This window comes from Sorex araneus, assembly GCF_027595985.1.
Source record: "Sorex araneus isolate mSorAra2 chromosome X unlocalized genomic scaffold, mSorAra2.pri SUPER_X_unloc_9, whole genome shotgun sequence".
NCBI classification, from domain to species: domain Eukaryota; kingdom Metazoa; phylum Chordata; class Mammalia; order Eulipotyphla; family Soricidae; genus Sorex; species Sorex araneus.
Window position 1 is genome coordinate 1 of NW_026570969.1, and position 122,314 is coordinate 122,314.

Genomic DNA, 122,314 nt, shown 5'->3' on the forward strand with positions numbered 1-122,314 from the left:
AGGGAGAGAGAGAGAGAAAGAGAGAGGGAGAGAGAGAGGGAGAGAGAAAGAGAGAGGGAGAGAGAGAGAGAAAGAGAGAGGGAGAGAGAGAAAGAGAGAGGGAGAGAGAGAGAGAGAGAGAGAGAGGAGCAGGAAGCGGACCACAGACCCCCCTAAGGCCGCGTGTGCAAGCGCGGCCTGACGCCCCCTCCCGCCCCCCGGCCGTCACCTTTGTAGACCCCGTTCCAGCCGCCCAGCCGGGCGCCCCTTGCCCCGGGCCTCCAGGTGGGCGCCGTTGTCGGAGGTGAAGTACACGAGGGTGCAGTCCGTCAGCTGCTCCTGGTCCAGGCGCTGCAGGATCTTCCCTGGGGGGCGGGAGAGAAGACGGGACACTTTCTCCCTGCCCCGGGGGGGGGATTTAATATCAATCAAACCAATCAATGATCAATCGAATTATTCATCTTAATAGTTAATATTAATGAAGTTATTTATCTTAATATTTAATCTTGATATTTAATATCAATTGAAGTATTTGTTTTAATATTTAATTTTGATATTTAATATTAATTAAATTGTTTATTTTAGTATTTATTTTAATATTTAATATTAATTGAATTATTTATTTTGATATTTAACTTTGATGTTTAATATTAATTAAATTATTTATTTTGATACTTAATTTTGATGTTTAATGTTAATTAAATTATTTATCTTGATATTTAATCTTGATGTTTAATATCAATTAAATCATTTATTTTAATATTTAATCTTGATGTTCAATATCAATTAAATCATTTATTTTAATATTTAATCTTGATGTTTAATATCAATTAAATCATTTATTTTAATATTTAATCTTGATGTTTAATATCAATTAAATTATTTATTTTAATATTTAATTTAATGTTTAATATTATTTATTTATTTATTTTGCTTTTTGAGTCACACCAGGTGATGCTCAGGGGTCCCTCCTGGCTCTGCACTCAGGAATGACTCCTGGCGGTGCTCCGGGGTCCCTATGGGATGCTGGGACTCGAACCCGGGTCGGCCGCCTTGCAGTACGACCTTGGGCTCTGTAGCCCTCCCTCCTTTCTGTATTGAGTCTCCGAGAGATACCCAGGTGGAAAGCTGCTCACGGCCGGGTTTCCGTCATACAGTGCTCCAACCCCCGTCCCTCCACCAGAGCACAGTTCCAGCACCAGTGACCCCAGGGCCCTCCCACCACCCCCCTCCCCAGCCTGCCTCAATGGCAGGCATTTTCCTTCTCTCTCTGTCTCTCCTCTCCTCTCTCTCTCCTTCTCTCTGTGTCTCTGTCTCTCTCTGTCTCTGTCTCTGTCTGTCTCTCTCTTTCTCTGTCTCTCTCTTTCTCTCTCTCTGTCTCTGTCTCTGTCTGTCTCTCTCTTTCTCTCTCTCTCTCTCTGTCTCTCCTCTCTTCTCCTCTCTCCTCCTCTCTGTGTCTCTGTCTCTCTCTCTGTCTCTGACTCTCTCTCTCTGTCTCTCTTTCCTTTGGGGCATCCTGGTTTGCAATACAGACACCGAGAGGCCATCACGGTGCGTCCTTTGTCGACTCTCAGCACACGTCTCCCATCCCGAGCATCCCTCCAACCATCCCTGACACAGTGACCCCTTCTCCCTCCCAGCCTCCTTCTCCCCCAGCTCAGGAGGCAGCTTCCAACCATGGGCCCATTCTCCTGGCCCTGGTCTCTACCGCCCTTGGGTGTCCGTCTCCTGTTAGGTTATTCTATACTCCACCAATGAGTGCAGTTCTTCTATGTCCGTCCCTCTCCCTCTCTGACTCATTTCCCTCAGCATGATCCTCTCCTACCCTCATCTTCCCCTTCTCCAGCCCCTTCTGCCTCCACACCCCCTTCACCACGTCACGTGGCAGAGCTACGAGGCAGGAGGTCCAAGCTGCGGAGGTAAGGACGGTTGTCTAGACGCACAAAGTTTCTCTTTCCACCTCACACTGGCCGCCCCAGGCTGAGCGTGAGGAGTCTGTTTACCGGACAAGACCCCAGTGCTCCGGCAGCACACGGAATACCCTCTGTGCAGTGCAAGAACACGCATGGAAATAGGGGCTGGAGCGACAGCACAGCGGGGAGGGTGTTGGCCTGGCATGTGGCTGACCCGGGTTCGATTCCCGGCATCCCATAGGGTCCCCTGAGCACCGCCAGGAGTGACTCCTGAGTGCAGAGCCAGGAGGGACCCCTGAGCATCGCCGGGTGGGACCCAAAAAGAAAAAAAAAGCATATAAGGGTGCCGGAGTGATAGCACAGCGGGTAGGGCGTTTGCCTTGCACGCGGCTGACCCGGGTTCATTCCCCGGCATCCCATATGGTCCCCCAAGCACCGCCAGGAGTAATTCCTGAGTGCAAAGCCAGGAGTAACCCCTGAGCATCGCTGGGTGTGACCCAAAAATTAAAAAAAAAGCATATAAGTAAATATTATTATATTTATATTATAATCATATCTATAGGATATACTGTAATTATATATAATATTATAAAGGTTATTTTCCATATTGATATATGTAGGATATACTATAATATAGGATACACCATAAAATAATTATACAGGATATACTATAATTAAATATATCATATATTACGTATACATAATATATTCATATATACATATACTATATATAGCATTACGCATAGTATCATTGTTACATTGTTTATTACCTATTTGTCTTATGCCCATGTTTTTTTTTTGTTTGTTTGTTTGTTTGTTTTGCTTTTTGGGTCACACGCAGCAATGCACAGGGGTTATTTCCTGGCTTATGCGCTCAGGAATTCCTCCTGGTGGTGCTCGGGGGACCCTATGGGATGCTGGGAATCGAACCCGGGTTGGCCGCGTGCAAGGCAAACGCCCTACCCGCTGTGCTATCACTCCAGCCCGTGTTATGCCCATGTTTAAGTGTTAATATAGAGTATACATATAACATGCCCAGAACAAAATGTTACTTTGTACTGCACAAAATATATAAAATGTAAACTACTCTATGATGTAAAATAGTATGTTTAATATGTACACACAAGTGGATACTGTGAATATCCACTTGTGTGTAACATATTATCCACTTGTGTGTAACATATTGTGTGTAACATAAACAGTATACCTAACACACATGGGACAAATCATATGACCTCTGTAAGTATATTTATTAATATAACTGGTAATTGATAGATAATATATAAAAAAAAGAAGGTGCTCACGGTACCTTAAATGATTAACCACAATAAATTTATATATATACACATAACTATACCACAACACATAATAACTATCATTCATGTAGAAACATGCAAACATACCGGCTATTAAAACTCCACGTAATATTCATAATATGAGGTGTTAAATTTATTCATAAAATATGTGAGCCACTGAACGTAAGTATATAATAAAACACTTAGCTATAAAAGTGATCATTCCTCGTAATCATATGATGACAGGCAAGAATGCATGAAATAACAGCATCCTATAAAATTATAGGACAGTGGGGCTGGAGCGATAGCACAGCAGGGAGGGGGTTTGCCTTGCACGCGGCTGACCCGGGTTCGATTCCCAGCATCCCATAGGGTCCCCTGAGCACCACCAGGGGTGATTCCTGAGTGCAGAGCCAGGAGGGACCCCTGAGCATCACCGGGTGGGACCCAAAAAGCCAAAGGAGGGGCTGGAGAGATAATCCAGCCTGCAGCGGGTAAAGGAGTTCTTTTTTTTTTTTTTCCTTCTTTTTGGGTCCCACCGGGCGATGCTCAGGGCTGACTCCTGGCTCATGCACTCAGGAATGACTCCTGGCAGTGCTCGGGGGACCCTATGGGATGCTGGGAATCGAACCCGGGTCGGCCACGTGCAAGGCCAACGCCCTCCCCGCTGTGCTGTCGCTCCAGCCCCAAGGCGCTCTTTTTTGCATGCAGCCAACCTAGGCAGGCCCCTAGGCTCCGTCTTGGCCCCATCAGGAGTGACTCCTGAGCACTGATCCAGGAGTCACTCCACAGCAGAACAGCCCCCCGAGGCTCTCCCCTGAGCACTCACCGACCATCCAGTCCAGCTCCTCCACGCTGTCCCCGTACGGCCCGTATTTGCTGCGCCCCACAAACTTGTCTCTGGTGATGCCCGGGGTGCGGACGTGCAGGAAGGACACGAAAAGGAGGAAGGGGCCGCGCTTGGACCTGGGCAGGGCAGAGAAGCCGCCGCGTGACCATCCCCTGGGGGCCGCCTCATCCACCCGCCCGTACGGCTGGACCACCCCGACGTGCCCCCTCGGAGGGGATGCGTTCTGGGCGCGCCCTGGGAGACGCCCCCTCCAGCCTGCGTGGGAAGAAGGACCAATGAGGGGCTGGAGCGATAGCACGGCGGGGAGGGCGCTGGCCTGGCACGCGGCTGACCCGGGTTCGATTCCCAGCATCCCATAGGGTCCCCTGAGCACTGCCAGGGGTGATTCCTGAGTGCAGAGCCAGGAGGGACCCCTGAGCATCACCAGGTGTGACTCAAAAAGGAAAGGAAGGAAGGAAGGAAGGAAGGAAGGAAGGAAGGAAGGAAGGAAGGAAGGAAGGAAGGAAGGAAGGAAGGAAGGAAGGAAGGGAGGAAGGGAGGAAGGGAGAGAAAGAGAAAGAAAGAAAGAAAGAAAGAAAGAAAGAAAGAAAGAAAGAAAGAAAGAAAGAAAGAAAGAAAGAAAGAAAGAAAGAAAGAAAGAAAGAAAGAAAGAAAGAAAGAAAGAAAGAAAGAAAGAAAGAAAGAAAAAGAGAAAGACTTTGGGGCCTGGAGTGATAGCACAGCGGGGAGGGTGTTTGGCTTTTTGGGTCACACCCGGTGATGCTCAGGGGTTACTCCTGGCATTATTTTGTGAAAGAGGAAGTGCACGGGCAGAGAGATAGCACAGCATGTAGGGCGCTTGCCTTGTTCTCTGTTACGCAGGTTCCTACATGGGGCCCTGAAAACCACAAGAAGTGGTCCCTGAGTGGGAGATGCAGGAGCAAGAGCTGAGTGCATTAGAGAGAGAGGGGGGGAGAGAGAGAGAGAGGGAGAGGGAGGGAGAGAGAGAGGGAGGGAGAGGGAGGGAGAGAGAGAGGTAGAGAGAGGGAGGGAGAGACAGGGAGGGAGAGACAGGGAGAGAGAGAGAGGGAGAGAGAGAGAAAGAGGGAGAGAGAAAGGAGAGAAAGATAGAAAGAGAGAGATAGAAAGAGTGAGAGAGAAAGAGAGAGACGGAGGGAGGGAGAGAGAGAAAGAGATAGAGAAAGAGAGAGGGAGGGAGAGAGGGAGAGAGAGGGAGAGAGAGAAAGATAGAAAGAGAGAGATAGAAAGAGAGAGAAAGAGAGAAAGGGGGAGGGAGAGAGAGAAAGAGATAGAAAGAGAGAAAGAGAGAGAGGGAGGGAGAGAGAGAAAGAGATAGAAAGAGAGAGGGGGAGAGAGGGAGAGAGAGGGAGGGAGAGAGAGATAGAAAGAGAGAAAAAGAGAGAGGGAGGGGGAGAGAGAAAGAGATAGAAAGAGAGAGAAAGAGAAAGAGGAAGAGAGAGAGAAAGAGAGAGACAGAAAGAGAGAGAGAGAGAGAGGGAGAGAGACTTTGCCTATTTGCAGTGACATGAGGCGCGGAAAAATCCAGCCAGTGAGCCAAGGAAAGTATTTCCCAATCAGGAGGAGAGCAGGGGAGAGACAAATATTCAAATTCAAAATACAAAATTCAAAATTCAAAAATTCAAATACTCTTGGGGCTGGAGCAACAGCACAGCGGGGAGGGAATTTGCCTTGCATGCGGCCGACCCGGGTTCAATCCCCAGCATCCCATAGGGTCCCCTGAGCACCGCCAGGAGTCATTCCTGAATGCATGAGTCAGGAGTCACCCCCGTGCATCACTGGGTGTGACCCAAAAAATCAAAATAATAACAATAATAATAATAATAATAAAAATTCCAATACTGTTGAATGCCACTGGCCCCTGCAGTACAAAGATATCAGACAGACAAGCAGGGGAAAGAGGATGAGGAGCAGGTCCCTGTGACATGCGGGGACGGGAAGGAGGGGGAGGTAGGAGATGAAGAAGACATCAAGCTCTCTGCCAGCCCTCGTACCTGTCGATGAAAGCCAGTGCCTCCCTCAGCAAGAGGCTGGACACCCGCTCCTCCTTCAGCGGCTGCTGCACGATTTCGTGGTCTCTCATCAGGATGCAGTTCCAGCGGCGGATGAGCCCGTAACAAGAAAACCAGGAGATAAAAAACAGGAGGACCAGCAGGGCGAGCGTGACGATCACCATCCAGGGCACCGGGAACCAGCGGGCAAACTTGGGGATGAGCAGCAGGAGGGGCACCAGGGCCAGCATCACCGTGGACACCCAGAGCTTAATGGTCAGTCCCCGGTGGAGCTCCGGGGGGCCCGACCTCTGGCAGTCGCTCAGCATGCCGAAGGGAAGGCCGTAGAAGAAGTCGAAGCCGTGGTTCAGAGGATGGTAGCAGTGGTCGTCACGAGAGGCACAGCTCAGACCCTGATGCCACTTTCCTGCGGCGGGGGGGGGGGGTGACAGCAGGGCAGGGCAGGGCGGTCGGCCAGAGAGTATCGTTGGCCATCAATGGCCCTGGAGATCACCCAGTGCAGCTTCAGAACTGAGCTCGGATTCCAAAGGTGCAGCAGGGTCTTGGCTACCCAACTGCAGACTGGAAATGCCACAAAAATCCAACATGGGGGGGGGGGCAAAGCGATATCCCAGCAGACAGGGAGTTTGCCTTGCATGCGGCCAACCCAGGTTCAATCCCCAGCATCCCACAGGGTCCCCCAAGCAACGCCAGGAGTCATTCCTGAGTGCAGAGTCAGGAGGGACCCCTGAGCATCACTGGGGGTGACACAAAAAGCCCACATCCCCCCCCCCCAAAAAAAAGAAGAAAAAAAGAAAAGTCCCATATTCCTTATTGTGGCCGAGATGAGTCTAGAGGAACCAAGAATTTCAGAGGATGCGGGATGGTACACCCCCTAATTTGCATGTGTGATTTGATTGGCCGTCCACCAGGTCTTATTTGCCTAACAGGATAAGAAATCCTCTTACTAACCAATAGAAAGGCGTGTGCTCTCTGATTGGCTGCCCTCCGGATCCTATTTGCATAAGGGCCTGTGAAATCATCTCACCACCCCATACAAACAAGGCCATGTGCGCTCGGATTGGTTCTCCAAACATAATTTGCATGAGGCCATAGGAGATTATCTTACAGATGTTATTTGCATAAGAGATCATCTTACAATCCTTAGAAGGCTATGTGTGATCTGATTGGTCATCCTCCAGATCTCGTTTGCATAAAGGTCTATGACATCCTCTTACAAACCCAATAGAATTCCAAGTGCGTTCTGATTGGTCATCCTTCAGATCTCCTTTGCCTAAGGGTGTATGACATCCTCTTAGGAACCCAATAAAATTTCAAGTGCATTCTGATTGGTCACCCTGCAGATCTCATTTGCACAAGGGTCTCTGACATCCTTAAACAAACCCATATAATGCCAACTGCGTTCTGATTGGTCATCCTCCAGATCTTATTTGCATAACGGTCTACATTATCCTCTAGCAAACCCATAAGGCCAAGTGCGTTTTGATTGGTCATCCTCCAGATCCCATTTGCATAACGGTCTACGACATACACTAGCAAACCCATATAAGGCCAAGTGTGTTCTGATTGGTCATCCTCCAGGTCTCATTTGCATAAAGGTCTCTGACATCCTCTTACAAACACAATAGAATCCCAAGTGCGTTCTGATTGGCCATCCTCCAGATCTCATTTGCATAACGGTCTACGACATACTCTAGCAAACCCATATAAGGCCAAGTGTGTTCTGATTGGTCATCGTCCAGGTCTCATTTGCATAAAGGTCTCTGACATCCTCTTACAAACCCAATAGAATTCCAAGTGCGTTCTGATTGGTCATCCCCCAGATCTTAGTTGCATAACGGTCGATAACATCCTTTAACAAGCCCATATAATGCCAAGTGCATTCTGATTGGTCACCCTGCAGATCTCATTTGCTTAAAGGAAGGTCTAGGACATCCTCTTAGGAACCCAATAAAATTGCAAGTGCGTTCTGGTTGGTCATCCTCCAGATCTCATTTGCATAAGGGTCTATGACAGCCTCTAGCAAACCCAATAAAATTTCAAGTGCGTTCTGATTGGTCATCGTCCAGATCTCATTTGCATAAGAGTCTCTGACAGCCTCTAGCAAACCCAATAAAATTCCAAATGCGTTCTGATGGGTCATCGTCCAGATCTCATTTGCATAAGGGACTCTGACCTCCTCTCACCAACCCATATACTACCCAGTGGGTTCTGATTGGGCACCCTGCGGACTTCTTTCGGTAAAATCAGCTGAGATCCGAACTCCCCAAGCCACAGCTCCTCCCGGGGTTGGGGTGGGGGGGGGGAGTTAAATTTCTACCTTGCACAGCACATCCAAACAGCATTGCCAGCTGGTCAGGAGCCAGCCAGACCCGTGCCCACACCGCAGTGCCCGCTGGACGTACCAACCAGGCCAGTGCGGTAGCCCCGATCCTTCAGAAGCTTGGCGAACGTCGTCTCGTTGCTGGGAAGACCCCCAGAGCCTCCCAGCCAGGTGAAATCCCGGTTCAAATTGTGCGGAGAAGCCATGCCTAAAATGCAGAGGGGGGTGGGGTTCGAGCATCGTATAACTGAGACCGGAACCTGAAAGCTTTGCGACTTTCCACACGGTGATTCAATCCAAGGATAAATTAATTATTACCAGTTACACATGCGGGGTGGGGGGGCTGGGGAGGTGGGTGGGGAGGGGGGAGGTATATCGTGATTCTTGGTGGTGGAATATGTGCACTGGTGAAGGGACGGGTGTTTGAGCATTGTATAACTGAGGCTTAAACCTGAAAGCTTTGTAACTTTCCACATGGTGAATCAACAACAGAATTAAAAAAAAAAAAAAAAAAAAAGGGGCTGGAGAGATAGCACAGCGGGTAGGGCGTTTGCCTTGCACGCGGCCGACCCGGGTTCAAATCCCAGCATCCCATATGGTCCCCTGAGCACGGCCAAGGGTAATTCCTGAGTGCAGAGCCAGGAGTAACCCCTGTGCATCGCCAGGTGTGACCCAAAAAGCAAAAAAAAAAAAAAAAAGAATTAAAAAAAAAAGAATAAATTAATTTAAAAAAATAGGAAGGTCACATGTTCTAATTGAAGATAATAAAAATTAATTAAAATTAATAAAAAATTAATTTTATTTAATTTCAATTGATAAAATTAATTAATTAATGCAGAGGGGCACACAGGTGAGCACCAAACTGGAGTACCTCCTCCAGTACTTCCTCAGAGTGGCTTACCAGGATTCATGCCAAACCCCTGAACCCGTGTCTTCCAGCCCCTTCTCCAAGGACAGATGTCTTCCCCCCAGAGACAGACGTGATGGTGACCGACTCATCATTGAGTGCTCACCCAGGTGACCCTGAACATGGCCCGAATTGAGGTCCCGTCGTCTGAGACACGAACGCCACTAGACGTTTGAGCTCCGATCCAAGTTGGGAGGGAAAGAGCCCATGTCTGGGGGTCCTGTGGTTTCTTCGGAAACCAGGTCGGTCACGTGCCAGGCAAACGCCCTACCTGCGGGGCTATCGCTCCAGCCCCTGCTGTTGTTTTTTGTTTTTTTTTTTTTTTTTTAGACGGGTTAACATTGCTTCCCACTGTTTCTCCCAACAACTTGGTCCAACACCCAATCTACAGCAGCAACCCCAACGCGCAACTCGATCTCTGGTCAAAGGGACAAAAAGGTAGCCCAGCAGCAAGGATCTGCAAGTACAACCTTGCACCGGCCAACTCAGGGTCAATCCCTGGCACCTGCTAGGATCCCCTGAGCACTGTGAAACCACAAACACAGAAATAAGCCTTGAGCACTTCCAGGTATGGCCACCCACCTCCAAAAAAAAAAATGTTTTCCTTGAACCCGGCCAACCCAAGTTCGATTCCCAGCATCCCATATGGTCCCCCGAGCACTGCCAGGAGTCATTCCTGAGTGCATGAGCCAGGAATAAATAACCCCTGTGCATTGCCGGGTGTTTTTCAAAAAGAAAAAAAAAGTTTAACAATTTAGTTAAACCCAATAAAACTGCAATATTTTAATTTAAAGAACCACATAAAAGAATAAACTCTCCTCAAACCCTAATAGCTATGTTTTTCAAGAACAGTGGTTCTATATTTTTTTTTTTGCTTTCTTTTTGGGGGGGTCACACCTGCCAATGCACAGAGGTTATTCCTGGCTCTGCACTCAGGAATCACCCCCGGGGGTGCTCAGGGGACCCTATGGGATGCTGGGAATCGAACCCGGGTCAGCCGCGTGCAAGGCAAACGCCCTCCCCGCTGTGCTATTGCTCCAGCCCCGGTTCTATATTTTTTTCAAATGTAGGAGAACTGCTATTTATTCAGCCATTGAGTAAGCTGATGGAATTAGGCATACACTCCACATTACTTTTTTAATTGAGGATGCTAACTTAATTTTATTAATTATCATTATCATTATTATTATTAATCAATGTGAGATACAGTTACAAAGCTTTCCTGTTTAAATGACTGAACACCCAACCCTTCAACACGGTACATTTCCGACCCCCCAAAAAACCCAGTATCCCCCCCATCCCACCCCTCCCCCTGCCTCTAAGGCAGACAATCCTCCCCATAGTCTCTTTTTTTTGGGGGGGGGTCACACCTGGCGATGCACAGCGGTTACTCCTGGCTCTGCACTCAGGAATCACCCCTGGCGGTGCTCAGGGGACCCTATGGGATGCTGGGAATCGAACCCAGGTCGGCCGCATGCAAGGCAGACGCCCTCCCCGCTGTGCTAATCACTCCAGCCCCTCCCCATACTCTTTTATATAGCTTGTTACGAATAGCATAAGAAGTCACACGCTCCTGGAATTCTACAATGTTAGATAATCAGGGGCTGGAGCGATAGCACAGCAGGGAGGGCGTTTGCCTGGCACGCGGCCGACCCGGGTTCGATTCCCAGCATCCCATAGGGTCCCCCGAGCACCGTCAGGAGTCATTCCTGAGTGCATGAGCCAGGAGTCACCCCTGTGCATCGCCGGGTGGGACCCAAAAAGCAAAAAAAAAAAAAATTAGAGTCTGGAGAAATCTCTGCAAGAGTCACTGAGTGGTTCTATTTATTTATTTTTTTTTTCTGTAAGCAAATATCCGTCCCCGTATGCATGCTCTGTGTGTGCAGAATTCGAACGGCTACCGTTGGTATAACATATACGGGCAAGTGTGCAAGGCACTCGCCTTCCGGGTCGCTGGGAAGAGATTAAGGAGAACCCCCCAGCCCCTGTTGGTCACCCGGCCCGTACGGGACCTCCCACGCCCCTTCCTCAGAGCCAGCATCGAGCCAGCATCGTGACAGCTGCCCAGGCCCCTGGCAGCCACAGGGGGGGTGCAGAAGAGGCTTCAGGGTCCGTGCCCACCTGAGCGGATGGGGTAGCGTCCAGTCAGGAAGGCCGCCCGGCTCGGGGTGCACATGGACGCAGCGGCCAGGTGCTGGGGTCAGCAGCACGCCCTCGCTGGCCAGGCGGTCGATGTTCGGGGGTGCTGTGGGCAGACGGAGCAAGCGTGAGGGGAAACGCCCGACGTGGGCATCGACCAGGAGATGCAGAACACTCCCGGGCACATGTGCGGGGTGGGGGTGGGGGCGGGCGGGAACTGGACGGTGTTTGCAGGAAAATCTGACACGAGGTCCCTCCGTCGGAGAGAATCTTACTGACCTACTAGGATGCCTCAGTCAAAAGTCAGACTGTCCAGTTGGGAGGGAGAAGGGGTCACTGTGTCGGGGAGGGTTGGAGGGATGCTCGGGATGGGAGATGTGTGGTGGTGAGAGTCAACAAAGGACGCACCGTGACAGCCTCTCGGTGTCTGTATTGCAAACCATGATGCCCCAAAGCAGAGAGAGAGTGTGGGGGAGATTGTCTGCCATGGAGGCAGGGGGAGGGCGGGATGGGCGGACACTGGGGACACGGGGGTGGGGGATGGGCACGGGTGGAGGGATGGGGGTTCCATCATTGTGTGACTGAAACTCAAACATGGAAGCTTTGTCACTGTAGCTCACAGTGATTCTATAAAAATATATATAGGGGCCGGAGCAATAGCACAGCAGGGAGGGCATTTGCCTTGCACACGGCCGGTCCCGGTTCGATCCCCAGCATCCCAAAGGGTCCCCTGAGCACCGCCAGGAGTCATTCCTGAGTGCAGAGCCAGGAGGAACCCCTGAGCATCGCCGGGTGGGACCCGAAAAGCCAAAAAAAAAAAAAAAGTTCCAAGCACTGCTGCAGTAAGGGCTGTGGAACTAGGAGTTAGGCGGGGTTGGAGGAAGATTGTGTTTTCTCAGCAACCTCCACTGTTCCTCACTGTGGGGTCTGTTTAGCCTTCTGCAGGGGCTGGAAATGCAGGTTCATGTGTGTGTGTGTGTGTGTGTAACACACACACACACACACACACACACAAAGGAGAGAAGACAGGGTTGTTTCTGATTTTTTTTTTTCCTTTTTGGGTCCCACCCGGCGATGCTCAGGGGTCACTCCTGGCTCATGCACTCAGGAATGACTCCTGGCGGTGCTCGGGGGGACCCTATGGGATGCTGGGATTTGAACCCGGGTCGTCCGAGTGCCAGGCAAACGCCCTCCCCGCGGGGCTCTCGCTCCAGCCCCCGGGGTCGACTCCGATGTCCTTACCTCATTGTGTGGTTCCCGTAGCAGCACAAATCCCCGATGCCCAAGTCGTCGGCCATTAACAGCACAATATTGGGTCTGGTGTTCCTGCTCGTCGTGACCCCATGGGCGCCCGCAACCCAGCACCACAAGGATACAAACAGCCAGGGGCTCCTGCAAGGTGGGGGTGGGGAGAGGAGGCAGAACAACCAACAGACACCATCAGCCAACCGGCATCGAGTGACACACCAACCGCCCCGTGGAGTTGTGTGGGTGCCTTGCTCTTGTTTCAGTCCCGTTTTCACAGACCAACGTCACAACAGCGGGACTGGGCTCGACACGTATGGCGAGATTCAGTACAGCAGAGGGCTCCGGGGAGGAACAAGACACGACTGACACGGAGTCCCAGGTGCCCGGTCTCTGCGTGAAGTCTAGACACCGGGGCCCAGGGTCAGAGCACAGTGGGGACGGCGTCCACTGGGCAGGGGGATGTAACTGGATCCCCGGTACAGCACGTGGTCCCCTGAGTCCAGGCGGGAGGGAGTCCTGGGTGCAGAGCCAGGAAAAAGCCCTGTGTCCTGCTGGGTGTGGCCTGAAGGATAAGGGAAGGACGGGAAGAAAAGAGGGAGGGAAAGGAGGGAAGGAAGGAAAGGAGGGAAGGAAGGAAGGAAGGAAGGAAGGAAGGAAGGAAGGAAGGAAGGAAGGAAGGAAGGAAGGAAGGAAGGAAGGAGGAAGGAAGGAAGGAAGGAAGGAAGGAAGGAAGGAAGGAAGGAAGGAAGGAAGGAAGGAAGGAAGGAAGGAAGGAAGGATGGAAGGAAGGACGGAAGGAAAGAGGGAAAGGAGGGCAGGAAGGAAAGGAGGGAAGGAAGGAAAGAAGGAAGGGAGGGAGGAAGGGAGGAATGAAGGGAGGGAAGAAGAAAGGAAAACAGGAAGAAAGAAAATAGAAAGAGAGGAAGGAAGGAAGGAAGGAAGGAAAGAAGGAAGGAAGGAAGGAAGGAAGGAAGGAAGGAAGGAAGGAAGGAAGGAAGGAAGGAAGGAAGGAAGGAAGGAAGGGGAGAAAGCAAAAAAGAGAGAAAAAGAAATGAAAGAAGGAAGGAATGAACTAATGAAAAAGGGGAGAGAAGTCAAGGAAGGCAGGGAAGATAGAAAAAGAGGGAGGGAGGGAGGAAGGGAAGAATGAAGAAAGGGAAGAAGAAAGGAAAAGAGGAAGGAAGAAAATAGAAAGAGAGGAAGGAAGGAGGGAAGGAAGGAAGGAAGGAAGGAAGGAAGGAAGGAAGGAAGGAAGGAAGGAAGGAAGGGAGAAAGGGAGAAAGAGAAATGAAAGAAAGAAGGAATGAACTAATGAAAAAGGGGAGAGAAGTCAAGGAAGGCAGGGAAGATAGAAAAATGGGAGGAATGAAGGGAGGGAAAGAAGGAAGAGAAGGAAGGAAGGACAGAGGGAGAGAGAAGGGGAGAAGGAGGAAATAGAGAAGAGAAGAAGAATGAGGAAGGGGAAAGAGGGAGAAACAGAGAGGAAGGAAGAAAAGAAGAAAGGAAAGAAAGAAGAAAAGAAGAGGGAGGAAGGAAGGAAGGAAGGAAGGAAGGAAGGAAGGAAGGAAGGAAGGAAGGAAGGAAGGAAGGAAGGAAGGAAGGAAAAATATAGGAAGGAAGGGAAGGAAGAAAGGAAGGAAGGAAGAAAGGAAGGAAGGAAAAATAGAGGACGGAAGCGAAGGAAGAAAGGAAGGAAGAAAGGAAGGAAGGAAGGAAGGAAGGAAGGAAGGAAGGAAGGAAGGAAGGAAGGAAGGAAGGAAGGAAAAATAGAGGAAGGAAGGGAAGAAAGGAAGGAAGGAAGGAAGGAAGGAAGGAAGGAAGGAAGGAAGGAAGGAAGGAAGGAAGGAAGGAAGGAAAAATGGAGGAAGTAAGGGAAGGAGGGAGGAACATGGAGGGAGAGAGGGAGGGAAGGAGAGGAGGGAGGGAGGGAGAAAGGAGGAGAAAGGAGAAGGAGAAGGAGGAAGGGGAGGAGGAGGAGGAGGAGGGGGAGGAGGGGGAGGAGGAGGGGGAGGAGGACGGGAAGGGAGAGCACCCCTGTTCCTCCCCCACCGCCTGGCCCACCTGAGGCTGCCCCTGCCTGTCAAGGGAAGCCACAGCTGCTTGCTAGAGCCCTGGAGAGCCGTGGGCGGGCGACACTCATTAGGGCCCTTTTATTGGAGTCCAGCGAGGGCACCTGCCCCACCCAGGGTGCCCAGGACCCTCAATTTACCACAAACCGCAGGGGTGCCGCGGAGGTTTCACCTGGGGGCGGGAGCCGCACCTCTGACAAGGATGAATAGCAGCAGTTTATGGGGCTCCTGTGTCCCCCCAGCCACACACACACACACACACACACACACACACACACACACACACACCCTGTGCCCTCACTGGCCTTACAGCTAATGAGCCCCACCACCGCCTGCTTTATGGGGCAGGGAATAGGGGGTCAGAGGGGTGAAGGTACTTCCACGGGGCTGGTGAAATGCAGGGGAAGGGCCTGGGGACCAGGTCCTGGCTGGCAGGGGTGCGTCTGTTCCCCGTATCTGTTCCCGGGACCCTCCCCACCTGTTGGGCCTCTGGAAAGAACCTCCAAGGTGCGCTGGAGGGAGAGCACGGGGTTGGGGGGGGAGACACTGGCTTTGCACGGAGAAGAGTTCGGTTCGATGCCAGGCACCCCATAGGAGGGGAAGGGGAGGGAAGGGCTAGGGAAAGGAAGGGAAGGGGAGGAGAGGGAGGGGAAGAGAAGGGAAGGGGAGAGAAAAGAAGGGGAAGAGAAGGGGAGGGGAGGGGAGGGGAAGGAAGGGGAGGGGAGGGGAGGGGAGGGGAGGGAAGGGAAGGGAAGCGAAGGGAAGGAGAAGAAAGGGGATGGAAGGGGAGGGGAGGGAAGGGAAGGGGAGGGGAGGGGAAGGAAGGGGAACGGAGGGGAGGGAAGGGAAGGGAAGGAGAGGAAAGGGGAGGGAAGGGGAGGGGAGGGGAGGGAAGGGAAGGGAAGGGGAGGGGAGGGAGGGAAGGGAAGGGAAGGGGAGGGGAGGGAGTGGAGGGGAGGGGAGAGGAGGGGAGGGGAGAGGAGGGAAGGGAAAGGGAGGAAAGGGTAGGAAAGGGGAGGGAAGGGGAGAGAAGAGGAGGGAAGGGAAGGAGAGGGGAGGGAAGGGGAGGGGAGGGAAGGGGAGAAAAGGGGAGGGAAGGGAAGGGGAGGGGAGGGAAGGGGAGAGAAGGGGAGGGAAGGGAAGGGGAGGGGAGGGAAGGGGAGAAAAGGGGAGGGAAGGGAAGGGGAGGGGAGGGAAGGGGAGAGAAGGAGAGGGAAGGGAAGGGGAGGGGAGGGAAGGGTAGGGGAGGGAAGGAGTGTGGAAGGGAGGGAGGGGAGGGGAGGGAAGGAGTGTGGAAGAGAGGAGAGGAGAGGAGAGGAGAGGAGAGGAGAGGAGAGGAGAGGAGAGGAGAGGAGAGGAGAGGAGAGGAGAGGAGAGGAGAGGAGAGGAGAGGAGAGGGGAGGGGAGGGGAGGGGAGGGGAGGGAAGAGGAGGGGAGGAGAGGGAAGAGGAGGGGAGGGAAGAGGAGGGGAGAGGAGGGGAGGGGAGGGAAGAGGAGGGGAGGGGAGGGAAGAGGAGGGGAGAGGAGGGGAGGGGAGGGAAGGGACGGGAAGGGGAGGGAAGGGAAGGGAAGGGAAGGGAAGGGAAGGGAAGGGAAGGGAAGGGAAGGGAAGGGAAGGGAAGGGAAGGGAAGGGAAGGGAAGGGAAGGGAAGGGAAGGGAAGGGAAGGGAGAGTTGTGGCCCCAAACACACAGGCCCAAGGAGCAGGTTCCCTGTGGCAGGCTGGCCCCCCTCTCCCCTGCTCCCCTTTGAAGGCTGCCCTGTAATTGTCCGGCCTGTCTGAGCCGGGCCCCTGCCTGCCCCTTCATTACGGGCGGCCTTTCATCCTCCCCTCCAGACGGAGTGACGCAACCCGTCTCACACCCTAGGCTTGGCCTGCCGCCCTCACAGCAAGCACGGTCACAGCACCACAACCACACACACACACACACACACACACACACACACACACACACACACACACCAGGTACCCGCAGGTTGGAAACGCACAATATGGGACCCGGGTGGTGGCACCAAGCCCCTGCGTGCCTTGGGGTCGTCCCCCAAAGGCCGCCCCAGCCTGGCTGTTCCTTAGAACATCCTTCCTCCCGGCCAACGTTCCCCCGAGCACCAACAACGGCTAAGAAGCTTGTTCTGGTCCAACTGAGGCAGAACCGCCAGTTTCCTGAGCTCTGAACGCCACCCCCCCGACTCTCTCCCTGCCCCCCCCACGCCCCCAGCCTCCCCCCGGGGTGTGGGAGGGTCATATGCCCAAACACCAAACAGGCAGCTGTGGATTTGAGAGGGGGGTGCAGAGATGGGACGGAACAGAGATTCTCTACTCCCCTGTGACCAGCCTTTCGGGAAAATAGTTGCACAGCATTTTGCAAAAAATAAAAAAAAACTAGAAGGGGGCTGGAGAGATAGCACAGCGGGGAGGGCATTGGCCTTGCACGCAGCCGACCCGGGTTCAAATCCCAGCATCCCATAGGGTCCCCTGAGCACCGCCAGGAGTCATTCCTGAGTGCAGAGCCAGGAGTGACCCCTGTGCATCACCAGGTGTGACCCAAAAAGCAAATAATAAATAAATAAACAAATAAATAAAAGGGGAATGAAAGAAAGCGAAATTCCACCTGTGGGATGGGTGCCAAGGGTGCAGGGAAAAATCTGAGATCAGGGCAGCCTGGAGGTGACACCCAGGAGAGGCTTACTCAGATCTGAAGTGGAATCCTGCGTGAAAACTTTCTCCACCCATGGACCGTTCAGGAAGAAACTCACCCCTGATCAGTCACCGTGACAGAGAGGTGAGGGGTTGAAGGATGGAAAGACAGAAAGATAGATACATACAGGCATAATAGATCGATAAACAGATGGGTAAACGCAGACAGGCGGTAGATCAGGAGACAGATGAAGAGATGGAGGGAGAGGCAATTTGTAAATATTAATGTATTGATGATCAATGGTGATTAGATGGATTAGGTAGATGTATACAGAGATATGAAGATGGGTGATTGATAGGTTATATGGATATGGTAATATGAGGATGGATAATGGATGGATGATACCTAGATGATGGATGTATAGGCGAGTAATTACAAATCTTGATAGATAAATGATGGAAAGATGATTTATAGATAATCAATGGATGGATAGACAGATTGTTAGATAAATAACAGGAAGTTGAGCGAATTCATGGATAGACAATGATTGGATATGTAGTACAAAGATAATAGATGGTGGATGGATGGGTGGATGGGTGGATGGATGGATGGATGGATGGGTGGATGGATGCATGGGTGGGTGGATGGATGCATGGGTGGGTGGGTGGATGGATGGGTGGATGGATGGATGGGTGGGTGGATGGGTGGGTGGACGGGTGGATGGGTGGATGGGTAGATGGGTGGATGCACGGACGGATGGACGGACGGACGGATGGATGGATGGATGGATGGATGGATGGATGGATGGATGGATGGATTGCCTGATGGATGAGTGGGTGGACAGGTGGACAGGTGAATGGGTGGATGGGCAGATGGACTGATGGATGGGTGGATGGACAGGTCGACAGGTGGATGGGCAAATGGGCAGATGGATGGATGGATTGACGAATGGACGAATGGATGGATGGATGGATGGATGGATGGATGGATGGATGGATGGATGGACGAGTGGGTGGGTGGGTGGATGGATAGATGGATGGGTGGGTGGGTGGGTGGATGGGCGGATGGATGAATGGATGGATGGATGGACTGATGGACCAGTGAGTGGGTGGGTGGATGCATAGATGAATGGGTGGGTGGGTGGATGGATAATGTATGGATGGTAGATGGATGGATTAATGATAGATCAATAGGTGTGTGGATGCATAATGGATAAAAGACAAATAGCTGGGTGAAAGGATAGAGATAAAGCTGATTATTGATAGTTAATGGGTGGATAGATGGATCAGTAGATCATAGATGATGGACAGACAGATGATAAAAGTTGGATGAATTCTTGGATGGATACGTAATGAACAGAGACATCGCCGATATATTATGAATACAAGAAGGATGACGGGCAGGAAACTCGATGGGTAATGGGTAGGTGAATGGATGGATAATTGATACATCCCTGGATGTAGAGTTAATAGACGATAGTTAGTAGGTAGACAGTAGGTAATGGATGGATAGATAGAGTTATAGATGGTAGACGACGGACTGACGGATGAAAACTGAATGGACTGATGGATCAATACACAGAGGTAAAGAAGATAGATAATAGGGGCTGGGGCGATAGCACAGCGGGGAGGGCATTTGTCTTGCACGCAGCCGACCCGGGTTCGATTCCCAGCATCCCATGTGGTCCCCTGAGCACGGCCAGGGGTAATTCCTGAGTGCAGAGCCAGGAGTAACCCCTGAGCATCGCTGGGTGTGACCCAAAAAGCAAAAAAAAAAAAAGATAGATAATAGATACGCGAATGGACAGATGGACGATCGATGTATAGAAAGACGGTGCATTCATAATGAATGGGAAAGGCGGATGGATGGGTAGATGGATAATAACGTATCTGAGATGGGTGGTGGGTAGTGAGTGATGTGTAGGGGATACGGATGATGGGTCATTGATACATGATGCATACATGTGGATATAAATGTTGGTGGATGGACGGATGACGGCTGGAGGGATAATGCGGACAGATGACGAATCCTTCACTCATACACAGAGACGGGTGACACGGATTCTGCTCGCAGAGTGGGGTGGGTGGGTTATGAGCCTGCAGAGGCCGGATTTCCACCCTCACGGGCGGACACACACAGCCGGCAAGGATTTCCGGGGAGGGCTGCCCTGTTCACTGCCCGCTCCCAGGAAGACACTCCTTGCTAACCTCTTGTTAGTGGACAAAATCTGCACATCCACGCCGACTCCTTTAACCAGAGTCCCAAGAGAGAGTCTATAGGATGCTCTCAAGGGGCCACGAGAGTCCCACTTTCTCAGCCCGCCCAGCCCAGCCGCTGCGTCTCTATGATAATTATTTGAACAAATTGATAGTTGCACCCCAGCCACTTCTTCCTGGCCCACCTTGCCTCCTCTTCCCTCCTGGAACTTGCGTTTGGGCCTCATGACACACCCCTCCGACATTCAGAAAGGCTCTAAAGGGATTCCCGTAAATTCCCGAACGTCCTCCAGGCTTAGGACATTATAGGGTCACCGATGGCCCTTGGAAATCACCTTGATCCCAGCACGTGAAGGACCCTGAACGTCTGGGTGGAAATGTGGTGGTCACTTAACCCACGTTCTTCCTCCTGCTCGCCATTCGAACAGACACAAAAGCCAGTTTGTCCCTGTGGGGGGGGCGGGGGGGTCAGAGCTGGGGTCAACCCCAGCTTCCATTACTGGTGGGGGTGAGGGAGTGTAAATTATACCCATGATGAAGACAAAGTGCATCAAAAGGAAAGTGTGGCTTTTATTTTATTATTATTTTTTCTTTTTGGGTTCCACCCGGCGATGCTCAGGGGTCACCCCTGGCTCATGCACTCAGGAATGACTCCTGGTGATGCTCGGGGGACCCTATGGGATGCTGGGATTCAAACCCGGGTTGGCCGAGTGCAAGGCAAACGCCCTCCCCGCTGTGCTATCACTCCAGCCCCGGAAAGTGTGGCTTTTAAATGAGGAATAATTTATTCTGCTGTCTATCTGTCTCTGGTTCTCTGTAATAGGTAGCCTGCAGAACCTGGGAATACAGCAGGGAAGGCGTTTGCTTTGTGCCGGGCTAACCCAGATGGCATCCCCGACATCCCACAGAGTTCCCGAGGCACCACCTGCAATTATTCCTCAGCAGAGAAGCAGGAGTGAGCTCGGAGCACTCTTGATTGAGCCCCCATCCCCCGAACACAATAAATAAGGCAATAAAATAGCAAAGCCAGATCAGAGAGAATAAGCTAGATAATCTGATCGAAAAACAGAGGCCAGAGCAATAGGACATCAAGGAGGGCATTTGCTTTGCAGGCAGCTGACCCCAGGGGTCGATCCTTGCATCCCATAGGGTCCCCAGAGCACCGCCAGGAGTGATTCCTGAGTGCAGAGCCAGGAGGAAGCCCTGAGCATCGCCGGGTGTGACCCAAAAAGCAAGAGAGAAAAAAAAAAAGAGAGAGAAACTGCAGAGAGGACACAGAGGTAGAATCCTCTCATTCATATAAAGTCCTAGATACAGCCCAAAAAAAATAAAGAGAGGGAAGAGGAGATAAAATACAGGTCCCGCCTGATACAACTCAAAGCCACAGCTCTGAACAATCAACTTAAGGGGCTGGAGCGATAGCACAGCGGGGAGGGCGTTTGCCTTGCACACAGCCGACTTGGGTTCGATTCCCAGCATCCCAGAGGGTCCCCTGAGCACCGCCAGGGGTAACTTCTGAGTGCAGAGCCAGGAGTAACCCCTGTGCATTGCTGGGTGGGACCCAAAATGACAAAAAAAAAACCCAGAAACAAACCATGAACTCAATTCATATACAATTCAAAAAAATAAAGGAGGAGGGGGAGGACCAATCCAGGTCCTGACTGATACAACTCCAACTCAAAACCACAACTCTGAACGAACCATCATCTCATTCATATAAAATCCTAGATAAAGCCCCCAAAAAATACAGAAGGGCGGGATAACCCATAAAGGTCCTATCTGATACAACTTGAAGTTGACACTCGGAACAAACCATCCTCTCAATTCTAGATAAAGCCACCCAAAAAAAAATTAAGGAGGGGGAGCTGGAGCCATAGCCCAGCGGGGAGGGCGTTGGCCTTGCACACAGCCGACCTGGGTTCGATTCCCAGCATCCCAGAGGGTCCCCTGAGCACCGCCAGGCGTGATTCCTGAGCTCAGAGCCAGGAGGGACCCCTGAGCATCGCCGGGTGTGACCCAAAAAGCAAAATAAATAAATAAATAAATAAATAAAGGGTGGGGGAGAGACCAATACAGGTCCCGCCTGATACAGCTCGATCCCGAAACTCTGAAAGAAACCATCATCTCTTTCACATACAACTCTAGACAAAGCCCCCCAAAATAAAGAAGAGGTGTGTGTGGGGGGGGGAAGGGGTAAGGAATAAAGGTCCTACCTGATACAAGCCGAAGCCCTGCACTCCGGGGACCCCTTCCCCGTCACCATCACGGCCGGCAAACTCAGCCCTTGCTGCTGTGGGCACGAGACATCTGCCGCCTTCCAAAGCTCGGTCCTGCCCGCACCTGGCCCGTCCCCTCCACCTGCCCGTAATTAGACGCAGAGAAGGACCAGTCTGCGGGGGGTCAACCAGGCAGCTGGAGGGGGGGTGAGGGGGGGACGGGACGGTGGCCTATGGCCCGCCGTGTCGGTGTTTAACCACGGGGCCCTCATTTAGCAGAGGGATCACTGCTCCGAGCCTGGCCCTGGTCCGCCTGCTCCCAGGGCTGTAATTAGGGTCAGCCGCAGGATTAATTGGGCCCCCAGTGCTCCGGGGAGGGGCAGGAAGCCGGACCCGATGCCCTCTGTCCTGAGCTCCTGTTTGCTCATGCATTTCTGGCCCCAGAGAAGGTCCTTATATTAGGGGCTGGAGCAAGAGCACAGCGGGGAGGGCATTTGCCTGGCACGCGGCCGACCCGGGTTCGATTCCCAGCATCCCATAGGGTCCCCCGAGCACCGCCAGGGGTGATTCCTGAGTGCAGAGCCAGGAGGAAGCCCTGAGCATCAAGTGGGCCAACAATCAAATATATATATATATATATATATAAAGACTTTTTTTTTCTTTTGGGTGTCACACCCAGCGATGCTCAGGGGTTCCTCCTGGTTTTGCACTCAGGAATTATTCCTGGCAGTGCCTGGGGGACCCTATGGGATGCCGGGGATTGAACCTGGGTCTTTGGCTGTGTGCAAGGCAAACGCCCTCCCCGCTGTGCTATTGTTCTGCATCCTCAAGAAAAAAAAAAAAAGCATACACATTCATGTTGTGATCGATCAGTCGATCAGTTGGTCAGAGGCACAGAGAAAAGTCAGGCTGGGGCTGGAGCGAGAGCACAGCGGGGAGGGCATTTGCCTGGCATGCGGCAAACCTGGGTTCGATTCCCAGCATCCCATAGGGTCCCCTGAGCACCGCCAGGAGTTATTCCTGAGTGCAGAGCCAGGAGGAACCCCTGAGCATCGCCGGGTGGGACCCAAAAAGCAAGAAGAAGAAATGTATGCCCAGTATGTCAGTTTTGGGGGCAGGCACTTAACTGCGATGTTACAAGAGCTGATGGCTAGACAAGGAGCCTCAGGCGTCCTCTGTGTGTGAGTGTGGTCCAATACCTCCTCAGCCCAGCTGGTCGGGGCTTTAATCCCTGCCCACGTTGGTATCGCCGGTCGCTGGGTGGTCAGGCGGGGTCCACGCTGGGGGCGTGTGCTCCTGTCTGGATTTGAATCTTCCATTCAGAGTTGTTTCATTCCTGATTCTCAGCGTTTTCATTCGTCGTCTGTTGTTGAGATTCATGGAGAACTTTGTGTGACTTGGAATGTTCCTCATCTGTGGAGATAAAAAGCAAAACCTCACCCCCATGTTTCTACTCGGCCTGGTAACCAATCAGCAGAGACTCGATCCTTAGAAAGGACTTTGTGTCTGATTGATTTTTTTTTTCTTTTTGGGTCACACCCAGGGATGCACCGGGGTTCCTCCTGGCTCATACACTCAGGAATGACTCCTGGCGGTGCTTGGGTGACCCTATGGGATGCTGGAAATCGAACCTGGGTCGGCCGCGTGCAAGGCAAATGCCCTCCCCACTGTGCTATCGCTCCAGCCCCCTGATTGATTTTTTTTTTTTGTGGCTTATTTTTTATTGTATTAGAGTCTGTTTCTCCCGGGTTATTTTGGAATTCCCAATGTTTTTTCTGCAGAAGTTATGTTATCAGTATAGTTTAAAAACTTGAAAGTAGGGGGCTGGAGCGATAGCACAGCAGGGAGGGCGTCTGCCTTGCACGTGGCCGCCCCGGGTTCGATTCCCAGCATCCCATAGGGTCCCCCCGAGCACCATCAGGAGTCATTCCTGAGTGCAGAGCCAGGAGTCAGCCCTGCGCATTGCCTGGTCACTGTCTCTGTCACTGCCATCCCGTTGGTCATCGATTTGCTCACGAGGGCACAGTAACGTCTCCCTTGTGAGACTTGTTGTGACTGTTTTTGGCATATGTTGGCATATTTCGCTACGGGGAGCTTGCCAGGCTCTGCCGTGCGGGCGGGATACTCTCGGTACCTGGCCGGGCTCTCTGAGAGGGTCGGAGGAATCAAACCCGGGTTGGCCGCGTGCAAGGCAAACGCCCTCCCCGCTGTGCCATCGCTCCAGCCCAAAAGTATCCTTTATAATATAAAAAAAAAAAAAAAAATTTCCGGGTGTGACCCAAAAAGAAAAGAAAATTTAGGACTTCCAGAGACACATCTTCCGATGATGCCGGAAGCCTACGCAGACCCTCCCGGACCCCCACGTACCCTGTCCTTACCTTCGTCCGCCAGATGTCATGTGGCAGGTCAGAGGTCAATGAGTCGGTCGGAGACGCAGAGACAAGTCAGACACGAGGAACGATGGCCGCAAGGAAGACCCCGGCCCTCTCCTGGCTCCGGGGCCCAGAGGGGGTCCTGCAGCCTCTGACTTGCTCCCTTCATGGTCAAGCCCCCCCCCCCCGCCCCCCAAGGAACTCAGCAGAACAGGAAGAACCAAGACACGGCAACGTGGGGGGCACAGGATGAGGGTGAAGCAGAAGTGGCCCCGCACCTGAGACTCAAGAGGTTCCGACCCCCGCCCACCTGGGGTCTGTGATTAATCAGGGGACCCTATGGGATGCTGGGAATTGAACCCGGGTCGGCCGCGTGCAAGGCAAACACCCTCCCTGCTGTGCTATCACTCCAGCCCCAGCAAGGTTTTTTTTTTTTTTTTTAAAGTTAACTCTTTCCAGCTCTATCAGACTCACCAGCCTCAGTTTACCCATTTAACTGGTTCTCTCCCCAGGCAGTAAATTCCCGGGGCAGTGATAGCTCTGCCATTGCAAAGGCCAGAGAAAAACAGGAACTCCGGCCTGAGACGACCCTCCCCCGCCCACAGCCGGGGGCCCAGAGAAGCTCCGGCAGAGACAAAAGGCCAGAGAAAGGAATTTCCAAGAAGCCCACCCCCACTCCCAGCCCCCTTGGCAGCCCCCTTAGCAACGGACTCTGACCTGGGGAGAAGCCCCAGTTGGGGGCAGGTGGGAGAGACCCCATCTAGGCCCATTGGGCCCAGGGAGGGCGCAGATCCTGCCCCCAAAGTTTCTATTTTCCCCTTCTCCCTCCGCAAAGAATTCCCTGAGGCTGCCCTTGGCCCAAGCTGTTCCCTTCTAGCCAGGCTTCTAGCCAGTCCTATGGTTCTTTTTTTTTTTTCTTTTCTTTTTGGGTCACACCCGGCGATGCTCAGGGGTCCCTCCTGGCTCTGCACTCAGGAATTACTCCTGGCGGTGCTCAGGGGACCCTATGGGATGCTGGGAATCCAACCCGGGTCGGCCCCCTGCAAGGCAAACGCCCTCCCCGCTGTGCTATCACTGCAGCCCCAAGTGAGTCCAGTGATCAGTAAGATATCTCTGGGCCCAGCAGGTGGGCCTGACCAATTAACTCACAACGCTTGGGGAAACTGCCAACATTGCTGATTGACATGCCATAAAGTGTGCCCAGGAACCAGGGTCTGGGCCAGACTGCTCTGCCTTGGATGAGACTCGGACCCTAACTCAGGTCAGCCACGTGCAAGGCAAACGCTCGGCCCACTGTATTGCTCTGACCCCCTCAAAAATTATTTTTTTTAGAGGCTGGAGCTATAGCACAGCGGGGAGGGCGTTTGCCTTGCACGCGGCCGACCCGGGTTCAAATCCCAGCATCCCCTATGGTCCCCTGAGCACCGCCAGGAGTCATTCCTGAGTGCAGAGCCCAGGAGGAACCCCTGTGCATCGCCGGGTGGGACCCAAAAAGCAAAAATAAAATAAAATAAATTTTTTTAACAATAAAAAAAAATCACAATTTCCATCAGCCAGGGGGGAGAGGGGGATTGCACAAAATTCAACAGACTCAGAAGCTTTTTTTTTTTTTTTCTCCCTCTTGGAATCTCCAAACCGAACCGTCCTTTGAAGGCATGTAACCACAGCTATGCCTTTTCGCCCGCTTTTGGAAAAAGGATTCCTGAGCCGGCCGCGGAGAGAGATGAAAGAAAGAGGCGGCTGCTGGGGCCATGCTGCAAACGTGGCCGAAAACGGGCTCCTCGGAACGGAATGGACCCCCCAGCACAGGTCAGCCCCCCCCCTGGGTGCTGGCGGAATCAAAGCCACTTGTGTTTGCTCCCGGGGCAGCCCTGCGGGGTGGGCAAGGGGTGGGGGGGTGTTGCTTCTGGCCCTGTGATGTTTGTCCCTGTGTGTGTGAGCCCGTCTTGCAGGCAGGCTGCAGCCCTGGGCCAGCTGGCTCTGGTCACTTCCTGGCCTGCGCTGGGCACGGCAGCGGAACTCGGTGTCCCGACGACGAGGACTCACCAGTCACCAGACACAGACGTGCATTGTCTGGCCGGCTCGGCTGTTTGGCCAGCTTGCGGCCAGGGCAGCGTCCAGCTTGGAGGGAGCCGGCGGCAGGTAGGCACAGAGCTGCACGCAGCTGCTGGCTGACCAGGACCTGCCAGCAAGTAAGGGAGCCACTTCCCCCGGGGCATCCCTGCCGTAACCCTGGCAGGCAGCCTGGAGGAGGCATGCCCTGCTGGCACTCGCAATGCTGCTTGCTTGGGGGGCAGGGGAGAAGGCTGCTATCTGTGGCACCATCCGTGGCTGCTTCTGTGGCCACGAAAGGTGTTTCAGAGTAGGGGCCAATGTTGGAGGTGAGCAGATGCTTGGAGCAGCAGGGGGGAAAAAGCTGGCTGGATTGGGGACCCCCAGCCCCGCCTCTGGGATAGGGGAGGGTGCGGAGAAGGTGGTGTTTGCAGTGGGGGGGGGGGGGGTTTACAGAAAACAGACTCGCTCACGGGGGCACGGCAGACTGGGCAGCATTTGGGGTCCGTGATGGTGGGGGACGGGGAGGGGGGTTCCTATTGCAACAGCTTCCCTGGTTCTCTCTGGGCCTGAGCTCTGAAGAATGGGGCAGCGGGCCGGCAGGGGTGTGGGGGGCGGCTGGCCCTCGGACGCCTGGGGAGACAAGCCAACACCTCCGGTGTCTTGGAATTCCTGATCTCTGACTTGCAGGACCCGTCGTCGGGGGTGGGAGGCAGGAAGCCAGAGTGTAAACTTCCTTTTTGGCTGTTTTGATTGGTGGAGGGGGGTCGGAATTCTCTCACCCGGGCGCTATTGGGGATCACTAATTCCCTCCGTGGGGTGCAGGAAAGGGTTCTAGAGCTCCCCGTTTTTATTGTCCTTTCCTCTCCGATGGCGGTCTTCCGCCCTCTCCAAATTCACATCCCCCTGCGCCCAGTTCTGTGCACACAGCACGGCACGGCGCTGGGCTCTGTCTGCCACAGGGAAGTGAGTTTGATACACGTGTAAGTGGCAGCATCCTTGCAACACGTGGCTGGGCGCCTCTCACAAGTAGGGCAGCTGCCCTGCCTGATACTGTTATCTCTGGCCGGATACATTGATGCAGTGCAAGGCAGTGAAAACAATTACTCCGATGCACTTCCGTATCGTCACATAGTTTCGGAGTGTGATACATTTATACAATGTAATGCAGTAAACACAATTTGTTGCATTTTTATATCATCACATAATTTAGCATTCTGATACATTCCTACGATGTGATGCAGTGTAGACAATTTCTCGGATGCATTTTTATAACATCATATAATTTAAGAATCTGATAGATTTATACAACTTCTCTGATGCATTTTTATATCATCACATAATTTAGGAGCCTGATAGATTTATACAATGTAATGAAGTGAAGACAACTGCTCTCATTCATTCTTATATCATCACATAATTTAGGAGTCGGATACATTTATGCATTGCAAGGCAGTGATAATAATTACCTCGATGCATCTTTAGGTCCTATAATTTATAAGTCTGATACATGTATATGATGTAGTGCAGTGAAGGATATTGCTCTGATACATTCTTATATCATCACATAATTTAGGAGTCTGATACATTTCTACAATGTAATGCAGTAAACACAATTTCTCCGTTGCGTTTTTATATCATCACATAATTTAGGATGCTGATACATTTCTACGATGTGATGCAGTGTAGACAATTTCTCGGATGCATCTTTATAACATCGTATAATTTATGAATCTGATAGATTTATACAACTTCTCTGATGCATTTTTATATCATCACATAATTTAGGAACCTGATAGATTTATACAATGTAATGAAGTGAAGACAACTGCTCTCATGCATTCTTACATCATCACATAATTTAGGAGTCTGATACATTTATACAATGTAATGCAGTAAACACAGTTTCTGTTGCGTTTTTATATCATCACATACTTTGGGATTCTGATACATTTCTACGATGTAACGCAGTGCAGACAATTTCTCTGACGCATTTTTATATCATCGTATAATTTAGGAATTGGATAGATTTATACGATGCAATGCAGTGAAGAAAATTTCTCTGATGCATTCTTATATCATCACAAAATTTAGGAACCTGATAGATTTATACAATGTAATGCAGTGAAGACAAGTTCTCTGATACATTCTTCTATTATCACATAATTTAGGGGTCTGATAGATTTATACGATGTAATGCAGTGAATTCAACTGCTCTCATGCATTCTTATAGCATCACATAATTTAGGAGTCTGATACATTTATACATTGCAAGGCCGTGGAAACAATTATTCTGATGCGTTTTTATTTCATCACATAATTTAGGAGCCTGACACATTTTATACATTTCAAGGCAGTGAAAACAATTGCTCTGGCGCATTTTTTATATCATCACATAATTGAGGATTCTGACACATTTACACATTTCAAGGCAGTGGAAACAATTGCTCTGGTGCATTTTTATATCATCATATCATTTAGGAGTCTGATAGAGTTACACAATGTAATGCGGTGTAGACAATTGCTCCAATGTATTTTTAAATCATAATATAATTAGGACAGCTAGCCTGGTCTAGCTATATAGTGCAATGCAGTTAGGACATCTGGTATTTATTTTCCAGGGGGTGGGGGTTGCCGTCTGCACACCCAGCAGTGCTCAGGGGTTCCTGCTGGTTCTGCACTCAGGAATTACTCCTGACAGTGCTCAGGGGACCCTATGGGGCACACCTGGGATGGAATTTAGGTTTGCCTCTTGCAAGACAAGCAATAAAATCATTCTCCTGCTAATTAATTCATAGCCACACTGGGCGTTGGGGACCACTATGCAGCCATTGGGGCCGCCAAAAAAGCTTTGTTTTGAACTCAGAACCATGGAAAGTCAGATTCTGGGGCAGTCAAGCTTAACATAAGGCTGCCTTACACCATAATTTTTTTTTGGGGGGGGGTCACACCCGGCGATGCACAGGGGTCACTCCTGGCTCATGCACTCAGGAATCACCCCTGGCGGTGCTGGGATTCGAACCCGGGTCGGCCGTGTGCAAGGCAAACACCCTACCCGCTGTGCTATCACTCCAGCCCCCTGTACACCATTATTTGTGGTGGATCGATAGCCCTGCGGGGAGGGCGTTTGCTACGGCACAGGCACTGGCCAACCCGGGTTCGATTCCTCCGCCCCTCTCGGAGAGCCCGGCAAGCTCCCAAGAGTCTCCCGCCCGCCCGGCAGAGCCTGGCAAGCTCCCCGTGGCGTCTCCGAGATGCCAAACACAGTCACAGCAAGTCTCACCATGGAGACGTGACTGGCGCCCGCTCGAGCCCATCAATGAGCAACGGGATGACAGTGATACAGTGATGCCATAATTTAGGCAGGGGGGGGCCTGTCACAAGTCCAGGTTGAGGGCTGGAGCGATAGCACAGCGGGGAGGGCGTTGGCCTTGCACACACAGTCGACCCAGGTTTGACTCCCAGCATCCCACAGGGTCCCCCAGCACCGCCAGGAGGAATTCCTGAGTGCAGAGCCAGGAGGAACCCCTGAGCATCGCCGGGTGGGACCCGAAAAGGAAAAAAAAAAAAAAAAAGTCCAGGTTCTGGCTTTCTCCTCCTCCAAAACCTCTCCCTTCTCTTTCCTTCTATAATGTGCCAGAGTACTGCTACTTACTCAGCTATTAAGTCGACTGAATTTTTCTCCTCTTCCTTTTCTCCTCCTCCCCTTGCTTCATCCTTTTTTTTTTAAAACCCTCCTCCTTTCCTTTCACCTTCAGCCCCTGGGCACCCCCTATCAGCCCACCCCTGGAGGTGCTCAGGGGGCCCTTATGGGATTGGGATGCTGGGAATCAAACCTGGGTCGGCCACGTGCAAGGGCAACAAGCCCCAGGATTTTTTTTCTTTCAGGTCTGGGTGTGGGGAGAGAGAGGAGAGAGAGAGAGAGAGAGAGAGAGAGAGAGAGAGAGAGAGAGAGAGAGAGAGGGAGAGGGAGGAGGGAGGGAGGGAGAGAGAGAGGGAGGGAGAGAGAGAGAGGAGTGAGACTGCATTAAAGATAAAGGACTCACATGATAATGCCAAGTCACAGTGAGGCTTTATTTCCAGCTATCGGGGGTCCCTGCATTTGCCCGACACAGTAGGTTTTCAACAAGGACCCCAGCACTAGATAGAGCAAGATCTTATACTTTCATTTCTCTTAGTAAAGAAGGAATACTGCTATTTATTCAGCCACTGTTGAAGCTGATTGAATTGAGCACAGACTCCACATTACTTTTTTATTCAGAATGTTAACTTTATTATTATTCCCCCCCCTTTTTATTGATTCACCGTGAGATACAGTCACAAAGCGTTCTTGTTTGAGCATCATCAGTCATACGATCAAACACCCATCCCTCCACCAGTGCACACTCCACCACCAAAACCCCCAGCTTAAAACTTTTACTTTAGCAAGTACGCATTCCTCGCAGTTTTCCATTATCCATACATACAACACAGTATCTTTGGCCCACAATACCCAGTCCACATCCTGACAATCAGAATCCAGAGATTATGTAACCTTTATCTCGGGGACCTAATCTTTGTGACAACTATCTGGTTTTTCTGCTTTTCCCCCGTGCCTACCGGAAATGAGCTAGTTTCTAGTTTCTAAGTCACTTCAGAGCCTGACAGTTCTCCAGTGAAGAGGGTCCTCACATCCCCCCCTTTAGTTACTCCTAAGAGGAACCTTCTGATGCCTGCACTGTGTCTAGCCTGCCTTTAGCAAGAGCCACCAACTTACTCAGGATGCAGAAACCCAGGGTCAGGAGCAAAAGCGGAAGCACTGCAAAATCTCAGGGGAGTAGGGATCAGGGTGACAACTTGACTTTCCTAGCTCCCTCATTGATCAATACTCCTGTGGCACGATCTTTCCCCTGAAACACAACTCAAGGGGGAGTGGAGTTGGGAAAAGTAGGAAGGAGACAAGGAAGGGGTTACGTGGGGATTACAAGCAAGCCAAGTCCCTCAACAAACAAACACAGGCGCCAGCTTGGGGCATAACCAGCACCCATCCAGGCTAATTCTACTTGTCTCAGGAATCAAAGAGGACCAAGTGCCAAAACGGGGGCCGGCAAATAACTCACTTTGCAGTGGTCACTGCAAGCATGCAGAAACAGAATAACCCGTGCCCTTTCCCGCGTGGGGTGGTCTCCCCTTGTCCAGGAAGGCCAAAAGGAGGGAGGCAGCTATGACATGTGAAACATGGACCCAGGTCTTGGCTCCATCCACCTTCAGAGCTGTGAGTCTGGGCAGGACCCTGGTGTAAGTAAGGACCTTGCAGGTGGCCAGTCCCTCGTCCCCCGAATTCAGGCCAGACCGCCCACTGTGTTCACTGTGGTAGTGTGGCTTGTAGTCACGCATGGAGCTGGGCCTTCACACCTGTAGGGCCAATGGTGACTGAAGAGAGAGAGGTCATACACTCTAGCCTACACTTCCTTCTTCAAGGCTGAGTTGGAGTAGTAGCTGTCGAACCAAAATAATTTTTTTTTCTTTTTGGGCCACACCCGGCGATGCCCAGGGGTTACTCCTGGCTCTGCACTCAGGAATGACTCCTGGCGGTGCTCAGGGGACCCTATGGGATGCCGGGAATCGAACCCGGCTCAGCCGCGTGCAAGGCAAACACCCTCCCCGCTGTGCTATCGCTCCAGCCCCATTAAAATTTTTTTCGGGGGGTCACACCCAGAGATGTACAGGGGTTACTCTTGGCTCATGTACTCAGGAATGACTCCGGGTGGTGCTCGGGGAACCCTATGTATGGGATGCTGGGAATCGAACCCATGTCGGCCGCATGCAAGGCAAACGCCCTACTTGTATCGCTCCAGCCCCCATCTATTACCTTCTGCAGGGTCCTGGCTTAGAGGAAATATTCTCTAAATGAGGAGTTAATCTCATGATGGAATTGACAGCTGTTTTTTACAGCTGTAAAAATTAATCTACAAACCTCAGAGGGTCAGTGTCTGTTGAAATACCTGCTCCTGACATTTAGACCAATCCCTTGACTGTTTCCCCGGAAGACGGCTTTGAGGTCCCATAACTGGTTTTTCTCCTTCTGCATGAGGGGTAGGAACCTGTGACAGAGAGGAAGGAATTTTATCTGGATTTATGCAAACCCACACAGTGCCACGAAGCATCAAAAACATACTGAAGGTACAGAGAAAAGCAAGTGTTTCACTTTACTCACAATGTGATGTAATACACCCGGTGTGCTGTGGGTCCTAGTCAAAAGAAGCTAAAATCTGCAGAGATTAAAAAGCATACAATTTAGGGGCTGGAGCGATAGCACAGCGGGGAGAGCGTCTGCCTTGCACGCGGCCGACCCGGGTTCGAATCCCAGCATCCCATTGGGTCCCCTCAGCCCCACCAGGGGTGATTCCTGAGTGCAGAGCCAGGAGGAACCCCTGTGCACCACCAGGTGTGACCCAAAAAGCAAAAAAAAAAAAAAAATGCAGAATACAATACAATACAGAATACAATTTAGTATTATGATACATCTCAGAGCACTGTGCCAGGAGTCCAGTGTACCGTTTAACCTGTCTAATTCATTTCATCCCATGTTGAACAATCCTTAATTTCCTGCAACTTTTTGAAGAACTTGATTATCTACGAGCACTGTAACCAGAGCCCAGATAATCTGTCCAATATCTTTTCCATAGATCTTACCAAAAAGGAACTAGAACAATTCTGCAGATGTAATTCAAACTTTTAACAATACACTTTTGGTCAGTTCCATAGCACAGCGGGGAGGGCGTTTGCCTGGCACGTGGCCGACCTGGGTTCAATTCCCAGCATCCCATATAGTCCGCTGAGCACTGCCGGGGGAGTTAAGTCCTGAGTGTAGAGCCAAGAGTGACCCCTGTGCATCGCCAGGTGTGACCGAAAAAGAAAAAGAAAAATTTCAAACTTCTACAGAATCATTCAGTCCCGTAACATCTCGTTTCAAAGCCAACTTACTTCACTTTAACAGGATTCCTTTCCTTTTTCCCACTGATGATATCTTCATCTCATCTTTCTGCCTCATTTTACTGAACTTAGTACAATATGACCGTCCCAAGTTTGGACACAATTGCTCATCATCTCATTTAACATGGCAAAAATGTATTCTGAAGTATCCTTTCAATAGCGTTCCATCATTCTATCAATATTCAAAAAGCTTTAAAGAAAAAAAAAAAAGCTTTAAAGATGCTCACAACTAAAAGTTCCTACAACATACATTGACTGGGCAAAAAAAGGTTCACTTCACGTGAGGAATTAACTAGGAGACACCTTTAGAATTCTGATTTCTAGGAAGAACAGATACCAACGGACTAAATCACTCATGAAGCACTACGGATTTCACACTTGTGGAATAGGTCAATACCTGGGGACAAAGCCTTGCAGGAAATACAGTTATCATAATAGCGTGCATTTTCACATACTGGACCAGATCCGATTCCCAGCATCCCATAGGGTCCCCTGAGCATGGCCAGGAGTGATTCCTGAGTGCAGAGCCAGGAGGGACCCCTGAGCATCGCCGGGTGTGACCCAAAAAGCAAAAAAAAAAAAAAAAAAAAAAGAAAAATTAAAGTTGACTAGTTATTTTCCATGGGATTTTCTATTCTCAGAAACCATTCAACCCAAAGGGGCTGTTCTAACCCATCATAACTCTTCGCTAAACAACTCTAGAAATTTCCAAACAGCCTCAGAGATCAAATAGAACACTGGTAAGGTAAGTTTCGAAGCAATTTTACAACTATAGAAACTAAACCGAAACAACTCCTGGTTATCCAACGCAGGTAGAAACAAGTAAGTACACGGGCATGACAGCATAGGGCCTTGAACCATCAGTTTTTATGGAACATGAGAAAATCGACTTTGACCTAATTTTTAAAGTTCTCATACCTTAATTATTTCAGTTCACCAGATGCTTTTTACAATTCCACAAGAAAAAGAAAATGTGGGGCTGGAGCGAGAGCACAGCGGGGAGGGCGTCTGCCTTGCACGCGGCAGACCCGGGTTCGATTCCCAGCATCCCATAGGGTCCCCTGAGCACCACCAGGAGTCATTCCTGCGTGCAGAGCCAGGAGGAACCTCTGTGCATCGCTGGGTGGGCCCCAAAAAGAAAAACAAACAAACAAACATGCTTTCAGACACAGAAAGAGGCCCTTAGTTTTTAACCAAACTCTGATATAAGCCTAAGAAAACAGTTGAGCTGCCAATGTTTATGAAGAAAAAAAAAGGAAAAAACTTTACTTTGGGATGCTGGGAATCGAACCCGGGTTGGCCATGTGCAAGGCAAACCCCCTCCCCGCTGTGCTATTCGCTCTAGCCCCCCCCCCAATACCTGATATTTTTGACCTGAAATATCCAGCCCACATCCCGACAGCTATTTTTCCTAGCAGCGTCTTTGTCTTCCTCTTTCCGCCAGAATTTAAATGGTCCATATTGGGGACTCTCCAAGGCTGCCTTAGCGAGAGTCAAGGGGGGGAAAAATCAAATTATTAGCCTCAGCCAAATTTTCAAGAGAGAACAAATAACTGGAAATGACAGAACGATCTGATGCAGCCTGCTTACGCCTGAAGAGAGAAATTCCCAGTCTGTTGTCGTCCAGTAGTTTTAGAACCCGAGTCCCAAACATTGGGGGGTCAGGAGCACTGGAAACTCCAGCATTGCCTTAAAAGTTGTTTAAAATCGATCGAATCTCCATCCTAACACGCTTCCTTTCTTTCTTTCCGTCCTTAAGTTGTTTTCCAGGACTTGATCTCTGGGCCAAGGACCTGTTGTTGTCTAGTCGGATAATTCGGAGTCTGAGCTGGAGTCCCAGTAGGGAGGAACGGCGGGCGGGGGGGCGCTGCGCTCAGGCGTGGAGGTGGACACGGGCAGTGCCCCACTGAGGGCCCCGAGCGGCCGGCCGTTGTCTTCCGAGAGCTTCATCCGGTTGAGCATGTTCAGGAGGTCACAGGATCTGCGGTTCAGCCGCTCCAGGTCGAGGTGGTACGTGGCCAGCCGGCTCGAGAGCACTTTCATGGCCTCTAAGGAGTACCCCAGCTGGCGCATTCTCATCTCGTTCTCTGCCATCACAAACGAGGCCATGGGCTCCGTGCCTCCGATTCCGGACGCTCTTTCCGCTCCTCCACCGGCCGTGCCGGTGGCTGCTCCTTTGAACCCGGACCTCTCCGCTGTGATGTCCGGCTTCGGGTGGGTTCTGACGAAAAACATTTTCTTATCCGTCCCACCCATGGGTTGTTGGGATCTGAAAAAAGATCAAGAGAGATTTCCTCAGGAGGAACTGTGTGAAGAAGGTTGTTGTGTCTCGGGGCTGGAGCGAGACGAGACAGCCTAGGGGAGACGGCGTTTTGCCTTGCACACGGCCGACCCGGGTTCGACTGCTCTATCCCTCTCAGAGAGCCCCTCCCCGTGGCGTATTGGATAGGCCAAACACAGTCGCAACAAGTCTCACAACGGAGACGTGACTAACGCCCGCTTGGGCAAAATCAGTGAACAACAGGACAATGGGTTGTTCTTCTGAGTTCAGACGGTCACAGGATCTACTTTTCAGCCGCTCTATGTCAAGGAGATATGTAGCCAACCGGCTCCAGAGCACTGAAGGGACTCAAAAACATACATACCCAAGCTGGCGCTTTCTCGTCTCGTCCTCCCCCATCACAAACTCGGCCATGGGCTCCACGCCTCCAATTCCTGAGGCTCTTCCCTCTCTTCCACGGGCCGTGCCGGCTGCTTCTTGGAACCTGGACCTCTCCGTTGTGATGTATGGCCTTGAGGGGGGTCTGACCCAACACAGTCTCTTATCCGGTCCACCCATGGGTCTTCGGGATCTGAAAAAAAGATCAAAAGAGGGGCTGGAGCGATAGCACGGCGGGGAGGGCGTCTGCCTTGCACCGCCGCCGACCCGGGTTCGAATCCCAGCATCCCATAGGGTCCCCTGAGCACCGCCAGGGGAGATTCCTGCGTGCACGAGCCAGGAGTGACCCCTGTGCATTGCTGGGTGTGACCCAAAAAGCAAAAAAAAAAAAAAAAAAAAAAAAAAAGGAAAGGAAGAAAGATCAAAAGAGATTTCCTTAGAAAGAAGTGGGTGAAGGGTTCGACTCCTCTATCCCTCTGAGAGCCCGGCAAGCTCCCCCTGGCGTACTGGATACGCCAAACACAGTCGCAACAAACGGAGACGTGCCTAACGCCCACTTGGGCAAAAATCAATGAACAGCAGGACAACAGTGCCATAGTGCCACACTGCTATCCCACCCATACCCCACCTCAGCCTCTGCAGTTCTTTGCTGGCAAAAACGTCAGGATGGGACTCATTTTTGGAACCCTCTATCCGACCCAGCCCCCCCTGTGGACCACTGGGCCCATCTGTCCTGAACTATTCTGACAAAATTAATTATCTTTTTTTGGGGGGGTCACACCCGGCAATGCACAGGGGCTACTCCTGGCTCATGCACTCAGGAATCACCCCTGGCGGTGCTCAGGGGACCCTTATGGGATGCTGGGATTCGAACCCGGGTCGGCCGTGTACAAGGCCAACAACGCCCTCCCCGCTGTGCTATCGCTCCAGCCTCAATAATTATCATTTCTACGCTTGCTCATAAGGGATGGCTGGAAAGGGGGTGGATGGAGAGGAAGAGGGGAAGGAGGGAGGCTGACCCCAGTCACGTCTCCACGGCGAGACTTGTCGTGACTGTGTTTGGCATCTCGGAGACGCCCCGGGGAGCTTGCCAGGCTCTGCCATGCGGGCGGGAGACTCTCGGGAGCTTGCCGGGTGCTCTCCGAGAGGGACGGAGGAATCGAACCCGGGTCGGCCGCGTGCAAGGCAAACGCCCTCCCCGCTGTGCTCTCGCTCCAGCCAGGCACGATACTTAGGCAGCCTCTGCTGGAGGCAACGTGTCACTGGTTTTCAACGACCAACCAGCTGCCCCGGCCAGAGAATTTAGGACGTCCAGACAGGCTCGAGCGACCCGGTCCAAGGCAACCCCTCCTAACCCCCCTTTCCCATGCACCCCGCCCTCACCTTCAGGCCTCGAGTTCGGGCGCCTGGCGTCCTGCGGGCGATGGATAAATCGGTGGGAGGTGCAGAGTGAACGCGGGCGAGAGGACTGACCCAGCAAGGAGCACTAAAGCAGGAGTTGCTTTTGCAGCCTCCTTTTATCCGCTCTCCTGCCCTGAGTCCTTCCAAGGAATTCCGCAGAAAGCCACAGAATGCAGCAAAGCCAGGTGGGGTCTCAGGAGGAGGCGGTACCAAAGTCTGCGAGCCTTCTGCTAACCCCCCGGGGGGCTGTGTCCTAGTGTCTCCCGCTGGCAGGTGGGGACCTTGCGGGAAAACAGGAACTCAGGCCTGATAAGAAGACCCTCACCTGGCTCCGGAAAGGGACCCCGAGGGGGCTGGGACAACCCCCTCCCCCCACTGAGGGTCCAGCAGGGAAACAAAGGCCAGGAAGGAAATCTCAAAGAAGCCCACCCCCCACTCCCACCCCCCACCTCCAACCTCCTTAGCAACGGACTCTGACCTCCGCCCCCGCTGGGGCAGGTTGGAGTAACCCTAGCAAGGTCACCTTGGACCCAGGGCGCTGGACCACCCCCCCACCCTGCTAAAGCCCACCGCCCACTCCTATTTTGGCTTCTTGGTTTTTTGTGTTTTTTGTTTTTTTTTTTTTGCAGTGCGGGGGTTGAGGCCACAGCTTGAAGGCGCTCAGGACCCCCCCTGTGCTAACCCCCAGCTCAGAACCGACTGGGACAGCCTCGGAATCCACCAAGATAACCTGAGGCGGGTGCTTAGAAAAAAGAAAACAACAGCCACAAAAAAAAAGAAGCCAAAGCCTGTAGCCTTGTCAGAGGGCCGGGCATCTGCCCCGGTGCGGACGTGGCTGGATTTGAGCACGTGAGTATGGAAGAATGAAAGGCCAATAAAAAAAAAAAAAGAAGAAGGGGGCTGGAGCGATAGCACAGCGGGGAGGGCGTTGGCCTGGCACGCGGCCGACCCGGGTTTGATTCCCAGCATCCCATAGGGTCCCCTGAGCACCGCCAGGGGTGATTCCTGAGTGCAGAGCCAGGAGGGACCCCTGAGCATCGCTGGGTGGGACCCAAAAAGTAAAAAAAAAAAAAAGAATGAAAGGGCAGGGGAGCAGTGTCAAAGGGCGCGCCCCCTACAGTGACCCCCCAACCCCAATCAAAGGAACCCCCAGTGCAGCAGAAATGCACCCTTGGGGGCTGGAGCGATAGCACAGCAGGTAGGGCATTTGCCTTGCACGCGGCCGACCCGGGTTCGAGTCCCAATATCCCATAGGGTCCCCTGAGCACCGCCAGGAGTAATTCCTGAGCACAGAGCCAGGAGCAACCCCTGAGCATCGCCGGGTGGGACCCCAAAGCAAAAAAAAAAAAAATCTGAAAAGCACCCATGGCTGGCCCCAGGTGGGAAGGGTTGCAGATGAGGGGGCTGTGGGGAGGGAAGCGGTCAGGGAGGGCTCCGGGAGTACCGCAGAATCGCCGGGGGGTTCCCGCTGGCCCGGTTCTTTTCTTTCTTTTCTGGGAAAACAAAAAAGTGGGGTGTGGCCCTTGGGGTATAGCTGCTTCTTTTTGTGGTGATAAATCAGTTTGGGGGGGCTGGAAAAAACAAAAGCGTGAGAGGGAAGATTAGTTGGTGAAATGCAAGGGTAAGGGTGTGTGTGGGTGTGTGTGTTTATTTGGTGAAATGCAAGGGGGTGTGTGTGATTATTTGATGAAATGCAAGGGTGTGTGTGATTATTTGATGAAATGCAAGGGGGTGTGTGTGTGAGACACAGAGAGACATGCAAGGGTGTGTGTGTGTGTGATTATTTGGTGAAATGCAAGGGGGTGTGTGTGTCAGAGACAGACACAGAGAGAGACAGAGAGAAATGCAAGGGTGTGTGTGTGTGTGATTATTTTGTGAAATTCAAGGGTGTGTGTGTGTGTGTGTGATTATTTGATGAAATGCAAGGGTGTGTGTGTCAGAGACAGACACAGAGAGAGACAGAGAGAAATGCAAGGGTGTGTGTGTGTGTGTGATTATTTTGTGAAATTCAAGGGTGTGTGTGTGTGTGTGTGTGATTATTTGATGAAATGCAAGGGTGTGTGTGTGAGAGAGACAGAGAAATGCAAGGGTTTGTGTGTGCGTGTGTGTGTGTGTGTGTGTGTGTGAGAGAGAGAGAGAGAGACAGAGAGACAGATATGCCAGAGCTATGTAGTAATGAGGGGGACAACTATTTGGTGAAATACAGGCTCTGTGTGTGTGAGAGATGCCTGAGCTTAATATTGACAACGATTGGCACTGTCATCCCTTGGTTCATCGATTTTATTGATCGGACGCCAGTCACGTCTCCACGGTGAGACTTGTCGTGACTGTGTTTGGCATCTCGAAGACGCCACGGGGAGCTTGCCAGGCTCTGCCGTGCGGGCGGGAGACTCTCGGGAGCTTGCCGGGCTCTCCGAGAGGGACGGAGGAATCGAACCCGGGTCGGCCACGTGCAAGGCAAACGCCCTATGTGCTGTGCGCTATCTCTCCAGCCCATTAGCAATGATTATTTAGTGAAATATATGGTGGGGGGAGAGAGAGAGAGAGAGATGCCAGAGGTAGCTAGTGATGATGATAATTATTTGGTGAAATACAGGGGTGTGTGTGTGTGTGTGAGAGAGAGAGAGAGAGAGAGATGTCAGAGGTAGCCAGTGATGATAATTACTTGGTGAAATACAGGGTGTGTGTGTGTGTGTGTGTGTGTGTATGTGTGTGTGTGTGAGAGAGAGAGACAGAGAGATGCCAGAGGTAGCTAGTGATGATGATAATTACTTGGTGAAATACAGGGTGTGTGTGTGAGTTTGTGTGTGTGTGTGTGGTTGGCGCGGGGCTGGCCGAGTTCTGTCCGTTCAGGATTCCCCGGGTCTTCCCTATTTTCAAGCGTGAAAATTCTCCTGCAGATGCTCAGACTCAGACCTGGGAAGCACCGAGGAAGGAGGCTTCCCCGCCTGGGGGTAACTTTGTCCAGGACCCTGAAAGCGAGGCCTTTTTTTCCGGGGGGGGGGTGAGGTTTCTTCAGGAAAACAGGATCTTTGTGCTCCGGAGAATGCCTGGGGTTAAAGGTTAGGGTTGGCCCGGGGGACGCTTTGAAATGGAAATCGGTCCCTTTGCATTTTGTCTCTGGGCTGGAATGTCCCGGAGAAAGGATGGGGCCGGCCTCGGGGATTATTGCCCTATATCGGAGTCCCCGGGTAGGCTTCAACTCCGGGGCTGAATTTTCTGTTGCTGGGCGGTTAACCCCCTGTGTGCCGGAAAGAGCCCTGGAATTTGCCGGAAGTCAAAAATGGGTCCCTTCCTGGCAGCTGGCCAGGGGGAAAGTCAAGCTTTCTCGTGTGTGTGTGTGTGTGTGTGTGTGTGTGTGTGTGTGTGTGTGTGTGAGAGAGAGAGAGCAGGGGTGGGGAGGGAGGGAGAGAGGAAGGGAGAAAAAGAGGGAGAGAGCAAGAGAGAGGGAGAGAAAAGAAGGGAGAGAGGGAGAGACAGGACGGGGGAGAGGAAGGGAGAGGAAGAGAAGAGAGATGGAGAGATAGAGGCAGAGAGGAAAGGAAGGAGAGAAAGGGAGATGGAGAGATAGAGGGAGAGGGAGAGACAGGAAGGGAAGAGGAAGTGAAGGGAGATGGAGATATAGAGGCAGAGAGGAAAGGAAGGAGAGAGAGGGAGAGACAGGGAGAGAGGAAGAGAAAAGAGATGGAGAGATAGAGGCAGAGAGGAAAGGAGGGAGACAGAAGGGAGAGAAAGGGAGAAAGAGATGGAGAAATAGAGGGAGAGACAGTAAGAGAGGAAGAGACGGGAGATGGAGAGCTAGAGGCAGAGAGGAAAGGAAGGAGAGAACGGGAGAAAGAGATGGAGAGATAGAGGGAGAGGGAGAGACAGGAAGGGAGAGGAAGAGAAGGGAGATGGAGAAATAGAGGCGAAGAAGAAAGGAGGGAGGCAGAAGGGAGAGAAAGGGAGAAAGATGGAGGATAGAGGGAGAGGGAGAGACAGGAAGGGAAAGAGGAAGGGAGAAGAGAAGAGAGATGGAGAGATAGAGGGAGAAAGGAAAGGAGGGAGAGAGAAGAGAGACAGAAAAGGCAGAGAGATGGAGAGATAGAGGGACAGGGAGAGGAAGAGGAGAGATGGATAGATAGAGACAGAGAGGAAAGGGAGGAGACAGAAGGGAGAGAAAGGCAGAAAGAGAGACGGAGAGACAGAGAGGGAGACAGAAGGTGACTTGGCATTCGGCCTCCCAGTGCCTCCCCTCACTGTCCGTCCGCAGGGACCAACCCGGCTGTCTGCAGGCCCCGGGGCCCGTGTACCGAGACTTCATGGCCAAGCGGTCACTGGCGTTTGGCGCTTTGTGTCCGCGGCCTCCCTGCCTCCTGCCCGCAGAGATTTCCCGTCTCCTGGAATCTCTCAGATGCCTCAGGCGAATTACTGCATCTCTCACAGTGCTCCAGCCCCGAATCTAGTGCTCAGAGCTACCGAGATTTCTGCAGGTCTGCCCCGGCGGGCTCCGTTCACACACCTACCTGGCGAGCAGAAATGAATGAATGAATGAATGAATGAATGAATGAATTCAGTAAAATAGAGACTGTGGGGAACTGGCAGCTCAGAGCTCCGTGCAAAGAGCTTGTGGGGTCCCCGCCTCCCCCTGGCCCCCACCCAATGCTCCTGAGTTAGAATATTCCAGAAGAACAAACAGCTGTGCTGCCAAGACGGGGGGTTCAGTGCTTGCCCCCCAAAGATGGATGAGAGGGACCCTGGGGTCTCTGCCGAGTGAGAAGAGGAATGAGACTTCGAGGAAGAGCACTGTGGAAAGGTCTCAGAGTACCTCACATGGGGTACGGGGCTGAGCCCCATTGAGGAACGGCTAATGCCAGGCAGAAAGGAATTTCAGGAGGAGACGGGCAGTGAGGAAACAGATTTTATTTTATTTTATTTTATTTATTTATTTATTTATTTATTGCTTTTTGGGTCACACCCAGCAATGCACAGGGGTCACTCCTGGCTCTGCACTCAGGAAACACCCCTGGCAGTGCTCAGGGGACCATATGGGATGCCGGGAATCGAACCCGGGTCGGCCGCGTGCAAGGCAAGCGCCCTCCCCGCTGTGCTATCACTCCAGCCCCAAAACAGATTTTATTTGGACGGTTCGAAGGTGTGGAGGGGGAGAGGGTGAAAGAGGGGAACGCTCTCAAGAGAGAACCCAGGCTTCCCCGAGGGTGGAGAGACAGAGACAGAGACATAGAGAGACAGAGAGAGAGAGATGCTCAAGAGAGAACCCGGGCTTCCCCGAGGGCGGAGAGACAGAGAGAGAGAGAGACAGAGAGAGTAAAGTGCTCAAGAGAGAGCCCGGGCTTCCCCGAGGGCGGAGAGACCCCGACACACACCCCAGCATCACACAGGAAAGCACGAACGGCCCCGTCTCCAGAGGGGAGATGCGGGCGACACGCGTGCTCGGCCACGTGGGCACATGCAGCACCTGGGCTGGGGCAGCGTCTGCGCCCTCCCTGGGCCCCAGGGGCCTGGATGGGGTTTCTCCCACCTGCCCCCGCCTGGGGCAGTTGCCAGGGGCGGTTGCCAGGGGCGGTTGCCAGGGGGGCTGGGGGTGGGGATGGGCTTCTTTGGGCCGAATCTCTAAAGTTAATGAGGTGGAGGGAGGGGTCCGAGGGAATTGGAGGAATTTCCTCCATGGGGAGGGTCCAGTCTCCTCAGGGTTTGCTGCTCAAGGTCTTATCTGAATCCAGAAAGTGGATCAGCCGTGGAATTTCCCTTTTAGAATTTTTGCTGACCGGTTTATTGCCCACGGCCTCTCCCTGTCCACCTGCCTATGTCCCAATCACCAACCTGGTACCTGCGGTTGGTGTTGGCAGGCAGGTAGGGGCGGCCCCTCCCAAGTTGATGGCACTAAATGTCCTGGGAGGTCAAGAAAAGCCTTGAAGCTGCCCACCCCCCTTGCAGAAACCAGGAACTCAGGCCTGGGCAGCCCCTCACCCACCCACAGCCACTCCCAGAGAAGCCCCCCCGCAGGACCCCAAGGCCAGGAAAGGAATTTCCAAGAAGCCCATCCCCACCCCCAGCCCCCCTGGCAACCCCCTTAGCAACGGACTCTGACCCGGGGAGAAGCCCCAGGCGGGGGCAGGTGGGAGAAACCCCATCCAGGCCCCTGGGGCCCAGGGAGGGCGCAGACGCTGCCCCAGCCCAGGTGCTGCGTGTGCCCACGTGGCCGAGCACGCGTGTCGCCCGCATCTCCCCTCTGGAGACGGGGACGTTCGTGCTTTGCTGTGTGATGCTGGGGTGTGTGTCGGGGTCTCTCTGCCCTCGGGGAAGCCTGGGCTCTCTCTTGAGCACATTACTGTCTCTGTCTCTCTGTCTCTTTGTCTCTGTTTCTCTGCCTCTGTCTCTCTCTGTGTCTCTCTGTCTCCGTCTCCGTCTCTCTGTCTCTCTCTCCCTCTCTCTGTCTGTCTCTCTCTCTCTCCCCCTCCTTCCCTTCGAACCCTCCAAATAAAATCTATTTCCTTCCCTGCCTGTCTCCTCCTGTTCCCCCCCCTCTCTCTCTCCCTCTCCTCCTCCTCTCTTTCTCTTTCTCTCTTTTTCTTATTTTTTTGCTTTCTGGGTCACACTCTGCACTCAGAAATTACTCCTGGCGGTGCTCAGAGGAGGAACATATGGGATGCTGGGAATCAAACCCGAGTCAGCCGCATGCAAGTCAAACGCCCTCCCCGCTGTGCTATTGCTGTCCTATCTCTCTCTCCCCTCCTCCTCCTCCTCTCTTTCTCATCACTCTTTCCTCTCTTTCTCTTCTTGTCTCCTCTCTATCTCCTCCCTCTCTCTCTCCCTCCCTCCATCTCTCCCTCTCTTCCTCTTCCTCTCCCTCTCCCTGTCTTTTTCTCTCTCTCCCTCCCTCTCTTTCTCCTCCCTCTCTCTGTCTCTGTTTCTGTCTCTGTCTCTCTGTCTCTCTCTCCCTCCCTCTCTCTCCCATGTTCAGAAGCCCTCCAAATAAAATCTGTGTCATTTCACTGCTCCTCTACTCCTGAAATTCCTTTCTGGGAGGCGAGACAGGAACACAGTAACCCGGGTCCCAGGGGGCAGAGGCGGATGGGGAGAAAGTGACCGTCTCTCTCCTCCCCGCCTCACAGGAGCCCCCTGTATCATTTTTAGCCTCACCTGCCCCCAGGGTGGGCCTGAGTCTTAGCTCCCCGTTGCACAATTTCATTGAAGAACCGTCCAGGGCTTGCAAAAGCTGGACTTGCAGCGACCAAAAAAAGATTCTCTGGAAAGCGCCAGCCACAACCCAGGTTCCCGTCCGCTCAGGCACTTGCCGACTCCATGACTTGCCCTCGCTCTGCTGCGTCCTAATGAACCTTTCCTTTTTTTTTTTCTTCTTTTTGGGTCCCACCCGGCGATGCTCAGGGGTTTCTCCTGGCTCTGCACTCAGGAATGACTCCTGGCGGTGCTCAGGGGACCCTATGGGATGCTGGGAATCGAACCTGGGTCTGCCGCGTGCAAGGCAAACGCCCTCCCCGCTGTGCTGTCGCTCCAGCCCCCCTAATGAACCTTTCTTTTCCCCTCAGTGTGTTGCAGGAACAGAGAGGAAGAACATGCCCCGGCGAAAGTCCAGCGGGTAAGAGAGTTCCTACATGCCCTTCGCTTGCCTGTCTGTGTCCTGGAGTCACCATGGATGTGTCTCCCGCCCCCAGTCCTCAAGGGATTGACCCCTGCGGAAGCTAACACTTTTTTTGGGGGGGGCGTGACACCCGGCTATGCACAGGGGTTACTCCTGGCTCTGCACTCAGGAATCACTCTTGGTGGTGCTCTGGGGACCCTATGGGATGCTGGGAATCGAACCCGGGTTGGCCGCGTGCAAGGCAAACGCCCTCCCCGCTGGGCTATCACTCCAGCCCCTAATACTTTTTAAAAAATTTTTATTAATTTGTATTTTTTGCTTTTGGGGTCATAGAAGGCGATGCTCTGTCTGTGCACTCAGGAATTAATTCCTAAGTGCTCCTGAAGGCGATGCTCTGTCTGTGCACTCAGGAATTAATTCCTAAGTGCTCCTGGACCCTGTGGGATGCCAATCAAACTCTCAGCTACCTGCAAGCTGTGCTATCAATTCAGCCCCAGGTCAACCTTTGTAAAGGATGTTTGTGTTCCTTTGGAGTGGACAATATGACAAAAAAGAATCCACAGGGTGCTTGGAGTCTCCCTGGCCATCAGCCAGCCTGAGGGATCGCCCTTCTCCCTCCCTGAATGTTGACGCTCTGGGGCAGAGTTTTAAGATAGCACAATTGTGAATTCCCTATTTCTGAGCAAAGCCCAGGAATTTGCAGGGAGTGAAAAAAACAACCTAGGCTGGCCCAGCCCCCAAGGGGACTGAGTGCTCCCGGCCTGCCCAAGCGGAATGCGCTTTCCTAATCAACTCTCAAGCCTGATTAAATCCTGTAGCTCCTCGGCAGAACAGGCTGTGTGTGGACCTTGCCTCAGTTTCCCCAGAGACCTCAGGGTTTGCATCTCCAAAGTGTTGCAGTAAGGTCTGGTCAGGCGGTCTGAGGCATTGAGATGTGCATGTGAAAGAAATATTTTACAGAGGATCACAAACTATCTCTGGTGTTTTACTAACTAGCTTGATGTTCCAACCAATGATATTCCGCCACAGAGGCAGGATATGCAAATTAGCTCAGTCCAGGGAAACAGTATCAAAGTCAGTTCCAGGACCGGAAGCAGCATCAGTTACAGTAACAGGAACAGAGAAACAATGTTTACAGCCAAGACTAGCTAGGGCTGAGATTGTGAGATGTTGTACAACAACACCAAGGGATACAGGTCTTCGGGCCTTGGAGCTGCTTCAGGGCTGGGCAATTTCTTGGTTGTTTTTATTTATTTATTTATTTATTTATTTTTGCTGCTTGTGTCACACCTGGTGATGCTCAGGGCTTCCTCCTGGCTCTGCACTCGGGAATGACTCCTGGCGGTGCTCGGGGGACCCTATGGGATGCTGGGGATCGAACCCGGGTCAGCCCCGTGCCAGGGAAACGCCCTCCCCATTGCTGTGCTATCGCTCCAGCCCCAATTTCTTGTCCTTAAGGTTTATCATTACCCCAAAGCTAATTACCAGGGGCTTGGTCTCCAGCTGCCTGCAAGAGTAGTTACTACTGTGAGGGCAGAGACAGAGACAGAGACAGAGACAGCGGGAGGGAGAGACAGACAGCTGTTAGGGCACGGATCGAGATCTCCCTATGACGACAAAGAGACTCCGGAGGCTGCAAGCAGCAAGCAGGGTTGATTGTGAGACTGGCTAGCCAGGGTCCAGCCGCCTACGCGGACACGCAGGGCCAGCAGGTTGGGCAAAGGCCCCAAGCTTCCCCAGAGGAGATCTTAGATAGGCCTTCCCCGGCCGTCACAGCAGAGCCCGCGCCTTTCAGAGCCGATAGATTTGTCATATTGCAAACTCTCCTGACCAACCCATTTAGAAGGACATCACTCCTCAGCCTATGGCCTTAGAGATCAGCATCCGCGCCAATACTCAGGAATGTCCCGGTTCTGGGGGCAGTTCTGGGTCCTGTGATATGGGTCGTGTGATATGGGTCTGGTTATCTGGTCTGACCACCACCCTTCTTGCGACCCGGGGCGCCTGTATCCAAATTCCTTGCTCAGGGACAGATAGACAAGTTATTCTACAATCCGGCTCCTGTAAAAAGAGTCGTAAGAAAGCTAAATAGATTCCTGTGGTTTGTCTTCACAACAGGGAGATATTTAGAGATAGGGAGAGACAGAGAAGGTGAGAGAGACAGAGGGAGAGGCGGAGAGGGAGAGAGACAGAGGCAGAAGGAGAGAGTGAGGGAGAGAGAGAGAGGAAGGAGAGAATGAGGGAGAGAGAGGAAGACGGAGAGAGTGAGGGAGAGAGGAAGAAAGAGGGAGGAGAGGAAGAAGGAGAATGAGGGAGGGAAAGAGGAAGAAAGAGTGAGGGAGAGAGGAAGAAGGAGAGAGTGAGGGAGGGAGAGAGGAAGAGTAAGGGAGAGAGAAAGAGGAAGACGAGAGTGAGGGAGGGAGAGAGGAAGTAGGAGAGAGGGACAGAGAAAGAGGGAGGGAGAGAGGAAGAAGGAGAGTGAGGGAGAGAGAAAGAGGAAGACGAGAGTGAGGGAGGGAGAGAGGAAGAAGGAGGGACAGAGAAAGAGGAAGAAGGAGAGAGTGAGGGAGGGAGAGAGGAAGAAGGAGAGTGAGGGAGAGAGAAAGAGGAAGACGAGAGGGAGGGAGGGAGAGAGGAAGAAGGAGAGAGGGAGGGAGAGAGAAAGAGGAAGACGAGAGTGAGGGAGGGAGAGAGGGAGCAAAAGAGAGAGAGAGGAAGAAGGAGAGAGTGAGGGAGGGAGAGAGGAAGAAGCACAGAGTAAGGGAGAGACAGAGAGGGAGGCAGAGAGAGAGAAAGAGACAGGGAGAGAGAGAGAGAGACGAGATTGCCAGGCATATCTTGGGTCTTGGAGAACTTGTCTCTGGGCAGCAAACCCCAGCGATTTCCAGGAGAAACCAAGCCCCAAAGACAATGACCCAGACAGGGGTCATCGTTCGAGGTCTGCAAGCTACACTTGGGCTGCAGAGACCCAAGCCCCCCCGCCCCCGCCCCGAACGGTCAGCTTCAGTCCCCGTCCCCCCCCCCCCCCCGAAATAAGAACTAAAATCTCACGAAAGGAAACAGCAGCGATGAACCAACCTTCTTGTGTTTCAGGAGCCGGCTGGCCTTGACCTTCTGCTGCTTCCTGGGCTGCTTCCGGCCAGCTGCTGGCTGGGACGCCCAGCGGTCCCGCCCGAACATCCTCCTCCTGATGGCCGATGACCTGGGCATCGGGGATGTCGGTTGCTATGGAAACACCACACTCAGGTGAGGGGCAGAGAGCAGCCTCCTGGCCCCCCCCACCCCTGTGCCGACAAGGACCAGTGGGAATCTGGCTTCGGCCGTGGGGACGTTCCCCACCTCCCTGCCTTCTGCGCAATGGGCTACTTTTTTGTTTTGTTTTCTTTTTTCTTTTCTTTTTTTTTTTTTTTTTTTGCTTTTTGGGTCATACCTGGCGATGCACAGGGGCTACTCCTGGCTCTTCACTCAGGAATCACCCCCGGCGGTGCTCAGGGGACCATTGGGATGCTGGGAATCGAACCCGGGTCAGCCGCCCTGCTCGAGTAACGCAGTCACAACGTGGCTTCCTCCTGCCTCTGCAGTCAAGAATTACTCCTGGGGCTGCAGAAATAGCACAGCGGGGAGGGCGTTTGCCTTGCACGTGGCAGACCCGGGTTCGATCCCCGGCATCCCATAGGGTCCCCTGAGCACCGCCAGGGGTAATTCCTGAGTGCAGAGCCAGGAGTCAGCCCTGAGCATCGCCAGATGTGGCCCCCAAAGCAAGAAAAGCAACAACAAAAAAAATTAAGACGGAAGAATTATTACGGAGTCGAGTGGATATTTGCTTTGCTTCGTTTTGGCTTATCCGGAGTTTGAGGGTCACCCCCAGCTGCCCAGAAGGTATTTCTGGCTCTACGTGTGTGGGGGATGCTGCTGGCAGAACTTGACAGGGGGCTGGGCAGGGGCGGGTGGGCAAGCAGAGCCCGAGTTCCACGCTGTGCCACCCCTTCCCGCTGCCCTGCCACTCCCAGGATGTGACCGAATGTGGCTTTGGCATTTTCCTTCTTGCCTTCGTCTGAAGCTTCCGACAACGGGCGTCATGCCCTGTGGGATACGGAAGCTTCTGGAATGCATTTGGGTGGTGGGGGGCAGCGGGTATCTGTTCCTGGCTCAGTGCCCACCCACGCTTCCTCCCCCAGGACACCCAACATCGACCGCCTGGCGGAGGAGGGCGTGAGGCTCACCCAGCACCTGGCGGCCGCCTCGGTCTGTACCCCGAGCAGGGCCGCCTTCCTGACGGGGAGGTACCCCCTGCGCTCAGGTCTGTGGGGCCCCACGGGGGGCGTGGGTGAGGGGGGAGGAGAGAGAAGGTCGCTTTCTCCCCATCTGCCTCTGCCCCACCCCCGGGACCCAGGGCTGCTGGGTGCTGGTCTCGCCTCGCAGGAAGGGATTTCGGGAGAAGATGGGCAGGGAGGGAAATAATAGATTTTATTTGGGGGGGGGGGGTTGGAGGTGTGGAGGGAGAGAGCAGAGGGAGAGAGAGAGAGAGAGAGAGAGAGAGAGAGAAAGAGAGAGATGAAGAGAGAGACAGAAAAAGAGGGAGAGAGAGAGAGAGACAGTGAGAGGGAGAGTAAGGCACTCAAGAGAGAACCTGGGCTTCCCCGAGGGCGGAGAGAGAGAGAAGAGAGACACAGAGAGAGAGACAGAGAGACACAGAGAGAGAGACAGAGAGTAAAGTGCTCAAGAGAGAGCCCGGGCTTCCCCGAGGGCGGAGAGACCCCGACCCACACCCCAGCATCACACAGCAAAGCAGGAACGTCCCCGTCTCCAGAGGGGAGATGCGGGCGACACGCGTGCTCGGCCATGTGGGCACACGCAGCACCTGGGCTGGGGCAGCGTCTGCGCCCTCCCTGGGCCCCAGGGGCCTGGATGGGGTTTCTCCCACCTGCCCCCGCCTGGGGCTTCTCCCAGGGTCAGAGTCCGTTGCTAAGGGGGTTGCCAGGGGGGCTGGGGGTGGGGATGGGCTTCTTTGGGCTGAATCTCTAAAGTTAATGAGGTAGAGGGAGGGGTCCGAGGGAATTGGAGGAATTTCCTCCATGGGGAGGGTCCAGTCTCCTCAGGGTTTGCTGCTCCAGGTCTTATCTGAATCCAGAAAGTGGATCAGCCGTGGAATTTCCCTCTTAGAATTTTTGCTGACCGCTTCCATTGTCCAGGGCCTCTCCCTGTCCACCTGCCTACATAACCCTGGTCATGAGGGTTGGCAGCAACCCACTGCTCCTTTTTTTTTTTTTTTTTTTGCTTTTTGGGTCCCACCCAGTGATGCTCAGGGCTTCCTCCTGGCTCTGCACTCAGGAATTACTCCTGGCGGTGCTCAGGGGACCCTATGGGATGCCGGGGATCGAACTGGGGTCGGCTGCATGCAAGGCAAACGCCCTCCCCGCTGTGCTATTGCTCCAGCCCCTCCACCCATTTTTTATTATCATGATTATACTATTGTTTTGGTTCTTTGTTTTTTTGTTGGGGTTTTTGTTTGTTTGTTTTTTTGCTTTTTGGGTCACACCTGTCGATGCCCAGGGCTTACTCCTGCCTCATGCATCGGAATTACTCCCGGCTGTGCTCGGGGGACCCTATGAGATGCTGGGAATCGAACCTGGGTTGGCTGCGTGCAAGGCAAACACCCTACCCGCTGTGCTATCACTCCAGCTCCTAGACTAATTCTATTTTAAAATTTTATTTATGCTCCGAGCTGACTCCTGCCTCATGCACTCAGGAATCACTCCTGGCGGTGCTCAGGGGACCCTATGGGATGCTGGGAATCGAACCCGGGTTGGCTGCGTGCAAGGCAAACGCCCTCCCTTTTGTCCTATCACTCCAGCCCCCAGATTAGTTCTTTTTTTAAACTTTTATTTTCGTAAGTTTGTTCACATTAATTTATTACATTCATTAGTCCAACACCAAATTATTTTCTATTATTGTGAGAGGTCATGGCAGCCTCAAAAGCTTTTTTTTTTTTTCTTTTTTGGGTCCCACCCGGCGATGCTCAGGGGTTCCTCCTGGCTCTGCACTCAGGAATGACTCCTGGCGGTGCTCAGGGGACCCTATGGGATGCTGGGAATCGAACCCAGGTCGGCCGCGCGCAAGGCAAACGCCCTCCCCGCTGGGCTATGGCTCCAGCCCCAAAACTCTCGGGCTTCTAAGCATCATCTCTGGTGCGTGATGTCTGCGGAGGGCGGCTCACGGGACCCCCTCTCCCCCCAGGCATGGTATCCAGCGGGGGACGCCGCGTCCTGCAGTGGTCTGCAGCCTCGGGGGGTCTCCCCAGCACCGAGGTCACCTTCGCAAAACTGCTGCAAGACCAAGGCTACGAAACCGGGCTCATAGGTAGGTGCTCCCTGGTGCAGCGTCAACAGAACACGCGTGATTCAAAGGAGACACGCATCGTGGCGTGTCGGGGCGGGTGGGACAGTGGGCGGGGCGCTTGCCTGGCTCACGGCCGGCCTGGGTTCAACCCCCGCCTCCCCGTAGGGACCCCAGGGCACCTCTAGAGCCGGAGGGGCGCTGGGGCGTGAATGCACAAGCTTGGCTCTGACACTCTGCCCCGGTGATGGCCTGGAGTGTGGGTTTCCAGGTTCTGTCTCCAACACTGAGTTTGGTCCCCGAGCACGGCAGGAGTCAGCCCTGAGCACAGAGCCGGGAGTCAGCCCTGAGCACAGAGCCGGGAGTCAGCCCTGAGCACAGAGCCGGGAGTCAGTCTTCAGTACAGAGCTGTGAGTCAGCCCTGAACACCAGGCCAGAGTCAGCTTTGAGTTCAGAGCCGGGTGTCAGCCCTGAGCACAGAGCCAGGAGTCAGCCCTGAGCACAGAGCCGGGAGTCAGCCCTGAGCACAGAGCCAGGAGTGAGCCCTGAGCACAGAGCCAGGAGTCAGCTCTGAGCACAGAGTCAGGAGTCAGCCTTGAGTACAGAGCTGTGAGTCAGCCCTGAGCACCAAGCTAGAGTCAGCTTTGAGTTCAGAGCCGGGTGTCAGCCCTGAGAACAGAGCCAGGAGTCAGCCCTGAGCGTTAAAGCCCGGACTGAGCCCTGAGCACAGAGCCAGGAGTCAGCCTTGAGCACAGAGTCAGGAGTCAGCCTTGAGCACAGAGCCAGGAGTCAGCCCTGAGCACAGAGCCAGGAGTCAGCCCGGAACACAGAGCCGGCAGTCAGCCCTGAGCACAGAAACAGGAGTGGTCCCTGAGCACAGAGCCAGGAGTCAGCCCTAAGCACAGAGCCGGAAGTCATCCCTGAGCAGAGTCAGGAGTTAGCCTTGAGCTCAGAGCCTGGTGTCAGCCATGAGCACAGAGCCAGGAGTCAGCCCTGAGCACAGAGCTGGGAGTCAGCCCTGAGCATTAAAGCCAGGATTGAGCCCTGAACACAGAGCCGGGAGTCAGCCCTGAGCACAGAGTCAGGAGTCAGTCTTGAGTACAGAGTCAGGAGTCAGCCTTGAGTACAGAGCTGTGAGTCAGCCCTGATTGCCAAGCCAGAGTCAGCTTTAAGCTCTGAGCCAGGTGTCAGCCCTGAGCACAGACCCAGGAGTCCGCCCTGAGCACAGAGCCAGGAGTCAGCCCTGAGCATCGCTGGCTGTGGCCCCCAAACCACCCACCGCGATCAAACACCTGCAGTGAGGGTGCAGGCGGGTGCTGAGCCGCAGCAGTTGCTTTGCGTGACCCACCCCAGTTGGACGTTTGCTTCTTTGCTTCCTCCTGGCTCTGCACCCCGGGACCCCTCCCGCTGGTGCTCGGGGACACCTCTGGGTGCGAGGGACCAAGCCTGGGTCGGCGGGTGCAGGGCCAACGTCCTCCTGGCTGTCCTGGGTCTGGGGTCCCTTGGGGTTGTGCCTGAAGCCACCAACTATGGTCATTGATACTTTCGAGCACTGTGCAGAGAGTTGAGCCCTCACAATTGGCGGTTCTCTCTCCCATCCTCATTAACCTGTTTTTTTTTTTTGTTTATTTATTTATTTTTTGTTCTTTTTGGGTCCCACCCGGCGATGCTCAGGGGTCCCTTCTAGCTCTGCACTCAGGAATGACTCCTGGCAGTGCTCGGGGGACCCTATGGGATGCTGGGAATCGAACCCGGGTCAGCCGCGTGCCAGGCAAACGCCCTGCCCGCTGGGCTCTTGCCCAGCCCCTGGTTTGATATTTCTAGTAAATGATGATATGATTTATTTAGATTCAGTATCGAGCAAATCGATGAGCAACTGTGTTACAGTGTTACACTGTAGCGGTTTTACAGTGTTACACTGTTACTGTGTTACAGTGATACACCCTAGCCGTGTTACACTGTTACTGTGTTACAGTGATACACCCTAGCTGTGTTACCTGTTACACTGTTACTGTGTTATAGTGATACACCCTAGCGGTGTTACGTGTTACACCTGTACAGTGTTACAGTGATACACCATAGCGGTGTTACCTGTTACACTGTTACTGTGTTACAGTGATACACCATAGCTGTGTTACCGGTTACACTGTTACTGTGTTACAGTGATACACCTTAGCGGTGTTACCTGTTACACTGTTACACTGTTAACACTGTTACACAGATAAACCAACTGGAACAAATGTGTGTGTGTCTGCGTGTTATTAAATATCTACCGACAGAAACAAGGGGTAAAAACATACTTTCGAAATGTATCCTCCTCGGGGCTGGAGCGATAGCACAGCGGGGAGGGCGTTTGCCTGGCACGTGGCCGACCCGGGTTCGATTCCCAGCATCCCATAGGGTCCCCTGAGCACCGCCAGGAGTCATTCCTGAGTGCAGAGCCAGGAGGAACCCCTGAGCATCGCCGGGTGGGACCCAAAAAGCAAAAAAAAAAAAAGTATCCTCCTCTTTTTTTTCCCTTTTTCTCTTTCTGTTTTCTTGTCCTTCCCTCCTTCTTTCCCTTCTTCCTCCATCCCTCTGTCCCTTCTCCTCCCTCCATCCCTGTCTCCCTTCCCTCTCCACCCCTGCTTCCTTTCTCCCTCCATCCCTCTTTCCCCTCTCCTCCCTCCATCCCTCCTTCCCTTCTCCCTCCATCCGTCTCCCTTCCCTCTCCACCCCTGCTTCCTTCCTCCCTCCATCCCTCTTCTCCTTCTCCCTCCCTCCCTCCCTCCCTGTCTCCCTTCTCTCTCCACCCCTGCTTCCTTTCTCCCTCCATCCCTCCTTCCCTTCTCCTCTGTCCATCCCTGTCTCCCGTCCCTCTGCACCCCTGCTTCCTTTCTCCCTCCATCCCTTTCCCTTCTCCTCCCTCCATCCCTGTCTCCCTTCCCTCTCCACCCTTGCTTCCTTTCTCCTTCCATCTCTCACCCCTTCTCTTTTCTCCATCCTTCCTTCCCTTCTCCCTCCATCCTTCTTTCCCTTCTCCCTTCATCCCTGTCTCCCTTCCCTCTCCACCCTTGCTCCCTTTCTCCCTCCATCCCTCTTTCCCCTCTCCTCCCTCCATTCCTCCTTCCCTTCTCCTCTGTCCATCCCTGTCTCCCTTCCCTCTCCACCCTTGCTTCCTTTCTCCTTCCATCTCTCACCCCTTCTCTTCTCTCCATCCTTCCTTCCCTTCTCCCTCCATCCTTCTTTCCCTTCTCCCTTCATCCCTGTCTCCCTTCCCTCTCCACCCCGCTTCCTTCCTCCCTCCACCCCTCCTCCCCTTCTCCTCCCTCCATCCCTCCTTCCCTTCTCCTCCCTCCATCCCTGTCTCCCTTCCCTGTACACCCCTGCTTCCTTCCTCCCTCCATCTCTCCTTCCCTTCTCCTATCTCCATCCCTGTCTCCCTTCCCTCTCCACCCCTGCTTCCTTTCTCCCTCCATCCCTCTTTCCCCTCTCCTCCGTCCATCCCTGTCTCCCTTCTCTCTCCACCCTTGCTTCCTTTCTCCCTCCATCCCTCTTTCCCCTCTCCTCCCTCCATCCCTCCTTCCCTTCTCCTCCCTCCATCCCTGTCTCCCTTCCCTCTCCACCCTTGCTTCCTTTCTCCTTCCATCTCTCACCCCTTCTCTTCTCTCCATCCTTCCTTCCCTTCTCCCTCCATCCTTCTTTCCCTTCTCCCTCCATCCCTGTCTCCTGTCCCTCTCCACCCCTGCTTCCTTTCTCCCTCCATCCCTCTTCCCCTCCTTCTCCCTCCCTCCCTCCCTCCCTGTCTCCCTTCTCTCTCCACCCCTGCTTCCTTTCTCTCTCCATCCCTCCTTCCCTTCTCCTCCCTCCATCCCTGTCTCCCGTCCCTCTCCACCCCTGCTTCCTTTCTCCCTCCATCCCTCTTTCCCTTCTCCTCCGTCCATCCCTGTCTCCCTTCCCTCTCCACCCCTGCTTCCTTCCTCCCTCCATCCCTCCTTCCCTCCTCCCTCCATCCCTCCTTCCCTTCTCTCCTCCCCTTCCCCCCCCCGCCCCCCGCAGGGAAGTGGCACCTGGGCCTGAACTGCGCCTGGGCGGGGGACCACTGCCACCACCCGCTGCGCCACGGCTTCCAGCACTTCTTCGGGATGCCCTTCTCCATGATGGGCGACTGCGTGCCGGGCAGCGTGTCGGAGCGCCGGGCGGGGCTGCAGGCAGGGCTGCACCTGGGCTGCCAGGCGCTGGCGCTGGCCGCGCTCTCGCTGGGCGCGGCGAGGCTGGGCCGCCTGCTGCGCGTGCCCTGGGCGGCCGTGGGCTGCGCGGCCGTGGGCGCGGCGCTCCTGCTGCTGTGCGCGCGCGCGCTGGGCGCGCTGCTGGTGCACGCCGACTGCTACCTCATGCGCAACCACAGCGTCTCCGAGCAGCCCATGCGCCTGCAGCGCGCCGCGCGCCTCCTCCTGAGAGAGGTGGACGCCTTTCTCCAGAGGTCAGTGTCTGGGGTCCGGGGTCGGGGGTCGGGGGTTACCCCCTGTCTGGGGGACGGGGAGCGGGGGGTTGGGACTTGCAGATCCAGCCAGACCCCGGCCACGATTTGGGTTTGGGTCGGTCTGTTCCCGACCAGCACCGTGAGGACCCACCCGCCCCTCGGGCGCGGAGGCGCAAAATTAAAAATCAGCAAATGGGGGCTGGAGCGATAGCACAGCGGGGAGGGCGTTGGCCTGGCACGCGGCCGACCCGGGTTTGATTCCCAGCATCCCATAGGGTCCCCCGAGCACCGCCAGGGGTCATTCCTGAGTGCAGAGCCAGGAGGGACTCCTGAGCATCGCCGGGTGGGACCCAAAAAGAAAAAATAAATAAATAAAGAAAATTTAAAGAAAATCAGCAAATGTCAGGACGCACAGGGAACGGCCTTGGCCTGGCACGCGGCCGGCCCGGGTTCGAGGGTTCGAGTCTCAGTGTGTCCCCTAGCGTCTCCCCCCGAGCATCGGCAGGAGTCACGGCTGAGTGTGGAGCCGGGAGGAAGCCCTGGGCATCGCCCCAGGGGGATTCAACGCCCTCTTTGCCCCCCCTCCCCCCCCCCGCACAAACAGATAGTAACAAGGGATGGGTACAGTTAAAGATTATTCTTGATTCTTTGGGGGATACGGGGGCTGGGGTTGAGTCAAAATCAGCTGGGGTCACAGTTCTGTGCTCAGGGCTGACTCCTGACTCTGTGCTCACAGTTGACTCCTGGCTCTGTGCTCATGGCTGACTCCTGGCTCTGTGCTTAGGCTGACTCCCGGCTCTGTGCTCAGGGCTCACTCCCGGCTCTGCACTCAAGGCTGACTCCCGGCTCTGTGCTCAGGGCTCACTCCCGGCTCTGTGCTCACAGCTACTCCTGGCTCTGTGCTCACGGCTGACTCCCGGCTCTGTGCTCACGGCTCACTCCTGGCTCTGTGCTCAGGCTGATTCCTAGCTCTGTGCTCAAGGCTCACTCCCAGTTCTATACTCAGGGCTGACTCCTGGCTCTGTGCTCACAGCTGACTCCCAGCTCTGTGCTCAGGGCTCACTCATGGCTGACTCCCGGCTCTGTGCTCACGGCTCACTCCTGGCTCTGCTCTGGGCTGACTCCTGGCTCTGTGCTCACGGCTGACTCCAAGCTCTGTGCTCATGGCTCACTCCTGACTCTGTGCTCTGGGCTGACTCCCGGCTCTGTGCTCAGGGATCACTCCTGCCTCTGTGTCAGGGCTGACTCTTGACTCTGTGCTCACGACTTACTCCTGGCTCTGTGCTCACAGCTGACTCCCGGCTCTGTGCTCAGGGTTCACTCCTGGCTCTGTGCTCAGGGCTGACTCCTGCTATGTGCTCAAGGGTTACTCCCGCTATGTGCTCACAGCTGACTCCCAGCTCTGTGCTCATGGCTCACTCCCAGCTCTGTGCTCAAGGCTGACTCCTGGCTCCGTGCTCAGTGCTCACTCCTGGTGGCTCTCCCGGCCATGCCAGGGATTGAGCCAGGCCCAGCCCCAGGCGAGAGGCCTGCCTTACCTGCTGCACTCGCTCTGCCTGTGCATATCTCAGCTGCGTCAGGTGCGTTTCCTCCTGAGTTTCGGTTCCTATGCAACGTGCGGACCTTCACCTCCTCAACATCTTCTATACCGAAGGTGGCGTCTGCCGTGGTCTCAGGCCCCAGAGTTCACGGACATGGTGGATTTGCCTGCGGGCGACCAGGGATCAGTTAGCAGGGCCAGGGGCGTGTCATAGTCCGGGGGCAGGCGTGGGGGAAGGTCTCGCCAAACCAGAGCATCCTACTTTGCCCGTAGAATTCCAGAATCATTTCCTCACGCACAGTTCTCCGGAAATAGGATTCTCCTGAAGGGGCCGGAGCGAGAGCACAGCGGGGAGGGCGTTGGCCTGGCACGCGGCCGACCCGGGTTCGATTCCCAGCATCCCCTAGGGTCCCCCGAGCACCGCCAGGGGTCATTCCTGAGTGCAGAGCCGGGAGGGACCCCTGAGCATCGCCGCCGGGTGGGACCCAAAAAGCAAAATAAAATAAAATAATTATCAAGCGAGCCCCGAGCAGTAGCACAGCGGGGAGGGCACTTCCCTCGCGCGTGGCCAACCCAGGTCAATCCGTGGCCTCCTCGCGAGTCCCCGAGCCCTGACCGGACGGAGCGAGGGCGTCATTGTGAGTTTCGCACCCAGCCCCCGACAGCGCCCGTTCCTGCTGTTCGTCTCTTTCCTGCACGTGCACACGCCCCTGGTGACCGCGGAGAGCTTCCTGGGCCGGAGCGCCCACGGGCTGTACGGGGACAATGTGGAGGAGCTGGACTCCATGGTGGGTGAGTGTCCGGCGGACGCGGGCAGGCCCCACGGGGGGGGCTCGTGGGAGAGAGACGGGGAGGGGAGAGAGACGGTCACTTTCTCCCCATCCGCCTCTGCCCCCCCCCGGGACCCGGGTTCGTATCTCGCCTCGCAGGAAGGATTTTCAGGAGTAGACGGGCAGGGAAGGGAATAGAGTTTATTATTTGTTAATTTTTTTAGGAAAGAGATTTTATTTGGAGGGTTTTTGAATGTGGAGAGGAGAGAGAGAGTGAGAGAGACAGACACACACACACACATATGCCAACACACAGACACACAGAGACAGACACACAAACACAGAGACACACAATATACACAACACACAGACACACAGATATACAAACAGACACACAGACACAGACACACAGAGACATATACAGAGGCACAGACACATACCAACATATACAGACACACACAGATACACACAGAGACAGAGTCACACAGAAACACACAGACACACACAAATATACACAACACATAGACACACAAATATACACAACACATAGACACACAAAGACGCAGACACACACAAATATACAGATATACACACAGACACAAACACAGACAGATATACACACAGGCAGACAGAGACACAAATATACACAACACACAGACATACTCAGACACAAATATGTAGACAGATACACAGACACACAGATACAGATATACATACACAGACACACCCACCCACAGACATATACAAGCACACAGACACACACACACAGATATACTCACAGAGACAGACACACACACAGAAACACGCTAACTCACAGATATACACAGACACATATATATACACGACACATAGACATACAAAGAGACATACAAAGACACAAACACACCGACACAGATATATACACGCAAGTACAGAGACACAGACACACAGATACATAGACACACACACAAACACACACATAGATGTACACACAGACACACACACACATATACACACAGACACACACACAAACACAGACACACAGCAACACACAAACACAAATATACACAACACAGACACACACACACACACACACAGAGAATGTGACCGCACGTGCCCGGTCCAGTGCCTTCGGGGACGCGGGTGGCCCGACACGCGTCGTCCGTCTGCAGGTCACATCCTGGAGACCCTGGATGCGCAGGGGCTGCGTGAGGACACACTCGTGTACTTCGCCTCCGACCACGGGGCTCCTGGAGGCACAGCTGGGCGGGCGGCAGCTGGGTGGCTGGAACGGAGTCTTCAGAGGTGAGAAGGGAGGGAGGGAGGGGGAGGGAGGGAGGGAGGGAGGGAGGGAGGAGGAGAGGGAGGGAGGGCGGGAGGGAGGGAGGGAGGAAGGAAGGAAGGGAGGGAGGAAGGAAGGAAGGAAGAAAGGAAGAGGAAGGAAGGAGGGAGGGAGGGAAGGAAGGAAGGAAAGAACGAAGCAAAGAAGGAAGAAAGGAAGAGGAAGGAGGGAGGGAGGAAAGGAGGGAAGAAGGGGGAAGGGAGGAAGGAAGGAGGGAGTGAGGGAAGAAAGAAAGAGGAAGGAAAAAAAGAAAGAAAGAAAGAAAGAAAGAAAGAAAGAAAGAAAGAAAGAAAGAAAGAAAGAAAGAAAGAAAGAAAGAGAGAGAAAGAAAAAGAGAAAGGAAGAAGGGAGGGAGGGATGACAGAAAGAAAAAAAGAAAAAGGAAGGAGGAAAGAAAGACAGAAAGAAAGAGAAAGGAAGAAGGGAGGGAAGAAGGAAAGAAAAAGGAAGGAGGGAAAGAAAGAAAGAAGGAAAGAAAGGAAGGAAGGAAGGAAGAAAGAAAGAGGAAGGAGGGAGGGAGGGAAGAAAGAAAAGAAAGGGCTCCCTCGTCCAGCTCTTTATTTTATTTTATTTTATTTTTTTTGCTTTCTGGGTCCCACCTGGCGATGCACAAGGGTCCCTCCTGGCTCTGCACTCAGGAACCACCCCTGGCGGTGCTCGGGGGACCCTATGGGCTGGTGGGACTCGAACCCGGGTCGGCCTTGTGCCCAGCCGACGCCCTCCCGCTGTGATGTCTCTCCAGCCCCTCTTATTTAGCCCTTCCCTGCAGGCCCCCAACTCCTGCCCGAGTCACCAGCCCCGGGTGCCCCTTTTTCTTACTTATTTTGGGGGTGGGGGGACGCTGGGCTTCTTCCCGGCCTGGGGTCCAGCGCCGACCGCGTCCGCCTCAGGCTGGGGGTCTGACTCGGCCTCTCGTCCCCGCAGGCGGCAAGGGCACGGGCGGCTGGGAGGGCGGCATCCGCGTGCCTGGCATCTTCCGCTGGCCCCGCGTGCTGCCCCCCGGCCGCGAGGTGTCCGCGCCCACCAGCCTCATGGACCTGCTGCCCACCCTGGTGCGGCTGGCCGGGGGGCAGCTGCCCCAGGACAGGTAGGGACGCGCGTGGGAGAGAGACCCTGGCCCCGCCACCTGTCCCTGCCTTCCTCTCCGCTTTCCCAGGCTTTCATTCTGTCCCTCCATCCTTCTTTCTCTTTCTTCTCCCTTCTTGTTTTCCTTGCTCCCTTCTCTTCCTTCTCTTCCTTCCTTCCTTCCTTCCTTCCTTCCTTCCTTCCTTCCTTCCTTCCTTCCTTCCTTCCTTCCTGCCTTCCTTCCTTTCTTCCTTCGCTCCCTCCCTCTCTTCCTTCTCTCCTCCCTTCTTTCCGTCCTTCCCTCCCTCCCTCCATCCCTTCCTTCTCTCCTTCCTCCCTTCTCTTCTTTCCCTCTCTCCTTCCTTCCATCCCTCCCTTCCTTCCCTTCCTTACTCCTTCCCTCCCTCCCTCCATCCCTTCCTTCTTTCCTTCCTTCTTTCCTCCCTCCCTCCCTCTCTCCCTTCCTTCCCTTCCTTCCTTCCTTCCTTCCCTTTCTTCCTTCCTCCCTCCCTCCCTTCCCTCCCTACCTCCTTCTGTCCTTCCTTCCCTCCCTCCCTTTCTTCTTTCCTTCCTTCTTTCCTTCCTTCCTTCCTTCCTTCCTTCCTTCCTTCCTTCCTTCCTTCCTTCCTTCCTTCCTTCCTTCCTGCCTTCCTTCCTGCCTTCCTTCCTTGCTGTCCTATGGGAGAGCAGAATCCACCTATCCATTCCTAGCTCTCCTCTCTCTCTTACTTCCTTTCTCTCTCTAGCTCACTTTTTTCTTTCTCTCCTTTTATTTCTATTCTTTCCTCTTGCTCTTTCCTTTCTTTCACTCTTTCTATTTCCCTTCCTTCTTCCTAATTCTCTTTAATTTTCTTCTTTCTTTCGTTCTTTCATGTTTCTTCTTTCATTTCTTTGTCTCTTTCCCTTCCTTCCTTTTCCCTTCCTTCTCTCCTTTCTTCTTCCTTCCTTCCTTTCTCTTTCCTCATTTTCTTTCTTGTTTATTCTTTCATTCTTTCTCCTTTCTTTTTCATACTATTTGTTCTTTTATTCTTTCTCTCCCTTCCTTCCTTCTTCCTTCTTTATTTTCTCCGTCCTTTTTTCTCTTTCCTTTCATTTTCTCTTTCCCATTCTTTCATTCTTTCTCTCTCCCTTCCTCGTTTTCTTCTCTATCCCTTCCTTTTTTCCTTCCTTCCATCTTTCCTTCCTCTCTCTCATTGGCTTGCCTCCTTCTTTCTCTCCGTTCCTTTCCTATCTTTCTCCTCTCTCTTTGCTGACACTCCTTCCCCTTCTCCCTTCACCATTCTGGGTGTGACACCCCCGTGAGGGTGGTCAGCTGTGGAGAATGCAGGTGCTTGATGGGGGAGGGGGAGGTGGTCACAGGTGAGGTGAGACATGGGTGGGACATGGGGTCTAGCACAGACACTTTCTGGACACAGTGTCCAGTCTCATATGCCGTATTTAACTGTTTAATCCACCAGTCGTTTTTCTGTCCACCTGAGTGTCTGCCAGTCGGCCTCTATTAGTCTACCTGGGGGCTACCCATCTTCCTGTGTATCCATCTTGCTAGGCATCCCTGGGTCCACCCACCTGTCTGTGTTTATAGATCAGTCGCTCTGTGGATCTCTTAACCTACCTACGTAGTAACCTAACTGTTGACCGACTATTAATTAGTCCATCAATCTGTCTAGACCGTCCATATCTATCTGATTCGATGTAGGGACCAATGTATTGATTCACTTATCTATTACTCTGTCGACACACCTACTCTCTGTGATTCAACGCACCCTTCAATCTACCAACCAGTTCATTTATCTATTATTCAGTCCACACATCTACTATCTACTGATTCAATGCATCCGTCAACCTACCAACCAATTAATTTATCTACTATCCAGTCCACACACCTGTTATCTACCTGATTTCAATGTATCCTTGAAACTACCAGCCAGTCAGTTTACCTATTACTCTGTCTACACACCTACTATCTACCTGATTTAATGCATCCTTCAGTCTACCAATCAATTAATTTATCTATGACTCAATCAACACACCTACTATCTACCTGATTCATTGTATCCTTTAATATACCAACCCGTTAATTTATCTATGACTACCAACACACCTACTGTCTACCTGATTCATTGTCTCCTTCAATCTACCAACCAGTTAGTTTATTACTCTATCGACACACCTACTGTCTACCTGATTCAATGTATCCTTCAATCTACCAACCAGTTAATTTATTACTCTATTGACACACCTACTGTCTACCTGATTCATTGTATCCTTCAATCTACCAACCAGTTAATTTACCTATTACTCTGTATACACATCTACTATCTACCTGATTCAATGTATCCTTCAATCTACCAACCAGTTAATTTACCTATTACTCTGTCTACACATCTACTATCTACCTGATTCAATGTATCCTTCAATCTACCAACCAGTTACTTTACCTATTACTGTGTCTACACACCTACTATCTCCCTGATTCAATGTATCCTTCAATCTACCAACCAATTAATTTATCTATTATCCAATCCACACACCTACTATCTACCTGATTCACTGTATCCTTCAATCTACCAACCAACAAATTTATCTGTGACTCAGTCAGCACACCTACTATCTACCTGATTCATTGTATCCTTCAATCTACCAACCCGTTAATTTATTACTCTATCGACACACCTACTGTCTACCTGATTCAATGTATCCTTCAATCTACCAACCAGTCAATTTACCTATTACTCTGTCTACACACCTACTGTCTACCTGATTCAATGTATCCTTCAATCTACCAACCAGTCAATTTACCTATTACTCTGTCTACACACCTACTATCTACCTGATTCACTGTATCCTTTAATCTACCAACCCATTAATTTATCTATGACGCTATCGACACACCTACTGTCTACCTGATTCAATGTATCCTTCAATCTACCAACCAGTTAATTTACCTATTACTCTGTCTACACATCTACTATCTACCTGATTCAATGTATCCTTCAATCTACCAACCAATAAATTTATCTATGACTCAATCAATACACCTACTATCCTATCTGATTCATTGTCTCCTTCAATCTACCAACCAGTTAATTTATCTGTTATCCAATCCACACACCTACTATCTACCTGATTCACTGTATCCTTCAATCTACCAACCAACAAATTTATCTGTGACTCAGTCAGCACACCTACTATCTACCTGATTCATTGTATCCTTCAATCTACCAACCCGTTAATTTATTACTCTATCGACACACCTACTGTCTACCTGATTCAATGTATCCTTCAATCTACCAACCAGTCAATTTACCTATTACTCTGTCTACACACCTACTATCTACCTGATTCAATGTATCCTTCAATCTACCAACCAGTCAATTTACCTATTACTCTGTCTACACACCTACTATCTACCTGATTCAATGTATCCTTCAATCTACCAACCCATTAATTTATCTATGACGCTATCGACACACCTACTGTCTACCTGATTCAATGTATCCTTCAATCTACCAACCAGTTAATTTACCTATTACTCTGTCTACACATCTACTATCTACCTGATTCAATGTATCCTTCAATCTACCAACCAATAAATTTATCTATGACTCAATCAATACACCTACTATCCTACTTGATTCATTGTCTCCTTCAATCTACCAACCAATTAATTTATCTATTATCCAATCCACACACCTACTATCTACCTGATTCATTGTATCCTTCAATCTACCAACCCGTTAATTTATTACTCTATCGACACACCTACTGTCTACCTGATTCAATGTATCCTTCAACCTAACAACCAGTTAATTTATCTGTTACTCTATGGACACACCTACTATCAATGTATCTTTCAATCTACCAACCCATCTACTGACTTAGCTATTCCTCTATCCACACATCTACTACCTATCTACGATTCTATTTACCAATCGGTCTAGCATCCGATCTATTGAACCCGCTGACGTGTAACTCCATCGGGGTAACGACATAGCCGCTTACCCACATATGTAGCTATCAGTGCATTTCTATTCATCTACCTACCTCTATTTTTAATGCCTTTGGTTTTTGTTCGGAGTCACGTCCTACAGTGCTCAGGGCTTACTCCTGGCTCTGTGCTCACTACTGGCGGGGCTCAGGGGACCCTACAGGGTTCTGGGGATCGAACCCGGGTCACCTGCGCGCGAGGCAAGCGCCTTACCTGCCGTGCTGTCTCCTGGACCCCGTATCTCCGTGCCCGCCACTGTGTGTCTGCTCCTGTGCCCACCTGCCCACGTCTCTCTGTGTGCCCCTCACCCCCCGGACAGAGCTGTGGGCTGTGGGCGGTCTCAGCAGAGGGACGAGTGCTGGGCCAAGGCGGGGACTGTGCCTGCTTCCTGCCTGGCTTTCTTTCCGCAGGGTCATTGATGGCCAAGACCTGCTGCCCCTGCTCCTGGGCACGGGTCAGGGTGGACACGAGTTCCTGATGCATTACTGCGAGAACTTACTGCATGCCGTGCGTTGGCACCAGCCGGAAAGTGAGTGCTCTGCCCTGGGGTCCCCGTGCTGACTGCTCTGTGCTCACTGACGCCCCTCTGGTGCGTGTGTGTGCGTGTGTGTGTGTGTGTGTGTGTGTGTGTGTGTGTTTGAGGGGGAGAGGGGGCATTTACTAATAAAATTGTGGAGTATTGTGTTGGGGGGAGATAAACTCACAGCCTCACACCTGCATGGTAGAGCCCCCTCCCCCCATCCTGGACCCACCGTCCCCACCTATATCTCGATCAATCTACCAATCTATTGATTAATTTATCTGTTACTGTACTGACGCACCTACTACCTGCCTATGATTTAATATGTCATTCAATCTACCAACCAATCTGTTAGCTATTATTCTATCAACACACCTACTACCTACCTACGATTCCATGTTATCTTTCAATCTACCCATCTGTTAACTTAGCTATTACTTTACTGACAGATCTACTACCTACCTACAAATCTACCCACCAATCTATTAACTTAGCTATTACTTTATCGACGCACCTATTACCTGCCAACGATTCAGTGTATCTTTCTATCTACCAACCAGTTGATTAGGTATTACCTTATCGACTGACCTATTGCTTACCTATGATTCAATGTATCTTTCAATCTACCAACCAATCTATTAACTTAGCTATTAATTTATTGATGCACCTATTACCTACCTACGATTCAATGTATCTTTCAATCTACCAACCAATCTATTAGCTATAACCTTATCGACTGACCTATTGCTTACCTACGATTCAATGTATCTTTCAATCTACCAACCAATTGATTAGCTATTACTTTATTGATGCACCTACTACCTACCTATGATTCAATGTATCTTTCCAGCTACCAACCAATCGATAACGTATCTATTAGTCTATTGACACCTATTACCTACTTATAATTCAGTGTATTTTTCAATCTACCAACTAGTCTATTAACTTATCTATTAGTTTATCGACATGCCTACTGCCTACCTATGATTCAGTGTTACCTTTCAATCTACCAACCAACCTATTAGCTATTACTTTATCAATGCACCTGCTACCTACCTACGATTCAGTCTATCTTTCTACCAACCAATCGATCAGCTATTTATTGACACACCTACAACCTACCTATGATTCAATGTATCTTTCCAGCTACCAACCAATTGATAACTTATCTATTAGTCTCTTGACACCTATTATTACATACTTATAATTCAATGTTATCTTTCAATCTACCAACCAATCAATTAGCTATTACTTTATTGACAATATCTATTATTCTTTTTTTTTTTTTTTTTTTGCTTTTTGAGTCACACCCAGCGATGCTCAGGGGTTACTCCTGGCTTTGCACTCAGGAATTGCTCCTGGCAGTGCTTGGGGGACCATATGGGATGCCGGGGATCGAACCCAGGTCGGCTGCGTGCAAAGCAAACGCCCTACCCGCTGTGCTATCGCTCCGGCCCAATATCTATTATTCTATTGACACACCTTCTACCTATGATTCAAGGTCATCTTTCAATCTACCAACCAATCTATTAACTTATCTATTACTCTATCGACACACCTAGTATCTACCTACGATTCACACCCGCCTGGTAGACCTGCTTGCATCCTGCATACGCCCTCCCCTCCCCTTCCCAACCCTGCAGCTACTTTTTATTTGGGTCTTGGTCCCTTTTGTTTGTTTTTTCTTTTTTTTCTTTTTGGGTCCCACCCGGCGATGCTCAGGGGCTCCTCCTGGCTCTGCACTCAGGAATGACTCCTAGCGGTGCTCGGGGGGGACCCTATGGGATGCTGGGAATCGAACCCGGGTCGGCAGGGTGCCAGGCCAACGCCCTCCCCGCTGTGGTATGGCCCCAGCCCTCTTTTGTTTATTTTTTTCCTGGGGTCCCACCTTATTCCCACCTCTGCACTCAAGGGACCATGTGGGCTGCCGGGGATTGAACCCGGGCCCCTCATTGGCTAACCCAGCTCCCTCCTTGGTCGCTCGCTTTCCGTGGCAGGGTGGTGGGGATTCGTGCGCTCCGCGACGCATGCGCACCCATGCGCACTTCCACCTGGGCCACACGTCCCAATCTTCGGCAAGAATCTTGGCCCTGCCGAGCCCTGGTTTTAGTGCTCCTCTGGGCTGCCGTGCAGCTGTGGGTGTGAACGCCCCCCCCCCCCTACAGCGCCCCCTCACCCCTTTCCGTCCTTCCCTCTCCCCTCTTGCAGCCGGCGCTGTGTGGAAGGTGCATTACATGACCCCCCGTTTCCACCCCCCGGGCGCGGGTGCCTGCTACGGCCGAGGCGTCTGCCCCTGCTCGGGGCCCGGCGTGACCGAGCACGACCCGCCTCTGCTCTTCAACCTGGTCACCGACCCCGGGGAAGCCCGGCCGCTCAGCGTCCACTCAGAGCCCCTGTTCCTGGAGGTGGTGGCGAGGGTCCGGCGCGCCGTGGAGGAGCACCGGCGGACCCTCCGCCCCGTCCCCCTGCAGCTGGACGCCGGCAACGTCTGGAAACCCTGGCTTCAGCCCTGCTGCGGGCCCTTCCCGCTCTGCTGGTGCGACCACGAGGGGGACGAGCACTGAGCCGAGAGTCCGCGTGGCACCCAGGGGTGACGCCCGGCGCCACATTGAGCCGGCTTGATCAGCGCCACTCGGGGAAAGGGAGAGCAGAGGGTCCCCCAGGGGGGGGCTGAAGCAATTGTTCCGCCACACGGATACGCCACCGGCTCTGATCGCCGTGGTGCCATGGCACACAGTGGCTCAGAGGCGTCCGTTTGGTGGCAAGTGGCCGCCCGACTTTGGACGGCATCTGGCAGGCCCTTGGTGGCTCCGATTGTTTGAGTCCGAAGTCGACCACCCTCAAGGACCGAGAACAGAGCGGATCATGCAAACCACACAGCCACGTTTATTGGTCCAGCTAGCGGGGGTCCGAGTATCTGCCCATGCACTGGGTTTCTTTCAACAAGGACCCCAGCACCAAACTCAGCGAGTTCTTAAGACTTTCCTTTTGGCAAATCAACGTTGTCACTCTCGTCCCGGTGCTCATCGATGGGCTCGAGCGGGCGCCAGTCACGTCTCCACGGTGAGACTTGTCGTGACTGTGTTTGGCATCTCGGAGACGCCACGGGGAGCTTGCCAGGCTCTGCCATGCGGGCGGGACACTCTCGGGAGCTTGCCGGGCTCTCTGAGAGGGGTGGAAGAATAAAAAGCAGGAAAATGGGGGCTGGAGTGATAGCACAGCGGGGAGGGCGTTTGCCTTGCACGCGGCCGACCCGGGTTCAAATCCCAGCATACCATAGGGTCCCCCGAGCACCGCCAGGAGTCATTCCTGAGTGCAGAGCCAGGAGTAAACCCCTGTGCATCGCCGGGTGGGACCCAAAAAGCAAAAAAAAAAAAAAAAAAAAAAAAGCAGGAAAATAGAAATGAAAAACAAACAGGAATCACTCCTGGCGGTGCTCAGGGGACCTTAGGAAGTGCCCAGGACCCACCCTGGCTTGGCCACGTGCAGGGCCTTCCCCGCTGTCCTTATCTCTCCAGCCCCTCACCCCTCCCCCCCAACATTCTGAGGCTCTTGGGAGCATCCGTTTGCCATCCTCTGATCTGAACACGTATCTGGTTTGCTGGTCGCTCCCAAATACCCGCTGAGACGGAGTCCGGGTCCCCGCGGGCCTGCCCCAGGGGACCCGGACCCGCAGATGCTGAATCACGTCGCGCCCGCCCCGAGCCCTTGCACACCCAGCTCGGAAAACCAGTTTTTCCCTCATTCCCGGGGTGTAAGAGGCTTAAAGAGGCAGGAGCCAGGGGGGCCCTGGGCACCTCTCCGTCCGGCCGGGCGCGGCCCGGTGGTGGGCGGGGACGCCGCGGCCTGGGGGACAAGGTCCAGCTCTCGGCGCGCGCGGGCGTGCGCGTGGCCATGGCACCTGCAGCCTGCCGGGGACGTTCGGGCCCCGCCGCCAGGTGCGTGGGACACCCCCACCCCCCAGGACCCCATCGGGGCGCTGCGGGGGGCCAGGGCTGGCTGGAAAAGGGGGGGTGGGGTGCCCACGGGGGGAGAGGGCGCGCCCCGGAGTCCCCAAAGCGCGCGCGTGGGCCCAGGGTCCCAATACAAAGCGAGCTGAGGCTGGACAGTGCGGAGGGAGAGGGGGGCGCGCGAGGGGAACCCCCCCCTAACACGGGGTACGGGGCAGCGGGTGGGAAACAGGAAACTCGAAAACGGTCTGGGCGGGGAGGAAGGAAGGGACCGTCCAGGCGCGCCCCGCCTGGGCCCCGCCTGGGCCTCGCCACTGGGCAGGCGCATGCGAAGCGCTGGCCACTCCCCTCCCCGCGCCCAGGGCTGAGGCCCCTCCCTTCACCCGCCGGAGGCCCTGCCCGCCCTCCCCCTCCCGCCCAGCCCGCCCCCAGCGCTGCGTCCCCGCTCCAGCCTGCCAAGGCCCTGCCTCTCCGCTGTCCTACGCCAAGCTCTGTCCCCTGCCCTCCTCTCCGCCTCCTCCCGTGCCCTGTCCCCTCCTCCCCTCCTCTCTCCGCCCCCCTGTCCCCTCCCTGCCGAGTCCAGGCCTCCTGCGGGACCCGGCCCTGCGCTCTGCAGAGCCTGCCGGGCCCCACAGCTCTGCGCGCCTCCCCTCTCCTCCCCGTCTCCCCTCTCCTGCGCTCCAGGGCTCTGGCGCCTGCTCGGGCCGCCTCCCGCCGCCCCGTCTCACCCTGGGCAGCTCCCAGCCCACCCCCTCCCCCCTCTCCAGTCCACAAGTCACCCCTTGTTCTGCGCCTCTGCCCCAGTCCCTGAAAGGCACTCACGGGCATCCGTCTAAAGCAGATCCCCGGACCTCCTCATTAGTTTAGTTTATTTTTTGTTTTGTTTTGTTTTTTGGGTCCCACCCGGCGATGATCAGGGGTTACTCCGGGCTCTCAGGAATTACTCCTAGCGGTGCTCGGGGGACCCTATGGGGTGCTGGGAATCGAACCCGGGTCAGCCCCATGTACTATTGCTTTGGCCCCTCTTCTTTTGTTTCTTGCCCTCCTTCCTTCCCTCTTTGCTTCTTTCTTTCCTTCCCTTCTTTTCCTCTTTTCTTTCTTTTTCTCTTTCCTTCCTTCTTTCTCTTTTCTTTTTTCTTCCCTTCTGTGTTTCTTTTCTTTTTCTCCCTTCTTCCTTCGCTCTTCTTCCTTTCTTTCTTTCTTTCTTTCTTTCTTTCTTTCTTTCTTTCTTTCTTTCTTTCTTTCTTTCTTTCTTTCTTCCTTTCTTTCTTTCTTCCTTCCTTCCTTCCTTTTCTTTCCTTCTTTCTTTCCTTCTTTCTCCTTTTCTATTTTTTTCCTTTTTGGGTCCCACCCGGCGATGCTCAGGGGTTCCTCCTGGCTCTGCACTCAGGAATGACTCCTGGCAGTGCTCGGGGGACCCTATGGGATGCTGGGAATCGAACTCCGGTTGGCTGAGTGCAAGGCAAACACCCTCCCCGCTGTGCTATTGTTCCAGCCCCATCCTGGACCTCCTATCTATGGCAGCGACCACCCTCCCTCACTGTCCACGGGTCTGAGACCCCCTATAACCGAAACCTCGGATGCCCCCAGGTCCCCATCAACTGGACAAAGGAACACCAGGACCCAGGACCCAGCCAGGGCCAGAGCGAAAGGCCTGTCCTCTCGGCCCTCGCCTTGCACTCGGTCAACGTGGGTTCGATCTCGGACATCCCAGAGAGCCCCCCAAGCCCCGCCAGCAGTGACTCCTGAGCGCAGAGTCAGGTCTCGGCCCTGTGTCTTCCCAAAGCAAAACAGGAATGAGAGACGAAAATCACCTCCCCCCACGGTCTCGCCGAGGCCGTCCAAGGGGGCTGCGTGTCCTTCAAGGAAAGGCCCCTCACTCTCCAAGCCAATCGCATCCCCCCTCCGTGGTCTCTGGGGCTCTGCCACCGGGCACCAGGCCGCGCGGCCACCCCATACTTACAGGACTGGAAGTCTAGGAGCGCGCGCAGGTTGATGGGGGCTGTGAGACCCCCGGCCCCGCTCTCCCACCTCTCCCCGCAGGCAGTGAAGCAAGAACAGGGGCCTTGGCATGTGGAGACACGGAGAGCGCCCCCTCGGGCGCGCCTTGCCCCCTTTACGCACGGCGCGCGCGCGCCTCGGCCCTTTTACGAGCAGCCCAGAGGGTGCCTTCGTGCCACCCAGCTGCCCGCTGACCCCGCAGGCCCCCCCTCCGTAGGCCTCTGAAGGGCTTTGGGAGTCGTGACTGCCGCGTTTTCTTAGCGGAATCCGTGGTACTTTGCGCCTCGTGTCACGCAGCCAACGTGTGCGCAGAGGCCAGATGGCGCAGGGGGCGCGCACCGTCCTGCTGGGACTCCAGGAGCACTGAAAGAAATCCTGGCGTAAGAGTCCATGCGACGTCGCCCCCAGTTCCATGCCAGAAATCCAACGAAGGCAGACTCCTGCAAACACAAGCAAAAATAAATAAATAAATAAATAAAAATAACCTCCAGTGGACGCTGAATTTTCTAGGTCAGCTGTGGATACAGCAGGGTCAGAAAGCTGGACCCTCTTAGTCTGGGCAATCATAATTATTATTTTTTTTTGGTTTTTTTTTTTTTTGCTTTTTGGGTCCCACCCGGCGATGCTCAGGGCTTCCTCCTGGCTCTGCACTCAGGAATGACTCCTGGCGGTGCTCAGGAGGGCCCTATGGGATGCTGGGAATCGAACCTGGCTTGGCCTCAGGGCTTCCTCCTGGCTCTGCACTCAGGAATGACTCCTGGCGGTGCTCAGGGGACCCTATGGGATGCTGGGAATCGAACCCAGGTCGGCCGCATGCAAGGCCAACGCCCTCCCCGCTGTGCTATCGCTCCAGCCCCGATTTCTGCCTTTTTAGAATGTATTTTTTTTTTAATTTGTGTTTTCCCCTCCGCAGGGTCTCTCCCTGGGTTCTGCCCCTGCTCTGTGTCCTTCTGACGACATCCCCCGCCCGGGCAGCCAGTGCCCCGAAGCCGAACTTTCTGCTGATTATGGCCGACGATCTGGGCATCGGGGACCTGGGTTGCTATGGAAACCGGACCCTGAGGTACCTTCGCGTGAGGGAACACTTGGTTACTGATGAATTTCAGACTCCCTAGGGGACGCTCCTAGCCTCCAGCAAGGCCCCGGCTTGCGGGAACGGCTGTTATTTCTCTCCCTCAGAGCCAGAAGGGAACTCTGAGCACAGCAGGGGGTGGGGGGAGGTGGCACCCCCAAAAGCCAGAAGCAAAAGGGGTGCGACTCTCCGGCGTGTTGGCATACAACATCTCCCAATCTCAGGCCCCGCTAGGCTTGGCTGTAAACATTGTTTCTCTGTTACTGTTACTGTAACTGATTCTGTTTCCTGTCCTGTAACTGACTTTGATACTGTTTCCATTGACTGAGTTAATTTGCATATTCTGCCTACGTGGCTGAATATCATTGGTTGGAACATCAGGCTAGTTACTAAAAGGGGCTGAGCAGGACGCCCAGGGGCAGAACACCAGAGATACTTTGTGATCCTCCGTAAATTATTTCTTTCCTCCGTAAATTATTTCTTTCCTCCGTAAATTATTTCTTTCCTCCGCAAATTATTTCTTTCCCGTGCATATCTCAGTGCCTTAGGCCGCCTGACCAAACCTTACTGCAACACCCCCTGCTTTGGGCTCAAAGCCAGACCCACGGGGGGCCCCAGACAGAGAGCAGAGTTCTGTAAATAGACCCTCAGCTGCTCTGAGGACCTTCCCAGAATGAGCAGGGGTCTTGGAAAAAATCTCAGGCCTGCCCTCTGCTTCTCTCTGATATCTGGAGTGGAATTGCTACCATTCAGGGCTCCTCAGCTATCACTGTTACTGTCATCCCGTTGCTCATTGATTGGCTCGAGCGGGCACCAGTCACGTCTCCATGGTGAGACTTGTCGTGACTGTGTTTGGCGTCTCGAATACACCACAGGGAACTTGCCAGGCTCTGCCGGGCGGGCGGGAGACTCTCGGGAGCTTGCCGGGCTCTCCGAGAGGGTCGGAAGAATAGAACCCGGGTTGGCTGCGTGCAAGGCAAACGCCCTACCCACTGTGCTATCGCTCCTATTTTATCTTATTTTATTTTATTTGATGCTTTTTGGGTCCCACCCGGCAATGCACAGGGGTCCCTCCTGGCTCATGCACTCAGGAATGACCCCTGGCGGTGCTCAGAGGACCCTATGGGTTGCTGGGAATCGAACCCGGGTCGGCCGCATGCAAGGCAAACGCCCTCCCCGCTGTGCTATCGCTCCAGCCCCTCTCTCCGATTTTAAAATTCTTGGCCAGAACTATAATATACACAGCAGGTGAGGGCACTTGTTTTGCCCGCAGCCGACCTGGGTTCCATCCCCGACATTCCCATTTGGTCCCCGCTGCACTGCATGGAGTGAGCCCTGATGCAGAGTCAGGAGTCACCCCCACACAAGTGTGACCCAAAGGCAAAACAAATAAAAAATTGTAGGGGGGGGCTGGAGCGATAGCAAAGTGGGGAGGGCGTTTGCCTTGCACGTGGCCGACCTAGGTTCGATTCCCAGCATCCCATAGGGTCCCCTGAGCACAGCCAGGGGTAATTCCTGAGTGCAGAGCCAGGAGTGACCCCTGTGCATCACCGGGTGTGGCCCAAAAAGCAAAAAAAATTAAAAATTGTAGGGGCTGGAGCGATAGCACAGTGGGCAGGGCATTTGCCATGCATGTGGCCGACCCGGATTCGATTCCCAGCATCCCATAGGGTCCCCTGAGCACCACTTTGGGTCATTCCTGAGTGCAGAGCCAGGAGAAACTCCTGTGCATCACCGGGTGTGACTCAAAAAAGGGGGGAAAAAAAGAAATAAAAAATTGTATGTAAAGGGGTCACATTTCCCCCTGTTTGAATATCCATTCAGTGAGGGCAATGATTCCGTAAGTGTTTTCAATTGATGGAGAGAAAGGATGGATGGGTAAGAGATTAGATCAAGGCTGGGCATACCAAGGGCGCTTGCCTTGCATGGCACCAGCCCAGGTTTGACCCCCGACATCCCAGGTGGACCCCCAAGCCCACCAGGAGTGAGCTCTGAGTGTAAAGCCTGGAGTCTGCCCTGAGCACAGCCAGGTGGGGCCAAAGACACCCCCCCCAGAAAAGGTTAGAGCGTGGGTGGGTAATGGAAAGATGGTAGGTGGGCGGACAGGGGTATGGATGGAGAGAGAATGAATAACGGATGGATGAAAGGGGATAATCGATGGGAGAGGGACAGAGGACCAGGGGGACAGAATGAACGAAGACTGATGGGACAGATGTGTGGGTGGACGGATGGAGGGAGGGAGCAGGGAGGGAGGGACGGAGGGTAACACTCATTTCCAAAACTGGCCTCTTCCGTTTTATCAGCTCTGCCTTGTAACTTCGGAACCACAACCAGTTGGTGTCCCCCGCTGAGGGCTAGTGCCTTTGATTTCTGGGGGTCACACTGTGTGGGTTCAGGTGCTCACGGAAATCTGGGACTCTTATTTTCCTTGCAAGCACAAGAAATCAAAATGCTGTTATGGTCAGAAACCACACCCTCTGCTCTCTTGCTGATTGGTTGCTTTTTTTGGTTCGTTTGGGGGTCATTGGGCTGGAGTGATATTGCACAGCGGGGAGGGTGTTTGCCTTGCACGCGGCCGACCCAGGTTCCACTCCTCCGACCCTCTCAGAGAGCCTGGCAAGCTCCCCGTGGCGTCTTCGAGATGCCAAACACAGTCACAACAAGTCTCACCGTGGAGACATGCCCGCTCGAGCAAATCGATGAACCACGGGACGACAGTGACAGTGACAGTTTTCCTTTCACAGATACATATACACATCAAGCACATGCACCACACACATGCGTACTCACAGACATACAAATACACAGAGATATAAACACGGATCAATACATGTACACACAAAGACAGAAACATGCATGCACACACGTGCACACACAAGACAGTTACAAAGACATACATACATACCTAGACAGGCACACAGAGAGAGACACACAGCACAGGCACGTACATACACGTGCACACAAAGAAACCCAGACAGAGACACAAATAGATATCTCCATGTACACACAGACACGAACCGGAGCCATAGCACAGTGGGGAGGGCGTTTGCCTTGCACGCGGCTGACCCGGGTTCAATTCCTCCGCCCCTCTCGGAGAGCCCGGCAAGCTCCCGAGAGTCTCCCGCCTGCACGGCAGAGCCTGGCAAGCTCCCCGTGGCGTCTTCGAGATGCCAAACACAGTCACAACAACTCTCACCGTGGAGACGTGACGGGCGCCCGCTCGAGCAAATTGATGAACAACGGGACGACAGTGCTACAGGGCTACCTATGTTGTGTAGCTCTGTTCACTTCCTGTGTGTCTTATCTGTCTGTCTGTCTGTCTGTCTGTCTGTCTGTCTGTCTGTCTCACAACACGTCAACAGCAGGCTCTCCCTAAGCGGATGGAGGTCCCGTCCCGACTCCACGGTGACCTTCCTGTGTTTCTACGCAGGACGCCCAACATTGACCAGCTGGCCAAACAGGGCGTGAGGCTGACCCAGCACCTGGCGGCCACCCCGCTGTGTACGCCGAGTCGAGCCGCCTTCCTCACGGGGAGACACTCGTTCCGATCCGGTGAGTGTCACCCGCAAAGTGGCAGGCTTGGCATGCCCTTCATCCCGGGGCGGGGACATGGCAGAATCAGGACCTCTCTGGAAAGCGAAGGAGCAATTTCGTAAGGAGCACTGTCTTGGAGAGGGAAAAAAAAAGATGATAATTGGGATTCCCAATGGCCGTTGATGGGTTCAAGGGCTTGGTTTCTGGGTTTCTGTATGCACGTGGGTGGGATAGGAAATCTTGGCTTGCTGTGGGCCCTGGAAGTATGTATGGAGCTGGAATGAGAACCCAGCACCTGTACTGCGTCTGAAGTCCTGGACTGTGTCAGGGCTTCCCTTGAGGACAGAACTAGCTTGGTAGGAGGCATCAAAGGAAGCACGATGGGGAAGGAGGGGGAGTGTGGCAGAAGATTCATTCCCTGAGGGAGGCGGAAGGCTCAGACTCCAGATGGAAGATGAAGGTGGTGACCACAGACATCCTCCAGAGAAAATAACCCTCCCCACAGAGATGAATAGATGTGTGTGTGTGTGTGTGTGTGTGTGTGTGTGTGTGTGTAATCTGAATGGGTATAGGTTGCGTGGATAGGTTGAGAGATAGACATACAGAGAGAGGCAGACACACACCTATTCATGGACGCACGGATGGATGCATGGGTGGACGGATGGAGGACCAGAGAGATACAGGATGGAATGACTCATAAATGATACCAAAGGGACTGGAGAAAGCAATATCGCTAGAAAGATGATAGAGGGGCTGGAGAGATAGCATGGCGGGGAGGGCGTTTGCCTTCCAGGCGGGCGACCCGGGTTCGATTCCCAGCATCCCATAGGGTCCCCTGAGCACCGCCAGGGGTAATTCCTGAGTGCAGAGCCAGGAGTAACCCCTGTGCATCACTGGGTGTGACCCAAAAAGCAAAAAGAAAAAAGAAAGAAAGATGATGGATGGAAGATTAGATAAGTGATAGCAAGATAGATAATAGATATCGGTAGAAGATTGATTGATAGCACAGTGGGGAGGGTGTTGGCCTTGCACATGGCCGACCCGGGTTCGATTCCCAGCATCCCATATGGTCCCCTGAGCACCGCCAGGGGTAATTCCTGAGTGCAGAGCCAGGAGTAACCCCTGTGCATTGCCAGGTGTGACCCAAAATGAAAAAAAAATAGATGCGTGGAAGAATGGGTAGAGAAATGGATGAATTAATGAGCATATGGAAAGTAATAGTGGATGAATAGACAGATAAATGATGGAATGACTCATAATGATACAAAAGGGACTAGAGAAAACAATATCGTTAGAAAGATGATGAATAAAAGACCAGATAAGTGATAGAAAGATCGATAACAGAGTAGGTAGATGCCAGGTAGAAGGTTGGTTGATATGTCATAGATGACGCAGGGATTATAAGATAAATAGACCCACAGGTGGAAAGATAGATGCGTGAAGGAATGGGTAGATGATGGATAGATGACTGGATGAATTAATGAGTAGGTGGAAGATGGTAGGTTTTGTGATGGGGAGATGATAGATTGGAAAGAGGGATGGCTGATGGTTGATTGAATAGATAGGGGTATGGATTAAATGAATGGATAATGAGGAGATGATGGATTGATGGATACAGCATAGTTTGGACGGATGGGTGATAGATTAATTAGATGGATGATTGGGTAGTTGCAGGAGATACTGAGTAGGTAAATGAATGGGTGGAAAGGTAAATGGATATGGAGTTTTATTTTATTTGATTTGCTTTTTGGGTCACACCCAGCGATGCTCAGGGGATACTCCTAACTCTGCACTCAGGAATTACTCCTGGCGGTGCTTGAGGGACCATAGGGGATGCCGGGGATTGAACCCAGGTCAGCCGCATGCAAGGCAAATGCCCTCCCCGCTATGCTATCACTCCAGTGATATGAAGTTGGATGGATAGATGGGCCTGATTTTATCGGTTGGTGCTGCGTTGGATGGATGGGTAACAAAATGGATCGATAATAGACTGGACAGATGAATGTTTGGGTGGTGGGATGGGTAGATGGATGGATGGATGGATGGATGGATGGATGGATGGATGGATGGATGGATGGATGGATGGATGGATGGATGGATGGGTGAGTGGGTGGATGGATGGATGGATGGATGGATGGGTGGGTGGGTGGATGGATGGATGGATGGATGGATGGATGGATGGATGGATGGGTGGATGGATGGATGGATGGATGGATGGATGGATGGATGGATGGGTGAGTGGGTGGGTGGATGGATGGATGGGTGGATGGGTGGATGGGTACATGGTTATAAGGATGTAGTGATAGATGGGTAGATGGATGGATGGATGGATGGATGGATGAGTTGATGGATGGATGGATGGATGGATGGATGGATGGATGGATGGATGGATGGATGGGTGAGTGGGTGGGTGGATGGATGGATGGATGGGTGGATGGATGGGTGAGTGGGTGGGTGGATGGATGGATGGATGGATGAGTTCATGGGTGGATGGATGGATGGATGGATGGATGGATGGATGGATGGATGGATGGATGGATGGGTGTGTGGGTGGGTGGATATGGATGTAAGGTTGGATGAATGGATATATAACTATTCGGTTGGGTGGATGGCTGGGATTAGGCTAAATTTTACGGAGGGACGATAGACTAGATTGATAGATGGATAATGGGTTTGACGCCTGAATGTTTAGGTGGATGATGATGATAGATGAAAGGAATAGATAGGTGATCAGTGGATGGGTGGATGTATGTTAGGTTGGATGATGGATAGAATAAATAGATGCAAGGCGGATAGATCTTCAAGTGGATGGGTGGGCGGTGGACCAGATTGATGATAGTTGGGTGGATAAATAAATATATAAATATATAGATTGCTTTTTGGGTCCCACCCAGCGATGCTCAGGGGTTCCTCCTGGCTCTGCACTCAGGAATGACTCCTGGCAGTGCTCGGGGGACCCTACGGGATGCTGGGAATCGAACCCGGGTCGGCTGCGTGCCAAGCCAACACCCTCCCCGCTGGACTATGGCTCCAGCCCCCAGGGTGGATAAATACAGACGGGATGAATAGAAAGGTCTTTGCACGGAGGGTGGTAGGTTAGAGGCACACACCTGTTGGTTGCGTGGGTGAGGGTTAGGAGGGATGAAGGAAAGCTAGCTTAGACGACAGATGGGTGATGGGCGGATGGAGACACGCAGGAAGGGACGGACGGAGAGTAGATGGGTGGGTGTCGCCCGAGCGGAAGACGAGGGGACGGATTGCAGGTTGGATAGAAGCATCGGGAGCACAGACCAGTGTCTAGGAGTCTCCCGACACCCAGATTCTGCCCTGCGTGAGCTCGGACGCGTCTCTGCCCGCCGTGCCCAGCCACCCCCTCTCCCTTCCGCTGCGCCCACAGGCATGGACGCCAGCAACGGGTACCGCGCGCTGCAGTGGAACGCGGGCTCCGGGGGCCTCCCGCCAAACGAGACCACGTTTGCCAGACTCCTGCAGGACCAAGGCTATGCCACGGGGCTCATCGGTAGGTCCATGGCACTGGGGAGTGGGGGGGAGAGCGGGTGTGAGGCTCCTACAAGAGAAATTAATTGCTCGCGGCAGACGGGGCCCCTGCCTAAGCCCCGGTCAGCCACGTGCTATCAGGACGATTATTAGTCCAATCGCTGGCACTGTCGTCCCGTTGCTCATCGATTGGCTCGAGCGGGCGCCAGTCATGTCTCTCATTGTGAGACTTATTGTTACTGTTTTTGGCATATCCAATACGCCACGGGGAGTTTGCCAGGCTCTGCCGTGCAGGCTCGATACTCTCGGTAGCTTGCCGGGCTCTCCGAGAGGGGCGGAGAAATTGAACTCGGGTCAGCTGCGTGAAAGGCGAACGCCCAACCTCTGTGCTATCGCTCCCAATTAGTATAATAGTAATAATAATAATAATAATAATCAGTGTCACTGTCATCCCGTTGCTCATCCATTTGCTCAAACGGGCACCAGTCACGTCTCTCATGGAGAGACTTATTGTGACGGCTTTTGCCATTTGGATTTGCATTTGAAAACTATTTCAATAAAACGTCCTATTAAATTTAATTGTATTTAAATAAAAGTCCTCCTCATCATCCCGTTGATTATCGAGAGGGGCAGAGGAATCGAACTCAGGTCGGCCGCGTGAAAGGGGAACATCCTACGGCTATGCTATCGCTCCAGCCTATCTATTAGTCCAATAATAATAATAATAATAATAGGGGGATCTGGAGCGATAGTACAGTGGGGAGGGCATTTGCCTTGCACGCGGCTGACCTGGGTTCGATTCCCAGCATCCCATAGTGTCCCCTGAGCACCTCCAGGAGTCATTCCTGAGTGCAGAGCCAGGAGTGACCCCTGTGCGCTTCCAAATAAAGTGTCTGTCCTAGGGGCAGGCTGGGCCGGCGGTAGGGGGTCAGCAGGGAAGCCGGGGCTGTGGACCGAGGAGGGCCGTGGACACTGGGCAGAGGACGGGCACTGGAACGTCACACACCCGACACACGGCACCGTGCAATCCCTCGAACCCAAGTGACTCGCCACCATTTTTCACAGACCCGCCCCCTCCCCGTCCCTCCGCGCCCGGCCGGCGGCTGACCCCCGGCACCGTGTCCACTTGTGTCGTTCTGCAGGCAAATGGCACCAGGGGCTGAACTGTGCCCGGCGGGGTGATCACTGCCACCACCCACTGCGGCACGGGTTCGACTACTTCTACGGCATGCCCTTCACGCTGGTCAACGACTGCCACCCCGCGCGGCCCCCCGAGGTGGACGCCAGGCTCCGCGCCCAGCTGTGGCTCTGCACGCAGGCGCTGGCCCTGGCCGTGCTGTCCCTGGCGGCCGGCAGGGCCCTGGGGCTGCTGCCCGTGCCCTGGACGCTGGTGGCCGCCGCCGCCGGCCTGGGGCTGCTCTTCTTCGCGTCCTGGTATTCGAGTTTCGGGTTCGTGCGACGCTGGAACTGCATCGTCATGCGGGAGCACCGCGTCACGGAGCAGCCGATGGACCTGGGGGCAGCGGCCGGCCGCATGCTGCAGGAGGCCGTCTCCTTCCTGGACAGGTGCCCCGGGCCCCGCCCTGCCCTGCCCTGCACACGGCCCTCTCTGCGGCTTCTTGGCTCTGTCCACGCTCGGATTCTCTTTCTTGGCTCGGGGTGGTGCTCCTTCGGCAGTGCTCAGGACTGACCCTTGGCTCTGCACTCAGGGAACACGCTGGCTGTACGTAGGGGGATGTTCTTTGGGGTGGACGTGGGCAAGTCCTGAGCCCCAGGTGATTTGAATGTTGGTTTTAGGGGCTGGAGTGAGAGCACAGTGGGGAGGGCATTGGCCTGGCACGCGGCTGACCCGGGTTCGATTCCCAACATCCCATAGGGTCCCCCGAGCACCGCCAGGAGTCATTCCTGAGTGCAGAGCCAGGAGTAACCCCTGAGCATCACTGGGTGTGACCCAAAAAGGAAAGGAAGGAAGGAAGGAAGGAAGGAAGGAAGGAAGGAAGGAAGGAAGGAAGGAAGGAAGGAAGGAAGGAAGGAAGGAAGGAAGGGAGAAAGAGAGAAATAAAGAAGGAAAGAGAGAGAAAGAGAAAGAAAGAAGGAAAGAGAAAGAGAGAGAAAGAGAAAGAGAAAGGAAGGAAAGAAGGAAGGAAGGAAGGAAGGAAGGAAGGGAGAAAGAGAAATAAAGAAGGAAAGAGAGAGAGAGAAAGAAAGAAGGAAAGAGAGAGAAAGAGAGAAAGAGAAAGGAAGGAAGGAAGGAAGGAAGGAAGGAAGGAAGGAAGGAAGGAAGGAAGGAAGGAAGGAAGGAAGGAAGGAAGGAAGGAAGGAAGAGAGAGAGAGATAGAGAAAGAAAAAGATAGACTTTGGGAGCTGGAGTGATAGCACAGCAGGTAGGGCGTTTGCCTGGTACGTGGCCGACCCAGGTTCGCAAGCACCGCCAGGGGTGATTCCTGAGTGCAGAGCCAGGAGGGACCCCTGAGCATCGCCGGGTGGGACCCAAAAAGAAAAGAAAAAAAATGTTGATTTTAGGCACCAAGATTGACAATATATATTTGGGTTTTTATTTTTCCTAAAGCGATAGCACAGCATGGAGGGCGTTCCCCTTGCATGCGACCGACCCGGGTTCGATTCCTCCGTCCCTCTCAGAGAGCCCGGCAAGCTCCCGAGAGTCTCCCGCCCGCACGGCAGAGCCTGGCAAGCTCCCCGTGGCGTCTCCGAGATGCCAAACACAGTCATCACAACTCTCATCATGGAGACGTGACTGGCGCCCGCTCGAGCAAAATTTCTTATTTTTTAATTTACTTTGAAAATTTATTATTATTTTGTTAATGTAGGAATACCATTATTAGTTCAGCCATTGATTAAGCTGATTGAATTGGGCATGAACACGCCACAAAGCAGATATCTCTTCCAAAACTATATATTTGGAAGAAACACCTGTTTATAAATATGCACACACAATACAGGTGTTTATATTTTAATATCTTATAAAACATCTTCTATTTTATAATAGTGCATATTGTATTCAATATTTAAATATAATATAGTATATAAAGTAAGCTCGAGAAAATTGACAATCAGTGGGATGATGATGATGATGACTTTTATTTAAATACAAGTAACTTTAATAGAACATTTTATGAAAATAGTTTACAAATGCAAATCCATTTTTGCTGAGAAATAAAATGTTTTATTTTAGAAATTATAAAATGTTTTATAGTTTAATATTTCGTAAAATTTTAGTATTTTAAGTGTATTATAGCAATGTTTATATTGATAAATGTAAAAAATTCTTTTGCTAGGAAATTATTTTCTTGCGTTCGAGGTGGGAGGATTTGGGTCCCCCAAAGCGCTGGTCCCCAGAACCCGGTGTCATAACTGAAGAAAAAAAAAAAAATCTAGCCAACTGGGTCAGCGGGAAAAATGCATGGGCCAAAGAACGAGAGCTAGTGCCTTTGGTTCAAGAGGCCACTGCATGGGTTCAGATGTTTGAGAAGGTCGGTGACGCCTATTCCAATTGCAGTTCCGTGAAACCCAAATGCTATGATTTTCAGAAACCAGGCAATTTCCTCGTCTCCTTTCTGCTGGTGCTGGAGCCGGTGGGTCACTGCTTACACATTTTGCTGCCCATGCCCCCCCCTCAGTTTACCCACAAGTCACCCCTGCAGAACTAGGCGTGGCGCCAGCCAGCACAGACAGCAAAGCTATGGAGACTTACGCTGGGCGCGTGAGGGGCCATCGGGGTTCGGAATCTAGACCTCACGTCCAGAAAGCGTCACCCCCCCCCGCCCGAGTAAGCAGTTCTTTCTCGTCCTCCCTGGTCCGTGTGTCCGGGGAACACCGTGTCCCGGCAGCTCTGAGTCTCGGTGTCCCGTTTCAGGAACCAACGGCGTCCGTTCCTGCTCTTCCTGTCCCTGCTGCACGTGCATATCCCCCTGCCCACCACGCCCGCCTTCCGGGGAAGGAGCCGGCACGGCCTGTACGGAGACAACGTGGAGGAGATGGACTGGCTCGTGGGTGCGTCCCGACTCCATGGTTATGGGGGTGCATGTCTCGGGGGCATGTTACAGGCGTTCGGGCTGGAGCCAGAGCACAGTGGGTAGAGCTTGCACGTGGCCGACCCGGGTTCGATTCTTCCGTCCCTCTTGGAGAGCCCGGCAAGCTCCCGAGAGTCTCCCGCCCGCACGGCAGAGCCTGGCAAGCTCCCCGTGGCGTCTTCGAGATGCCAAACACAGTCACGACGAGTCTCACCGTGGAGACGTGACTGGCGCCCGCTCGAGCACATCCATGAACCACGGGACCACAGTGCTACAGGCAATGCTTTGTTTGTAGCATTGCATGTATGCACCCGAATCTACACATATGTTAGTAGATCTATATGCACCAGAAATGACGTTGCATGTTTATGTGGGTGCATATCACTGTGGTAGAATATTTAATTAATTAATTGATTGATTGATTGATTAATTAATTAATTTTCTTTTTGGGTCCCACCCGGCGATGCTCAGGGGTTCCTCCTGGCTCATGACTCAGGAGTCACTCCTGGCGGTGCTCGGGGGACCCTATGGGATGCCGGGAATCGAACCCGGGTCGGCCGCGTGCCAGGCCAACGCCCTCCCCGCTGTGCCATCGCTCCGGCCCCATGTTCTTGAGTATTTAAAGGTATTTGTTTATAGCGTTGCACGAAGGCACCAAAATCTACAGATATGTTTGCATGTATCACTGCATGTAGAATCTTTACATACGTTTGTATGTAGCACCGGAAATATCTTTGCAGGGCTGGAGTGAGGCGGCAGCTGGGAGGGTATTTGCCTTCCACTCAGAGTGAAGGGAAGGAGGGAGGGAAGGAAGGGAAGGTAGGTAGGAAAGAAAGAAGAGAGGGGAGAGAAGGGAAAGAAGGAGGAAGGGAAGAAGGAAGGGAAGGAAGGAAGGAGGGAGGGGGAGGAAGAGATGAAAGGAAGAAAGGGAGGAAGGAAGGAAGGGAAGAATTAAGGAAGGAAGGAAGGAAGAAAGGGAGGAAGGAAGGGAGGAATTAAGGAAGGAAGGAACGAAGGAAGGAAGGGAGGGAGGGAGTGAAGGAAGGGGGAGGAAGGATGGAGGGAAGGAAGAAAGGAAGGAAGGAAAGAAGGAAGAAGGAAGGAACAAAGGAAGGAAAGAAGGAAGAAGGAAGGAATGAACGAAGGAAGGAAGGAAGGAAGAGAGAGGAGAGAAAGGAAAGAAGGAGGAAGGGAGGAAGGAAAGAAAGGAAGGAAGGAGGGAGGCAGAGGAAGAGATTTAAGGAAGGGAGGGAGGAAGGAAGGGAGTGAGGAAGAAAGGGAGAAAGAAAGGGAGGGAGGGAGAAAGGAAGGAAGGAAGAAAGGAAGAAAGGAAGTAAGGAAGGGAGGAAGGGAGTAGGAGGGAAGGAGGGAAGGAAGAAAGGAAAGAAGGAAGAAAGAAGGAGGGAGGGAAGGAAGGAAGGGGAAGGAAGGAAAGAAGGAAAGAGGGAAGGAAGGGGAAGGAAGGAGGAAGGAAGGATGAAGCAAGGAAGGAAGGAAGTAGTGAGGGAAGGAAGGAAGAAAGATGGAAGGAAGAAAGGAAGAAAGGATGAAGAAAGGAAGGCAGGAAGGAAGGGAGGGAGGGAGGGAGGGAGGGAGGGAGGGGGAGGGAGGGAGAGAAGGAAGGAAGGAAGGAAGAAGGAAGGAAGGAAGGAAGGGAGGGAGGGAGGGAGGGAGGGGGGTGTTCAGCCCTTAGACTCTGACCTTGGACCCCTTCACTTCCTGTTCGACCCCGTGGCGGTGACTTAGCTGAAGGGTGTGTATGTGTGTGTCAATGTGTGTGTGTGTGTGTGAGTGTGTGTGAGTGTGTGTCTGTGTCTGTGTGTCTGTGTGTGTGTCTGTGTGTGTGTGAGTGTGTGTGTGTGTCTGTGTGTGTGTCTGTGTGTGTGTGTCTGCGTGTGTGTGTCTCCGTGTCTCTGAGTTCCTATCGCTGTGCCCCTGGTCTCTGCCCCGTGCCCAGGCGAGGTCCTGCGGGCCGTGGACCAGCTTGGCCTGCGGAACTCGACCCTCGTCTACTTCACCTCTGACCACGGCGGTCACCTGGAGGCGCGAGGCGAGGGCGGCCAGCTGGGCGGCTGGAACGGCATCTACCGAGGTCAGGCGGGCGCCCTCCGGGCAGGCTGGGCGGGCGGGACGGTGGCGTGGACCCCAGGGGTGCCCGGGGCGGGGCCCTGGAGCACTGAGCGCCGAGAAACACCGGCCAAGCTGCCCCTCAGCTCCCAGGAACTGGCCCCGTGATTGGGAGGAAGGAGGGAGGAGGGTGCGGGAAGGAACGATGGAACCTGTGTCCACTCTCCGCTGGACTCTCACTCCAGTGCTCAGGGCCCAGCCCCAGAGAGCAGCTAGGCCTGCCTGCAGAGAAAGGTCAGCGGGGAGGGCATTGGCCTTGCACACGGCCACCCCGGGTTCGACTCATGGCGTCCCTGAGGGTCCCCCCGAGCACCGCCAGGACAGATTTGTGAGTGCAGAGCCCTGAGTGACCCCTGAGCACTGCCGGGTGGGACCCAAACCCAGAGAGAGAAAAAAGAAATGAGATGGATGAGAGTCAGAGGGAGGAGCAGAGGTTTCCCTGCACACAGCTGAACCAGATGCACTGCCCTGGACCCCATGGGACCCCCGGAGCCTTGCCAGGAGGGAGCACTGAGCTCAGAGTCAGGAGTCAGCCCTGAGCACAGAGCCAGGAGTCAGCCATGAGCACAAAACTAGGAGTCAACCGGAGCTCAAAATTAGCACTCAGCCCTGAGCTCAGAGCCAGGAGTGAGCCCTGAGCACAGAGCTGGGAGTCAGCCCTGAGCACAGAACTAGGAGTCAGCCTGAGGTCAAAACCAGGAGTCAGCCTTGAGCAAAGAACCAGGAGTCAGCCCTGAGTACTGAGCCAGGAGTCATCCTCGAGCTCAGAGCCAGGAGTCAGCCCTGAGCACAGAGCTAGGAATCATCCCTGAGCACAGAGCCGGGAGTCAGCCTTGAGCACCGAGCTGGGAGTCAACCCTGAGCACAAAGCTGGGAGTCAGCCCAGAGCACAGAACTAGGAGTCAGCCTGAGCACAAACCCAGGAGTCATCCCTGAGCATTACCGACTGTGCTCATCCCAGAATAACCCCGGGACAGTCTTGCCCCATGTGCTTTGCCGAGCTCAGGACTTGCCTCCAGCCTCCCTCCTGCGAGCACTGTCCCCCCCGCACCCCCCGGCCCGGGTTTACGGTGCCCCTGGGCCGCACTGCCCGACCCTCCCGACGCTCTTGTCTTGCAGGCGGGAAGGGCATGGCCGGCTGGGAGGGCGGCATCCGCGTGCCCGGGATCTTCCGCTGGCCCGGGGTACTGCCCGCCGGCCGCGTGCTGTTCGCGCCCACCAGCCTCATGGACCTGCTGCCCACCCTGGTCCAGCTGGCCGGCGGGGACCTGCCCCGGGACAGGTGGGTCACTGGGGGGGACACGGTTACGGGGTCAGGCTCTGGGCCGGGCACGCAGCTGGCCCTGGTGCCGTAGCTGGCACCACACACAGACCCTCGAGCACTGTCAGGGGTGAACCCTGAGCACTGAGCCAGGAGTCAGCCCTGAGCACAGAGCAGAGGAGTGAACCATGAGCACAGAGCCAGGAGTCAGCCTGAGCACAGAGCCGGGAGTCAGCCCTGAGCACAGAGCCAGGAGTCAGCCCTGAGCACAGAGCCGGGAGTGAACCCTGAGCACAGAGCCGGGAGTCAGCCCTGAGCACAGAGCCAGGGTCCGTCTGCCCGCAGCCGGGGCGACGTTCCCAGCATCCCGGCCCCTTCTCAGGACAGGGCCAACTCCCCGCCCCCCACCCATGGGCTGCGTCTCACTGACCACCGGCCCCTTGCTGTGTCAGGGTCATCGACGGCCGGAGCCTGGTGCCCCTGCTCCAGGGAGCCGACAGACACTCGGCCCACGAGTTCCTGTTCCACTACTGCGGGCAGCACCTGCACGCCGCCCGCTGGCACGACAAGGACAGTGAGTGACCCGGGCCCCGGGGCGGGGGGACGGGGCATCAGGGGCGCCAGGATCATGGAGAGGGGGGGGCACGTGTGGGCGGGACGGGCGTGATGGACGGGTCCATGGGTGAGGGGCACAGTGATGGGTGGTGGGTGGTGGGTGGATGGGTGGATGGATGGACGGACGGACGGACGGACGGATGGATGGATGGGTGGATGGATGGATGGATGGATGGATGGATGGATGGAAGGATGGATGGATGGATGGGTGGGTGGGTGGGTGGATGGATTTGTGGATGGGTGGGTGGATGGATGGATGGATGGATGGATGGGTGGATGGGTGGATGGATGGATGGATGGATGGATGGATGGATGGATGGATGGATGGATGGATGGATGGATGGGCGGGTGGGTGGATGGATGGGTGGATGGGTGGATGGATGGATGATGGATGGATGGGTGGATGGATAGGTGAATGGATGGATGGGTGGATGGGTGGGTGGACGGATTTGTGGATGGGTGGGTGGATGGATGGATGGATGGATGGATGGATGGATGGATGGATGGATGGGCGGGTGGGTGGGTGGATGGATGGGTGGGTGGGTGGATGGATGGGTGGATGGATGGATGGATGGATGGATGGGTGGGTGGATGGATGGATGGATGGATGGATGGATGGATGGATGGGTGGATGGCTGGATGGATGGATGGGTGGATGGGTGGATGGGTGGGTGGACAGATTTGTGGATGGATGGGCGGGTGGGTGGATGGATGGATGGATGGATGGATGGATGGATGGATGGATGGATGGATGGATGGGTGGATGGATGGATGGATGGATGGATGGATGGGTGGATGGATGGATGGGTGGATGGATGGGTGGATGGCTGGATGGATGGATGGGTGGATGCATGGATGGATGGATGGGTGGGTGGATGGATGGATGGGTGGATGGATGGATGGATGGATGGGTGGGTGGGTGGGTGGATGAATGTTTGGGCGGATAGATGGGTGAGTGTGGATGAATAGGCAGATGGATGTGTTGATGGATGGATGGATGATGCATGGATCAATGGATCAGTGGATCAATGGTTGGATTATTGATGGTTGGATGAATGGTTGGATTATTGATGGACGGACGGATGGATGGATTGATGGGTGGGTGGATGGATGGTGGATGGATGTTGGATGGATGATGGATGGGCCAGTGGGTTGATGGACACTGGCCACCCCCTTCCTTCATGCTGAAGCCCTGGCCTCTGCACCCTCCTATCCCCCCTCTCTGCCCTTCTCCTCCTGTCCCATCCGCCGAGTCTCCTCCTCTCCCCCGGAGGCTGGGCTGGGACCGGCCCCTCTTCCTGGCCGTGTCCCCCCTTGAGGCTGTTACCGCTGTGACTGCAAATCAATCCTTGGAGTGGGGGGCGGAACAGAGCCTCGATTTTGTCCACCCCCTTTGCTCCTGTGGACAGTCGCGTGTCAGGAGTGCTCCGAGCCCTTCGTCAGTATTGGACGTGGGCGGGGGAACAAACTCTCAATTTACCAAAGTTCAGGGCCACACCCCCCCGCCCTGACCACATCTAGCGTCCACCTTGCCCAGTCAGACACACGGTGGGGCCTTCCTGCCCACTCTGCCCCGCATTTGAAGAAGTGGACGGCTGCATCCCTGGGTCCAGCTGGTCTCCCGGACCCTGGTCCCTGCCCTGACCCACGTCCACCGTTTCTCCGCAGGCGGAAAGCTGTGGAAGGTCCACTACGTGACCCCCCGGTTCCAGCCGGACGGGGCGGGCGCCTGCTACGGCCGCGGGGTGTGCCCTTGCTCTGGGGACGGCGTCCGCCATCACAGCCCACCCCTGCTGTTCGAGCTCGTCAGCGACCCGGCCGAGGCAAAGCCCCTGACCGCAGCCACAGAGCCCCGCTTCCTGTCGGTGCTGGACCGGCTGGCCAGGGCCCTGGCCGAGCACCGGAGGACCGTGAGCCCAGGGCCGCCCCAGTTTTCTCTAAGCAACATCGTGTGGAAGCCCTGGCTGCAGCCCTGCTGTGGGACCTTCCCCTTCTGCTCCTGCCACGAGGACACGGAGCCCGGGAGGGGACCGTCCACTCACCTGCACGCCTAGCAGGGCAGCCCTGCTGAGGCCCTGGGGGGAAGGAGGGCGGAGCATGGCCTCACGCAGACAGCAGGAGACAGTGGACAGCTGGAGTATGGGAGGAGAGATGTACCGATAGATGATGGATGGATGGGTGGGTGGATGGATGGATGGATGGATGGATGGATGGGTGGATGGGTGGATGGGTGGGTGGGTGGATGGATGAATGGATGGATGGATAGATGGTGGATGGATGGATGGGTGGATGGATGGATGGATGGGTGGATGGGTGGGTGGATGCATGGATGCATGCATGCATGGATAGATGGATGGATGGATGGATGGGTGGGTGGATGGATGGGTGGGTGGGTGGATGGATGGATGGATGGGTGGATGGGTGGGTGGATGGATGGATGAATGGATGGATGGATGGGTGGATGGATGGATGGATGGATGGGTGGATGGATGGGTGGATGGATGGATGGATGGGTGGATGGATGGATGGGTGGATGGAACGATAGATTATTGATAGATGAAGGAAGGATGGGAGGATAGATACATTGATTGGTGATGGAAAGATGGAAGGATAGATTATTGCTAGATGGTGGACGGGTGGATCGATTATAGTTAGATGATAGATAGATAGATGGATAGATTATTAATAGATGATGGATGGAAGGATAGATATATTGATCGGTGATGGGTGGATGGAAGGATAGATTATTGATAGATGGTGGATGGCGGGAAAGATAGATTATTCGTAGATGATGGATGAATGGAAGAAATGATTATTGATACGTGATGGATGGGAATTTGGACGAAGGATAGATTAGGATGATGGATGGAAGGGTAGATTATTTGTATATGATGGAAGGATGGAAGGATAGATTGGTGATGGATAGATGAAGGATAGATTATTGATAAATGGATGGATGGATGGATGGATAGATTATTAATAGATGATGGATGGATGAAAGGATAGATATATTGATCGGTGATGGGTGGATGGAAGGATAGATTATTGATAGATGGTGGATGGTGGGAAAGATAGATTATTGGTAGATGATGGATGAATGGAAGGAATGATTATTGATACGTGATGGATGGGAATTTGGATGGAAGGATAGATTATGGATGATGGATGGAAGGGCAGATTATTTGTAGGTGATGGAAGATGGGAGGATAGATATATTGATTGGTGGTGGATAGATGAAGGATAGATTATTGATAAATGGTGGATGGATGGATGGATGGATAGATTATTAATAGATGATGGATGGAAGGATGGATATATTTATCAGTGATGGATAGATGGAAGGATAGATTATTGATAGATGGTGCTTGGATGGATAGATTATTCATAGATGATGGATGGATGGAAGGATAGATACACTTATAGGTGATGGGTGGATGGAAGGCTAGATTATTGATAATGATGATGGTAGGATAGATTATTCATAGATGATGGATGAGTTTTTGTATGGAAGAATAGATATATTGATAAATGATAGATGGATGGAAAGATCGATATATCTATATATGGTAGATGGAAGGATAAATTATTGATAGACTAGGGATGGATGGAAAGATAGATTATTGATAAATGATGGATGGGAGGACAGATAAATTGCTAAATGATGGTCCCCCCAATAACTCTTAGAACCCAAAGTTCACATGCAAAAGGGATGTTTTTAACCAGACATAGAAACCCACCTCAGGGTCCGTCCACTGGCATCAAGGGGACGCCCCTGCTGAGATCTGCCTTGAGCCCCGGAAAAGGAGGTGATGGCTGTTGTTTGGAACCCGGGGAGCCACCCGGGGCTGAGGGCCACCAAGAGCGACCCCAAGTGTGTGTGGTGTCTGCAAATAAAATCAACTTGCTGCAACGCACAGCCTAGGGCAGTGATGAGCAGTGTTAGGACCGGAGACCACCCCTCGGGATTCAGAGAGACAAAGAGTCCAACGGGAACGCAAACCACACTCGAGAGTTTATTATTCCAGCTAGCTGGGGCCGAGGCGTCCTGACTTGGCAGCTCGGAGCCCGACCCCGAATTCTTGCCGCCAAGGGGTGTATGTATACAGCCATTCCGGGCATGCAGGCCCCAGGAGCAGGTCCAAAGAAAAACAATCCCAAAGGCAGGAACAGCTTTCAGACGTTTCAAAACGAACAAAGGCGCACGGGAGAGCAATACAGCAAGCAAACGTTCCCAAGGAAGAAGGCATTCCCAATTCCCGTACGTCAAGAAAGACAAGCGTCCCCATACCTCAGGAAGGCAAAACATTTCTCTACATCAAGGAAGCATCTTCCCTGCTAGACACAGGATACAAGATACGGGGAGGGGCTGGAGCGAAAGCACAGCGGGGAGGGCGTTTGCCTTGCACGCGGCCGACCCAGGTTCGATTCCCAGCATCCCATAGGGTCCCCCGAGCACCGCCAGGAGTCATTCCTGAGTGCAGAGCCAGGAGTAACCCCTGAGCATCACCGGTGTGACCCAAAAAGGGAAGGAAGGAAGGAAGGAAGGAAGGAAGGAAGGAAGGAAGGAAGGAAGGAAGGAAGGAAGGAAGGAAGGAAGGAAGGAAGGGAGGGAGGGAGGGAGGGAGGGAAGGAGGGAGGGAAGGAGGAAGGAGGAAGGAAGGGAAGAAGAAAGAAAGAAAGAAAGAAAGAAAGAAAGAAAGAAAGAAAGAAAGAAAGAAAGAAAGAAAGAAAGAAAGAAAGAAAGAAAGAAAGAAAGAAAGAAAGAAAGAAAGAAAGAGAGAGAGAGAGAGAAAGAAAAAGATAGACTTTGGGGGGGGCTGGAGAGATAGCACAGCGGGGAGGGTGTTTGCCTGGCACTCGGCCGACCCGGGTTCAATTCCCAGCATCCCACAGGGTCCCCTGAGCACCACCAGGAGTCATTCCTGAGTGCAGAGCCAAGAGGGACCCCTGAGCATCACCCGATGGGAACCAAAAAGCAAAGCAAAAAAAAAAAAGTTGATTTTAGGCACCAAGATTGACAATATATATTTGGGTTTTTATTTTTCCTGGAGCGATAGCACAGCAGGGAGGGCATTTGCCTTGCACGTGGCCGACCCGGGTTCGATTCCCAGCATCCCATAGGGTCCCCTGAGCACCACCAGGGATGGTTCCTGAGTGCAGAGCCAGGAGTGACCCAAAAAGCAAAAAAAAAAAACAAAAAACAAGATACGGGGGTATCGACTCCTGGCTCTCTGTCTCTGTGTCTGTGTAAACGCCCCGTGGTACTTTCAGCCAATTAACTCGGTCAAGTCCTATATCCCTCGTGGCCAGGGCTGCCTTCCGTAATCTTTACGGTCTGGGTGAGAAATGGCTGCTTCTCACACCATCAGCTGAGACCCGGGGCCCTGTGCATGCTGGTTGTTGGTCAGGGGCGGGCAGGGGGGCTTGGCTTCCTCTTGCTTGTGGATGTGTTTGCATTTGGGGATCCCCCCTGCTGGTGCCCACATGGTGCTGAAAAGGGAAGCTCTGAGCTCCAACACTCGAAGCCCCAGGTCTGTCCTCAGGGCTATCCCAATTCGGGAGCTGTGATGGACGGGGCAGGGGCCACCAGGTCAAGGACACGCTCACGCTCACGGAAACACACACACGCAAACACACATGCACAGCCACTGTTCCACAAACACACACAAGGTCCCCAGGAGGGTAGGGATTTTTTTTTTTTTCTGTTTGGGTCCCACCCGGCGATGCATAGGGCTGACTCCTGGCTCTGCACTCAGGAATGACTCCTGGTGGTGCTCAGGGGACCCTATGGGATGCTGGGAATCGAAACCGGGTCGGCCGCGTGCAAGGCAAACGCCCTACCCACTATGCTATCGCTCCAGCCCCCCTGGAATTTTTTTTAAAAATTGATTTACTGTGACAAACTGTCACTGTCACTGTCACTATCATCCTGTTGCTCATCGATTTGCTCGAGCGGGCACCAGGAACATCTCCATTTGTGAGACTTGTTGTTACTGTTTTTTTTTTCTTTTTGGGTCACACCCGGTGATGCACAGGGGTTACTCCTGGCTCTGCACTCAGGAATTACTCCTGGCAGTGCTCGGGGGACCCTATGGGATGCTGGGAATCAAATCCGGGTCAGCCACATGCAAGGCAAACACCCTCCCCGCTGTGCTATTGCTCCAGCTGCTTGTTGTGACTGCTTTTCGCATATCAAATACGCCATGGGAGCTGGCCAGGCTCTGCCTTGCGGGCAAGATACTCTAGGTAGCTTGCCCGGCTCTGGAGAGGGGCCGAGGAATCGAACCCAGGTCGGCCGCGTGCAAGGCAAACGCCCAACCGCTGCGCTATCGCTCCAGCCCTACGGTGACATACACAGTTACAAAACTGTTCGTGATTGGGTTTCCATCCTACAGGGTTCCAACACCCATTTCCTGTCATTAGCCCACTGCCAGCCTGCCTCTATGGCACTTTTCTTTGTTCTCCCTGTCTCTGTTTCTTTGTCTCTGTCTCTCTGTCTGTCTCTCTCTGTCTCTCTGTTTCTGTCTCCTTTTGGGCATCACGGTTTGCAACACAGATACTGAAAGGTTGTCATGTACCTCCCTTCCCCTCGCCTCAGGACTCAGTTCCTGCCCAGAGTGACCCTCTCCAACTACCCTTGTCACAATGGTCCCTTCTCCGTCCGTCCTGACTGCCCTTCCGTGACCCTCCCCTCCCCCCGGGGGGGGGCAGCTTCCTACCATGGCCCTCTGACCCTCCTTTCTTACAGTCTTTGGGCTTAGCAGGTGAGTTTTTTGTCTGAGTGAATCTGATTAGGCTGTATTAGATCATCCCGCGGGTCCCTTAAATCATCATCATCATCATCATCATCTTCATCATCATCATCATCATCTTCATCATCATCATCATCTTCATCATCATCATCATCATCATCACCATCATCTTCATCATCATCATCATCTTCTTCATCATCATCTTCATCATCATCATCATCATCTTCATCATCACCATCATCATCTTCATCATCATCTTCATCATCATCATCATCATCATCTGTTGGTGTACAACATCCCATAATCTCAGGCCGAGCTAGGCTTGGATGTTGAAATTGTTTTCCTGTTACTGTTACTGTAACTATGTTTCCGGTGGTGTCGCTGACTTTGATACTGTTTCCGTGGACTGAGTTAATTTGCATATTCTGCCTCTGTGGCTGAATATCACTGGTTGGAACAACAACCTACTTAGTAGTAAAATGGGGTTGAAACAGGCGTCTCTCCCGCACGCCACAACACAAAAAGACCTCCGGAGACAGTGATGTGATCCTCCCCCCCCAAAAAAAAATGTGTATTTCTTCCGGGAGTGAAAAGCTTAGGACTGTCAAGTAAAACTGCAACATTGTTGCAACAATCATCATCCCGTTGATTGTCTAATTTCCCCAGCGGTCTCAGTACTGTTTCCATTCGTCCTAGCCCTGAGATTTTAGCAGCCTCTTTTGACTGGTCCTTTCCGACGTTGTGTCTCCACGGGGAGCTTGTCATCCGTAGTTAAACCCGAGATTTCGGACCAGATTTGGAGGAGATTCGTCTTTCAAATTCAGAGAATGCAGACAGAGGCCTTATAGCATCTCAGAGACCGTCTTTCAAATTCAGAGCACGCAGCGTCTCTGTCTTCGGAAAGATCGAGCACCGAAAAGAAAGAAAACAATAAAAGAAAATACAGAATCAACAAGCCCCTGCAGCCCTCCTGCCCTTCCCTCTACCTTTGTGTGAAAAACAAACTAAACTTGGAACTTGAGTCACACCAGGGGACTTGCCGCCCGCCCGGAGCTTTGAGCCCTCCATTTTCTGGCTGGGGGCGCTGGAGCCTTAGGACAGAGGGGATGGCATCCCATAGGACCCCCTGAGCACCGAGCACTGAGCACGGAGCACCACCACCAGGCGTGATCCCTGAGTGCAGACACAGGAGTCAGCTCTGATCACTGCTGGGTGTGGCCCCCACAACAAAACAAACACAGACCAGGAAGTTTCTGGCTGCAATGTGTGTGGGAAATCTTCAGGATTGATTGATTGATTGATTTTATTTTATTTTATTTTTTTGCTTTTTGCATCACACCCAGAGATGCACAGGGGTTACTCCTGGCTCTGCACTCAGGAATGACTCCTGGCGGTGCTCAGGGGACCCTATGAGATGCTGGGAATCGAACCTGGTTCAGCCGGCCGCGTGCAAGGCAAATGCCCTCCCCGCTGTGCTATTGCTCCAGCCCCCCCTTTTTTTTCCCACTGATTTATTTTTATTTTTATTTCTTTATTTTTCTGTTTGGGTCCCACCCGTCTATGCACAGGGGTCCCTCCTGGGTCTGCACTCAGGAATGACTCCTGGTGGTGCTCGGGGGACCCTATGGGATGCTGGGATTCGAACCCGGATTGGTCCGAGTGCAAGGCAAATGCCCTCCTTGCCATGCTACCTGTCGCTGCAGCCCCGCCCGTTGATTTATTTTCCAGTCCTCACCCTCCTTCTCTGAGGGAGCCTTGGGGACCAACCAAGGTTCACGACCAACATTCTGTAATCATCGACAGACTCAGGGCATGGGCTTGGCCCTGGGTTCGAGGAGGGCGCAGATGCACGAGGGGACCTTGAGCGAGGCCGTGCCGCCAGCTCTCAGCTAGCTGGGTCATGGGTCTGAGTGCTTGCCAAGCAGGCCACGGGGAGGGCACATAGCCCGTTGGTCCCCCGAGCACAGAGCTGGGAGCAGCCACCTGGGTTAGCTCCAGGTGTGGCCCAAGGCCCAGAAGGGGAAGACGGATGGAAGAGAGATGATGAGACTCGGCCCCTTCCTTCCCAGCCACAGAACTCTATGTATCCTAGCAACAGGGCTGTCCTGTATCCTAGCAACAGGACTCTTATGTATCCTAGCAACAGGACTCTTATGTATCCTAGCAACAGGACTCTTATGTATCCTAGCAACAGGACTCTTATGTATCCTAGCAACAGGATGCTATGTATCCTAGCAACAGGGCTGTCCTGTATCCTAGCAACAGGACTCTTATGTATCCTAGCAACAGGATGTTATATATCCTAACAATAGCACTCATGTATCCTAACAGGGCTGTCCTGTATCCTAGCAACAGGATGCTATGTATCCTAGCAACAGGACTCATGTATCCTAGCAACAGGATGCTATGTATCCTAGCAATAGGACTCATGCATTTTAGTAACTCATGTATCCTAGCAACAGGACGCTTATGTGTCCTAGCAACGGAGCCTTTATGTATCCTAGCAACACGGCTCATGTATCCTAACAACAGGGCTCATGTATCCTAGCAATAGGACTTATGTATCCTAACAACAGGATGCTTATGTATCCTAGTAACAGGGCTCATGTATCCTAGCAATAGGATGCCTATGTATCCTAGCAACAGGTCTCATGTATCCTAGCAACAGGGCTGTTATGTATCCTAGCAACTGGGCTCACATATCTTAGCAACAGGACTCTTATGCATCCTAGCAACAGGATGCTACATATCCTAGCAACAGGACTCATGTATTCTAGTAACTCATATATCCTAGCAACAGGACTCATGTATCCTAGCAACAGGACTCTTATGTGTTCTAGTAACTCATGTGTCCTAGCAACAGGACGCTTATGTGTCCTAGCAACGGAGATTTTATGTATCCTAGTAACACGGCTCATGTATCCTAACAACAGGGCTCATGTATCCTAGCAGTAGGACTTATGTATCCTAGCAATAGGATGCCTATGTATCCTAGCAATAAGGACTCATGTATCCTAGCAACAGGGCTGTTATGTATCCTAGCAACTGGGTTCACATATCTTAGCAACAGGACTCTTACGTATCCTAGCAACAGGATGCTTATGTATCCTAGCAATAGGATGCCTATGTATCCTAGCAACAGGTCTCATGTATCCTAGCAACAGGGCTGTTATGTATCCTAGCAACTGGGCTCACATATCTTAGCAACAGGACTCTTACGCATCCTAGCAACAGGTCTCATGTATCCTAGCAACAACACTCATGTATCCTAGCAGTAGGACTGTTATGTACCCTAGCAACAGGGGTGTCATGTATCCTAGCAACAGCGCTATTATTACCATAGCAACAGGGCTGTCACGTACCCTAGCAACAGAACTGTTACGTATCCTAGCAACAGTGCTATTCTGTGCCTCTCCGTGTGTCCTAGCAACGGGACCCTCCTATGCCCCAGCAAAGTCAACCGCAGAGAAAGCCCCAAACCAGGCACCTTGCCTTCGGCCTCCACAACCAGCCTTGCCAGGCAGAGGCCAGCTAAGGCCTGACTGAGCACCACCGGGGGGCCACCGCCCACCCCAGCACCCCACCATGAGACCAGCTTTGCCAAAGCAACCGCACAGCCCCCGCACTCTGCGTGGCACCCACACGTGCACGCACACGGGGGTCCCACGTTCTCTTCGGCAGCCCCAGGCGCTGAGGTCACCCCCTGCAGCCCCCATCTCGGGATAATGCCCCCCTCAGTCTCCTCTTACTCACCCCTCCCTCCCTCCCACCAGCAGACCCAAACCCGACTCGATTCCTGCTCCATTTGGTAGCTCTGTGTGTGTGTGTGTGTGTGTGTGTGTGTGTGTGTGTATTTTGCAAGCTTGAGCTGGGAGAGCCCCCCTCCACCCAGATATGAAACTAAAAAAAAAAAAAGACCCACAACGGAAAGGAGAAATTTACAGGGGGGAGGGGAGGGGCAAGCCAAAGGCTTTGCAGCACGCCCCTGGCCATGACTTGTGTGCTGAGTCTTAACCGGTTAGACCGGTTGGACGAATGGCAGACCCCCCAGGTGCCCGCCTGCTGGGGCCTGTCCCAGCTCGACCAAGACCCGCTTGCAAATTCTCTCCCCCCACGGAGTTCTGACAAGTGCCAGAGAAGGCTGCAATTCCCAACTGGCCGCTTCTTCATCCTCACCCACCCCTTCTTCATTCCATAGTTCCTGGAGGTTTTTGGTTTTTTTGTTCGTTTGTTTTTGGGTTTTTTTTTTTTTTTTTTTTTGCTTTTTGGGTCACACCCGGCGATGCTCAGGGGTCCCTCCTGGCTCATGCACTCAGGAATCACCCCTGGCCCTGCTCAGGGGACCCTATGGGATGCTGGGATTTGAACCCGGGTTGGCCACGTGCAAGGCAAACGCCCTTCGCGCTGTGCTATCGCTCCAGCCCCCAGTTTTTTTTTTTTTTTTTTTTTTTTTTTTACCTAAGGGGGCTCAGGACTTAACTCCTGGTTCTGAGTTCAGGGGGTCTCTCCTATCACCCGTTTTCACCCGTTTGTGCTGCTGGGGATGGAACCCGAGTCAGGAGTCAGCCGCACACAAGACAAACCCTGTCTCTGCTGGACAATCTCTCACCCTCGCAGCAAATACTCAATTTTTTTTTCCCCCTGTTTGTCTTAGAGGCCACGCCAGGCGGTGCTCCTGGCTGCTCTCTGCTCAGGAATCCCTCCGGGGGTGGCTCAGGGGGGTGTCTCTGGGCCCCACGGGGGGCTCGTGTGGTACCTGCAGGAGAGAGACGGTCACTTTCTCCCCATCCGCCTCTGCACCCCTCCTGGGGGGCCCAGGGTTACTGGGTTCTGGTCTCGCCTCGCAGAAAGGAATTTCAGGAGGAGACGGGCAGGGAAGGAAATAGATTTTATTTGGAGGGTTTGAAGGGAAGGAGGGAGAGAGAGAGACAGAGACAGAGAGACAGAGAGAGAGAGGGAGAGAGAGACAGAGAGACGGTGACAGAGACAGAGAGACACAGAGAGACAGAGGCAGAGAAACAGAGACAAAGAGACAGAGAGACAGAGACAGTAATGTGCTCAAGAGAGAGCCCGGGCTTCCCCGAGGGCGGAGAGACCCCGACACACACCCCAGCATCACCCAGGAAAGCACGAACGTCCCCGTCTCCAGAGGGGAGATGCGGGCGACACGCGTGCTCGGCCACGTGGGCACACGCAGCACCTGGGCTGGGGCAGCGTCTGCGCCCTCCCTGGGCCCCAGGGGCCTGGATGGGGTTTCTCCCACCTGCCCCCGCCTGGGGCTTCTCCCGGGGTCAGAGTCCGTTGCTAAGGGGGTTGCCAGGGGGGCTGGGGGTGGGGATGGGCTTCTTGGAAATTCCTTCCCTGGCCTTGGGTCCTGCGGGGGCTTCTCTGGGAGGGGCCTGCAGCCGTGCTCGGGGCCTGTGGTCTACACAGCAGGTGAGGGTCTGACCAAGAATTAGTCTCTCGATTCTATAAATTACAGGAGGGTTGGGGGGGAGGGAGGCTGGAGCGATAGCCCAGCGGGGAGGGCGTTTCCCTTGCATGCAGCTGACCCGGGTTCGATTCCCAGCATCCCATAGGGTCCCCCGAGCACCGCCAGGAGTCATTCCTGAGTTCAGAGCCAGGAGGGACCCCTGAGCATTGCCGGGTGGGACCCAAAAAAGGAAAAAAAACAACAACTTGGCAACGGTTGTAGGTAAAAGGATCCATGAACCGGCAAAACTCAAGACCCCACGAGCTTCCATCCCGCAGCTCTGGCCGGCCCAGAAACCCGCCACGCCCAGTTCCAGCCAGGAGCCACTGGGACTTAGCATCGCTGCTTGTTAGCACCCCAGGGGGGCGTCTTGGCTAACCGGGTACCCCCACGAGAGACCCCCAATGCCTGAATCGGACTGAGAAGCCCCTTTACTGAGCACTGAGCACTGAGCACGGGTGGGACCTCGAGCTAATCAGTATGTCTCAGGGGACCAATGCGGAGGGCGTTGGCCCGGCACGTGGCTGACCCGGGTTCGAACCCCGGCACCCACTAGGGTCCCGTCAGCAGCGCCAGGAGTGATCCCTGAGTGCAGGGCCTCTGAGCACTGCCGGGGGAGGACCAAAACCAAAACCAAGAAGAACGTGTTTTCAGATGAATAGTTTTCTTTCCGGGGGTTTCTTTTTGGTCTTTTGGCTTTTTGGGTCAAACCCAGCAATGCTCAGGGCTGACTCCTGGCTCTGTGCTCAGGGCTGACTCCCGGCTCTGTACTCAGGGCTGACTCCCAGCTCTGTGCTCAGGGCTGACTCTGGCTCTGTGCTTGGTGCTGACTTTACGCTCTATGCTCCAGACTGACTCCTGGCTCTGTGCTCAGGACTCCTGGCTCTGTGCTCAGGGCTGACTCCTAGCTCTGTGCTCATAGCTGTCTCCAGGCTCTGTGGTGAGGGCTGACTCCAAGTTATGTGCTCAGGGCTCTCTCCTGGCTCTGTGCTCAGGGCTCACTCCTGGCTGTGTATGCTCAGGGCTGACCCCCGGCTCTGTACTCAGGGCTGACTCCTGGCTCTGTGCTCAGGGCTGACTCCCGGCTCTGTGCTCGGGGCTGACTTCAGGCTCTATGCTCAGGGCTCTCTCCTGGCTCTGTACTCAGGGCTGACTCCTGGCTCTGTGCTCAGGGTTGACTCCTAGCTCTGTGCTCACAGCTGTCTCCAGGCTCTGTCGTGAGGGCTGACTCACCAGGTTCTGTGCTCAGGGCTGACTCCCGGCTCTGTGCTCAGGTCTGACTCCTGGCTCCATGCTCAAGGCTGACTCCCGGCTCTGTGCTCAGGGCCCAGCTCCATCCTTCCCCTCCCATGTGTCTGTCCTTCCTATTCCCGCCTACCCCACCAGTCAGCTGAGCCCGGCCGCCTGGGGGGATGCAGAGAAAGGATCGACTTTGGGGGCTCAGAACTTTGGCTCTGAAACTCAGACCCGCCCCACGCGCCGCCCCGAGGCACCAAACACTCTCTGGGCTCCGTTTCATCCACCGAGTATTTTTACTTTTTTTTTTTTCTTTTGGGTCCCACCCGGCAATGCTCAGGGGTTGCTCCTGGCTCTGCACTCAGGAATGACTCCTGGCAGTGCTCAGGGGACCCTATGGGATGCTGGGAATCGAACCCGGGTTGGCCGCGTGCCAGGCAAACACCCTCCCCACTGTGCTATCACTCCAGCCCCCCCCACCGCGTATTTTTAATTCAATTTTTTCCTTCTTTGGTCTTCAAGCCAGACAGAAACTCTCGCCCCCAGCCGGGGCATCACCTGGAATCCCTTTGCCCGAGTCACGAGTTCGAGTCTCTCCTCCGGCTCTGCTTGGGGCCGTCAGCCATTTCCACCCTCTCCCCCCACGTCTGTCCTCACTTTCCTCCTTCTCTGCCCTGTGGCTGATCCCCCACCGCCCTGGTTCCTCCTCCACCTTCCACCTGCACAGACGCCGTTTCCTCTCGACCTGTGTCGCCCCCGAAAACCCTTGCAAAAGGAGAAACCGAGTCCGGATTTTATTTTTTTATTATTATTATTAATTATTATTTTTTCCTTTTTGGGTCCCACTCGGCGATGCTCAGGGGTTACTCCTGGCTCTGTGCTCAGGAATCACCCCTGGCGGTGCTCAGGGGACCCTATGGGATGCTGGGAATCGAACCCGGGTCGGCCGCGTGCAAGGCAAACGCCCTCCCCGCTGGGCTATCGCTCCAGCCCCCCCGAGTCCGGATTTTAAAACAGGCTTTGAAGAGAGAACACGTGGATTGCGTCTCTGTGAAACACAGGCACCGTGGGGGTCGCCCCAGATGCTTACTTAGCCCTTATCTCTGAGTTACTTAGGATTGGGGACACTTCTGACAGTGCTCAGGGCTGACTCCGGGCTCTGTGCTCAGGGCTGACTCCTAGCTCTGTGCTCAGGGCTGACTCCCGGCTCTGTGTTCAGGGCTGACTCCTGGCTCTGTGCTCAGGGCTGACTCCCGGCTCTATGCTCAGGGCTGACTCCCGGCTCAGTGCTCAGGGCTGACTCCCGGCTCAGTGCTCAGGGCTGACACCCGGCTCTGTGCTCAGGGCTCACTCCCGGCCCTGACTCCTGCTAGACCTGGGTATCCAAACACACCGTCAGGGGTGCAGCCCCCCATTAGCTGTGTGCCAGGCAAACGCGTCTCTGAAATGAGCACTGTGAGTTGCCGAAAGGGTAAAAGTAGCCGCCCACATCAATCAAACGCCATTTCTGCCCAAGTGCGAGTTTTCACGCCCACTTTCTCCGAGCGTCACGCCCGTGTCCTCATGCACGTATGTACCCGGCCCTTCTCCCAGACCCTTCACGGCCACGCTGGGACGATCATGCAGAGGAACAAAAAAAAACACACCAACAAGCAAACCTGCAACCTTCCACCATCACGTGGAAAACAATCCAGAACCTTCCACCCCACCCACCGCCCCTCGTACAAACTCATGCAACCAAAGACAGCATCACGCATGCTTCTTGGCCTGCCAGCCCCGGGTCCGAGTCCCGACATCCCGTAGGGTCCCCCGAGCACTGCCAGGAGTCACTCCTGAGTGCAGAGCCAGGAGGGACCCCTGAGCATCGCCGAGTATGACCAAAAAAAAAAAAAAAAAAGCATCGATGCAGGAAACAATCGCTCCATCCGTCCCCCTCGGGGCTGCTCCGTGTCCCTTAGCTTCTCGGTCCCGTGTCCCTGCACCATGCGGCCGCGTCTCTCCCGGGCTGGGCAGGAGCAGCCATGCTGGGGGGGCCCCAGTGTCCACTCTCATCCATGCAGCAGAACCGGGCCCAAACTACAGCGGAAATGGCTTCGGGAACCAGAGGCTCCCACATCCGGAAGGTTCAGAACTGAGGTAGTGACACGCCACTGGTGGGGAGGAGGAGGGCGGGTGGGGGGAGGGTCTCAGGAAGCCCCCTGCCCACACATATGGGCGGGCTTGACTCTTCTTTGCAAGAGTGAAGCTCTCACGGGGGTTTGCTGTGAACGCAGCGGGGGCCGTGCAAAGGCCCTGTGGCTGGCAGTCTGCGTCCGGGGCCACAGAAGGAGAAGCACCTCAGCTGCCAACACACGAGTGTCCCAGAGGAGACGTTTTCTCCCCGAGTTGCTCCAGGACGTGGGACCAAGCTGGGGTCACAGTCTCCCACCCCAGGGCCCCACCCCGTCCCCAATGCAGCGACTAATTTGTTAGCACCGGGAGGAACCAAGGCGAGAGAACAGGGAGCTTGACTCCGGGTTGCTCCTTGCCGTGGACACGGTGACCCGCAGAGGGTAGAAGGCACGAGGAGGGGGGGGGAGTGCAGGGACGTCGGGGGCAGAGTCCCCGGGAAAGGCTCTTCCCCTCCCTGGCTTGTTTCTTGTTTGGGGTACGGGGGTGCTCAGGGCTCCCTCCTGGCTCTGTGCTCCAGAATCCCTCCCGGAGGGGGTCCTGGGTACCAAAGATGGCACCCAGGTTGCTACGAGCAACGCCAACACCCTCCCCACGGGAGTGACAGCACAGCAGGGAGGGCGTTGGCCTGGCACGCGGCTGACCCGGGTTTGAGTCCCGGCAACCCATAGGGTCCCCCGAGCACCACCAGGAGTGAGTCCTGAGTGCAGAGAGAGGAGGAAGCCCTGAGCATCGCCGGGTGGGAGAAAGAAAGGGAGAAAGGGAGAAAGGAAGAAGGAAGGAAAGAAAGAAAGAAAGAAAGAAAGAAAAGAAAGAAAGAAAGAAAGAAAGAAAGAAAGAAAGAAAGAAAGAAAGGAAGGAAGGAAGGAAGGAAGGAAGGAAGGAAGGAAGGAAGAAAAAAGGAAGAAAGGACGGTAGAAAGAAAGGAAGGATGGTAGGAAGGAAGGAAGACAGGAAGGAAGAAATCTAGAAAGGAAAGAAGGAAGGAAGGAAGAAAGAAAGAAAGAAAGAAAGAAAGAAAGAAAGAAAGAAAGAAAGAAAGAAAGGAAGGAAGGAAGGGAGAGAGAAAGAAAGAAAGAACAAAAGGAAGAAAGGAAGGAAGGAACAAAGGAAGAAAGAAAGAGAGAGAAAGGAAGGAAGAAAGGAAGAAAGAAAGAAAGAAAGGAAGGAAGGAGGGAAGGAAGAAAGGAAGGAAGGAGGGAAGGAAGGAAGACAGGAAGGAAGGAAGCTAGAAAGGAAGGAAGAAAGGAAGAAAGAGAGAAAGAAAGAACAAAAGGAAGAAAGGAAGGAAGGAAGAAAGAAAGAAAGAAAGAAAGAAAGAAAGAAAGAAAGAAAGAAAGAAAGAAAGAAAGAAAGAAAAGAAAGAAAGAAAGGAAGGAAGGAAGGAAGGAAGGAAGGAGAAAAGGAAGGAAGGAGGGAAGGAAGAAAGGAAGAAAGAAAGAAAGAAAGGAAGAAAGAAAGAAAGAAAGAAAGAAAGAAAGAAAGAAAGAAAGAAAGAAAGAAAGAAAGGAAGAAAGAAGAAAGACGAGAAAGAGGGACCCCGGCCCTGGCGTCCTTGCTGTATGTGGGTGAGGCACGAGCACTGGCTCAGCGTCCAGAAGGCACGAAACCGGAGCATCCGGGCATCCCTTCATCCTTGTCCCGGGAGGCAGGGCTGGGGGTCCGGGGGTCCGGGGGTCCGGGGTCCGGGGGGCCGGGGGCCTTGGGGGCCGGGGGGTCCATGGCAGGGCGGCGTCTGTCCCTAGCGCAGAAGCGTCTGTCCCCTATGCAGGAAGCGTCTGTCCCTATGCGGCAGGAAGCGTCTGTCCCTATGCAGGAAGTGTCTGTCCCTATGCAGGAAGCGTCTGTCCCTATGCAGGAAGTGTCTGTCCCTATGCAGGAAGCGTCTGTCCTTAGTGCAGGAAGCGTCTGTCCCTATGCAGGAAGCGTCTGTCCCTATGCAGGAAGTGTCTGTCCCTATGCAGGAAGCGTCTGTCCTTAGTGCAGGAAGCGTCTGTCCCTAGTGCAGGAAGCGGTCCAGCTTCTCCTGGATGTGGGCGAAGGCGTCCCGGCCCATGTAGTCGATGTGTCCCTCCTCCCACTCCCCGGCGTCCCTGCCGGGGGCTCGGGGGCCGCCGCGTCCTGTCCTGGATGGAGATCTCGGAGACGGACACGGCCAGCAGGACCTGCACAGACACGGCACACGGGGCCGGGGTCAGTCGCTGGGCCCCGGGGTGAGACTCTTCTCAGCTCGAACCCGGCCCACAGAGAGACCACTTGGGGCTTAAGTCCCTGTTTGCAACACTCTTGCCTTTGCTTTTTGGTCCCACCCGGCGATGCTCAGGGCTGACTCCCGGCTCTGCACTCGGGAATGACTCCTGGCAGTGCTCGGGGGGGCCCTATGGGATGCTGGGACTCGAACCCGGATTGGCCGCGTGCAAGGCAAACGCCCTCCCCGCTGTGCTCTCACTCCAGCCCCTTGCAGACTTTTAAAAAAGTCTGTGTTTCCTGTTTATTATTAATCACTGTCACTGTCAGAGAGACTGACAGAGAGGAGAGACAGAGAGAGACACAGAGACAAAGAGAGAGACACAGAGAGAGACAGAGGGAAAGATGACAGAGACAGAGAGAGACACAATAAGAGATAGAAAGAAAAAGAAAGAAAAGAGAAAATGGGAAAGACAGATGTGAGTGAGAGACAGAATGACAGAGATAGACACAGAAAGAGAGAGACAGAGGAGAAAGAGAGGGACAGAGAGACAGAGACAGAGAGAGAGATAAAGACACAGAGAGACAGAAAGATAAACACACAGACACAGTGATAGAGAGACAGAGACAGAGATAAAGAGACAGAGAGTGACAGAGAGATAAACAGAGACACAGAGTCAGAGAGACACAGAGATAAAGAACAGAGAGACACAGAGAAAGATAGACAAAGAGAGACACAGAGACAAAGAGACAGACAGAGAGAGACAGAGGGAAAGATAGAGACAGAGACACAATAAGAGATAGAAAGAAAGAGAAAATGGGAAAGACAGATGTGAGTGAGAGACAGAGAGAATGACAGAGATAGAGAGATACAGAAAGAGAGAGACAGAGGGAGAAAGAGAGGGACAGAGAGACAGAGACAAAGAGACAGAGAATGAGATAGAAAGATAAACAGAGACACAGTGATAGAGAGACAGAGACAGAGAGAGACAGAGATAAAGAGACAGAGAGGGACAGAGAGATAAACAGAGACACAGAGTCAGAGAGACACAGAGATAAAGAGACAGAGAGAGACACAGAGAAAGATAGACAAAGAGAGACACACAGACAAAGACAGACGCAGAGAGAGACAGAGGGGAAGATAGAGACAGAGACAGAGAGACACAATAAGAGATAGAAAGAAAAAGGAAGAAAGAGAAAATGGGAAAGACAGATATGAGTGAGAGACAGAGAGAATGACAGAGATAGAGAGATACAGAAAGAGAGAGACAGAGGGAGAAAGAGAGGGACAGAGAGACAGAGAGACAAAGCAACAGAGATAAAGAGATAGAGAGAAGAGAGAGAGACAGAAAGATAGAGATAAAGAGAGACACAGAGTCAGGGAGACAGAGAGATCAAGAGACAGAGAAGAGACAGAGAGAAATACAGAGAAAGATAGACACAGAGAGACACACAGAGAAAGACAGGGAAAGATAGAGACAGAGACAGACAGAGACACAAGAGACAGAGAGAAAAAGAAAGACAGAGATGACTGAGAGACACAGAGAGAGAGTGACAGAGAGAGAGATGAGAAAGAGAGAGACAGAAGGAGAAAGAGAGGGACAGAGAGACAGAGACAGAGAGACAGAGATAAAGAGACAGAGAAGAGACAGAGAGAGACAGAAGAGAGAGATAAAGAGACACACAGCCAGAGAGACAACTTCCTCTCCCGGGCGTGCTCTCGAGCTACTCACGTCCTCCTCCGAGTGTCCCGGCGAGGCCGGCGCCCCCTCTTCCCCCTCCTCCTCCTCCTCGTCTTCCTCCTCCTCATCCTCCTCGTCCTCCTCCTCCTCCTCCTCCACTCTCAGCTGCTCCGAGCACTCGTGACCCGCCCACGGCTGGCTGGGCCCCACGGCGGCGTCTGCACCCGGCACTGTCCCCGTGCCGGGGGCCCGGCCCGCAGCCTGCGCCTCAGGGTGGCCGGAGGGAGCCTGCGAGAGGGGTGGACACGCAAGTGACCGGGCCTGGCCACCACCGTCCAGGCGCCCGACACCATTTCCTCTCAGCCTTCGGCAGCCCCGGAAACTAGGGCATTCAATGCCCCGGAAAGTGGGTTCATAGCTCCTCTTCCTCCCTCCTTCCTCCCTCCCTCCCTCCTCCTTCCTTCCTCCGTCCGTCCCTTCCTCCCTCCCTTACTTCTTTCCTTCTTTCCTTCTTCCTGTTTCCCATCCTTCCTTTCTTCCCTTTCTCTCCCTTCCTTCCATTTTATCCCTTCACTCCTTCCCTTATCCCTTTTTACCTCCGTTCTTTCCTTCCTTCTCTTTCCTTCCTTCCTCCCTCCATTTTCCCTTCTTTCCTCCCTCCCTACCTTCTCCTTCCTCTGTCCATCCCTTCCTCCCTTCCTTCCTGTCTCCCTTCTTTCCTTTCTTCCCTCTTTCTCTCTTTCCCTCCATTCCTTCCTTCCATTTTCTTCCTTCCCTCCTTCCCTTATTCCTTCCTTTTTACCTTTATCATTGTGTTTCTTCCTCCCTCCCTACCTTCTCCTTCCTTCCTCTGTCCATCCCTTCCTCCCTCCTTTACTTCATCCTGTTTCCCTTCCTTCCTTTACTCTTTCCCTTCCTTCCTTCCTTCCTTCCTTCCTTCCTTCCTTCCTTCCTTCCTTCCTTCCTTCCTCCCTCCCTCCCTCCCTCCCTTCCTTCCTTCCTTCCTTCCTCCCTTCCTTCCATTTTATCCCTTTCCTTATTCCTTCTTACCTCCATCACTTCCTTCCTTCTCCTTCTTTCCTTCCTCCCTCCATTTTCCCTTCCTTCCTCTATCCCTACCTTCTCCTTCTTCTGTCCCTCCCTTCCCTCCTTCCTTTCCTTCCTGCCTTCCTCCCTTTCTTCCCTCTTTCTCTGTTTCCCTCCCTCCCTTCCTTCTACTTTATTCCTTCCCTCCTTCCTTCCTTCTTACCTCCATCACTTCCTTCCTTCTCTTTCCTTCCTTCCTCCCTCCCTTCTTCCTCCTCATTCTTTCCCTTTGGTTTGCTTTTTTCCTTTCCTTCCTTCCTTTCTCCTTCCTTTTCTCTTTCTTCATGCCTCCTTCCTTCCTCCTCATTCATTACATTTTCTTCTTTCATTCTTTTTCCTCTCCCTCCCTTCCTCCTCCCTCCCTCCTTTCCTTCTTCCCTTTCTCCTTCCTTCCTTCCTTCCTTCCTTCCTTCCTTCCTTCCTTCCTTCCTTCCTCCCTTCTTCCTTCCTTTGTTCCTTCATTCCTTCCTTCGTTCCTCCCTCTCTGTTTCTTTCTTCCTTTTCTTTCCTCCTTCCTTCCTTACCTCCTTTCTCCCTTTCTCATTCTTTACTTCCTTCCTCCCTCCCTTTTTCCCTTCCTTCCTTCCTTCCTTCCTTCCTTCCTTTCCTTCCTTCCTTTCTTCTTCCTTCCTTCCTTCCTTTCCTTCCTTCCTTTCTTCTTCCTTCCTTCCTTCCTTCCTTCCTTCCTTCCTTCCTTCCTTCCTTCCTTCCTTCCTTCCTTCCTTCCTTCCTTCCTTCCCTCCCTCCCTCCCTCCTCCTTTCACTTCCTCCATCCCCTGTCCCACTCACAAAGTCACCCACAGCCGAGTCCCAGAGACCCCAACGCCCTCAGTGGCGTCCAGTCCCTTTTCCCCAGCATCCCGGGGTCCCCTCCGTGGCCCCGGCCCCCTCGTCCTGGGGCCTCTGCCCACTCCCCTCCGTCTCTGGGGTCTCCCGCCCTCCATGACCTCAGTGCTGGCGTCTCGACCGCACGCGGCTTCCATAAGCCCAGCCGTGCCCAGAAACACTTTGTTGTTGTTGGTGCTGATGGGTGTGTGTGACCCTGGCCTCTGGGTCCTGACCCGGCCATTTCACGTCCTCAACACGCGGTCACTGAGCCCAGCCGCCAGCCCTGCCCAGCGTGGCCGTCCCTCCGCTGCCCAGTTCCTCGTGTCCACTGTGACGGGAGCAGGAACCGGCAGAGCTGCCCTGCACCGCCCATCACATCACAGTGACCCCGTGGGGGGGTGTCGCTCCCGGAGCCACTCACAGTGTATCCCGCAGACGGCGGCTCCTCCGGCCAGTGCTCGGCCACGGCCCCGTAGAGCGGCAGCACGCGGCGGTGAAACAGCCGCCACCAGGCCTGCAGGAATTTGCGCTGCGGGGGGTCCACGGGGCCCGACCCGGCCGTCCACACCGCGCCCGTCTGCGGGTCGTACTTGTAGTGCCACGGCTTCGCCGGACCCGAGAAGCGGACCACCTTGGCGGCCGAGCCGAACCTGCGAGGGAGAAGCACCGGGATCCGTCTTAGGGGCAGCGAGATGCCCCCCGCCCAAAGACCCCGAGTCCGCCCCCCCCCACTGTGGACGTCCCCGATGGCCCCTCCAAGAGCACTTGAGAGGAGCAGCCCCGTGGCCCGGACGGTGAGGGGCTGTCGGCTTGAATCTCGCGCTGTCCACGTGCATAAGGTTAAAGTGAATATTAGCGTCTGTAGCGCTGTTGGCCCATTGCTCATCGATGGGCTCGAGCGGGCGCCAGTCACGTTTCCATGGTGAGACTTGTCGTGACTGTGTTTGGCATCTCGAAGACGCCACGGGGAGCTTGCCAGGCTCTGCCGTGCGGGCGGGAGACTCTCGGGAGCTTGCCGGGTGCTCTCCGAGAGGGGCGGAGGAATCGAACCTGGGTCGGCTGCATGCAAGGCAAACACCCTCCCTGCTGTGCTATCGCTCCAGCCCTGAGTCCAGTCTCAGAATCTCTGTTGGACGCCACCGGGGGCTGGTCACAGTTCCTCTGCCTGAAGTCATAGGAAGCCCTCAAGGCTCAGAGAAGCCGGGGCAGCCCACAGGGTCCCGGGGAGGGAGCACAAAGGGCTCTCGGGGCGGGACGGAGCGAGTGAGCACTGAGCATGCGAGTTCCCGGTGCCGGCGGCTTACTGCAGGAAGGCGGGTCCGTAGGTGTAGCTGGCACCCGTGCTGAGGTTGTAGGTGAAGGGCAGGCGGGTGCGCAGGTCGGCCGTGGGCCAGCTGCTGAAGAAGCTGTTCAGGATGCCTTGCTCCGAGCCTGGGGGAGGGGCCCGGCCGAGTCAGCGCCCGCCGGACGCTCTCGCCCGCCGGGGGGGGGGCAAGCAAGCGAGAGGGCTGCAGGACCCCGAGGACGTGTGTGCACCAGGCCCCCTGCCCAGGGCCAGCCTGAGAGGGACACAGGACAGTCGCTGCAGACTCCTGAGCACTGAACAGCGGGAGGGAAGGGCACTGGCCGTCTTGCACACACCCCTGAGGGCCACTGGGGGGCAGTCCTGAGCGCAGAGCCAGGAGGAAGCCCTGAGCATCGCCGGGTGGGACCCAAGAAGCAAAAAAAAAAAAAAAGGGAGGCAGAAGAAGGTAGCCGGAAATATGGAAGTGAGAAGGAAGGAAGGGAAGGAAGGTAGGGAGAAACAGAAGGAAGAAAGGGAGGAAAGGAGGGAGGGAGAAAGGAAGAAGGAATGGAGGATGGAAGGAAGGGAGGAAAGGAGGAAGAAAGGAAGGAAAAAAGATGATAGGAAGGAAGGAAAAAAAAAGAAGGGAGAAAAAAGAAGGATGAAAGGAAGGGAAGAAGAGGAAGGGAGAAAAGAAGGAAAGAAAGAAGAAAGGCGAAAGGAAGAAAGGAAGGAAGGAAGGAGGGAGGTAGGTAGGAAGGAAAGAACGAAGGAAGGAAGTAGGAAGTAAGAAAGGAGGGAGGAAGTTAGAAAGGAAGGGAGAAGGAAGGAAAGAGGAAGGAAAGAAGGAAGGAAGGAGGCAGGAAAGAGGAAGGAAGGAAGGAAGGAAGGAAGGGAGGAAGGAGGTAGGAAGGAAAGAATGATTGAAGGAAGTAGGAAGTAAGGAAGGAGGAAGGAAGTTAGAAAGGAAGGAAGAAGGAAGGAAAGAGGAAGGAAAGAAGGAAGCAAGAAAAGGAGGAAGGAAGGAAGGAGGGAGGAAGGTAGGAAGGATGAAATGAAGGAAGGAGGAAGGAAGGAAGGAGGAAGGAAATAAAGAAGGAAGGAAGGAGGAAGGAAATAAGGAAGGAAGGAAAAAGGAAGGAGGAAGGAAAGAAAGGAGGGAGGAAGGTAGGAAGTAAGGAAGAAGGAAGGAGGAAGTAAGAGGGGAGGAAGGAAATAAGGAAGAAAGGAAGGAAGGAGGGAGGAAGGTAGGAGGGAAAGATAGAAGGAAGGAAGTAGGAAGTAAGGAAGCAGGAAGGAAATAAGGAAGGAAGAAGGAAGGAAGGAGGGAAGGAAGCAAGAAAGGAAGGTGGAAGGAGGGAGGAAGGTAGGAAGGAAGGAGGGAGGAAGGAAGGAAGGACGAAGGAAATAAGGAAGGAAGAAAGGAGGGAGAAAGGAAGGAAGAAAGGACGGAGAAAGGAAGGAAGGAAGCAGGGAGGAAGTAAGGAAGGGAGGAAGAAAGGAAGGAAGGAAGAAGGAAGGAAGGGAGGAAGGAAGGAGGAATGAAGGGAGGAAGGAAGGAGGAAGGAAGGAGGAAGGAGGAACGAAGGGAGGAAGGAAGGAGGAATGAAGGGAGGAAGGAAGGAGGAAGGAGGAACGAAGGGAGGAAGGAAGGAGGAAGAGGAAGGAAGGAAGGAGGAAGGAAGAAAGGGAGGGAGGAAGGAAGGAGGGAAGGAGGAGGGAAGGAGGAGGGAGGGAGGAGTCGGGAAGGAGCCGGGCGGGGCGGGGGGGGGTCTTGTGCCCCCACCTACCGTCCAGGCTGCCCCCGAGGGCCGCGAGCCGCAGCAGCTCCCGGTGGGTGTGCAGGGACGGGCGGAAGACGAAGACGGCGCTGCTGAACCAGTCGGGCCAGCCGGGCTCCGGGGCCGCCGACAGCTCCGCCCGCTCGAACAGCTCGTCCACGCCGGCCAGCACCTGTGGGCGGGCGGACACACGGACACTCCCTGGGTCTGTGCTCGGGGCGGACTCCCAGCTCTGTGCTCAGGGATGACTCCCAGCTCTGTGCTCAGGGCTGACTCCTGGCTCTGTGCTCAGGGCTGACTCCCAGCTCTGTGCTCAGGGCTCACTCCTGGCTCTGTGCTCATGGATCACTCCCGAGTGTGTGCCAGGCTGACTCCAGCTCTGTGCTCAAGGCTGACTCCTGGACGGTGCTCCGGAGACCAACCTGATGGGACCCCGGCGGACCCTCAGGGATGCCTGGGATGGAACCCGGGTTGGCCGTGTGCAAATCCGGTACCCTCCCCGGCTGTGAATGTGTGTGTGTTTGTGAGTGTGTGTGTCTGTGTGTTTGTCTGTGAGTGTGAGTGTGTGACTGTGTGAACGTGAGAGTGTGAGTGTGTCAATCTGGTGTGGGTGTGTCTCTGATATGAGTGTATGTGTGACTGTGTCAATGCGTGTGTGACTCTGTCTGACTATGACTCTATGTGTGAATGTGAGGAGTGTGTGTGTCTGCAAGTGTGTGTGTCTGTGAGTGTGAGTGTGTGACTGTGAATGCAAGAGTGTGAGTGTGTCAATCTGGTGTGAGTGTGTCTGTGATGTGAGTGTATGTGTGACTGTGTGAATGTGTGTGTGAGTGTTTGTGTCCGACTGTGAGTCTATGCGGGAATGTGAGGAGTGTGTGTGTGTCTGCAAGTGTGTGTGTCTGTGAGTGTGAGTGTGTGACTTTGTGAATGCGAGAGTGTGAGTGTGTCAATCTGGTGTGAGTGTGTCCCTGATGTGAGTGTCTGTGTGCCTGTGTGAATGTGTGTGTGTTTGTGTCCAACTGTGAGTCTATGTGTGAATGTGAGTGTGTGTGTGTCTGTAAGTGTGTGTATCTGCAAGTGTGTGTGTCTGTGAGTGTGTGACTGTGTGAATGCAAGAGTGTGAGTGTGTCAATCTGGTGTGAGTGTGTCTGTGATGTGAGTGTATGTGTGACTGTGTAAATGTGTGTGTGTTTGTGTCCGACTGTGAGTCTATGTGTGAATGTGAGTGAGTGTGTGTGTCTGCAAGTGTGTGTGTCTGCAAGTGTGGGTGTCTGTGAGTGTGTGACTGTGAATGTGAGAGTGTGAGTGTGTCAATTTGATGTGAGTGTCTGTGTGACTGTGTGAATGTGTGTGAGTGTTTGTGTCTGACTGTGAATCTGTGTTTGTGTGTGTGTGTGTGTGTGTGTAGTTCCCTCCCTCTCTCCCACAGGGGGCGCTGCCCCCGCCCGGGTGTGCGGGGCTGGTCTCCTGCAGTGGGTGGACCCTTGGGTGTCCCCTGGGGTGGGAGGGGGGGTCACCTCCTGCCCACCCCCCACCCCCCCAGATGCGTGTTGTGGCGTGTCGTGTGGCCACACCCACTCACCATGGTGTCGGGGCCCAGGAAGACGGCCTTGCTGTAGCTGGTCAGCGTCCAGCAGTGCAGCCGGCCCAGGGCGGCGTCCAGCTCGGGCCGGGTGGCCAGTGCGTCCTGCACGTACTCGGGCCCGTGTCTGAGGTCCACACGCACCACCTCGTCGAACACGCGTGCCAGCACGCGCCTGGGGGCCGGGGGAGGTAGGGAGGGGGGGCCGGGCAGTGGACAGATCATCGGGGTCAGCGGGGGGACGCCCAGATGCCCACGTCCACCCTGCCCCAATCTCGGAATTTCCTCGACTCTTTGTTTCTTCGATCTTTCGTTCTTGGGGCCGACCTGGGTCGGAGTCCCGGCACCCCCGAGGGTCATCCCCCGGCCAGGAGTGACCGCTGACCGCAGGGCCAGAGGTCAGCCCTGGGCACCGCCGGGAGTGGCCCCACGCCAAAATGATGGACTGGAAGGTACAAGGTGCAGGAGAGACACGGTGGCAGGTTTTTAATTTTAATTAATTTTATTTTATTCTAATTAATTTTATTTAAATTAATTTTATTTAAATTTATTTTATCTAAATCAATTTTATTTAAATTGGTTTTATTTTAATTTATTTTATTTAAATTGATTTTATTCAAATTTATTTTATTTAAATTGATTTGATTTAAATTGATTTGATTTAATTTAATTTAATTTAACTTTTATTTATTTATTTGCTTTTCGGGTCCCTCCCGGCTCTGTGCTCGGGGGTCGCCCCTGGCAGGGCTCAGGGGACCCTCTGGGATGCCGGGACTCGAACCCGGGTCGGCCGCGTGCCAGGCCAACGCCCTCCCCGCTGGGCTGTCCCTCCGGCCCCAGACTCGGTAGTGCGAAGTCCGTGGGTTTTGGTTCTTGATTTTTTTTTCCTTTTTTTGGTTTGGAGGTGACACCCGGCGATGCTCAGGGCTGACTCCTGGCTCAGTGCTCACTCCTGGCGGGGCCCAGGGGACCAGAGGGGATTCCCGGGAAGGGAATCGGGTGGGTTTCGTGCAGGGAGGGGACCCTGATGTCTGCTCTCTCTGTCTCTCTCTCTCCCTCTCTCTGTGTCTCCCTCCCGTCTCTGTTACTCTCTCCTGTCTCTGTCTCTCTCTCAGACTCTCTAACTCTCAATGTCTCTCTCCCATCTCTGTCTCTCTCCTGTCTCTGTCTCTCTCTCCATCTCTCTAACTGTGTCTCTCTCCCGTCTCTGTCTCTCTCTCCTGTTTCTGTCTCTCTCTCAGTCTCTCTAACTCTCCCTGTCTCTCTCCCATCTCTGTCTCTCTCCTGTCTCTATCTCTCTCTGTCTAACTCTCCCTGTCTCTCTATCCCATCTCTTCTCTCTCCATCTCTCTAACTCTCCCTGTCTCTCTCTCATCTCTGTCTCTCTCTCATCTCTGTCTCTATCTCCATCTCTCTATATCTCTCCCATCTCTGTCTCTCTCCCATCTCTGTCTCTCTAACTCTCCCTGTCTCTCTCATCTGTCTCTCTCAGTCTCTCTAACTCTCCCTGTCTCTGTCCCATCCCTTTCTCTCTCCCTTCTCTGTCTCTCTCTCCCTCTCCATCCCTCCCCGTCTCTCTGTCCCCCTTCTCTCCCTCCCTCTCCGTTCATCTCTCTCCATCTCTGTGTCTCCCTTTGTTTCTGTCTCTCTCTCCCTCTCTTGTCTCTCTCCCTGTCTCTGTCTCTCTTCCTCTGTCTCTCTGTTCCTGTCTCTCTCCTCTCCATCTCTGTGTCTCTCCCTTTCTTTCTCTGTCTCTCCCTCTCCCTCTCTCTTTCTCTCCCTCTTTCCCAATCTCAGTCTCTTTCTGTCTCTGTCTCTCTCCGTCTGTCTATCTGTTCTCTCTCTCCTCCATCTCTGTGTCTCCCTTCCTCTCTCTGTCTCTCTTTCTGTCTCTCTCTGTTCCTGTCTCTCTCCTCTCCATCTCTGTGTCTCTCCATTTGTCTGTCTCTGTCTCCCTCTCTCTTTCTCTCCCTCTTTCCCAATCTCTGTCTCTGTCTCTCTCCCTCTATCTGTTCTCTCTCTCCTCCATCTCTGTGTCTCTGTCTCTCCCTTCCTCTCTCTGTCTCTCTCCCTCTGTCTCTTTCTCTGTCTCTCTCTTCCTCTGTCTCTCTGTTCCTGTCTCTCTCCTCTCCATCTCTGTGTCTCTCCCTTTGTTTCTGTCTGCCTCTCCCTCTCCCTCTCTCTTTCTCTCCCTCTTTCCCAATCTCGGTCTCTGGCTGTGTCTCTGTCTCTCTCTCCCTCTGTCTCTCTGTTCCTCTCTCTCCTCCATCTCTGTGTCTCTGTTTCTCCCTCCATCTCTCTGTGTCTCTCCCTCTCTGTCTCCTTTTCTCCCTCTGTCTCTGTCTCTCTGTCTCTGTCTCTGTCTCTCTCTGTTTCTGTCTGTCTCTGTCTCTCTGTCTCTGTCTCACTCTGTCTCTGTCTCTCTGTCTCTGTCTCTGTCTCTCTGTCTCTGTCTCTCTCTGGCCCTGGCATCACAATATCTTCCAAGACCAACCTTGTGTCCAGGGAGAGACTCGGACCCTTTTCCCGGAGTCCCCCACCCGCCCTTCCCCGAAGGACACGGGTGCGAGCTTTGCCGACGCTGAGCCTCCCCCCGTCCCGCCGTCCCCCCTGCCCGCCCCGTGCCCCGTGGTCAGCTCAGACCCACCCACTCGCCCCTCCGAACCCCCAAGCGACCGGCCCTCGCACCCGCGTCCACTTCCTGAGGCCCTGGGCCAATTGGGAAAAAAACTCAGTCCGAGCACCCCAGGGCCCGGAGGCGCCTCCTCGGGGGGACGTGGACGACACACGCGTGGCCCCCGGGGAGGGCGGGCGCGGGAGCCAGGCCCCACGCGTGTCCCGGGACGGGGAAGGACGCGCGGGCCCCAGGGCCTTACCTCAGCCGCTCGGAGACCTGCGGGGCCGCGAGCACCACCAGCTTCCGGGCCGTCCCGTGGGTCCGCAGAGACTGAGCCAGCACCAGGGCCCCCTGGCAGGACGCGGGGCCCCCGGCGAAGGTCACGAACGCCTGGTCACACACTGCAGACACGCCACACGTGACACGTGAGGCCGCGGGCACGGGCGGCACGCACGGCGCTGCTCATGCGGTAGTGCTCGGGGTGGACTCCTGGGTCTGTGCTCAGGGTGGACTCCTGGGTCTGTGCTCAGGCTGAGTCCCGCAGGGCTGACTCACAGCTCTGTGCTCAGGGCTGACTCATGGCTCATGTGCTCAGGGCTCACTCCTGGCTCATGTGCTCAGGGCTCACTCCTGGCTCTGTGCTCAGGACTGACTCCTGGCTCTGTGCTCAGGGCTGACTCTCTGGTCTGTGGTCTAGGGCTGATTCCTGGCTCTGTGCTCAGGGCTGACTCCTAGCTCTGTGCTCATGACTGACTCCTGGCTCTGTGCTCAGGGCTCACTTCTTGCTCTGTGCACAGGCCTCACTCCTGGTTGAATGCTCAGGGCTGACTCCCGGCTCTGTGCTCAGGGCTGACTCCCAGCTGTGTGCTCATGCATAACTCCTGGCCCTGTGCCCAGGGATGACTCCTGTGCTAGGGACTGACTCTTGGCTCTATTATGCTCAGGGCTGACTCCCAGCTCTGTGCTCACAAATGACTCCTGGCTCTGTGCTTAGAGCTGACTCACGGCTCTGTGCTCAGGGCCTTGCTCATGTGCTTAGGGCTGACTCCTGGCTCTGTGCTCAGGGCTGACTCCTGGCTCTGTGCTCATGGCTGACTCCCGGCTCTGTGCTCGGGTTGGACTCCTGCGGGGGCTCAGGGTACTTGTGAGGGTGCTGGGCTGCCCATGCGCGGGACACAGCAGCAGACGTGCAGCCGCAGACAAACGAGAGCCCAGACGGCCGGGACCCGACTCCTCCTGCACTTGGCGGCCGTCGAACAGCCGAGAACAGCGACAGCGTTTGGCATGACGAGCTGCAGCGGCAGCACAGCGGGGAGGACACAGGATGGGTTTAATCCTCGGCACAGCTTCAGGTCACCCGAGCACTGCCAGGAGTTAATACCAGAGCACACCGGGAGTGAGCCGTGAGCACAGAGCCAGGAGTCAGCCCTGAGCACAGAGCCAGGAGTCAGCCCTGAGCACAGAGCCAGAAGAGAGTCCTGAGCACAGAGCCGGGAGTCAGCCCTGAGCACAGAGCCAGGAGTCAGCCCTGAGCACAGAGCCAGGAGTCAGCCCTGAGCACAGAGCCAGGAGTCAGCCCTGAGCACAGAGCCACGGGACGGCAGTGACAGTGACAGTGACAGTTTCCCTTTCACAGAGACATGTACACATCAAGCACATACACCAAACGCATGCGTACTCACAGACATACAAATACACAGAGATATAAACACGGATCGATACATATATACGTAAAGACAGAAACATGCACGCACACACGTGCACACACAAGACAGTTACAAAGACATACATACATACCTAGACAGGCACCCACAGGCACACAGAGACACACAGCACAGGCACGTACACACACGTGCACACAAAGAAACCCAGACAGAGACACAAATAGATATCTCCATGTACACACAGACACGGACTGGAGCCATAGCACAGCGGGGAGGGCGTTTGCCTTGCACGTGGCTGACCCGGGTTCGACTCCTCCGTCCCTCTCGGAGAGCCCGGCAAGCTCCCGAGAGTCTCCCGCCCGCACGGCAGAGCCTGGCAAGCTCCCCGTGGCGTCTCCGAGATGCCAAACACAGTCACGACAAGTCTCACCGTGGAGACGTGACTGGCGCCCGCTCGAGCCCATCGATGAGCCACGGGACGGCCGTGACAATCAGGGACATGAGGTTCTCGGAGGAGCCCGGCAGGACATGACAGGTGGACGGACAAGGTCAGGGAGGGCCCCGGGGTCAGTGTGGGAGCCGGGCAGCTGCCCGGGGGCTTGTCCATGTTCTGGGCGGTGAGTGTGCGGGTTCACCCCCAGGGGGCGTTTGGGGGCGTTTCTGGGAAGCTGGGCGTCCCCGGGGGAGCGGGGGGGGGGGCCTCCCCACGCGTGTCCAGGCCCCGTGCAAACTCACCAGCCATGGTCTGCCGAGCTGGGCCCCGGGGGCTCCGGCCACCGCCCGCTCCGGCCACACACGGGCTCCAAGAAGGCGTCCGAGGCTGCGGGACACAGGGGGGCGTTTTCCAGACACGGTGGCCGGTGGGCAGTGCCCGCTGGACGCCCCAGAACCCAGAACCTCTCCCTGGCTGCCCTGCTCGGACATCAGCTGCTGCCCACCTGCCCTGCCCACGCCCCCACCCTTCCTCCTCCTCCTCCTCCTCCTCCTCCACTTCCTTCCCCTTCCTCCTCCTCCTCCTCCTCCTCCTCCACTTCCTTCCCCTTCCTCCTCCTCTTCCTTTTCCTCCTCCTCTTCCTCCTCCTCCTCTTGCTCCCCTTTCCTTCTCCTCCTCTTCCTCCTTCTCTTCCTGCCCTTCCTCCTCCTCTTCCCCCTCCTCAACTTCCTTTTCTTGCTCCTCTCTCTCTTCCTCCTACATTTCCTGTTCCTCCTCCTCTTCCTCTTCCACCTCTTCCTCTTTTCCTTCTCTTCTCCCTCCTCTCCACCCCCATTTCCTCCTCCTACCCCTCCTCGTCCTCCTGTTCCTCCTCCTCCTCCTCCTCCACTTCCTTCCCCTTCCTCCTCCTGTTCTTCCTCCTCCAGTTCCTCCCCTTTCCTTCTCCTCCTCTTCCTCCTTCTCTTCCTGCCCTTCCTCCTCCTCTTCCCCCTCCTCAACTTCCTTTTCTTCCTTCTCTCTCTCTCTTCCTCCTACGTTTCCTGTTTCTCCTCATCTTCCTCTTCCTCCTCTTCCTTTTTTCCTCCTCTTCTTCCTCCTCTCCACCCCCATTTCCTACTCCTACCCCTCCTCATCCTCCTGTTCCTCCTCCTCCATCATCATCATCATCATCATCATCATCTTCTTCTTCTCCTTTATCTTCTTCTTCTCCTCCTCCTTCTTCTTCCTCTTCTTCTTCTTCTTATTTCTCCTCCTCCTCCTCCTCCTCCTCCTCCTTCATCTTCTTCCTCCTATTCTCCTCCTCCCCAACTTTTTCTTCTTTTCTCTCCTCCTCCTCCTCCTCAACTTTTTCTTCTTTTCTCTCCTCCTCCTCCTCCTTCTTCTTCTTTTTCTTCTTCTTCTTCTTCTTCCTCTTCTTCTTCTTCTTTCTTCTCCTCCTCGTCCTCCTCCTCCTCCTCCTTCTTCATCTTCTTCCTCCTATTCTCCTCCTCACCTTCTTCCTCTTCCTCCTCCTCCCCAACTTTTTCTTCTTTTCTCTCTTCCTCCTTCTCCTCCTCCTCCTCCTCCTCCTCCTTCTTCTTCTTCTTCTTCTTCTTCTTCTTCTTCTTCTTCTTCTTCTTCTTCTTCTTCTTCTTCTTCTTCTTCTTCTTCTTCTTCTTCTTCTTCTCCTCCTCCTCCTCCTCCTCCTCCTCCTCTCCTCCTCCTCCTCTTCTTCCTCCTCCTCCTCCTCTCCCCCTCCTCCTGGCCTGTCCCTTTATACCCATTCTGAGCCCTGCCTTCCTCTTACCGCCCAGAAGAGTCCTTGAGACCTCCAGCGCCCCTCTTCCTCCTCCCCCTCCCCCCTCCCCATTTCTCCACCTCACCTTCCTCTTCCTCCCCCTCTCCTCCTTCTCCTCCTCACCAACCCGGACTTGAGGCCTGGCAGGACAACCTCAGCCCTATCCCCTCCGATCCCACATACCCCCCTGGCGCTTGCGCCCCTAGCACCCCTGCGCGCGCCCCCGGCCCAGCCCACCCCGGGCCTGCCAGTGGCCGGACCCAGGCCCCGTCCACGCCCCTTCACGTCCCGCAGAGCTGGGCAGCAGCCGCCCCGCCCCCTTCCCTGTCCCAGGCGCCTCCCGCGCGCTTGGACAAGCCTTGTGGCCGCCCCCGGGGGCGCGGCGGGGCGGAGACCTTGGGGGAAGGGGCCCCCGTGTCCCCCGCAGCCCCCGGCAGAGCGGCCCGCGCCCCCCGCCCCGTACCTCTCGCGGGGTCCAGCGTCCGGCCGCGTCCGGCGCGCACAGGCCTGTCCCCCCGTGTCCCCCGCGCGCGCGCGCCAGCGGCCTGGAGCCGGGCGGGGCGTGGCACAGCCGGCGCGGGATTGGCCGCGGGCCGGAAGGCCGGGCCGCCCGCTGCCGGGCGCCGCTGGACACCGGGGCCACCCCTGGGCTGGCCGCGGGCCGGAAAGGCCGGACCGTGCGGCTGGGGCGCGCGCCGGACCCTGCGCCCCGCCGCCCCTCGCCAGCCAGCCCCGCGCGCGCGCGCTCGCAGCGCGCCCGGTTTGGACCTTCACCCTGGACTCCCGCCGCCCTCAAAGTCCATGTTTGCCTGGCCAGGCGCTGGCCCCGACGGTGGCCACGCTGGGCAGCTTCTACCCGGCGCGCAGAGAGGCAGAACCGGGACACGCGCGCGTGCGCCCCAGGACGACGCGCGGTGGTGGTGGGGGAGATGCAGGCGCGCGCGCCGAGAGCGAGGCTGGGAGGCCTGGACCAGGGCTGCAGCGTGCCCTGCCCCGGTGTCCAGCAGGCCCAGGCCCCTGGCTGTGACCACCGGGCCACGCGCGGAGAAACGCAGAGGCGCGAGCGCATCCGTGCACGGATCAAGCGGTGCGTAAAGAAGGGAGCAGGGAGAATGGGACCGGGGAGGAGGGGGACAGGGAAGGAAAAGAAGGGTCTGAGAAATTAGGGGGGGGGAGCGGGAGGCCCTTGGCGCAGACGGAGCTGGGCACCTAAGACGCAGCCACCCTGAGCGCAGGGCAGGGGCCCACCCTGCGAACCGCTGGTGTGTCCTCAATCCCCCTCCCCCAAATAAAATAAAATTAATGCGTAGGAGAAGACGAAGACCAGGGGTGGATGCGAGGGAGTGGGTGGGTTAGAAGGCAAACGATAGCGCATCGACCGTGAGTGAAGGCGCGAGTGAGTGGGTGGGTTGAATGTCTAGGACAGGGCATCCACCATGAATGAATGAATGCATGAGTGAGTGGGTGGGTTGAGTGTATAAGATAGTGCGTCTACTGTGAATGAATGAATGCATGAGTGGGTGGGTGGGTTGAATGTCTAGGACAGGGCATCCACCATGAATGAATGAAGGCGTGAGTGGGTGGGTTTAATGCATGGAATAGTGCATCCACCATGAATGAATGCATGAGTGGATGGATTCAGTGTACTGGATAGTGCGTCCACCATGAATGAATGAATGAATGCGTAAGTGAGTGGGTGGGTTGAATGTCTAGGACAGTGCGTCCACCATGAATGAATGAATGCATGAGTGGATGGATTCAATGTCTAGGATAGTGTGTCCACCATGAATGAATGAATGCATGAGTGGGTCGGTGGGTTGAATGTCTAGGACAGAGCGTCCACCATGAATGAATGAATGCGGGAGTGGGTGGATTTAATGCATGGAATAGTGCATCCACCATGAATGAATGCGTGAGTCAGCCCATGACCCCGTGAGCAAGCTCGTGAGCGGCCACACCTCTGAGTGTCCCTGCGTGTCTGACGGGGCGGCTCTGCCAAGGAACACGAGACCCCGGGGGCCTGTTCATACTCAGCCCAGGGCCACACGTGAACACGTGTGTGGGCCAGTGAACCTGGCATGAAGGGCCCAGCCTTGGCGGCGGCCCGGGGCACTGGTTTGCGTCTGTGAGTGTGTTGCGAGATTGCGTGTCCGCCGGGGTGATGTGTGCAGATGAAGAAAATCAGCCACCCCCGGGCCTTGGCACCCTTGCTGGCCCCTGGAGGGGGGCCCAGGTCCGAGGCACAACAAAAGGGCAGACCCCAAGCCAACCCCTTGACTTTGACGGACTCAGTGCCCGCTGGATTCGCATCCGGGACCTCGGCCCAGCGGGGCTGTACAATATGGTCAGAGAGAAAGAGACCCACAAAGATACAAGGACACACACACACACACACACACACTCATGAGTGACTATGCAAACTCGAGGGTCCCCTTGATGGTGCTGGGCCCCCCCCCCGGGGGGCTCATGTGAGGCGGGGAGGAGAGAGACAGAGACAGAGACAGAGAGAGGGAGAGAGACAGAGACAGGGAGAAGGGGAGAGAGAAAGTTACAGAGAGACAGAGACAGAAAAAGAGAGAGAGAGAGAGAGGGAGACAGAGAGACAGCGACAAAGAGAGGGGGAGAGACAGAGACAGAGAGAAGGGGAGAGAGAAAGTTACAGAGAGACAGAGACAGAAAAACAGAGAGAAAGAGAGAGAGGGAGGGAGACAGAGAGAGACAGAGACAAAGAGAGAGAGACAGAGACAGAGAAGGGGAGAGAGAAAGTTACAGAGAGACAGACAGAA

The 122,314-nt window shown here is 54.0% G+C and overlaps 3 protein-coding genes and 1 pseudogene across 5 annotated transcripts; 2 read left to right on the forward strand and 2 right to left on the reverse strand.

Moving 5' to 3' along the window:
• Positions 1 to 152: 152 nt before the first annotated feature.
• Positions 153 to 18,756, reverse strand: LOC101548993 (arylsulfatase H-like; annotated as a pseudogene).
• A 7,480-nt stretch (positions 18,757 to 26,236) lies between these two features.
• On the forward strand, positions 26,237 to 67,454 carry LOC101541310 (arylsulfatase L). Its single transcript, XM_055123635.1, is given in 12 exon segments — positions 26,237 to 26,337; positions 44,833 to 44,882; positions 47,979 to 48,131; positions 49,064 to 49,185; positions 51,123 to 51,245; positions 55,260 to 55,683; positions 57,879 to 58,015; positions 59,145 to 59,220; positions 59,222 to 59,277; positions 60,239 to 60,401; positions 64,778 to 64,896; positions 67,096 to 67,454. Coding segments are annotated over 11 exon segments (1,752 nt in total). The 5' UTR covers positions 26,237 to 26,337; positions 44,833 to 44,859; the 3' UTR covers positions 67,452 to 67,454.
• Positions 67,455 to 67,803: 349 nt separating this feature from the next.
• LOC101541575 (arylsulfatase D) lies at positions 67,804 to 89,114 on the forward strand. 3 transcript variants are annotated; one of them, XM_055123632.1, is made up of 10 exons: positions 67,804 to 67,950; positions 71,752 to 71,901; positions 75,341 to 75,462; positions 78,842 to 78,964; positions 80,085 to 80,508; positions 82,817 to 82,953; positions 84,931 to 85,065; positions 86,220 to 86,382; positions 86,814 to 86,935; positions 88,645 to 89,114. In XM_055123632.1, exons 1-10 carry the CDS (start codon positions 67,811 to 67,813, stop codon positions 89,028 to 89,030), a joined length of 1,902 nt encoding a protein of 633 aa, XP_054979607.1. In that variant the 5' UTR covers positions 67,804 to 67,810; the 3' UTR covers positions 89,031 to 89,114. The 3 variants fall into 3 exon arrangements, with proteins under 3 accessions (XP_054979607.1, XP_054979608.1, XP_054979609.1); XM_055123633.1 differs by lacking the exon at positions 67,804 to 67,950 and adding an exon at positions 68,273 to 68,825; XM_055123634.1 differs by lacking the exon at positions 67,804 to 67,950 and having other exon boundaries at positions 71,827 to 71,901; positions 75,273 to 75,462.
• Positions 89,115 to 104,403: 15,289 nt separating this feature from the next.
• GYG2 (glycogenin 2) lies at positions 104,404 to 120,231 on the reverse strand. The gene is given in 10 exon segments (XM_055123636.1): positions 104,404 to 104,689; positions 104,691 to 104,771; positions 106,527 to 106,763; positions 108,811 to 109,039; positions 109,694 to 109,820; positions 111,465 to 111,627; positions 113,038 to 113,212; positions 115,914 to 116,055; positions 118,054 to 118,138; positions 119,992 to 120,231. Coding segments are annotated over 9 exon segments (1,245 nt in total). The 5' UTR covers positions 118,061 to 118,138; positions 119,992 to 120,231; the 3' UTR covers positions 104,404 to 104,605.
• Between the last annotated feature and the right edge of the window lie 2,083 nt (positions 120,232 to 122,314).

Bases quoted from the DNA above. Each gene is read 5' to 3' on its own strand.
- LOC101541575 (XM_055123632.1), top strand. From the start codon at position 67,811: ATGCACTGGGTTTCTTTCAACAAGGACCCCAGCACCAAACTCAGCGAG. The intron at 82,954-84,930 runs GTGCGTCCCGAC...CCCCGTGCCCAG, and splicing joins GGAGATGGACTGGCTCGTGG to GCGAGGTCCTGCGGGCCGTG. The intron at 86,383-86,813 runs GTGGGTCACTGG...TTGCTGTGTCAG, and splicing joins GGGGACCTGCCCCGGGACAG to GGTCATCGACGGCCGGAGCC.